Source organism: Hyperoodon ampullatus, assembly GCF_949752795.1.
Source record: "Hyperoodon ampullatus genome assembly, chromosome: 7".
Lineage (NCBI taxonomy): Eukaryota > Metazoa > Chordata > Mammalia > Artiodactyla > Ziphiidae > Hyperoodon > Hyperoodon ampullatus.
The window spans coordinates 57997252-58127066 of NC_136920.1; the positions used below are offsets into that span (position 1 = coordinate 57997252).

Sequence of the window (129815 nt, forward strand, 5' to 3'; positions counted from 1 at the left end):
ATCTTAATCCCTACTCTCAATGAGCCCAGATGGGCAGAAGCACCAAGCACCACCAGAGATGCAAAAGACACATGGTGTCAGCTGCTAAGGAAAATAAACCCCAAAGGTCCATGGGACTGAATTTACCAGCTGCATCCAGCTAGATTCCTTGTTTCCACAGTAGGGAGTTTCAGTATTGTTCTTGCCTGACATCTGGGCAAATTTTTTGGATTTTAGATCAACACTGCAGATAACTCTTGGCCATATGGAGAGTAACAATGAAGTCCAATCGTAGTTTATCTAACAGTGGAACCCCAGGAAAACAGAAGGCTGTACACTGTAGGGATGGGGATAATTGCACAGTATATGTTTACACTTCCAGTCAATCTCAATTATCTGCATGTGGATTTTGCACAATCAACATTCAAAGCCCAGCTAGCTTTCTCTAGGCTCCCCTGGTACGTCCTTGGATCGCTGTCCATTATGGCAACCTCTTAAGTGTGGGAAATCCATGGGATTTGTCGTTGGGAGACCCAGCAGTCAGTCTGGGCTACGCCCTTAGTAGTTGAGAGAACCTGAACATCTGCACTGCAGTTTCATCATCTAAAAATGGGACTAATACCACTTACATGTTAGGTCTCCTGAAAAGACCAAATTAAACAATGACTATGAATGTGGTCTGTCAACTATATAGCATTAATCAAATGTTATTTTTTTAAACAAGGAATGTAAATTAACTTTGTAGAAGCATAAAAACTGATTTAATTAGGAATATTTACTTGCAGCAAGGGTAAGAAGGGGGAACATAATCTTTTTGGATCTGCCAAAGAACTACACTGTTCCACTTCTTTGAAAAAAGATGGAACTAATTTTTATCTGCATGGCTGATTTAAAACAACACCTGCTGAAGGAAGTCAGGAGGTCTGTCAGTTTGAAAAGGTGTGTCCCCTCTTCCTCTACCATTTCTAACCCCGCCATTGTGCTCCTGAATCTCACCCCAAGTAGGGGCTGCCAGATTTGGCCCAGACGCCCTAAGGGGTGGGTTACTTAGTGGGTGAGGAGCGCTTCTGGCCTGGGTCACAGGGAGGCAGAGATGCAGCTTCCTTGGATATATACACTACAAAGGCCCGAGGCCTCTCAGAATCATGCTAGACAGTGTTTTGCCATGAAAAGAAACCCAAAGTGAGAACACTCATTTCTTCAGGGTAAATGATCAAGCCCAAAGACCTCTGAAAAATAGGTAACACTGCTCGTCAGGTGCTACTTGGCCCCAGCCATGCTACTGGACCGCAAGAGGTACTGATCCACGCTTCCTTTTCGCCGACTCACAGTCCGCCTCTCATTGTCAAATATGCGCTGCAACTGCAGAGCGAGCTGCCGGTCCTCTTCCTCTTGCTGCAATTTCTGCTCCATCTCTCGCAGTACTGGGTCTGCTGGGGCCAGACCCACCTCACCACCGCTTTGTCGCAGTTTCTTAAGGGAGCCATTTTGTTCCAAGTGCTTGGTCTTACAGCGTCTTTTCCTGCCCCGACGCAAGGAAGGAAGCGCCTCCTCACCTAGGCTGTCTGCCAGAACACCATTAGGCAGATCAAAATGATTCACTGTCTTCAGCTGTTTCTTTGTTTTGAGGACCCCGCCCAAAACACTGTTTTTAGGTAGCACTGAATTAACTGCTGAGATTTTCATAGTTGTTGTTATACAGGTTTTATCTAACTTGGCATCTGGGGATGACCCTGACCCTTCAAACTGCTCTCTCTCCAAAGAAGTCCCACTGGCTCCCACTTTAAGTTCTGAAGAACAGCAGGTTTCTAATGGGATCTCAGTGCTCCTTTTACTGTCACTGCCCTGCTCTGCTTTTGTCTGGCTAACAGAGGGGAAATAATCAAGGTCAGTGGGGGTAGGTCCTGTATACTCAGAGAGTACTTGCCCACTGGACAGTCTTGTATTTAAAGCCAGAAGTGGCTTCTCCTTGCTAGAATGGGTAACTTCAGTGACGAGTAAGTCTTCCCCTGTTTCTGGAGCCAGGGAGGTGAGGGTGGCTTTCGAAAGGGTCTTTTTGATCTGTCGCTCCTGAAAGATCTGTTCCCACTTTTTGAGGATCCGTGGACTGGCCTCATAAGAAGTCTGCTTCTGCAGGCTTCTGTTTAGGTTGCGGGGTGTTGATTTGATGATGAGGGGACTCAGTACACGGCCATCAGGGAGTCTCTTGGGAGGAGTACATGGTGAGCAGACAATGGGCTTGAAATGGTTTAGTTCTTCGGAGATGCTGTCGTTGCTCTCAGGGCTGATGGAGCGCTCTGGCTTATGCAAGGAAGCCAAGGATGAGAGGGAGCTGAAGGGCAGACGCTTTTCAATGGTTAAGTCAGGGGCCGAGAGGCAGCGGTTGTTTTGGGTGGACAAGAGGACACCAATGATAGGGTTGGAGGCTGGGGTCATGGTTGTGACCTGAAAGAGATTTAAAAGATTACAGATACATACATACATATACATATTTTTTTTTCTTCGTAATTCCTTCTTGATGGTAGAGGGATAGAGAGGAAAAGGGTAAGAAAAGGGATAAAGGGTCATATGAACCTAAAAAATGTGGACAATCCCTAACCTAGAATGCACCCACCATTTGCAGAAATTCCTACATACTTGAAACAATTAATGAAATTGAAAATTCTGGGGAAAAAAAACTCATCCAGAACTTTTAAGAAGGTTCTTCTAGTGGCCCTCATTCCACTTCTCTGGCTACTAATTCAAACTCTCTTCCTTCACATGTATTTTATAAAATTCTCCAACATAATTAGTATGCCTAGGACCCATTCTGCCTCTTCTCATCTGGAACAGTTTCTCCTGTGGCCGTGCGCAGGACGGGACTGGAGAGCCCAGGAAGCCTGTGTCTGAGGTCTACCTTGGCTTTGCTGGTTGGGGCTGCTCTCAGTCTGCCCTTCGCTCTGTCCTGACCAGTGTCACTGCAGCTCTGACTCCTTTCCATCTTGGAATTTAGGTTCCTAAAAGAGAATAAATAAAAGACAAGTAGTCAAAAGTAGCCCATGATTGCTAAGGAAAAAGAATGACAATGTCTTCTGTGCTTTCAAAGCCACGCAGCTACAATAGAAAATGAATTCATTTATTAACAAAATACATTCTAAGAACAAATCCTGTCCAAAGAGAGAGGGAGTTCTCCAGAGAGGACATCTGGTTTAAGTCTTTGTTTCCAAACTCAGATCCTGCCTAAGTAACGCAAGACCAATGGCTATTTCACTCATGCTTAGAGAGATGTAGGGACACCTCACCTTCCTGAATAGGGTGGATACAGTATTAAATCACCTTTACAAACAATACATTTTTTTCCTTTGATTAGGCCCAAACCTCTCCTCAAGCAATCTAAATCAGCCATGAAACAAATATTTAAGTACTTATAAAATGCATAGCAATGCACTAGATTCCTATGCAAGGAGTAAAAATTAAATATAGTCTCTCCCTTAATCCATTACATTTGAGCTTCCAGAGGCCTACATCCTTTGGAATTAAGACGTTTCATGACTTTTCTTTTTTTGTCTTACGCATGCATTACATTATGACTTCACAATGCAAACCAAAAACCAAAGCACCTGTATTATAACATTAATCTTACTGTGTAAGAATTATGTACAGATGACTGTCACCTGCCCCAGAGACTGTAAGTAGGGATTCTTGACTATCTTATTACTCACCTTTGTTTTCTACTCTCCAACTCTTGCCTAATACATGTCTGGTGAGACTAATGCTTTTACAAATGTTTGCAAGAGATATTTTACCTGTGATACAACTCTACTCTATGAGCATTTAACATACACTTACTATATGCCAGTCACTGATGAGCACTATCTGGGCACTGGAAATACAGAAAAGAATGAGGTACAGTCTAGGTCTTCAAGGAATCAGAGTCCAGTGAAGCAGACAAATAATTCAATACAATACAGTGAAATGGTACAACAAAAAAATTATGCCTAAGAATGGCATAAAAGAGTTGTTAACTACCTGGGATGGAGTGAGAGCAGGGTTGCAAAAGCCTTTCTATGGCATATGTATTTTGAAGGATAAATAAGAATTTGCCAGAAGGCAAGATGGACACATAGCCATGTAGAGGATCCCAAACAGAAATTATTTCCTTGAGCGATTCTATTTAGCTCTGAAATGGAATAATCATATCTAATATCTACTCTTTGGAGCAAAAGATTTAAAATTTTACTATGCCAGATTAGTTCAGAGAAAACTTATAAAGGAGGTAATAAGGTACATTCCCAGAGTTCCTCTCCTCTCCCTACATCTCTAGTGAAGGCCTAGCCTACCTATTCCAGCATTTCTGTGTTATTCCTCCCATTCAAACCCCTCTCATCCTATGTCTCATAGCCACATCACCTTGCTAGATGGCTCCAATCTGATGGAACTAATCTATGCTATGGTATTAATAGGAGAAAATGATGGCCAACCTGTATCACATGTTTGCATTTTACCAAGAAAATTCAACACTGAACCAAAAAATAAAAATAACGTGAGAGTTGTACCATCTAGTGGGAGGTATATTTTGGAGCAAGAAGGAAACTTCAACATTACCCTATAAAGGCAGCTGCTTACAAGTCAGCTTGGTTTGTATTTTACCTACAATAATACTGAAATTCATTTGCATTCCCAGAACTCACACAAACTGTCAGTGGTGCAAGTTACCCAAAAGTAAACTGTACAGTATATTAAAATGCTGGGGTGAATAACATTTACTTTGGGTCAAGAGGAATGGATATAGAGCTGAAAGAGACAGCATTACTATGTCAAATATGTGACTTGTTTCGCATGATTCCATTGGAGAAACAAGTACAAACTTAAAGGAAAAGATTTCCTGATCAACATAAGGAAGAACTTTATAACTTTCAATAGTAAGAGCAGTTCAATGATATCTGCTTTGGGAAGTACTAAGCTCCATGTCATTAGAGGTGTTCAAACTGAGGCTGGATCTATACTTTAACAAACATTCCAAAATTTAAAATTAGCTTAATATATATACTTTTTAAAAAACAGGCTACGCATCCATTTTGTCAGCAATAACAGTCAAATTTAAAGACACTGGCGACATGCCCAAGTTATCTGATGTACAAATGACAACTACTTGTTGCTGGGGAGAACTTCTTAACATGCCCTCTAAACTCTGTTTTGGTGAAAGAAAAGGCCCAGGGAAGACACTCACACTTGCAGCACTCAAGCACACAACAAGGACACCTAAATAGTTTCCGACAATCTAAAATCTTTTTGGTAAACCTCAGTATGGCTGAAACTGCCATTGTCTCTTCCATTCATTTGATCAGCAGACTTTACTGAGCACCAACTCTGTGCAAAGCACTTGAGACAGGTTGATGAAAAGATAATTTTGACCCACAGAAGCATCCAGTCACTGAAGTTCACCACAACATACCACAAAAGGGCTATAAGAGAGCAGTAATTATACAACTAAACTCTTCAAGTGTTTTCTTTTAAAAGTTTCATAGTTTTCTCTCTTACAATTAGGTATCTAAACCAGTTTGACTTAATTTTTGTACATGGTGTGAAGGTGGAGTCCAACTTCATTCTTTAGCATGTGGATATCCAGTAGTCTCAGCACCATATGTGAAGAGACTCTTCTTTCCTCCACTGAATGGTCTTGGCACCATTACTGACAATCAACTGACCACAGATGTATGGGTTTATTTCTGGACTCTCAATTCTATTCCACTGATTGATATATCTTCCCTTATTTCAGAACCATACTATTGATTTCTGTAGCTTTGCAGTAAGTTTTGAAAGCAGGAAGTGTGAGTCCTCCACCTTTGTTCTTTTTCAGGATTGTTTTAGCTATTTGGGATCCTTTGCAATTCCATATGTGAATTTCAGGGTCAGCTTATTCATTTCTGTGAAAAAAGAGATTGGAATTTTAAAAAGTATTGTAATGAATGTGTAAAAAACAAATTGGGAAGTATTGCCGTATTAACAATATTGTCTTCTAATCCATGAGCACAGAAAATCTTTTCATTTCTTAAAGTCTTCTTTAATTTCTTTCAACAATGTTTTATAGTTTTTAGTGTACATGTCTTGCACCTCCTTGGTTAAATTTATTCATAGCTATTCTGGGTTTTTGTTTTTGGTTTTTTGGTTTTTTGAATTGTATTTATTTTTTTATACAGCAGGTTCTTATTAGTCATCAATTTTATACACATCAGTGTATATATGTCAATCCCAATCGCCCAGTTCATCACACCATCACCCCCACCACCCCCCGCTGCTTTCCCCCCTTGGTGTCCATACGTTTGTTCTCTACATCTGTGTCTCTATTTCTGCCCTGCAAACTGGTTCATCTGTACCATTTTTCTAGGTTCCATATATATGTGTTAATATACAATATTTGTTTTTCTCTTTCTGGCTTACTTCACTCTGTATGACAGTCTCTAGATCCATCCACGTCTCTACAAATGACCCAATTTCGTTCCTTTTTATGGCTGAGTAACATTCCATTGTATATATGTACCACATCTTCTTTATCCATTTGTCTGTCTATAGGCATTTAGGTTGCTTCCATGACCTGGCTATTGTAAATAGTGCTGCAATGAACATTAGGGTGCATGTGTCTTTTTGAATTATAGTTTTCTCTGGGTATATGCCCAGTAGTGGGATTGCTGGATCATATGGTAATTCAATTTTTCATTCTTTAAGGAACCTCCATACTGTTCTCCATAGTGGCTGTATCTATTTACACCCACCAACAGTGAAAGAGGGTTCCCATTTCTCCACACCCTCTCCAGCATTTGTTGTTTGTAGATTTTCTGATGATGTCCATTCTAACTGGTGTGAGGTGATACCTCATTGTAGTTTTCATTTGCATTTCTCTAATAATTAGTGATGTTGAGCAGCTTTTCATGTGCTTCTTGGCCATATGTATGTCTTCTTTGGACAAATGTCTATTTAGGTCTTCTGCCCATTTTTGGATTGGGTTGCTTGTTTTTTTAATATTGACATGCATGAGCTGTTTATATATTTTGGAGATTAATCCTTTGTCCATTGATTCGTTTGCAAATATTTTCTCCCATTCTGAGGGTTGTCTTTTCGTCTTGTTTGTAGTTTACTTTGCTGTGCAAAAGCTTTGAAGTTTCATTAGGTCCCATTTGTTTATTTTTGTTTTTATTTCCATTACTCTAGGAGGTGGATCAAAAAAGATCTTGCTGTGATTTATGTCAAAGAGTGTTCTTCCTATGTTTTCCTCTAAGAATTTTATAGGGTCCGGTCTTACATTTAGGTCTCTAATCCATTCTGAGTTTATTTTTGTGTATGGTGTTACGGAGTGTTCTAATTTCATTCTTTTACATGTAGCTGTCCAGTTTTCCCAGCACCACTTATTGAAGAGACTGCCTTTTCTCCATTGTATATCCTTGCCTCCTTTTTCATAGATTAGTTGACCATAGGTGCGTGGGTTTATCTCTGGGATTTCTATCCTGTTCCATTGATCTATATTTCTGTTTTTGTGCCAGTACCATATTGTCTTGATTACTGTAGTTTTGTAGTATAGTCTGAAGTCAGGGAATCTGATCCCTCCAGCTCCGTTTTTTTCCCTCAAGATGGCTTTGGCTATTCGGGGTCTTTTGTGTTTCCATACAAATTTTAAGATTTTTTGTTCTAGTTCTGTAAAAAATGCCATTAGTAATTTGATAGGGATTGCATTGAATCTGTAGATTGCTTTGGATAGTATAGTCATTTTCACAATATTGATTCTTCCAATCCAAGAACATGGTATATCTCTCCATCTGTTGGTATCATCTTTAATTTCTTTCATCAGTGTCTTATAGTTTTCTGCATACAGATCTTTTGTCTCCCTAGGTAGGTATATTCCTAGGTATTTTATTCTTTTTGTTGCAATGGTAAATGGGAGTGTTTCCTTAATTTCTCTTTCAGGTGTTTCATCATTCGTGTATAGGAATGCAAGAGATTTCTGTGCATTAATTTTGTATCCTGAAACTTTACCACATTCATGGATTAGCTCTAGTAGTTTTCTGGTGGCATCTTTAGGATTCTCTATGTATAGTATCATGTCATCTGCAAACAGTGACAGTTTTACTTCTTCTTTTCCAATTTGTATTTCTTTTTCTTCTCTGATTGCCGTGGCTAGGACTTCCAAAACTATGTTGAATAACAGTGGTGAGAGTGGACATCTTTGTCTTGTTCCTGATCTTAGGGGAAATGCTTTCAGTTTTTCACCATTGAGAATGATGTTTGCTGTGGGTTTGTCATATATGGCCTTTATTATGTTGAGATAGGTTCCCTCAATGCCCATTTTCTGGAGTTTTAACCATAAATGGGTGTTGAATTTTGTCAAAAGCTTTTTCTGCCTCTATTGAGATGATCATATGATATTTGTTCTTCAATTTGTTAATATGGTTTATCACACTGATTGATTTACATATATTGAAGAATCCTTGCATCCCTGGGATAAATCCCACTTGATCATGGTGTATGATCCTTTTAATGTGTTGTTGGATTCTGTTTGCTAGTATTTTGTTGAGGATTTTTGCATCTATATTCATCAGGGATATTGGTCTGTAATTTTCTTTTTTTTGTAGTATCTTTGTCTGGTTTTGGTATCAGGGTGATGGTGCCCTCATAGAATGAGTTTGAGAGTGTTCCTTCCTCCACAGTTTTTTGGAAGAGTTTGAGAAGGATGGGTGTTAGCTATTCTCTAAATGTTTGATAGAATTCACCTGTGAAGCCATCTCGTCCTGGACTTTTGTTTGTTGGAAGATTTTTAATCACAGTTTCAATTTCATTACTTGTGATTGGTCTGCTCATATTTCCTATTTCTTCTTCGTTCAGTCTCGGAAGATTGTGCATTTCTAAGAATTTGTCCATTTCTTCCAGGTTGTCCATTTCATTGCCATAGAGTTGCTTGTAGTAGTCTCTTAGGATGCTTTGTATTTCTGCCGTGTCTGTTGTAACTTCTCCCTTTTCATTTCTAATTTTATTAATTTGAGTCCTCTCCCTCTTTTTCTTGATGAGTCTGGCTAATGGCTTATCAATTTTGTTTATTTTCTCAAAGAACCAGCTTTTAGTTGTATTGATCCTTGCTATTGTTTTCTTTGTTTCTATTTCATTTATTTCTGCTCTGATCTTTATGATTTCTTTCCTTCTGCTAACTTTGGGTTTTGTTTGTTCTTCTTTCTCTAGTTCCTTTAGGTGTAAGGTTAGATTGTTTATTTGAGATTTTTCTTGTTTCTTGAGGTAGGCTTGTATAGCTATAAACTTCCCTCTTACAACTGCTTTTGCTGCATCCCATAGGTTTTGGATCATCGTGTTTTCATTGTCATTTGTCTCTAGGTATTTTTTGATTTCCTCTTTGATTTTTTCAGTGGTCTCTTGGTTATTTAGTAACGTATTGTTTAGCCTCCATGTGTTTGTGTTTTTTACGTTTTTTTTCCCCTGTGATTCATTTCTAATCTCATAGCATTGTGCTCAGAAAAGATACTTGATATGATTTCAATTTTCTTAAATTTACTGTGGCTTGATTTGTGACCCAAGACGTGATCTATCCTGGAGAATGTTCCATGAGCACTTGAGAAGAAAGTGTAATCTGCTGTTTTGGGATGGAATGTCCTATAAACATCAATTAAATCTATCAGGTCTAGTGTGTCATTTAAAGCTTCTGTTTCCTTATTTTCATTTTGGATGATTTATCCATTGGTGTAAGTGAGGTGTTAAAGTCCCCCACTATTACTGTGTTACTGTCGATTACCTCTTTTAGAGCTGTTAGCAGTTGCCGTATGTATTGAGGTGCTCCTATGTTGGGTGCATATACATTTATAATTGTTATATCTTCTTCTTGGATTGATCCCTTGATCATTATGTAGTGTCCTCCCGTGTCTCTTGTAACATTCTTTATTTTAAAGTCTATTTTATCTGATATGAGTATTGCTACTCCAGCTTTCTTTTGATTTCCATTTGCATGGAGTATCTTTTTCCATCCCCTCACTTTCAGTCTGTATGTGTCCCTACGTCTGAAGTGGGTCTCTTGTAGACAGCATATAGATGGGTCTTGTTTTTGTAACCATTCATCAAGCCTGTGTCTTTTGGTTGGAACATTTAATCCATTCACGTTTAAGGTAATTATTGATAAGTCTGTTTCTATGACCATTTTCTTAATGTTTTTGGGTTTGTTTTTGTAGGTTATTTTCTTTTCTTGTGTTTCCCACTTAGAGGAGTTCCTGTAGCATTTGTTGTAGAGCTGGTTTGGTGGTGCTGAATTCTCTTAGCTTTTGCTTGTCTGTAAAGCTTTTGATTTCTCCATCAAATCTGAATGAGATCCTTGCTGGGTAGAGTAATCTTGGTTGTAGGTTCTTCCCTTTCATCACTTTAAGTATATCATGCCACTCCCTTCTGGCTTGTAGAGTTTCTGCTGAGAAATCAGCTGTTAACCCTTGTATGTTATTTGTCCTTTTTCCTTTGCTGCTTTCAATAATTTTTCTTTGTCTTTAATTTTTGCCAATTTGATTACTATGTGTCTTGGCATGTTTCTCCTTGGGTTTATTCTGTATGGGACTCTCTGCACTTCCTGGACTTGGGTGGCTATTTCCTTTCCCATGTTAGGGAAGTTTTCAACTATAATCTCTTCAAATATTTTCTCGGGTCCTTTCTCTCTGTCTTCTCCTTCTGGGACCCCTATAATGTGAATGTCGTTGCGTTTAATGTTGTCCCAGAGGTCTCTTAGGCTGTCTTCATTTCTTTTCATTCTTTTTTCTTTATTCTGTTCCGCAGCAGTGAATTCCACCATTCTGTCTTCCAGGTCACTTATCCGTTCTTCTGCCTCAGTTATTCTGCTATTGATTCCTTCTAGTGTAGTTTTCATTTCAGTTATTGTATTGCTCATCTCTGTTTGTTTGTTCTTTAATTCTTCTAGGTCTTTTTTAAACATTTCTTGCATCTTCTCGATCTTTGCCTGCATTCTTTTTCCGAGGTCCTGGATCATCTTCACTATCATTATTCTGAATTCTTTTTCTGGAAGGTTGCCTATCTCCACTTCATTTAGTTTTTTTTCTGGCGTTTTATCTTGTTCCTTCATCTGGTACATAGCCCTCTGCCTTTTCATCTTGTCTGTCTTTCTGTGAATGTGGTTTTTGTTCAACAGGCTGCAGGACTGTAGCTCTTCTTTCTTCTGCTGTCTGCCCTCTGGTGGATGAGGCTATCTAAGAAGCTTGTGCAAGTCCACTCTATGACTTTTGATTGGAGAATTTAATCCATTTACATTTAGAGTGATTACTGATAGGTAAGGATTTACTAATGCCATCTTAGTCATTGTTTTCTAACTGTTTTGTAGTTCTCTTGTTCCTTAATTCCTCTCTTGTGGCCTTCCTTTGTGAATTGACTATATACTTACCTTTACCAGAGTGTTGTGTATTTTCATATGTTTTCATGTTACTAATTAGTATAATTTTGTTTCAGCCTGAAGAACTCCTTTCAGCATTTCTTGTAAGGCAGGTCTAGTGGTGATGAACTCCCTCAGCTTTTTTGTGTCTGGGAAAGTCTTTACCTCTCCTTCATATATGAAGTGCCACTTTACTAGATAGAGTATTATGGCTGGCAGGTTTTTTTTTTTCCCTTTCAGTGCTCTGAATATATCATCCTACTCCTCTGGACTGTATCGTTTCTGTCGAGAATTCTACTGATAGCTTTATGTGAATTCCCTTACAAGTTATAATCCTTTTCTCTTGCTGCTTTTAAGATGCTCACTTTGCCTTTTATATTTGACAGTTTTATCATAATGTGTCTGTTGAGCCATACCCTGTATGCATGCAAGCCCTGTACTTGCCCAGCCTCAAGACGGAAGAAAGAGCCCAGAGTCAGCAACAGAGACATCAATAGTTTAATGGGATTAAACAGGGAACTCACATGTCTGAAGCAAGGTCCTGGAGTGACACCCCACTGTGTGCAGCAGACAGTGGGCAAGACATGGCAGTGGTCTTCACTACCAGGGGGAGAGGAAGGTTACCAGTTATAGGGGGAATTGATGTCAGGTTGGCTCATCAGTTACCAGGGAATGAGCAGAGGAGCACGCCCCTTACTGCCCCTTTGATAAGCTATCATGGTGGAGATGTTCTGATCTAAAGATTAGAACAATCACTAGATGGGGAGGGGGGAGGGGGTACAAGTATATAGGCATTTACTGATTAGGCTCTATGATTAAGAGGGAAGGTCAGTTATGTGAGTAGGGTGTAGGTGAAGCAGGGACTGGTTGAGCAGGCGATGTACAGAGAGCAAGAGAACAGCCATCTTAGGTGGCCTGATAATACAGTGTCTTGGAGAGAATGGCTTTAAGTTGAGTTTGTTTGGTAACCTATGAGCTTCACAAACTTAGATATCCAAATATCTCCCCAGATTTGGGAAGTTCTCAGCTCTTATTAATTAATTTATTTATTTTTACATCTTTATTGGAGTATAATTGCTTTACAGTGTTGTGTTAGTTTCTACTGTACAACAAAGTGAATCAGCTATACATATACATATATCCCCATATCTTGTAGCTCACTGAGCTTCCTTAAAACAGCTAATTTGAAGTCTTTGTTGGATAAATCACAGATCTCCATGTTTTTTGGGATCCAATACTGGAAGACTGTTGTGATCTTTTGATGCTGTCATGTTTCCTTGATTTTTCATGTTCCTTGATGTTTTGCATTGCTGTCCTCACATTTGAAATAGCAGTTACCTCCTCCGAACTTTATTAACTGCCTTCAGGAGAGAAAAACCTTCCAACAGCTCTGGTAGGGATGCTGGGATTTTCTCAGATCTTCTATGGATACACCAGCTCCTTGCTTTCTCCCTCTGTGGCAAAATTCTCAAGCTTGTATGCCTTCTCTTGATCCTCCAACACACCAGGCCAAAAGCTGACAGCCTCCATTTTGTTTTCCCAAGGGTGGCAATAAAGCTCATTTGTGGTCTCTCCCTTGCCCACAGATTCTAGCTGGCTTTCTACACATGCTTACTGGCCATTTGCCAAAACTCGCTCACTGCCACTGGGAGCATGCACAGGGAACTGGCCACAGGGTGGAAGCATGTGTGAATGAGGCATGTGGAGCGATGGGAGTGCCCTTGGGCCAGTTGGGAGGATCCACAGGTGAGGCTTCCCCAGTGACTTGTGGGTGGAGTCTGTATTGTAGTTAGTAAGATCCTCATCCCTTTAATGCCCTCTGAGAGTCCTATCTGCTGCTTTCCCAGACTCTTCCTTCCCCTAGGTCATGTAGATCATGATTCAATACTCTGGTTGAGGCAGGAGAGAAATGGGAGAAGCCAGGTGTATACAGTGGGAGAAGCCAGGTGTTCACTCACACGCTCTTACTTTCTCCCACAGGGGCAATCACCAGCCAGGAAAATCTCTCTTGAACCTGAGTTCTGCTGCCCTGGGGTAGGGGTGATGCAGGTTAAGTCAAAGTGTTTCTCTCACCCTCTCTAATGCATCAAAGCTTGTACTTTTTTTCATCCAATGGTGTGTTGGAATATAGATTCATAAAGGATATTGGTCTGTAGTTTTCTTTTCTTGTGATGTCTGCATATGGCTTTGGTATCAGGGTGATACTGGCTTCAAAGAATGAATGAATTGGGAAGTATTCACTCCTCTTCTAATTTTTGAAAGAGTTTGAGAAACATTCATGTTGATTCTTTTTTAAATGTTTGGTAGTAACACCAGTGAAGCCATCTGGTCCTGGGCTGTTCTTTGCCAGATGTGTTTTGATTACTGGTTCAACCTTTTCACTTGTTATAGGTCTATTCAGATTTTCAATTTCTTCTTGAATCAGTTATTTTGTTTCTAGCTAGGTATACAGTATTATTCAAGTCTTCTATATCCTTTGTTTATCTTTCATCTGTATAGTCTACCCATCATTGAAAGTGGGTGTTAAAGTCTCCAACTATTAATATTAAAATGTCTATTATTCCCCTTAATTCTGTCAGTTTTTGCTTCACATATTTTATGGACCCATAATTAGGTGTACATGTGTTTACAGCTGTTATATCTTCTTTGCGGATTGACCCTTTTATAATTATACAATGCCTCTCTTTGTCTCTTGTAATAATTTTTGTCCTAAAGTCTATGTTGTCTCATATTGTATAGCTATTCCAGTTCTCTTTTGGTCACTGTTTACATCTTTCACTTTCAACCTACTTCTGTCTCTGGATCTAAAGTGAGTCTCATCATATATTTGGACTATACTGTTTTTAAATCCATTCTGCCAATCTCTGCCTTTTAACTGGAGAGTTTAACTCATTTACATTTAATGTAATTACTGATAAGGAAGGACTTCTGCAATTTTTCTATGTATTATCTATATGTCTTGTACCTTTTTTGTTCCACAATGTCTCCATTAATACCTTCTTTTGTGTTAGATATCTCCTACTGTACCCTTTTGATTTCCTTCTTATTTCTTTAACTATGTAAGTTTTAGTTATTTTCTTAGTGGTTGCCCTGGGGAATTACAATTAACATCTTAATTGAAAACAATATATTTCAAATTAATACCAACTCAATTTCAATAGCATACATAAACTTTGTTCCTATATAACTATATTCCCCCAGTGTTGTTATTGTCACATGAAGAGTCACAAAAATCATGAATGTGAAAATATCGTGTAAACCATCAACATAATATATAGATATTATTATTGTAGTATTTGGTCAGGTTAAGAGGCTTCAGTGCAGTAAACTTGATAATGTTCCTAAGATTTAAGAGCTCAAACAATACCTTTGCTAAAAAATAGAGGAAGTAACTACTACTCCCACCTTTGTGCACATCCATTTCTATATTCCAAAACCCTCACACACTGCCTGGCACATAGTGGATATATTCAACAAATTTCTTATAAGTGAATAAAAATATATACAGAAATGCCTATGACATCCTTAAGGAAAGGAAAGAAAACTTCATCATTTATTAGGAATCTATTATCTGTCAGGCACTGTGTGTTTTAAATATACTGTACCTCATTTAATCCATATAGAAACCCTATAAATCAGCATCCTCAATTTACAGACAAAGAATTGAAGGAAGTGATTTTTCCAGGTCACACAGCTGAAGCCAAAGTTTAAATCTGTATCTCCAAGACTCTAAGGCCTGTGCTCTTTCTACCACAGCATACTGATCTTACATTCTACTCTACTCTGCCACAGAATAGACCCAGCACGTCTAGAGAAGTTCTCTCTTCCAAACACATAATGAAGTCATAAACAAGAGACAGCAGCATTGTCTGAAAGGCAACCAGCTTAAAATTTCCACTGCCAAGGGACCAGATGGTTTCTGGGATTTCTAGTTAAGCTAAAAATACCCACAACCACAATGCATCTGACTTACAAACAAAGAAAAGGAGGAGCAGCCAGTATAAACATGCAGCTGGAAAGCTAGAAGATTTAATGCTTATAAAGCACTGCTTAAAGGGTTTTCAAATGGTATTACATGATATAAAACATTAGATAGCTCATGTTATTAATTGCTCACTCATCACTCTCTCTGTCTCTCACATACCCATACCACATTAGTTTTTTAATCAAACTCTCAGGTCTGGCAGAGTTGAGTTCCACCAAGAAGCTGAAAGTCGGAGAGGATCCTCCTCCCAGCCCCTAGCCTGGGTGTGTGAGGCCTCCCACCACCACACACGTACTTGAATAAAAGCAGTAGCTTCCTTAGGCCTAGCTGTAGCTGCCACGCACCCAGAAATGGGTAAAATTTTGTTACAATCCTTCCCTTGTATATTTATTGTTGGGTTATCTGCCTTGTGTATACCAGCATTCTTTCTATTTTTTTTTTAAACTAACTAACTAACTAACTAACTTATTTATTTATTTATGGCTGCACTGGGTCTTCGTTTCGGTGCATGGGCTTCTTATTGCGGTGGCTTCTCTTGTTGCGAAGCATGGGCCCTCGGCGGGCGGGCTTCAGTAGTTGTGGCACACGGGCTTCAGTACTTGTGGCTCACGGGCTCTAGAGCACAGGCTCAGTAGTTGTGGCGCACAGGCTTAGTTACTCTGCGGCATGTGGGATCTTCCTGGACCAGGGCTTGAACCCATGTCCGCTGCATTGGCTGGCGGATTCTTAACCACTGCGCCACCAGGGAAGTCCCTCTTTCTTTTTTTAAAGTGTAAAATTTAATGGTTTTGGACTTCCCTGGTGGCGCAGTGGTTGAGAGTCCGCCTGCCGATGCAGGGGACCTGGGTTCGTGCCCCGGTCAGGGAGGATCCCACATGCCGCGGAGCGGCTGGGCCCGTGAGCCATGGCCGCTGAGCCTGCGCGTCCGGAGCCTGTGCTCCGCAATGGGAGAGGCCACAGCAGTGAGAGGCCCACGTACCGCAAAAAAAAAAAAAAAAATTTAATGGTTTTTAGTATATTCACAGAGTTATTTAACCATCACCACAATTTTAAAACATTTCCATCACCTCATAAAGAAACCTCATACCCTTTAGCTATTACTCCTAAACCCCACCTTCTCCTCCAGCCCTAAGCAACCACTGATCTACTTTCTGTCTCTACATATTTGCCTATTCTGGACATGCACTAGTATTTGTTTGCTGATAGATAGGAACATTGTTTCCACAGCTGTATTTCAAAGGGCCTAGAGTAATGCAAAAGGATTTGAGTCCCCTCAAACAACAGGATAACTGGACAGCTTCTTACCCACCTCTATACAATCTTGTATTTTTTTAGAACAAGACGGTATAAATTATTTAAACAAACAGAAGGAAGGAAGCTTTCTGTTGTAAAGGTAGATCATTTCAAGACAAAGAGCTAAGCACAGAGCTTTCTGTCACAGGGTTCTGACAATGGTTTGCTAGAAAGAGCACAGATTTGGAGTCAAGAGAGACCTGAGTTCCAATTCCATCTCTGTCACTCTACTCAGGTGAGAAGTTCTGGGGTGAGTTACTTAACCTCTTTGAACTGCATTTTCCTTAGCTGAAAAATGAGAATGTTATAAATCTTATAGAATTAATGTAAGAACTAAAGGAAACGAGGTATGTAAAGTACTGAACATGGCAGGAAGCCCTGGGGAAAAGCTAGTTCCCTGATGCTACCCATCACCATCCTGCCAGACTCCTCTGAAAACCACCAGTATATTCCTACTTTAGTATGGCAGAGAGATTACTGACACCTCTAAAACCTGCTCCTTAAATTCCACATCACTTCTCCTTAAGCTATCTTCCTTTTCCATCCATACTCCATACTCTTAACAAGATGTTGTCCTCTTAACCAGCTCATCCACTTGATTTGCTTCTATTCTTTTATCCCTCCCCCAACACACACACACACACACATGCACACACACACACACACGACCTGCCCCAGGCCATCATCAAGCCTTGTGGTTTCTTTTAAATCACTACCTCATTTTTCTCTCATAGTCTCCTTTCCCTCATGATTACTGTTTGGACTATTCCCCACACATAACTTGCTAAGTCTAATCCTGAGATTTTTACAGAACTCACTAACTGCCCTTACCCTTTCCTTTTCATGCCCTGGTCACATTTCCTCCACCTTTTAAAACCCTGCTCTAAGCCACTTCTAGACACTTCAGTTTTAGAGGTGAAAAGAATCTTAAGAAATCATTCAGGGAAATCCCCTGCCCAGCAATAGGTAGGGCATAACAACTTGCATTTTACATAAATGATACAGAAGGAGGTCAACTGATTTTACTCAAGCTCATACCACTACTTCCCTAAAACTCCCTAGACTGGCTTCTCCACCCTCACCTCTCTGGTTTGCCTCCTTTTATCAATTCTAAAGCTAGCCCTCCAGGGCTTCCCTGGTGGCACAGTGGTTAAGAATCTGCCTGCCAATGCAGGAGACACAGGTTCAAGCCCTGGTCCAGTAAGATCGCACATGCTGCGGAGCAACTAAGCCCGTGCGCCACAACTACTGAGCCTGTGCTCTAGAGCCCGCGAGCCACAATTACTGAAGCCCGCGTGCCTGGAGCCCACGCTCCACAACAGGAGAACCCACCGCGATGAGAAGTCTGTGCACCACAAGGAAGAGTAGCCCCCGCTCGCTGCAACTAGAGAAAGCCCGTGCACAGCAACGAAGACCCAACACAGCCAAAAATAAAATTAATTAATTAAAAAATAATAAAGCTAGTCCTCCAGTATCACATCATTTATGTGTCTGGTATCTGTCTGCTGAAAGCATCTATATTTTCATTCGTTCATTTTAAAAAAGAGGAACAAGTCTGCATATTTTAATTCACTCCAACACTGGCTGGGCATGCAGTTAATATGACTGAGTCTGCAGTCAGTCTCTGTCTCTATCTCTCCATATACACACACCTTAGAGGAAGCACAGACACTTCAGGTCTCTTTTGCTGCACCCCACTCTGAACCACAGACTCAGGCTTAAAGTATTTGGACATTAGAAAACAAAATAATGTAGTTAATTTCTACTTAATTAAGGCTTAATTATTACTCAGTGTAACACAGATTTTTCTTTTACAGAATCTATAAAAAGGATCCTCATAAGCTACTGCTAATGTATTAAAGAGCTAAAGGCAACTTTATAGTACAAAAGTTTTATCAGTGTGGTCATTAGACTCCCCCTAAATCCCATATTAATCCAATGGAATCTAGTCTAAACAACAGCCACCAGACAATCTGTTTCCTCCACAGCTCCCAGAGTACTCCCTCCTAGAGACTCTGCAAGTTTGACAACTCTGAAAAAGCCCCCTTTAACCTACCCAAGGGCACAAGACCTATCTCATTAAACAATCCACAAGTATTTACTGAGCCTCTACTATGTGCTAGGCACTGTACTAAGTACTGTGAATACAATGGTAAACAAGATTTTTGTCCCTGCTTGCAAAGGATTTAAAGCCTAGTGGGAAAATGGGCAGAGGCAGCATAGGGATCTATAAGAAAGTCATGGGGGACAAAAGGGTATAGTGGAAAGAGCCAAGAAATCTCAGTTCTAACTCACTGTCCTACTACTCTAGCAGTCTAAGATTTGGCAAGCCATGGTCTCTCGCTGAGCTTTAGTCTTCTCACCCATAAAACAAAGGAATTAGATAAAACAGTATTTAAGATCCTTTTCAGTTCTAAGAGTTCTAAAAGAAGATAACAAAATAGCAGCAGCTATACTCACTGAAGGCTTATCATATGCCAGTAATCTCACTAGGCAACATTTACTTAAGATACAGTTTTATACAGAATGGCAGTACTGGCATTACTGCATCACTTTCTTTTCTTCATTTTTTAAACTGGAAGGAGGATAGATGGTTTGATTATATTTCTTTTTATGGTTATACTCTATTCCCAAGAAGAATTTTAAGTGACTTACAGTAAAAATGCATAAAGAATGAGCGTTAATAGAGAATAAAGACCACATTAAGTAATAAATATGAGAAGAGTATACCAAAAATTATTTCTTTAATTATATGCCATGTTGGAAGGCCATGATGACTGAATTGAAAACTCTGTCTTAATTCTAAACTTCCTGACAGCCAAAGCAAAGAGGAAAACACAAATGAACGTGTAGCTCTTAGAAAAGACACTAACTCAACACAGAAAGTTTTTCCAGACTGAGCTTTTAGAATAACTTGCAACCACGTTTTTTGTTTGATTCTTCTAGTGGTGAAGAGGGCATGAGGAATGAAGGGAAATAAATTTAAACAAATAAACAAACCAGCTTTTCAGATATTTAAAATAAAAGCCTAACTTTATAATTATATATCTTATGGTTCAAGTAATTCTTTTCAATTCACATATATTTTATAATTTACTTAGAAATGACCTTGGGTTAACTATTACTCTATCTGCCTATTTGGAAGAAGTTTCATTTTCAAAGGGCTATAGAACTTTATTAATAGTGCTGCAAAACATTCTTTGCTTTGAATGTTTCAAATGAAAATAGACTGAGCTACTGGCAAGACTCGGCCAGAATCTATTGATGGATTCCTTCCAAAATAACCATCCTATCAGGACTACTCACTCTTAACTCCATGCTTTTGGGCTTAAGAAAGAAAAGTTTATAAAGTGGATAAGTAAAATAAATGCAGATTAATTTGATTTAAATACAGATGTAAAAAACTTTAAAGCTTTTACAGATTAACTCTCTTTAGGAAACAAACTTGCAGAGAAAAACCTATTCTTCTGTTATTGCTTAACAGACAGAAAAAAATGCATTTGAAATATCCCAAAACTGTTAACAATGTTAATTCTTTTTTTCTTGTGGTAAAATATATATAAGATGAAAGTTACCATTTTAACCATTTTAAGTTTACAGGCACATCGCTATGTAACCATCACCATGCTAATTCTTTTTTAATATATCCATATGCCTCATCTCATTGTCAGCACTAACAACTTCATATTGTTTTCCTAAATATCATTTAGAATTGAAACTTAATATTTTCTTAACTAAGAAGTAAAACATGTTGACTAAATAAGAGATGCAATTCACAGTATTACCATAATAAATTTTCCAACCTAAAGTTTCCATGACATCAGCAAACTATTTCCTAAAAAGATAACTCTACCAACCAAATCCAATTAATTTTTTTAAAAACTGTACTAATAACTGAACTCAGCCCACAACCTTGGATATTTGGAAAAAATAAATGCTGAAATCCATAAATGTATAATACTGATTGCAACATTTCTTAACAATAACATGTGAAGTAAATATTTTCCTATAAATTGATCCCATTGTGACTCAATGATACATACTAAGGGCAAGGATGGGCCAAGGAGCAGGAAAAGAAGATATACCACACATATTCCAGAGCCACACATAATCAAAAGCACACCCCTCTGTATAGACTTTACATTTTGCCCTTTAGAGAAGAATTTTCTAAGTTCCTTGGTAGGCATTTCTAAGTAACAACATATTAACCTTCTACCCACTTTAAAAGAATGAATTACAGGGGTAGAGACTGGAATTGGTAATAAGTAGTTCACCTATCCAGTGTCCACTCCAATTAACTGGGGCAATTTGGCCTTGGCATCATATTTGGGTTTTAATAAAATTTTCCTTTTTCCCAAGTAGTTTCAAATGAAGAGATATTAATTAACTAATCACAAACTGCCTAAAGCAACATTTATTTGTTTCAGGGGATATTTATTGTGACTTGATTGGAATTAATATGATCTTTTTCTCTTTTCAGTAGATCCCTCTAATAATCATTAAGATACACCCGCTATAAATGGGGAAAAATCCACATACACATTCAGAAGCTGACGATTCTTAGTCAAGCAATCTTGAATTTTTTAACTTTAACTTTAACAGGGCATCTATAGTTCAAGCTCATATGCACAAAGCAAGAGTTTCATCATCACCATAAATGGTTAAGTACACTGGCTTACATCTTACGTATTGGGTTCTCATTTCATCAGTCAAGCTACAGTGGCTACAATCCAGTGGCTCTTCAACAAATGTCAAATGAGTGAATAAACTGTTTAGGAAAGGGCCTTCCTGGAAGGAGTTACCATCACCCAGAGAAGGGGAGGCATTTAAGAGAAGGAGAGGTTTAGCGAATTTTACTCACAGAAATAACAGGAAATGCTCAATATTCTGTAATAACCTATATGGGAAAAGAATCTGAAAAAGAACAAATATATGTATAACTGAATCACTTCGCTGTACACCTGAAACTAACACAACATTGTAAATCAACTATACTCCAATAAAATTTAAAAAAGAAAAAGAAAACAGGAAAATCAGAACATATACCAAAAGGATTCAGATATAAAAACAACAGGGTTCACAGTAGTATGAACTTTATAACATTCTTAAACTTGGTAGATTTTTTTGGTCATATTTATTAGTGAGTAGCAATAAAAAAGCCTTAAGATATAAAGGGTCCAGGTATATGTCCATAGGAACAGCAAGAGAGATACACTTCATAGTGCTGTGAGAAGGAGAAGAACCCTAGAAATAAGGGTGAGCAATGCCAGCTTTAAATCAAAAAAGACAACAAAATGGGGTAAAGACTGTGTCTTTTTATATTAAAAGAGAGGGCATGGCACGTAGTACCTACTGTCTGTTGAATAAATGATTCCTTCCAGCCTTCCTCCCTTCCTTCATTTCTTTTTCCCTTCCTTTCCCTCCTGCTATCTATCTACCTACCTATCTATCCATCCATCTATCCATCCTTCTTTCCTTGCTTCCACCAAGCCCTTCATTATTCTTCCATCACCCAACATTCATCCAATTCCTCCTTCCTTTCCTCCCCAGGACCTGCAAAGTCTAAAGGAACAAGAAATGCCTTGACAAAGGTCTTAAAAACTTTTTAGTTTGCCCTCTTGAAACCTATCAATATATATTTTAGTTCCAGGCATTGAAAATAAGTCAACTCTGGCCTCAAGTTCCTATTAAGAGGAAAAAAGTCCACAAAGAAAATCCATGGATATTGTCTTCAATATCAATGGTTGTTGAAGAAGGCTTTGTTGTTTCCTCCCAGAAAAGAAAGTTCAACTCTGCAGCAGAGCAATTAGTACAATCTTACCCTGAGGATACCCGAAATGGGTAAAATTTACTTTTCTTTAAAATTTCAGGTCAGCCCCTTATTCCTAACCCATATTTGAAAACCAGTTCCCCCATTTTCCCCCACTCCTACCTCCCCCAAAGTAGCTACAACATACATCTTAAAGCTCCCCCAGTCCCTTTTGTCTCATATCCCAAAATGAAAGAACCCTGACTGAATTCAGTATCAGTCTCTTACCCTGCCAGGAAAGATAAGGAGTAGGAGTTGTTCTTGGAAACAAATGCCGAGCGGTGTGTCTGTATCATCTTGCCTCGAGAAGGTTCTTCATTCTCTGAATCTGAGAGACGTGCAGGACACTGGCAGGAGACAAGGGAGACAACACTGTCCATTTGGGGTTCCCATGGAATCTCCCAAAGCTATTCTTCAAATCTCTCTTTCTATTATATGTTCTCTCTGAGTTCCAATCTATGTTTCCAACTGCCTCTTGGGATCCCAATCTGGATATCCCAAATGCAGCTCAAACTTAATATATCCAAAATCAAACTCAATATTTCTCTTCTTTAAGTCCCCCTACCAACCCAGTTAGAAGCTTCAATGTCACCCATGACTCTTTCCTTTCCTTTCTTCAAAGTCATAATAACACTGTATAGAGGTTTTGAGTACCCCAACACATCCAAATATTTTATTTCATCTACTCTTTAACCTACCCCACTAAGAAGGGATTATTACCTTTTACAGATGGCAAACTGAGGCTCAGAGTAGTTAATCTGCCTAGGATTGTAGAGTTAATAAGTAGTTAACGTTGGCACTGTGATCCAGAGCATCTGTCTCCAAACTGCCTCCACGTCATTTCTACTTTGCTCCATTCTGCTCCTCTAATGTCTTTCAGATCTAACTCTTCTCATGAATACTCATTGTCACTGTCTTTCCTTAGATTCTCATCATCTTCTGCCTTGACTACTGCAATAATCTACTTACAGGTCTTGCTCTCTCCAGCCTTTCTTCCCTCCAATCCCCTCCATATTATCAAACACACAGACAGAATCCCATCACTCCCCTGCTTAACCTTTGGTGACTTCAGGATAAAGTCTAAATACCTCAGCATGATCCAATAACCTTCAGAAACTAGATCCAATCTTCCTCCAAGTTTTTCTCCCACCAGTTCCGACACAGGGAACTCCTTGAGCTCTACTGCAATCATACTACTTTCTATTCTCCACATGTACCATCATAGTCTTTCAAAACTCCTATTCTTTTGCACATGCTCTTAGTCTCTTTGCCTAAGATTCTCCTTCCACATTCTCTGCCTATAAAATACTCACTGGCCTTTCAGAGGCATCTTAAATGTCACTTTTGCTTCCAAATACCCTTAGATCAGCTTTTTCCATCTTGCTGACACTCATTCATTTACCTTCATTTTATTTTAGAATCTCTTTTTGAGTCTTTAAATTTACATTCAAAGTTTCTTTTACGTGTGTCTTTTGCATACACATATGAGGATTTGCTCATGATTCAATACGAGTGTCTTCTTTATAGGGGGAGCAACTAATCACACTGAACTGTAGCTTCTTATTTAGGAGTCTGATTTCTGCTGTAGACAACACTCTTTGAGAGCAAGTGACCACCTTTTCTTTAAAACTTCTGATACCATTATATAGTACGTAAACAAAAAAAGTCTAATAATCTAATGATTAACCAGTTTTCTAATGATTAAATGACTATCAAAGTTAGAGTTGTAGACAGAGGCATGCAAGGCATCTTATGGCTCAGAGCACCCTGTATTCCTTAAATGCTTTGTTATTCTCTAGGTTGACAGGCACATTCATACAACAGGCTATGTTTCCAACAGCCTTTAAGAAACAGTTGAAGGATTACAATTTACAGAGAAGCTTTTCAATTCTGTAGGGTATCTATCACTCCTTAAAGAACCCTGTTGTACAAACTATTCACTGGAGAAACTTTAATAGCACTAACCCATTACAAATTTATTGGAAAGAAAGAAAAAGTTTTGACATCAACAGACTCAACAGGGGATAAATAATGACAATTTTTTTAGGTGTTTCTGAATAATCAATTCGGTACCAAATAAAAGAATGTTCAAATTCCAGCTCTATTACTTAGCTATCACTGTCACTATAGGTTAGTTGCTTTACCTTTCTGAGCCTCAGTTTCTCATCTATAAAATTAAAAATGATCTGTCTACTATGTATATTGTGATAAACCATTAAAAACACAGTGCATTAGCTCACAAGTAGTAAGTGCTCAACAAAAGATAGATTTTATTTATATCAATCTTAATACTATTAATCTTTTAAGAAAAAACTCTGGTATTATAATAGGTATATGCCAGGTTCCTTTTAATTGTTGAAAATAAATTTACATTATTATAAATAAATAATTATATAAACAGAAGGTACCCTGACCCCCAATCCCTCTATATTTCTACCCTCACAAAACCTAGAGCCATAAGATAGGAAAATATTTACCTCTCATCTTTAACTTTGGATAAAAACAAGCATATAGGACTATCGATTCCTAAAATGGAAATCTCTAAAATGATATTTTTTTAAATGTTGTGCCTAAAAAAAATTAAAAGAATGATAATACCCAGGGTTGGCAAGGGTGTAAGGAAATTAGTTTAGTACATTTGTTTACTATTGTTTAATACAAACTTTAAAGTTCAAAGTTTAATACAAACTTAATGGAGGTCAACTGAATAATAAGTACCAAAGAGTCTTAAAAAGTACACTCCCTTTGATCTGACCATTCCACTTCTAGTAATTTATAAGGAACTAATGAGACATGTGGATTTCATCACAGCAGTGGTTTAAGACAGCAAAATATCAACAGATTAATTAACTGGATAAATTCTATAGTAAAGAATAACTAGCAGACCACTAAATGATATGGGATTCTTTATTTACATGGAAAGACATCCAGGACTTATAATTTATTAAAGAAGGTTATAAAACAGTATGTATACTGGGTTACATTTTCTGAAAAGAAAAACAATATATTTTATACACACATACATACACACACACACACACACATACACACACAAACACACTTAGAAATGGAAGTCTGGAAGGATATTCACCAAAATGTTTATAGCAGTTATCTCTAGGTTATGGCATGACAAGCAATTTTTCACTTTCAACTTTATAATCTTTGGTATGACTATAACTGTTACACCAAATTGTTTTCCAACAATTTGCACTATTGTCGGTATTAACTGCACCATAACAAATCGTAATAAATTAAACATCGTGCCTATTTTATTTTCTTTCTGAACAAATAACTGTTTCTAGAATAAGCACTTTTCTTCCTCTATTTGGATTCAACTTGATAAACACGTATCAAACACTTGTGATGTGCAAGGTACTATGGGAGATTTAAAAAACAGTAAGACACATTTCCCATACTTAACCAACTTACAAATCAAGTAGAGAAACACAAACACACAAACAACCATAATGTAAGGAAGAATGAAATAAGTCCTATAAAAGTTACAAAGTGAGGAGAGGAAAGTTGAAGTGAATGGATGATGGGAGTGGAGAAAAAGTGAGGAATCCCTATAGGTTCCAGGAAGGTGACAGCTTTTGAACTGGACATGGAAAGATAAATAGCCTTTCAACAGGTAAGGTCAGTGTCATTTCAATGAGATGAAATGCAAGAGCAAGGATTCTCAGGAGGGAAAGCATAGATTATACATTTGGGGGAAAGCAAACAGCTCTGTTCCCTGGAGTTCTCGGATGTAAGCAAAAATGGAAAGATAAGCTAGAATAATACTAAGGACCTGAATGTTGGGGTGAAGAGTTCTCATTTAATTCCACAGGAAATGGGGAGCCACTGAGGTTTTTGGAGCAGGAGGGTGAAATGATCAGTCCAGCTCTAATCATAATACTCTCTCTATAAAATATAATCCTTCAGCTGGCTTTTCACTGAGACCACTTGAGCTTCTTTTCAGTCCCAATATGAACGTATCCTTGGCTAAACTAAATGAAATTATTTGTTCAACACCAAAATTTCTTAAGACATATTTAAAGTAAAATTGTAAAAGTCCTCAAAAATATAAAATATAAAAGCAAACAGAAAAAAGGTAAAATCACAAAAATCTAAAACTTAAAGTGTTCATAGATCTGATTTTATTCAATGTACAGGAAATTTTGCAAAATTGGCCATTGCCAATCAGGATTGGTACTTCCTGATTCCTTTTAAGATTAAATTTTAGGTTGATGTAATTAATTTCTACTTCAAAGGTTATAGTGGCAAAAGAAAAAATAATTAGAGCAATTTCCCATCCTTGCTATGAATTAATACTAAAGATCATTTCTTGGAGGAAACCTAGATCTGGCAAGGCCAAAAACAATAGGTTCTTTCTATCAAAAGGACTGTAGTAAAGAGTAAGCTCTCTTTGTCAAAATTGGTTTGTCCTAAAAAGAAATGTCTTTCTGGGCTGTTTTCCCTGAGGACACTAATGGACAGTCCTGTGGGGTGAAGAGGCAGAGTTTGCGGTCTTTAGAGACTACAGACAACAGTTGGGGCTATTAGTCAGAAGACATACTATCTGCACAAGACTATCATATATTTTATTCTTGCCTTCCTAGATAAACTGTATTCTCTCCAAAAAGCAGTCTTTTTCCTTTTGTAGTTCCCAATGAACAGAGCATTGAGAGTACATAAGCATTTCATATTTGTTAAACTGAATCTTTTAGAAGGTTGGAATGCAAATGGTTGTTTTTAAAAATAGTTAAATAGTAACAATTATTATTATTATAACTGGGGTAAAAAAGCCCCACATATACATTGACAGTCAGCAAATACTATCAATCCAAGAAAGCTTAAGTAATCTCAAATTCTGAAGTTCAGGAAAAATGCCTTTGCAAAGAGTAAACCTACAGCACAGAGAAATTAAGTAACCTGGCCAAAGTTGTATAATCTGTTACAATGCTGGGACCTGTTTAACAGGCAGACTTCAGGTCTAGAGACATTTTTTCCCTCTATTCTGGTATGTGGTCTATCTTTATATATAGTAAAGCTTTATTAAATCCACCTAATTAAAAATATAGCCTGAAATACTAACAAGCCTGAATTACAAAACATTTTAATAGATATGACTCTAAAGGTATGCTAAGTACATACAGCAAGTAATACAAGATGTCTAATCCAATATGAATTACTAAAGAAAAAAAAAACAATTGTAATCATCCATTTGAGCCGTAATCAGTGGATCCTCCAAAAGTGCTTTCTTGTATTAGCTAACTATACCATTTACAACATTTTCCAGTAATTTGCTTGGTAAATAAGTAATGAAAAAAAATTCAGGCAAGGGCTTCCCTGGTGGCGCAGTGGTTGGGAGTCCGCCTGCCGATGCAGGGGACACGGGTTCGTGCCCTGGTCTGGGAAGATCCCACATGCCGTGGAGCGGCTGGGCCCGTGAGCCATGGCCGCTGAGCCTGCGCGTCCAGAGCCCGTGCTCCACAACAGGAGAGGCCACAACACTGAGAGGCCCGCATATAGCAAAAAAAAAAAAAAAAAAAAAAAAAAAAAAAAAAAAAAAAAAAAAATTCAGGCAAGATTTGGCCCAATTAGAAGTATAATTAGGTTAAGTTTAAACTAAGTAATCTAATATTGAGGACCTACTTTGTAAATAGAACTGTGCTGTTTGGGGCATTATAAAGAGTAAACGGAAGTAAAATACAAACTATAAGGAAATCTAGTTGAGGATATAACACATACAGAACTCAGATGTCAAATAACAACTCATAAATCAAAATGACAATATATGTATAAAACTTACCACAAGTAGTAAACTATACTAGGTTTTTCCTCTCACTCACCTTTTTTCCCCACTGTTCCCCCTTAATCTTTCCACACAAGTCTCACTGTCCCATTCACAAATCATTTTCTCCAGCTCTTCATCTGAATGCTAAGTTCTTCACTACTCTTAAGCAGCACAGTCAATGACTGTTACTGTTCACCAACAAAGGTTTTTCAGATCCACATCACCTGGGCTAATTGCTGATTTTGAGGCAGGTGTCCATCAAAAAGGTGATCTACTTACACGCTCTAGATTTGTCTTCAGTACTAATGGCTCATCTCTTTTTTTCTGTTCATCCATTTTCCTTTTTCCCATTTCTGTATCCTCTGGTAACAGCCTGTGGATTTGATCTTCAGAGGTTTTCTCCTCTTGTAACTTTTCTTCTCTCAGCTAAAAATACAAATCACACCAAGACAGTAGTTTTAGGCAACTATAGACTTAAAAACATCTTTTACTCAGTAGTCTATCAGAACAAACAGGAAAGTTTTGAGACTATTTTCTTATTTGCTATAAAGCCCTCTTAATTTTTAAGTCTACTTTTACTTGAATTTTGCCAAACATTCCCTTCATGGCTTAAGATTTAACTGCTCTGCATTCTTAAGCAATATGAAATCACAAAGGCTAAGATAATACACATAATCAAAAAATAAGGTTTATTCACTTAGCCAAAAAAGGTGGAACCTAAAAACTTTCCTTACTCCCATAAACCAGATATAACTGCACTGGACCAGGAGAACAGCAAAGATGTAGGCCACAGAGGGCCAGAGAAGTTGGTCTAGGCAAGACAGGTCTTTGGGCCTACTGGAAACAGAAAAAATGGCTTATCACAGTTCCAACGTCCTACAATTTACGTGGATCTTGTGATCCACAGGATAGGTCAAGATACACTGTCTACAAAGAAAGTTAAGGCAGACTAACATGCTCCTCATTTGGGGGAGGTAGCATGGCATTATGAAAATAAGATGGGTTTTGGAATTTAAAACCCGGGTTCTAGTGGTTCTGTCACTTATTTAGCAGCTATATGACCTTGGGCAAATGAACCACCATATGCTCACCTACAAAACAGGATAATGCTACTTACTTTGCAGCTATTGTTGTAAGAAATAAATGAGATAATAATATAAAGTATTTACTGTAGTATCTTGCTATATACTTACAGTATATCAAGAGTTCCCTTTCCTAACCTCCCTTTATTCTCTTTTCATTGCCTGGGATTTTAATAAAATTTAAATGACAATGTATATGAAAGCAATTCTAGGCTATTAATATTTTTAATCATACTTATAAAATAAAACTAAAGAATAAGTATTTTTCATTGGTTGTCAACTGGGTTAAAAAGCAAAAACAACAATAACAATTAACAACAATAAGATTTAGTCTTATCTTTCCAATTTCCATAGGTATGATTCCAATAAGCCTGAACTAGTCTTTAACATGCTGGGTCTAATTCAAGAGGTTATGAATATGCAAAGAACACCATAAACAATGTTACATCAGGAGGAGATTCAAATGAAATAATGTACTCCCAACTCTGCCCAAGTCAAACAAGAACACAAGAGGAAGAAAGCTAATCCACAGCTAGGCAGAAAGCAAACTTGAAGTCTATGCTAACTGCCCACATGAAAGATCAATGCCTTTTAATGATCTTAGATCAATGCCTTATAATGATCTTAGATGACCACAGGCTACAAAGGGGCATTTCACTTTTAGAGGATAGAAAGGTGGAGTGGCACACACAAAAAACAGGTTTTAGCATCACATTATCATTTACTGAACAGTATGTGTCAGGTGCGGAGCTAAAGCACTGTTAAATGTTATCTTTACTTTAAAAATTAAAAAACAAAACTAAGGTTTAAAAAAACTATGGCAAATTCACAGAGCCATAGTCTTGGAGCTGGAATTCAAATCTATGTTTACCTCAGTTGTTCTCAACCAAGGATGATTTTGCCTCTCAGGATACATCTGGCAATGTCTGGAGACACTTGGCTGTCACAACTGAGGGGATAAGGTGTGTGGTGCTACTGGCATCTAGTGGGTAGAGGCCAGGAACTGCTACTAAACATCCCAAATGCATAGGATAGCCCCCCAAAATATATACATACACAGACGTTGCTATTTTTAAAAAACTAAATATTAAATTTCCTGTTTTACGTATTTTAGTGTTATTTTGTTTTGTGCTTGTGTTTACATACTATGTTCTCTGGCTTTTCTAGTGTTTTAGAATGCATCCTTTGCGCCTAATAATGTTTATGGCTGCTCTCAAAGTTTTTGACAATGAACTTGTGTGCTGTTGGCAAAACAACCTTCTCATTGCAGTGTTGAGTCTCTGCTAACACAGCATCACCTTAAAGGTAAAATTTTACAAAATTGAAAAACCCATATATACATTTAAATCTTCACATAAATCATGTTGGTGTTTTCTCTGTATTGGGTTCTGCAGATGCTTTTTTTTTTTGGTCCCTTTTGATGGTTATTTATAAGGACTTGAGAACTTGGTATCTAGGAAAGAGCTTTTATATTCAGTGAAAATGACTCAGTGTCAGAAAATAGCATATAAACTTGAATAAGAAGTATCAATAGCTGCTGTTTATTTAACTCTTCCATGTTTCGGGTATTAAGTTTATTATAGAGCTTACCTTATCATTATCATTTTATAGACACAAAAATTAACATTCAGTGGTTATTTCCTGAAGTCAGTGTTTGAATATCGAAGAGCTTAGATTTTAAAGCAAACCACTGGCTTCAAATATCACGGTTTCTCAACCTCAGCACTACTGACGTTTTGGGCTAAATAATTCTTTGTTATGGGTAGCAGGTCAGAGTCTGAGTAGAAGGCTTATTCATGAATACTTTATTGGGTAGCAGGAGTTAAGGATGGAGTAGTATAACAAGGAGAGACAGCGAGCCAATAAAAGTGGTTGGCTTGACAGTTGGCTACAGAAGACAATATGAGAAACTGTATGCAATGCAGCTCAAGACTATCAATCAGAAGTGAGAAAGGGGGAAGCATATATATATATATATATGTATATAAATAGACTCCCACTTCCTGCTGACCAAAGTTTGCTCCACTGGATGTTAAATACCCCTGACACTGGCTCATACAACTCAAGTAAGTTCTCATGGTAGGGACTGCAGCAATAACCACAAAGAAGCCCTAGAGCTAAAAGCGAGAGGCAAGCAGTAGGAGCCAAAACAAAAGAGATCTCAGCTTGTACCAAGTGAAGCCGCCCACCACTGTAAGTGGAATGCTTATTACTGCCCCCATTTTTTAAAAATTTATTGGCCACGCCCAGCAACTCACGGGATCTTAGTTCCCTGACCAAGGATGGAACCCACATCCCCTGCAGTGGAAGCGGGGAGTCCTAACTGCTGGACTGCCAGGGAAGTCCCTGCCTCCATTTTTAGATGCTAATTATTAAAGAAAAACTATTGACTTCTGTACAGTAATCTCATTCTCAGCCACACTATCAAGAGTACAATGTAATTTTTTTCCTCAAAATATCTTTACTTTCCCATCATTAATTTTTAAAAATAAATTTTTTTTTTTTTTTGGCCAGGCCACGTGGCATGCAGGATCTTAGTTCCCCGACCAGAGATCAAACCCCTGAAGTGGAAGTGCAGAGTCTTAACCACTGGACCACCAGTGAATTCCCAAAAATAAACTTTTAAAAATCAAAGCATTATACACAGTGTACAAATCATAAATGTAAAGCATGACAAATTATACAAAATAAGCACATCCATCTAACTACCACCCAGATCAAGAAACAACATATTACCAGTACCCCTTGTGCTTATTCCTCACCCCAAAGTAACCATGATCCCAGCTTCCCACACCAAAAAGAATCATTTCACCTATTTCTGAAATTTATATAAGTGGAATCTTATATATGTATTGAATCTGTCTTCCTTCAGTCAACATTCCATTTGAGATTCATCCATGTAGTTGCATGTAGTAGGTTGTTCTTTCTCATTGTTTTATAGTATTCCATTGTTTGACTACAAAACAACAATTCTATTTTTAGTGGATATTTGCATAGTTATTAATTTATAGCTATTTACAAATAAACTGTTATGAACATTCTTGAGTATGTATCCTGGTACACATACTGTTCTGTGCTGTATATTCTAAAAGAGAAGCTGTTTAGTCATAACGCACGGGTACACTGCCATAGTTTCCCCAAATTGGTTGTACAAATTACACTCCCACCCCAACCTGCAATGTAGTAGAATGACAGTTGCTCTCAACCTTGTTAACACTCAGTATTGTCTATTTTAGCCATTTCAGTGCATATATATCGATACCGTATTATGACTTCAATTTGCATTTCTCTGATGACTAAAGATCTAGAGCAGCTTTTCATGTCTTTATTGACTATTTGGAAATTCTCTTTTATGACGTGCCTATTCACATTGTTGCCCTTTCTCCTTTAAAATATTTGGGATTTTCCCTAGTAATTTGTAGGAGTTATTTATATATTTTTGAATATGAGGCAGTTTTCAAGAAAAAAAAGATACCTACAAGATACATACATACACCCACCCACACACCCACACTTTTTTCCCCTCTCACGGTAGCTTGCCTTTTTTTTTTTTTTTTTTTTTTTTGCGGTACGCGGGCCTCTCACTGTTGTGGCCTCTCCCGTTGCGGAGCACAGGCTCCGGACACGCAGGCTCAGCAGCCATGGCTCACGGGCCCAGCCGCTCCGCGGCATGTGGGATCTTCCCGGACCGGGGCACGAACCCGTGGGGATTCTCAACCACTGCGCCACCAGGGAAGCCCGCTTGCCTTTTTCACTCTCTTGTTAGTGCCTTTTAAAGACAAGATGCTCCAGGTTTTAATACAGTTTAATTTAACATTAGTGTTTTTTATATCCCATTTCAGAAATTCTCTCATGGTATCTTTAAGGAGCTTATTATTTGACCTTTCACATTTAGATCTACAATCCACTTTGAACTGATTTTTAAAAAATCAACTATGTTAAGGCATAATCTACATATGATAAAATGATCACATAGAATGCACAGCTCGATGAATTTTGACAAATGTATATATCCATGTAACTGTATCCCTAATCAAGATATAGAACATTTTTACCACCCAAAAAAGTCCCTTCAAACCCACTAGTGGGAATTCCTTGGCAGTCCAGTGGCTAGGATTCCGTGCTTTCACTGCCGAGGGCCCAGGTTCGATTCCTGTCCAGGAAACTAAGATCCCACAAGCCTTGCAGCACAGACAAAAACAAAAACAAAGACAAACGACAAAAAAAAACCCACTAAAAAAACCCCACTAGTAATCAATCTCCCACGCTACTCAGCCCTAAGCAACCCTTAATCTTATAACTATGACTACAGATTAGTTTTGCCTGTTATAAAATCATACAGCATATATTCCTCTATGTCAGGATTCATTCACAGCATATTTTTGATATTCATCCATGTTACTAAGTTTATTATATTATATTCCTTTTATGGATGAGTTATATTCCATTGTATGAATATACCACAATTTGTTTATCCATTCAAGTATTGTACATTTGGGCTGTATTCAGTTTGGGGCTGTTATAAAGCTGTTATGAACATTCATGTCTTTTTGTGAACAGATGTTTTTATTTTGCTTGTCTAAACAGCTACAAGTGGAATTGCTGGGTCAAGTAGTAAGTATATGTTTAAATTTATAAACTGCCAAAATGTTTCCCATGGAGGTTATACCATTTTACACAGTCAGCCCTCCACATCCGTGGGTTCCACCATCAGTGGATTTAACCAACCACAGATCAAAAATCAAACATCAATCTGTCTTTGGTGGAACCCATGTACACCAAACCCACAGATACCAAAGGCCAACTGTACTCTGCAATTTTATATAAGGGACTTGAGCATCCATAGATTTTGGTATCCACGGGGTTTCTGGAACCATTCCCCCACAAATACCGAGGGAGGATTATATTCCCACTAACAATGCATGAGAGTTCCAGCTTATTTACATTCTCATACTCATTTGGACAGGTGGAATTCTTAGCCTTTTAATTTTAGCTATTCCAGAGGATGTAGGGGATATCCTATATGCGATTTTAATGAGTATTTCCCTGCTGGTTAATTATGTTGAGCATCTTTTCATATGTTTAGAAGCATGTCTTCTTTTGTGAAGTGTCTACTTTCAATAAAACCTTTTATCCTATTTTTTTTAACCTTATTATTAGGTGCATGAGGTTTTTTTAAATAAGTTCTGGATAAAAGTCCACTGTTAGATACACATTTTGAGAATATCTTCTCCCAGTCTTTGCTTTGCCTATTTCTTAAATGAGTGGAGGTTTTTAACTTTAATAAAATTCAATATCATTTTTTTCTTCTGTGATTAGGAATTTTTGGGTTCTTGTCTAGTAAATCTTTGCCTACCCCAAAGTCAGTAACTTTTTATTCTGTTTTCTTCTGCATAGTTTTAGCTTTTACATTTAGTCTATGATGCATTTTGAATTAATGTTTGTATATGGTATAAAGGAGAGATCAAGATTGACTTTTACTTATTCATAGGATATTCAGTTTGCTCCAGCACTGTTGTTGAAAAGACTGTTCTTTTGCCACTGAACTACTTTTGTGCCTTTGTGAACATCAACTGACTATATATGAGTGGGTCTATTCCAGGACTATACTCTATTCCATTAATTATATGTCTTTTCCTTATGCCGACACCATAGTGTCTTGATGACTATCATTTTAAAATCTGCAAGTAAAGTCCTCCAATAATAACAGTCATTATTCACAGACAACATGATCCTCCATGTAGAAAATCCACTAGAATCTACAAAAAAGCTACTAAAACTACTAAATGAGTTTAGCACAGTTGTAGGATAAAATATCAAAATATAAAAACCAACAGTACTTTTATATACTCACAAGAATTATAACACTTACAGTAATATCCAAAAATGTGAAATACTTAAGATAAATCTGACAAAATATCTGGAAAGTGAAAACCACAAAACACTGCCAAGAGAAACTAAAGAAGACCTAAATAAATAGAAGAATACCATGTTGACGGATATGAAGACTCAATTATTGAGATGTCAGTTCTCTCCAAATTGATCTATAGCCTCAATGCAATCCCAATCAGAATGCCAGCAAGTTTTTTTGTAGAAACTGGCAAGCCAATACTAAAATTCAGATGGATATACAGAGAACCAAGAAGCCAAAATAACTTTGCAAAAGAACAAAATTGGAGGATTAATACTAACGGATTTCAAGACTTATTATAAAGCTACAATAATCAAAACAGCATGGTATTGGTGTGAAAATAAACAAACAGATCAATGGTACAGATACAATACAGAGTTTAGAAATAAACCCATAGATATATGGGTAACTAATTTTTCACAAAGGTGCAAAAGGCAATCCAATGGAGAAAGGATAGTCTTTTCAACAAATGGTGCCAGAATAACTGGGAAATCCATACGCACACCATATATAAAAATTAACTCAAAATGGATCACAGACCTACATGTAAAGCCTAAAACTCTAAAATGTCTGGAAGAAAACATAGGAGAAAATCTTCGTGACTTTGGGCTGGGAAAATTCTTGGATATAACACCAAAAGCAAAATCCACGAAGGAAAAAAAAAGTATAAACTGTATTTTTTTTAATAAATAAATTTATTTATTTATTTATTTTTGGCTGCTTTGGTTCTTTGTTGCTGTGAGCAGCTTTCTCTAGTTGCAGCAAGCGGGGGCTACTTTCGTTGTGGTGTGCGGGCTTCTATTGCAGTGGCTTCTCTCGTTGCAGAGCATGGGCTCTAGGCGCACAGGCTTCAGGAGTTGTGGCACGTGGGCTCTAGAATGCAGGCTCAGTAGTTGTGGCCCATGGGCTTAACTGCTCTGCGGCATGTGGGATCTTCCCAGACCAGGCCTCGAACCTGTGTCCCCTACATTGACAGGTGGATTCTTTTTTTTTTTTTTTTTTGGTATGCGGGCCTCTCACTGTTGTGGCCTCTCCCGTTACAGAGCACAGGCTCCGGACGCGCAGGCTCAGCGGCCATGGCTCACGGGCCCAGCCGCTCCACGGCATATGGGATCTTCCCGAACCGGGACACGAAACCGTGTCCCCTGCATTGGCAGGCGGACTCTCAATCACTGCGCCACCAGGGAAGCCCGACAGGCGGATTCTTAACCACTGCGCCACCAGGGAAGCCGTAAACTGTATTTTTTGAAAGTTAAAAACTTCTACCCATCAAAAGGCTCTAAGAAAATGAAAAGACTGACACACACTGGGAGAAGAATATTTGCAAAGCATATACCTGTTAAGACTTGTATCTGAAGATCTTTCAAAATTCAACAGCAAGAAAATACAAATAAACACATGAAAAGATGCTCAACATCACTGGTCATCAGGGAAATACAAATTAAAAACCACAGTGAGATACCACTACACACCAGTTAGAATTGCTAAAATTAAAAAGACTCACCACAGCAAACGTGGACAAAGATTGAGAGAAACCAGAACTTTCATACTCTACTGGTAGGAATTAAAATGGTAAAACCACTTTGGAAAAGTTTGGCAGTTTCTTAAAAAAGGACACACACCTACCATATGATCCAGCCATCTCATGCCTAAGTATTTACCTAAGAGAAAAAAAAGTTTATTCTATACAGACTTGCATGTGAATGTTCACAGTAGCTTTATTTGTAATAGCCAAGAACTGGAAACAACCCAAATGTCTATTAACAGGCAAATAGATAAACAAATTGTGACATATCCATACAATGAAATAGTACTCTGCAATAAAAAAGAATAAACTATTGATACATGTAATAAGTGAATGAATCTCAAACTAATTATGCTGAGTAAAAAAGCCAAATAGAAAAGCATAAACAACTTATGCCAAAAAGAACAAACAGGTTAATTGGACTTCATCAAAATTAAAAACTTTTGTTCAAAGGACACTATCAAAAAAGTGAAAAGACAACCTATAGAGTGGGAGAAAATATTTGCAAATCATGTATCTGATAAGGATTTAATATTCAGAATACATAAAAAACTCTTACAACTCAACAACCAAAAGACAAACAACCCAATTCAAAACTAAGCAAAAGACTTGAAGAGACAATTTCTCCAAAGAAGAGATATAGCTTCCCTGGTGGCGCAGTGGTTGAGAGTCCGCCTGCCGATGCAGGGGACACGGGTTCGTGCCCCGGTCCGGGAAGATCCCACATGCCGCGGAGCGGCTGGGCCCGTGAGCCATGGCCGCTGAGCCTGCGCATCCGGAGCCTGTGCTCCGCAACGGGAGAGGCCACAACAGTGAGAGGCCCGCGTACCGCAAAAAAAAAAAAAAAAAAAAAAAAAAGAAGAGATATAAAATGGTCAATAAGCACATGAAAAAAGGCTCAACATCATTATTCATTAGGGAAATGCAAATCAAAACCTAATGAAATACCCACTAGAATATTTTTTTAAAAATCAGAAAATAACAAGTGCTAACAAGAACATGGAGTAATTGGAGCCCTCATACATTGCTAGTAGGAATGTAAAATGGTGCAGCTGCTGTAGAAAACAGTATGACGATTTCTCAAAAAATTAAACATTCAATTATTCCCATGACCCAGCAATTCCACTCCTAATTATATACCCAAAATAAAACCAGGAGTCAAAGAGATACTTGTATTCCAATGTTTATTGCAGCATTATTCACAAAAGCCAAAAAGTAGGAAGGAGATGAAAGGATCAACAAAATGTGATATATGCATACAATGGGATATCCAGCCAAGAAAAGGAATGTAGTACTAAAACATGTTACAATGTGAATGAACCTTGAAAACATTATGCTGAGTGAAATAAGCCAGGTCACAAAAGGACAAATACAATATGATTCCACTTACATATCTAGAATAGGCAAATTTGTAGAAAGAAGGTTAGAGGTTACTAGGGCCTGGGGTGATGGTAGAATGGGGAGATATTAATGGGTACACAGTTTCTGTTTGGAGTGATCAAAATGTTTCAGAAAAAGAAAGCAGTGATGATTGCACAACACTGTGAATGTACTTAAGGCTGCTGAATTGTACACCTGAAGTGGTTAAAATGGCAAATTTTATGTCATATATATTTTACAGCACAACCTATTATATAAGTATCATGAAGTTCCAGCTAGCTTTCTATCCTTTTAGATACTACAATAAACAATCTGTGTGACAGGTTTACTCAAGGCAATATCCTAGTAGGAGGCTTCAACTAGTCTTCTGATTAGAATCAGGTAGTTGAATTGTCTAACAGCTAAACACAGGGGCAAACAGAATTCCTAGCCATAGGGCAAGGCGCTGTCAAAGGAATAGACTGTTGAGCTCACTAGATTCTTAAGTCCTGTTCATGCAAGGGTGGAGATGCCTATAGAATATTTGTAGCTAATCCATATGTCTTGAATAATACTCATTTCACCATGAAAAATTATTTATCTTCATAACTGTAGAATCTGAGTGATGGGTATACAGGGGTTTTATTGTTCATTTTATTTTTCTTTTTTTATATTTGTTTAAATATTATACAAATTAAAAATTTAGAAATCATTTATAACATCCATTATGCAAGTTAAAGAACCTCAGATGCTGGGTGATTATAGAAATAATTGAAGGGCTTATAGGAGCCTATGCAGAGAAAGTTCTGATTATAGCCTCTCAAATGCTAAGTAACTACTCCAGAGTATGTATTCCCTATTAGTACTTCAATGTTAACTAGCCATCCTTAGAGTTTAAAGCAAAACACATATACACCACACTGTTTCAAATGAAATATTTTAAAATACATTTCATAACATCCAGAATGTATTTCTTTCTATCACAGATTTTTAACACAAATTGCTTGTGTCCAATTGCTTGTTTTCAAATTTCCCTTCCCTCAGACACTATGAGCTTCTATCAACCTGGAACCATGCTATTCATCCTTGATTTCCCCCCTCCCACTTTAGTTCTGGACATAGGGCCTGTATTCAATAAGTTTAATTCCACAGATATTTACAGAGCACTAGAGTCTATGTGTTAGGCATTGCTTCTAGTGATGAGTATACAGCCCTGATCAAAAATGACAAAGTTGTTTGCATGGTGCTTATATTCTATAAGAATGTGACTGAAATGAAAGATGTGATTGGACTAATCAATTTTTAAAAGGTCTTCCAACAAATATTCTCTGCAATACAAACTATACCTATTTTGGTGACCCTACCAGTCTCCATGCTTTGGGGAGCTTCTCTCAATTCCACAATAAAAGGTAACCAACCCGACAGTGTCATGAACACAGGGCTGGTGGGAAGAGTGCTGCTCAATGGCATTTATTTTTTTTAATTTGGATTTAATTGTTCTCATTAAATCTACATGCTTATCAAAATTCCCTCCATCCCCAACCAAAGATAATGTTCCATATAGCTGTCCCAGGCTGGAGAAGAATTTATTACTAACCTAACACAGTCACACACAGAATGTGCCCTTACAGTGACAGCGCAGATGACAGCAAGAGTTCTCCTCTAAATGGATTGATAATGATAAGATTTTCTCTCTAAAATATATCAGAGCTCTCAAAGGTTAAAATACACAAATCTTCACCACCCCAGCCTCTTTGCCTATATAGGAAACCATCAAGTTGTGAGAGCATTTATCACACATCAGGCCTCACAGGTGTTCGACAGGAATCACTAACGCCTGTTCCATGTGATGTCTTCAGTTAACCTGAAGCCTTTGGTTTATTTTGTGGAGCAAACCATTCATCTCTTTTAACTTCTGCCATTGCATCAGCCAACAATTTGCTTCCCTCTGGATCCATCTTCGAGGGTTCTCGAAATGCATGATCCCCCACAAAGCAAATTTCATGTCCATCAGGGTCAGTCAGAATGATCACTTGCACTGTTGCTTTCCCTGGAGTGTCCAGACTCACGAGGAGAGTCAGAATCTTCTGATTCTCCCTTTTTAACAAGTCTTCTAAGTCTGACAACTCTTTCTGGGGGCAAGAAAAGGCAATTCGTCCAAAAGCTGCTGCATGATCAACTGTCCCCTGGATGCCCTGTAGCTCCAGCTTACACTGGTTTTCAGCATAGCCCAGCAAAACTCTCTGCTTCCACAGGGAGATCAGCTCGGTGCTTTGTGACCGCCTGGAGGGGTGGGATAGGGAGGGTGGGAGGGAGACGCAAAAGGGAGGGGATATGGGAACATATGTATATGTATAACTGATTAAATTTGTTATAAAGCAAAAAAAAAAAAAAAAAGAAAGAAAAAAAATTAAAAAAAATAAAAAAATAAAAATAAAAACATTAAAAAAAAAAAAAAACTCTCTGCTTCTTTTCATCTCTTTCATAAATTTTCATTCCCAGCAGATTAGACCAGTAGTTCAAGGACTTCTGTAGATCAGAAACTGCTAGAGTTACTTTTAATACAGGATCTGACTGAGGTGGACTGCGGTTCTGCAAATAGAACTTATATCCTCTGTGGGCTTTGGTTTCAAAAACACCTACTGCAACTTCATTGAGTGGCCACTCCAGTTTCCTGGCTTTGCAGACAGCCTGGCTAGAAGCAAGCGTGATACCCATGAAGTCACCACCAAGCTATAGTCTCCAATGCCATAACTGTAAGTCAGTTCTGCAACAAAACGCTCATCCTCAGGTCCAAATTCTATCACTGATTTACTCCATTTCCCATCACAAGGCCTTCATACCCAGGACATCACAATAGAAACACACCATCTGGAAGCAGTTTCCCACTTTGAACACGAAGTGCAGAGCCCTGAGAGTCGCCATGACCACCTACACTACCCACCCCTCACGCGTACAGCGCCACGCTGCCCACAGGTGACACCAGCGCAGTAATCCCAATGGCACTGTAAAGATTAGAGGCTCATGCATCCATAATTTTCTCATTTTCGTATCTAGATTGGTAAAATGGTCCACCACCCTATGATAGTAGACTACAGAAATAATTTGTGAGAGTTGTAGGACCTTCTAGCCTCATGGTGTTTCCTTAATCTTTCCCCTAACACACAACTAACAGATTTTTCCTATAAAATATGATTATATATAAAAACATATAGTAAATTATATGAGTTATACATATATAACTCATTTCCTATATTTTCTAGTTATCTCTGGGCCAAAGGTTCTCAACTGGGACCCCAGACCCTTAAGAGGATTCACAAAGGTAGTGATGGAAATCTTTAATTTTCAATATATTTTTAACAATCTAACAAATCATATACTTATAGTCCATAAGGTTCTACCCACTAAATACCTCAATAAATAGGTTGAATACATTTTTGTTGCTTATCTAGAGCTTATTCTTTAATAGAAGACATTAACACTATTTTAAATTGTTAAAGGGGTTATGAAAAGAGTATATATTATAAGCTGATAAAGCTGGGGACCACTGCTTCAGAAACACTGCTCCAAACAATGATGAACTTGTTAGATATTCAAATTAATGTCAGAACATTTCAATTTACTTTGGTATCTATAGTGATCAATGCTTTGCATCTTCCATCTGGTTCCTAGGCTCTCATTTGATTCTAACAGTTACCACTTATATAGGGTCTAATTGGTGACTACTGCTGATGCAACCCACAAAAAGAAAGTGTTTGGGGTAAGTAAGGACTACTTGAAGCTTCCATCTCACAGAATCCAGAAATCGTAGCAAATCTTGCATACAAGGCAAAAGCCATGACTTCTACTTGAACAATCACATAAACAGCACCAAAGCAACTATTTGCTCTTAGGATTCTTACCTAATTTTAACAAAATCACACTGATAACACTATGCTCTCTTCACTTTAAATTCTTAAACACCTTTCAATTTAAATGTTATGTTTAGAATAATAAAATATTTAAATAATAAATATTTAAATATTTATGCCAATATAACATTTTACAGATTTTCTCCTTTATGTAATAGTGTTTTAAATTACTTCACTATAGGTTTTAAATTATTACATGTGCTCTATAGAAATGCATATAAAATTAATTTTAAGCATTAAAGTTTATACATAAATTGAACCAGCAGATACTAAGTCATATGTTTAGTTGCCAAGCTAAAAGCCTATATGAAGGGGCGTGCACTCACAAGAAGTATAAAGTAAGAGCTCTAAATCATTGATTATGAAAAGGCAAAGACAGGTCTTCACTGTCCAAAGCTCAAGAAAACTGGGAATCATTTATGGTTCATACCACTAACTTTCCAGCTTCCAACCATGACTTTTTGACAGTCAGCCACTTCTCACTCAAATTAACAAATTAAAAAATGGCAGTAATGGAGGGGGGTTACTTTGTGCTAGATTTTTTTTAATTCCAAATTTTAAAGAATAATAATAATTCTTATATATGGATTACTATGTGCCAGGCACTATTTCACAATAACCCTATAAGCTAGGTACTATGGGGTCCACTTTACAGACCAGGAAACTAAGAAATGGAGAGATGAACTAACTTGCCCAAATTCACATGGAGAGTCAGGATTTGAACTTAGATGGCTCTTAAGCACTTTAATAAACTGCCTCTCAGCTAAGGGCAAAATAGCCACATCATTTGTATTGTGATTTACTGAGCACCTGCAATTTTTTTTTAAAGTTTGAGATAAACAAAAAAGTTGACTCTCAGATGTAAGCAGCAAATGAGGTTTTAAACTCTCATCTGAATCCAAAAAAATAAAACCAAGCTTGCAATTTTACTGAAAGCAGATTACCTGTGAATTTTTACACAGATTTGGATAGATATGGGAAATTTTTTAAATTATCTTGTGGAATCTTTTTTAAATACCATATTTTTAAAAGTGATTTCTGATTCTTTTTTTTTTTTTTTTTTTTGCGGTACGCAGGCCTCTCACTGTTGTGGCCTCTCCCGTTGCGGAGCACAGGCTCCGGACGCGCAGGCTCAGCGGCCATGGCTCACGGGCCCAGCTGCTCCACGGCATGTGGGATCTTCCCGGACCGGGGCACGAACCCGTGTCCCCTGCATCGGCAGGCGGACTCTCAACCACTGCGCCACCAGGGAAGCCCAATTTCTGATTCTTGGTTTGGTTTTAAGTAAAATATTAGCATGCATGTAATATATCACAATGATATTTTCTGTTATTTTACATAGCCATTAAAAATGTTGGCATGGATCGAAATACACTGATATGGAAAGCTTCCTATGATATGTTAAATAAAACGGTCAGTAAAAATGGCATGTAAAGTGTGATCCTAAATCTATTCTGTGAAAAGTCTTAAGCTTAAGTTTATGATAAACATTTTTCCTTCCAGTTTTATTGAGATACAATTGACATACAGCACTGTACAAGTTCAAAGTGTAGCATAATGATTTGACTTACATACATCATGAAATGATTACCACAATAAGTGTAGAGAACATCCATCATCTCATACAGATTCAACATTAAAGAAGAAAAATTTTTTTCCTTGTGATGAGAACTCAGGATTTACTCTTAACTTTCTTTTTTTAAAAATTAATTAATTTATTTCTTTTGGGGGGCATTGGGTCTTCGTTGCTGCATGCAGGCTTTTTCTAGTTGCAGTGAGTAGGGGCTACTCTTCATTGCGGTGCGCAGGCTTCTCATTGTGGTGGCTTCTCCTGTGTGGAGCACAGGCTCTAGGCATGCGGGCTTCAGTAGTTGTGGCATGCAGGCTTCAGTAGTTGTGGCTCATGGGTTCTAGAGCACAGGCTCAGTAGTTGTGGCACATGGACTTAGTTGCTCCGTGGCATGTGGGATCTTCCTGGACCAGGGCTCGAGCCCATGTCCCGTGCATTACAGGCAGATTCTTAATCACTGCACCACCAGGGAAGTCCCTCTCTTTAACTTTCATATACAGCAGTGTTAATTATATTTATCATGTTGTACATTACCTCCTTAGTACTTACTTATCTTATAACTTGGAACTTTATACCTTTTGACTGTCATCATCCAATTCCCTTTCCCACCACCTCCTGCCTCTGGTAATCACAAATCTGATCTCTTTTTCTGTAAGTTTGCTTGTTTGTTCTTGAAGTACAACTGACCTACAACACTATGTTAGTTCCTGTTACACAACACAGTGATTCAATATTTCTGTACTCAAAATGATCACCATGATAAATCTAGTTATGATCTGTCACAATACAATGATATTACATAGTTATTTACTATATTTCCCCACACTGTACATTTCATACTCATGACTCATCTGTTCTGCAACTGTAAGTCTGTACCTCTTACCTATTTCTTTCCTCCCCTCTCCCCTCTGGCAACCACCTGTTTGTTCTCTGTATCTGTAACTGTTTCTGTTTTGTTATGTCTGTTCATTTGTTTTGTTTTTTAGATTCCACATATAAGTGAAATCATACAGTATTGGTCTCTCTCTGTCTGACTTATTCACTAAGCGTAATGGGGGTGGGGCATGTTTGGCAGAGGATGCACTACCCCCATTGTATTCCCACTTTAGCTTGTTTCTCCACAATGTTTCCAAGAGTCTGAGGGACCCTACCCCTTTGCCCCCTTTCCCACCTCCCTTTGTGCTCTGGAGGCCTAGAGGAATTGGTAGCTGCGATTTGTGTTATTCCCTTCTCTGAATATAACGGTCAGAACAAAAAAAATAATATCCAAAGATACTTTGGTACTAACAGCATGATCTACAGCAAGAAAGATAAGCATTTGGCTCCAATCCATGAGATTCCAAGGAGAGAGACAGCCAAGACAGTGTAAAGAATAAGAAAAAAGACTTGATAAATATTATTAAGGGCATGAAAGTTGAAAGCACAGTAAATGTACAAAAACAAAGCCGCCCAAAAGAAGACAACTTAAAAGTGTGGAGGCTACAACCAGCAGACTTCAAAAAGCTCCAGAAGATGCCCCCAAAAGAGAAGTGAACCCGAGTCCTGAGTTGGTGGTGGCTGCATCTGCTGTTGCAGACTATCCCTTTTGACAAGCAGATGATCAAGTCAGAGCTGCTCCAGCAGCATAAGGAAGACTCAAGGGCACAGAAAGAGGGCGAAAGACCTAAAATTAGTTTCAGTAACATCATATCAGCTACGAAAGTTGCCAGATCTGCCTGCCACAGCTAGAGTTAGTACAAGACTAGTGAATCAGATGCAGTTTGATGAAGGAGCTGATGATGATACCTGATCTTAAGACCACTGATCTTAGAACAAGTTTTAGGAAAAATATATTCAAAGGCAAGAGGCTTAATATTTTGGGGCTTAAGGCAGTTACTAAAGAGGCACCTGACACACAGAGACAGCACCTTCACTTTGGATTGTGGAATTTGCTAAGCAGTTAGCCGCAGTCAATGAACAGTCCTTTCAGAACGATTCCAAAGAGATGAGCCAATGGACTAAAGAGGAGAACCTGTGGGAGTCCCAATTAACAATGAAGCAGGTTTTGATGATAAGGGTTCAGAATCTCATGAATATATATTTCTGGATAAACACCTGGAGGATTTTCCAAAACAAGGATCAACTCACCACTTCATGAGCTGGTGACCTGGCCTTTCCAAAAACCCATATCTGAGTGTTAAGCAGAAGGTCGAACACGTAGAGTGGTTTAGAAATTATTTTAATGAAAAACAGGATGTTCTAAAAGAGAGTGACATACAGTTCAATGGGAAATTTTTATTTCAAGCTATTGGAGATTGGTATTATAAATAAAATAATTTGACTAGAAAAAAATACGATAAACATTTAAATATGGTTATTAGGTAGCAGAATTACTGGTAATTTTCCCTTTCTCTTTTAAATCTTTTTATAATTTTTTTCTTTTTACAATTCACAGAATTTTATAATTTTGCTTACTTTTATAAATAAGAAAAAATAAAGCTGTTTAAATTTACTATAAGCTTCACTAATCAGATACTTTAACAAAATGTTTTATTTCGTACACGGGACAGAAGAGTTGTGACTGTTTCTAGAAAATTCTCTCATTTGGCTTTCAAGTAGCACTGAAATGATTTTATTTAAACTAGTCTCTAAACCATATAAAATATTATACTAATGTAGTAACCTTATAACTATTGATCGTCTCCTCTCAAAAATGAAAGAGACAAGGAAAAACAGGACATTACAGATATAACATGAATAACCTGCAATTCTAATTAAATTTGATCATGCTTTGAATTTCCCAAATGTGTTGTTTTCTTTGAAAAGCATATAACTTGATAAAGTTGTTTCTCCTTGTCTGGGTAGTTGTAAATAGCAAAAGACAACCACGTTAACACTTTCAGATTTTGAACATCCTATAAACTAAACAGTTGTTCCCTCGTGCAGTCAAAATTAAAACTTATTCTTTTGAGAGTTTTTCCTTCTTAGTACCATACAGCTTACCTGATCTTAACGATGTACTATGAGATTCTGTATTTATTTCTTATTCTAGAAAGATGCACATCAGCACATACCCAAGTATGCATTTCCTCAAAGATGACATATTAACATTTCAGAGGAAGAAGAATAGAAAATAATGTAGTAAAAAGAACTCTAGAAATCTTAAAATACATCTAGTTCTATCATGAACCAGCTGTATATCCTTACACAAGTCATTTCTCTTAAAAGAAGGGGCTTTGAAACTGGATGATCAACAATTCAATCTGTATGTAATAAATATATAAGTGCAAGATATTATATTAGATGTGGTGGAGAGTTAAAGAGACTAAACAAACAGATCCATCTTGAAAGATTTTACAATCTAATAGAAAAAAAATTTTTTAAACAAGCAAACAACCTGCTGCTTCCATGGTGCAACAGAACATATTTTAATAAATACAAGCTTCTTTTAAAATAAGTAAATTAAAAAAATAAGGGAAAGGCCAAATCAATATTCAGCTCATGATACACTGTACAGCCAAACAGATTTAAGTGAAATGTTCAAGCTTTAATAAAGTACACTATATTTTACAGTTTATCGCAGAAAAATAATAAAAGGAAATTTAAAGATATATTATTTCAAAGGTAATTAGGCCCTAAAAGTTTACTTACCTTTAAAAAACTCCTTCAGAAAAGTTAATGTCTGCCTTATAGAGTCATTACTCACTTCAGTAACCCATTGACTGTATCTGATTACTCTGTGCTCTGGCTAAGGACTAGAACTGCATGCTTACTACTTGAATAATTCAGCCAGCAATGGGGAGAAAATACTCCTCAAAAACGAACCAGTGGTGAGGGAGAAAAAAGAAAATGGATAGGTCAGTAAACCAATTCAGAGAAAGCCTAAACCACTCATGTGATCTGCAGAATTATCAAAAGCAGTTCATCTTTCCCACTACAGAAACCAGGGAGATAAGCAGTCTAGAAGCAAAGGCTGTTTTTTTTCCCCTACCTTTAACCTTTCAGAGTCTAATGATTCAAAGAAGACAAACAAGGGCAAGCTGGATTATATGTTTCCAAAATCTAATATAAAGCAACTATTATTTAACCATGTGGTCAAAGCTAAGCACCTAACAAACTGTATAAGCAGAAGGAATAATGGTGTAAATAATAAGCTTAATGCAACCAATAAATAGAATTTATAGGGATGAATCAATTATTTCAAAACATAAAATGACTAACAGTCAGTCTTATATAGATTAGAACCATAAAGAGATCAATATTGAAATAATTTCTCCATAAAACTTATTTTTTCATTTCAACATATATTTACTGCAGACAAGAATATAACAAGATGGGCGATTGGGATTGACATGTATATACTGATGTGATAAAACTGATGACTAATAAAAACCTGCTGTATAAAAAAGTAAAATAAAATTCAAAAAAAAGAATATAATAAGAATATAAATATTCAAGAATGAATACAACAAAATTCTTTCCCCAATCAATGTAACAAGATGGAGGACTAAGCACATGCTAATTTTCTCTTTCTACTTAAAACACCATAAAATGTCAGAAAATTTCTTTTTAATAGAATACATCTATAAAAGCACAGCAAAAATAGCATGCCATTAGCAATCAAGATCACAAATATCCAAAAGATGGAACTAGTTTTCACACCTAAAGGTTATAAGCAAGCAATTCATAGAAAACCTGTAAATGGCCAGTAAGCACAAGATGCTCCTTCTCTCTAGTAACCAGGGCAATGTAAATTAAAACAATGAGATATTTTATTCAGCAGATAGCAAAATATTAAAAATAATGATAAAGGCTTAGCAAGGATTTAAAGAAAAGGGACTCTCTTTTACTGTTGTTAAGAGAGTTAAGTTGAAAAAAGTCTTTTGAATATCCACCAAAATACAAAGTGTATATACAATCTGACCTGCACTTTCACTTCTAGGAATCTAACTTAAAGGCAGTATTTGCTCAGATATGTTCATGTATGTTTAGTGCCACATCTCTTCAAAACTGGGGGAAATGGAAAACAATTTAAATGATCAATGGTTAAGTGAATTATGCCTCATCCACACTATGAAATACCATTCAGTATGAAAAAAGTACCTATATGAAAGCACCTGCTGTCCCTCCACAAAGAAAGCACATATTGTTAGAGGAAAAAAAAAAAAAACTGGCTACAGAATAGATCATATTATTCCTCAAAATTCCTAGCCTCTTTGAAGTATTTACCAACAGACTGTAATACCCACAACCCCTCTGTGAGGTAGTCACCTGTCAACTCCCCTTATTCACAGAAAACCTTAGCACTTAAGTTTCTGCCCAGCTGCTCCAGTGATATTCCTGAAGATTTCAATATCAGTATATTCTCTCAGTTTCTTCACTTCCTTCTAGATAAATCTTTTCTTCCATCCTACTTCATTTACCTCCTCCCATAATCATACCCTAAACTCTGTCATGTTCAATAACTAAACCACCTCCCAGTCTCACATTTAACCCTCTCACATTTAGACGACGACTTCTAGGTTTCCAACTTTACTTATATGCTAGTCACCCTACTTTTATAATTCTTTAGCACCATCAAAACTTCCAGTCCACTGACTCTACCACTCTCATTGTCCATCATGTCCTCAATTCCTTCCTCAAACAACCCCCTTAAAATAACCACGGTCCAAAATTACAACAACTTCCTCGTATACACCTTCAAGTCCACAGCATCATTCCCTCTGTCATACTTTTGGTAAAATCCTAACCCTCGTTAAACCCAACCCATTGCTTACTCCAAAAGTGTTCTAATTGGTCTTATTTTCATTCTTGTCCTATGAGGCAGAGACAGCTAGCTGCCTACCCAGTATTCATTCTTTCATTCCTTACTAAAACAACCCTAGGGACTTCCCTGGTGGTGCAGCGGTTAAGAATCCGCCTACCAATGCAGGGGACATGCGTTCGATCGCTGGTCCGGGAAGATCCCACATGCCACGGAGCAACTAAGCCCGTGCGCCACACCTACTGAGCCTGCGCTCTAGAGCCTGCGAGCCACAACTACTGAAGCCCGCGCGCCTGGAGCCCATGCTCTGCAACAAGAGAAGACACCACAATGAGAAGTCTGTGCACTGCAACGAAGAGTAGCCCCCATATGCCGCAACTAGAGAAAGCCCGTGTGCAGCAACAAAGACCCAATGCAGCCAAAAATAAAAATAAATAAATTTAGGGCCTCCCTGGTGGCGCAGTGGTTGAGAGTCCGCCTGCCGATGCAGGGGATACGGGTTCGTGCCCCGGTCTGGGAGGATCCCATATGCCGCGGAGCGGCTGGGCCCGTGAGCCATGGCTGCTGAGCCTGTGCGTCCGGAGCCTGTGCTCCGCAACGGGAGAGGCCACAACAGTGAGAGGCCCGCGTACTGCGCAAAAAAAAAAAAAAAAAGACCCAATTCAGCTGACATAGGCCCTTCTGCCTTACCTTCTGTCTAGATGGGATTCTACAGGAGGATCAACGATGGTTGATCCACATCACAAGGAGACAGGCACACTTGAAGATGTCTAAACAGAAAAAAAAGGAGCCTGCACCCATGATGTCCTAGAGCTGCCATAATCAGCCCTGGACAGCTTACCTCCAGCTTTTTGTTACTGGAGAAAAGTAAAACTCTTAATTTATTTGAGTCACTATTTTGGGGTCTCTACTATTCACAGTAAATCCAATTCCTAATTCTTAGACCCATTACAGTTTATTCCCCACACAACAACCAGAGACCTTTTAAAAGTATAATTCAGATCATATTACTGGCTTCCCATCACACTTAAAATAAATTTAAGGTCCTTACCAAGCAACTAGGCCTTCTTTGATCTGGCCCTCTATCTCTCCCAACTCACATCTTACCAAATCCCCATGCCACCCTTGCACCCTTCCACAACTTGTACACTCAGTTCCAGCCACAGTGTTCCTTAAACAAGCCAAACTTGTTTCCATCTCAGGGCCTTTGCATTTGCTGTTCTCTTTGCTGGGAATGCTCTTTCCTCATAAGTTTACTTGGCTTGCTCCCTAATCTCTTTCAGGTAGCAACTCAAATGTTGCCTTCTCTGAGACTTTCCCTGATCACTGTATCGAAAAGTCTTTTTTTTTTTTTTTTTTTTTTTTTTTTTTTTTCTCCTTGCGGCACGCAGGCCTCTCACCGCTGTGGCCTCTTCCGCTGCAGAGCACAGGCTCCAGATGCGCAGGCTCAGCGGCCATGGCTCACGGGCCCAGCCGCTCCGTGGCATGTGGGATCCTCCCGGACCGGGGCGCAAACCCGTGTCCCCTGCACCGGCAGGCGGACTCCCAACCACTGCACCACCAGGGAAGCCCCGAAAACAGTCTTTTTGTGTCTCAAGTTTCCCTTCCACTCCCCTCTAACTCTTCTTACCCTGCTTTATTAATATATATTAATTTTTTTTTGCTTATTTACTGTACATCTTCCCCACTAGAATGAAATCTCCCTGAGGTCAAGAACCCTGGGTGTCTTCTTCAGCATCATATTCCTAGTACCTGACACAGTAAGGACATAATAGATATATGAAGAATAAATGAATATACATCATGATCTTATCTATACTAAAAAAGACTAAAGCATATGTGTGAGTGTGTGTGTGTGTGTGTGTAAATATATAAAGGATCTAGGATATACACTAAACTGTTGACACTCGTTATCTCTGGGGAAGAAAGTGGAAAATAAGAAAAAGGAGAACTTTCACATTTTGCTCTGCATATTTCTGCATAAAAAAGACAAAATTAACTACAACACATGGCAGGAAGAAAATTTTAAACATATTTAGAAATATAAACCTATTTATAGAATCATAAAATTTAGAAACATAGTAACCTCAGTAAGCATAACACTACACCATGGGTAGAGGGATCTATGATTAGTAAGCAAACATCTTTTAAAAGAACTAAAATTAGGGGAATAAAATTTCCTGTTAACTTTTTATAGCCCTTATAAAGGTTTTTACTGTCATTTAAACAAAATAATAAAGTATACTAAATAAAAAGTGTATTACACGTCAAATTAGTAATGATGAGTTGTATAGAATTAATTTCCATCGCTTGCTCAGTAGAAACTTTTAAACATCTCCCTCCCCTAGGGATTCATCTAGATAATTATATATTTGTTTTATTTCAGAAAATATGCATTCTAAGACACATCTTTTTTTATCAAGTTCTCCATCCAAATATCTAGTGCCTTAATTTTTTTTACTTTATTGAGGCATATTTTTACATATTATGTAATTCATCCATTTCATGGATGATTCGATGATTTTTAGTAAATTTACCAAGTTGTGGAACACACCATAAATCAGTTTTAGAAATCTTCATTGCTGTAATAAAATCACTCATGACCATTTACTGTTAATCTCCACTGTCATCCCTACTCAATCAACCATTAATCTACTGTCTGTCTCTATACTTCTGTCTATTCCTAGACATTTTCTATAAATGGAAACATACAATATGTGGTCTCTTTTACCTGGTTTCTTTCACTTAGCACATTTTTGAGGCTCATCCATCTGGTAGCATGTATCAGTGGTTCATCCTTTCTTATTGCTGAATAGTATTCCATTATATGGGTATGCCATCCATATTAGTGCCTTTTGGTTTTATGACTTGGATTTCCATTTTCCAGGTTATACAATGAGTGTAGGATAACCTGGGTACTTGGAGTACGGGTGGGGGGAAACCTATTTAACGTTTATTTAACACAAATGACATAGGTGAGTGTTTTTCAAACCCAATCCAGTTTACGCAGAATGAGATTATCCTAGCTTCACTCAACAGCATTATGCTATCAGTCGCTTTTAAAACCATTTTCCTGTCCCTCCTTCTTAACAGGAACGAAAGAACAGTTCCCCAAGGTATCCTTCTCTCTCCCAAGGCTTATAAAAAATCTCTACACTCACTATGCCTTCTGCTTTACCTCCTTCTTCTACCTCCAAGTCCCTGTTTTCTCATTATCTTCAAGCTGACAGCTTCAAATTTTCCATATTCTCCAAGTTTCTGAAAAGTTATATTAAAACTAAATATCTGCATATTCTGGGATTTTATTTAAGAGAAATCTGTGGTTCTTTTGATGTAGCCCTGAGAATAATTTGTTTCTGTGTAGAAAAAAGCTTTGTAACTGATTTAAAACGAAAAACAAAAAAACTCACAACACTAATACAAAAGGAGCATGAGGACCCAAGTCAGCATTTGACACTCCCATTTAAAAGAAAAGATCAAAGAATATACAGTAATTAAGCACAGTTTTTTATCTTTTCTTTTTAACATGACCTTATTAAATACTGATCTTTTTTTTTTTTTTTTTTTTTTGCGGTACGCGGGCCTCTCACTGTTGTGGCCTCTCCGGTTGCGGAGCACAGGCTCCGGACGCGGAGGCTCAGCGGCCATGGCTCACCGGCCCAGCCGCTCCGCGGCATGTGGGATCTTCCCGGACCGGGGCACGAACCCGTGTCCCCTGCATCGGCAGGCGGACTCTCAACCACTGCGCCACCAGGGAAGCCTTGACCTTTTTCATTCAGTCTAAAATGCCACCATAATGTTATTGTCTTGCCTCTGTTTTATGATGATGTCTGATTCAGATTAAGTGGATTATCTGCCTTTATAAAACATTAAATATCTCCATGTAGAATGATTATCTAATCATTTATGAACTTGGGTAAGGGATGGTCGTTCAAGGAGAGGGCTGGGGAAGGATGATACAAATCTTATAACATACTTCTTATTACCAGTCTTTCTGAAGTCTTAATCTTCCAAGTGATTCCCAGGCTATTAGCTTGAAAACATCAAAAATAAGATGATGTGGACACAGCTAAAAGCTCTCCCAACGGTAAACGTTCTCTAACTAGAAAATTATTCCACTACCCTTACCAGTCTAAGTTACAGTTCTTCTGTAGTACTTAAGAGAGTGAAAGCAGTAAAAGATAATACCAGCTACATGTAATTAGAGGAACCTTGCAAGATAAAGAAAAATAAGACAAGCTATTACTATTAAAGCTTAAATGTTAGCTTTTATCTAACATTTAAATGCCAAGAATAGCTCTCTTGGTGGCCAGTTATTGCAGCAGGTATGTGATAGGCCATGTGAGCTACATTTTCATCTTTGAAAGGACAGCTTAAAAGGGTTAAGGTTTACTCTACTTCCATCATAGCTACAGAATCTAACTAGATCAGTATAAGGTAGGGTACAGCAACACAGGCTCTGCATTATAAATTTTAAAAATCCCTAGTAAATCAAAACTCCCACTAAGCATTCTTTAATGTCATCATTTCAATTAACGTTAAGAAAATGAATGGCATAATGATATGTATACTGTTATACTGTACCTTTCTCAGGCTTTCATATTCCTCACGAAGTTCCCCAGGCTTGCTTAATTTGATTGGTGCTCTGAATATAAACTCTGCAGGAAAGGGAAAAGAAAACACTTTTTAACACAACTTTCTAGGAAGGAACCAAGATCTTGTCCTACTGCTGCCCCCACATCATAAACCACATAAAAATTGTGGTCATCTTCCACAATTTGAATATTCATTCATTCATTTAACAAATACTTATTAAAGGGTATAAACCAGGCACAGTTCTAAGCACTGGGGAGAAGCACTGAACAAATAAAGTTCTTAATATCATGGAGTTTACAATATTGTGGGGGGAAACAGACAATAAACAAACAAGTGTGTGTATATAATACAACTGGTGGTACTAAGGGCTATGGAGGAAAATAAACACAGGCTGGAAGGTTACTTTATCAATATATAGATGGTCTGAAGGGTCTCACTGATAAAAGTAACATGTTAAAAGACCTCAAGGAAAACTATACTTAAAGCTCCTAGTTCAACATTACCAAGTAACATTTTAAATAAGCTAAAGTTTTACTCATAATACTTTGTTACTAATGTTTCTTTCTACTTCTTTTTCAACACTGCCAACAGACTATTTTCCTGTATACAATTTATAAATATTTTCAGTATATAACCTGATTTTTTATCCTCAAAGCCTTCAGTGGTTTTGATCAGCTTACAGAATAAAGTCAAAATTCTTCAATATGTCACTCAAGGTTTTCCAGAGACTGATCACAACTTTATCTTTCTAAAGCACTGTGTCTCTCATCTCTTGACTATCTGGTTACAATATATATATGCCATATACTTCTAACCCTTTTATGCTGTTTCTCAGCTGAAATTTTCTTTTCTCCCCTTCTCTATATCCAGGCCCACAGGAGGCACACAATACACACTGGTTATATAAACAATAAAAATCCAACTTAAGAACAGGAATAAAAGATAAGTCCTAAATGCTATCAAAAAGTAAGGAGAAAATACGCACTTCTGTCTCCTTAAATGTACATGACACTTCGATATACCCCATGTATATTTAGAGACTTAAACACAGTATTTATTTGAAGACTTACTAACAACTCTATATCCCATTCAGGTTGATAATATTTGTTGTAGAAAAGTTGGCTCCTCAAATAGTTGACTTTTGTCCTTTTTCAGTTGTCTCAACTACCTTAAAAAGACTCATATACACCAGAGAAATGTGGAAGATTCTTAGACAGGAACACTGGACATAATACAGATGCAGAAAACAGTAACTTAAAGCTCTACCAAGCTGCAGAGAATTATTAGACCTGGGGCTTGGGAGGCAAACACTACATCACCTTCACCCACTTAAAAAAAAAGTCCTGATGACTATTTTAATCATATCTCTTAAGTACATTTCTAATTATAGGCAAATAGTATCTAAAACCAGATGCTTTAAAAGAGGAGGGGAAGAAGGAAGAGAAAAGCAAAACCCTTAAGTCAAAAGAATTCTTTTAATCCATTTATGGAGAACCTATTACCTGAACGATACTTTATATTTTCTCAGTGAATCTTCACAGAAACTTTATAAGGTAGGTATTATACCCATTTTACAATAAGGAAAATGAGAGGTTAATGACTTGCCCAAGGCCACAGAACTAGCACATGGCAAAATTAAGAGAAAAAGAATTAACAGGTATAAAGAGGGAAATTACATAATGATGAAAAAGGCAACCCATCAAGAAGCTATAATAATTATGCACTCGTATGAAGCTACAACAGAGCAAAAAAAAAGATTATAAGAGAAATTAATAAATCTAAAATTATAGTAAAAAATTGTAACACACCACAATTAAAAACAGGTAGATCAGGAGGATCAAGGGTAATAAAAATATAGAAAAATTGAACAATAAAATTAACAAACTTGATTATATATATTTATATATATTTATGAACTCAATGAACAAAATATATATTCCTTAAAGCAAACAAGGGACAATTAAAAATACACTAGGGGGCTTCCCTGGTGGCGCAGTGGTTGAGAGTCCGCCTGCCGATGCAGGGGACACGGGTTCGTGCCCCGGTCCGGGAAGACCCCACATGCTGCGGAGCGGCTGGGCCATGAGCCCAGGCTGCTGAGCCTGCGCATCCGGAGCCTGTGCTCCACAGCAGGAGAGGCCATAACAGTGAGAGGCCCATGTACCACAAAAAAAAGAAAAGATACATGCATCCCAATGTTCATAGCAGCACTATTTACAATAGCCAAGACATGGAAGCAACCTAAATGTCCATCGACAGATGAATGGATAAAGAAGATGTGGTACTTATATACAATGGAATATTACTCAGCCGTAAAAAAATGAAATAATGGCATTTGGAGTAACATGGATGGACCTAGAGATTATCATACTAAGTGAAGTAAGTCAGACAGAGACAAATACCACAGGATATGGCTTATATGTGGAATCTTAAAAAATGGTACAAATGAACTTATTTACAAAGCACAAATAGTCACAGATGTAGAAAACAAACATTGTTACTTGGGGGAAGGAGGGAGGAGGGATAAATTGGGAGATTGGGATTGACATATGCACACTACTATATATAAAACAGATAACTAATAAGGACCTACTGTATAGCACAGGAAACTCTACTCAATACTCTGTAATGACCTATATGGGAAAGAATCTAAAAAAAGAGTGGATATATGTATACATATAACTGATTCACTTTGCTGTACACCTGAAACTAACACAACATTGTAAATCAACTATACTCCAATAAAAATTGAAAAAAAAATGTAATTATGATTGGGAAAAAAAAGAAAAAAAAAGAGCTTTCAAAGCTATGAAAAGACATGGAGGAACCTTTAATGCATATTACTAAATGAGAGAAGCCAATCTGAAAATGCTACATACTGTATGTCTCCAACTATATGACATTCTGGAAAAGATAAAACTTTAGAGACAATAAAAAAATCAGTAGTTCCAAGGACGGAGAAAGTAGGGATGAGTAGGCAGAGCAGAGGATTCTTAGGGCAGTGAAAAAAACCTTTCTAATATTATAATGATGGACAAATTTCATTATACATTTGTCCAAACCCACAGAATGTACAACACCAAGAGTCAAATCTACCATTCTGGTGAATGACAGTGATAATGGGGGAGGCCATGAATGTGTGGGGGCAGGGATCATATGGGATATCTCTGTACCTTCCTCTCAATTTTGTTGTAAAACTAAAACTGCTCTAAGAAATAAATTCTTGGGCTGGCGGGGGTGGGGGGGCGGGTGGGGACAGAGCAACAACATGTCAAAAGAAGCAGAAAAGGCAACATCACCCTCCTCAGTCCAGAGGAATTAGTCCCAAAACCCACCAATCCCTCCACCAGAATCTATAGGGATTTTCAAGTGTTTCAGTAGCAAAGAAACAACCATTCACCCTTCCTTCATCTCACAGAAAAGAAATACTAGAAACTATTCCAGGTGTCACTGAGCTGCTGAGTATCTTAGTATTTATAAATGAATCCAGTGGTGGAAGTACTTTCTTAATGCCTGTCCTCTGACAACTACAGTTGACCCTTGAACAACGTAGGTTTGAACTGCGCAGGTCCACTTATATGCAGATTTTTTTTCAATAAATACATACTATGGTACCATATGATCTGCGGTTGAATCTGAGGTTGGTTGAATCCACTTATCCACATAAGGTTATACACAGATTGTCAACTGTGCAGGGGGGTCAGTGTCGCTAATCCTCATGTTGTTCAAGGGTCAACTGCACCATGTTTAAAAGAGAAACTCTCTAAGGATATAATACCCTAAGAATGACAAACACACATGGCCAATGACCAAAGCTGAGTACTGCATTCAGTCTAATGTGAACTGTAGGAGAAGCTATACTTCCTTGATGGTCCTTCCTGAAAAAGATTTTCTCTAGGGTGAGGTGACTGGTTATTAATAAAGGCAAACAAACAAAACAATCTATAAGACTAGCATTTTGCTAACTGCACCAAACCCTAAGGAATAAAGTATCATTGTCAAAGAATCCACACTCAATACAAAATTAGAAAAAGAACCTCACTGAACTATATTGGGAAGATGCTACCCCAATAACTCTCAAATCCAAAGGTAAACATCCCTTGGTACCTGGCTATGCTTGAGTTTTTACCCCTGTATGTTCAATTTCTTATTAGTGCAGCAGAATGAAAAAGAACTTTGGACTTAAGAGTCCCAAGATCTTGATCCTAATTTGAATACTCCCACTTACTAGTTATTTGTCCTTGGGCAAATAAAAAAATCTCTTTGCTAATTTCCATCTCTATCTCCACCACCAGTATCATTTTGATGACTGGCAGTTATATAGCACTTTGATTATGCCAGGCCCATTTCTAAGCACTCTATATTTTAACTCATCTAATCCTCATAATGACCCAATGGAGAGATGCTATTATCCCCACTTTACAGATGAAGAAACTGAAGCACAGAGCATATAACTTGCCCAAGGCTACACTGCTGTAAATGAAAGAGTTATGATTTAAACTCAGGCAATCTGGCTCCAGAATCAGTCCTCTTACCCACTGTTCTTTATTACCTCTTTAATATTAAAAAAAAAAAAGTAAAGAAAAATAAGCTGAACAACCCTATATGACAATGCGCAAAGGACATGAACAGGCAGTTTACAGAAACATAAATTCAGATGACTTGTAAACAAATTAAAATATGCTCAATTTCGCTCATTTCAAGATATTAAAAACTTCTGAAACAAAACACTTTTATATATCAGATTGGCAAATATCAAAAAAATTTGATAAAGACAAGAGTTAGCAAGGGTATTCGTTATCTTAATGATGTATCATATATGTGTACAAAGATGTACAGACAAGAATATTCACTGCAGATCAATCACAATACTAAAGACTGGAAACAACCTAAATGTCCTTCTATTTTAGAATGACTGAATAAATAATAAGTGACTGGGATACAATGGATCCTTTCCTATACTGTCTGTTTTTATTCCTGGTCTGGTTTCTTGGTTTACCACGTAATTTTTGTTGGAATGCCATTCATTGTGTTATGAAAAACTATAAAGGCTGTGGATGATATAACATCCTACAGAAGATTCACCATGTTCTCTGACAGGCAATTAGACTAAGGGTAGATCACCTCACAATCCATTCAGGACATGAGCTTATTCAAGGTTGGCTGCAGGCTTTGTAAAACTTGAAAAGTTTGTTCTACCCTAGTTTGTAGCCCTCCGAGGATCCAACTGAAAGTTAAGGGTATTTTCCAAGCCTGCCTGCCTTGGAAGGTCCTCAACTTTTTTCTCCCCGACACTGAAGAACTGCTAAAAGAGTGCTCTGTTTTTTGGGCTTCCCTGGTGGCGCAGTGGTTGGGAGTCCGCCTGCCGATGCAGGGGACACGGGTTCGTGACCCGGTCCGGGAGGATCCCACATGCCGCGGAGCGGCTGGGCCCGTGAGCCATGGCCGCTGGGCCTGCGCGTCCGGAGCCTGTGCTCCACAACGGGAGAGGCCACAACAGTGAGAGGCCCGCGTACCGCCAAAAAAAAAAAAAAAAAAAAAAAAGTGCTCTGTTTTTCATTAGGCTTCTGGGAAGCTTCTTAACCTTTTACCCTACACAGTTAAAGAATCTGCAAATGCCTCAAGAGAAAAAAAAGCAGGTGGAGAGGCTGGGGGGCGGGGGGAGATGCACCTCCCTTCTCTCTGGGATCTGGGCCTCTCAAGTTTTGGCTGCCTTGGCAGCCCTGAACTATAATTTTTGTATCCCTAGCCCCATGAAGAAAGCTCTGCTGGCTTTTTTGCCTCTTAATAGCTATACTCTCCCTTTGCCAAGAATCCATAAATGTCTGAAGTCCTGGCTGCCTTGGCAATTCACCAATGCCTTCATATAGATTTTTTTTTTAAATCAGGCTTTTCTAGTTATTCTCAGCAGGAGTTTTGGTCTGCTACAATCTGCTCCATCATAGCCAGAAGCAAAATCTACATTCTTCATAAGCAGTGGAGAAGACAAGATTTTCATCATGAAACCCAAACCATTAATAAAGAGGGAACAAGCAGTGAGGAAGAAGACAAAAGGAGAGAATATTCTTTTAAGAAAGTCAAGAAAGGAATCTAATAAGGTAGAAAACGTGTGGTTCAAGTCCTAAAGAAACTTACAATCTTACTAGGGAATGAAAAACATACGCAAGTGAAACTACTATAGAATGTGGAAGAGTTATAAAACTAAACACCTGACTGCAGCTCAGAACAGCATGAGGTAGAGGTACACAACAGCAAAAGAAGACAATGAATCAAAGTACATCTTCTACAACAAAACCTATGTAAGTACAAAGATACACAGGAACCAAGAGGTCATTATCCATATTAATCTCAAGGCTACCTGCTTATACTACCCACCAAACTTCTGAAATACCTTCAAATGGAATATTCGAAAGGAGAAACTTTAATGTTAAATTAGGCATACCATTTAGAAGTAGGAAGGTGGAAACATGGGGAGTGAACCACAAATATGTTCTAAAACCAAACTAAAGTGCTTTCCATTTTATCTACTATTTTTTTGGTTTACTCCTTCTAACTCTCCAAGAGTGCAGATGACAGCCAAGTACCAACTGTCTTAAACTAATGCAATTGCTCCTTTACCTACTTGCCCAAGACATTAACAATTTACAGTAGGCAATATAAAGAGCGTTTACCTGGAAAGAAGAGGAAGTGCACGGAGAAAAAGTTAAAAGTTAAGAAAATATTCATATCAAATTTTAAAGCTGCTTACCTAAGTACCATAATTAACACCACAGATTACTGCTATAGTAACTCAAACTGTGTTTTAAAACTATCCTTGGCAAAGAACTAATGAAATCAAGATGTCACAACTCACATACCAAGAACTTAAAACATGTTTGTAACTTTTGACCTAATAATTTCTAGGAATCTTAGAAAATAATCTAAAATACAGAAAAACTTTTACATAAAAAGATTTTCAGGGCCTCCCTGGTGGCGCAGTGGTTGAGAGTCCGCCTGCCGATGCAGGGGATACGGGTTCGTGCCCCGGTCTGGGAGGATCCCATATGCCGCGGAGCGGCTGGGCCCGTGAGCCATGGCTGCTGAGCCTGCGCATCCGGAGCCTGTGCTCCGCAACGGGAGAGGCCACAACAGTGAGAGGCCCGCGTACCACAAAAAAAAAAAAAAAAAAAAAAAAAAAAAAAAAAAAAAAAAAAAAAAAAAAAAGATTTTCATTGTTCGTAACTGCAAAACAAAAACTGAGAATAACCTAAATGTCCAATATTGAGGGAATGATTAGGCTAATTACAGACCGTCCATACAATGTACTATTATCCTGACATCAAAATTATATAGAAATATTTTTTTAATAATATGCAATATTGGGCTTCCCTGGTGGTGCACTGGTTAAGAATCCACCTGCCAATGCAGGGGACACGGGTTCGAGTCCTGGTCTGGGAAGATCCCACATGCCGCGGAGCAACTAAGCCCATGCGCCACAACTACTGAGCCTGCGCTCTAGAGCCTGCGAGCCACAACTACTGAGCCCGTGAGTCACAACTACTGAAGCCCACGCATCTAGAGCCTGTGCTCTGCAACAAGAGAAGCCACCACAATGAGAAGCCTGCGCACTGCAACAAAGAAAGACCCAACACAGCCAAAAATAAAATAAAATAAATAAATTATAAAAAATGCCATATTGCTTTAATTAGATAGGAAACCATTTATGTTAAATGAGAGATGCAGACACCAGACTGAATATGCCTTATAATTTCAAACGTGAACATTAAATATAGAAATGGAAATAACAAATGGAAAAATAACAATAAATTGTAGAAGTCACAAAGGGAGAAGAAAATATTAATTATAACATATCAAGTTATCATACATAAGTGTGTAAGAATAATGAAAACCATTATCAGAGATCAGGAAGTTAAAGAGGGAAGTGAGCAGTGAGGAAGAGGGAGGTGCTGAGGGAAGAGAAAATACACCAAAAAAAGGCATGAGACCTTTTCCCCAAAGCACTTATTAACATAGCTTATTAGCTAAGACAAAGTCATAAAAAGTTGTAAGAAGAGATTTAAATAATTACAGAGATGATGACAAATGCAAAGTCACAAAATGAACAATTGCCAAATGCATCTTACAAGCAAATGTTCCAACAGACATCTGTAGGAGCAAGAGAACAAGGGCTGGGAAGGAGAGTCAAGGCGTTAGGAAGGTTGGATGAAGCTGAGTCTAACTGGTAAAACTTAGATTAAGTTAAAAGATAAAGGGGACTTCCCTGGTGGTCCAGTGGTTAAGACTCCGCGCGCCCAATGCAGGGGGCCCGGGTTCGAAGCATGCCACAACAAAGAGCCTGCACGCCACAACAAAGATCCCCTGTGCCACAACTAAGACCCGGCGCAAGTGGTTAAGAATCCACCTGCCAACGCAGGGTACACGGGTTCGAGCCCTCGTCTGAGAAGATCCCACATGCTGCAGAGCAACTAAGCCCGTGAGCCACAACTACTGAGCCTGTGCTCTAGAGTCCGTGAGCCACAACTACTGAAGCCCGTGCACCTAGAGCCCGTACTCCTCAAGAAGAGAAACCACCGCAGTGAGAAGCCCGCGCACCATAACAGAGTAGCCCCTGCTCGCCACCCGTATGCAGCAACGAAGATCCAACGCAGCCAAAAATTTAAAAATATAAATAAATAAATTTGTAAAAAAAAAAAAAAAGACCCAGGGCAGCCAGATAAATTTTTTTTAAGTCTTTAAAAAAAAAAAAGATGGAGGAAGAGCAATCCATGTGTACAAAGCACAACCAAAGTGTGATAACACTACTGAACTGCACAGTTAAAAGGTTAAGACAGTAAGTTTCAAGTTATGTGTTTTTTACCACAATTTTAATTTTTTTTAAGTGTGAAGGCTGGATAGTAAATAAATACATTCTGCTAGAGCAGAAAGTTTATGTAGGAGAGTGGTATAGGCCAGAAAGGGTAGGTTGGGGCCAAATTATAGAGAACCTTCAACACTAGGCTAGGGAATCTAAACTCATCCTGTCATCAACAAGGATACTACCATATTTAATCTTATTAATATTAACAAAACTATTAATAAACAATAAAACTTCAGTTATCCAGCATGCTTGGGGAATAAGATGTTCCTTAATTTTATGTGGTAACAATGCCAAATTTGGGCAGGATCTTCCGCATACAGTTACAGCACTTCACCATCCACACGTTTGCCGGATAACTTTCAAAAGTAGAAAGATCCCAGGCTGTGGAGACCAATCAGACTCCATCACTTATCAGTGTGACACTGAGCACACTACAACTTCTCTAGCCCTCAGTTTCCCCACTTCCCAAATAAATTGTTATGTATGATTAAATGACATGATTTAAAGTAATGTCTTGTACAATGCTGGATATATAATTGATATTCATTAAGTGTTAGATACATACTTATAAGAAAAAATTCTACTTAATCTTTTCAGGGATAGAAATTTCTCAGAATTGTAGGGAAAAAAATGGCATCAGAGATTTTTTTCTCTATATATAAGTGGGACAACTAGATAGTGCTTATTAACTGCTAATAAAAATTAATGATAAATATTCAAATTCCAAGTTGCATCTTGCTTCCTTAGCTTAAAAAATTAACCTGATTTGTACCTCGATCTGGAAAGAATAATGAGTCTTAAGCAGCCTAAGTCTGTGTAGACTTACGGCCAGATAGTAAATATTTTCAGCTTTGCAGACCAAAAGACAGCTGCTCAATTCTGCCATTGTAGCATGAAAGCAGCCATAGACAATATGAATAAGTATGGCTGTGTTCCAATAAAAATTTACAAAAATAAGCAGTAGGCTGGATCTGGCCTGCTGAATGTAATTTCCTAATCCCTGGTACTAGAGATTGAATGTTTGTGTCCCCTACACAATTTATACGTTGAAACCTAATCCCCAATGTGATGGTATTTGGTGGTGGGGTCTTGGAAAGGTGATTAGGTCATGAGGGCAAAGCTCCCATGAATGGGATTAGGGTGCTTATAAAAGAGACCCCAGATTCACTTTGTTATAAAGCAGAAACTAACACACCATTGTTAAGCAATTATACTCCAATAAAGATGTTAAAAAAAAAAAAGAGAGAGAGACCCCAGAGAGCTCCCTTGCCCCTTCCACCAAGTGAGGACACAGCAAGAAGACTGCCATCCATTAACCAGGAGGCAGGCCCTCACGAGACACTGAATCTACCAGTCTTGATCTTTGACTTGCCACCCTCTAGGACTGTGACAAATAAATTTCTGTTGTTTATAAGCCACCCAGTCTATGGTATTCTGTTATCACAACCCAAATTGATCTAAGACATCTAGATTAGAAAAAGACAACGAGAGTAGAGATCAATAGAATTTGCAAAAGCAGGTATTAACCAAGAGTAGAGTCAAAGTGTAAGGTTCCTTGTTGAATCCAGAAATGGCCCAAACAACAGGCACAGCAAGGCAGCCCAAACTGGATCAGCACAGTCCAAGCATGAGGCACACAATAAAGGAGGTCACAAAAGCAAATGTAGGTACAGGAATGCTGCAGAGATGAAGGCCGTGCAGACCTAGGCAGACCAAGAGCATGTGGGTGTCCCCATCTCTATATCCACCACCACCCTGGACAAAAGCCTTTGGACTTAATTTCTGCTCTTTTTGAGGTGAAGAATCATCCACAATAGTCCACAAAGTGGAAAATTAGAAAGAGTGTAGGATTTCGAACCATACCTACCTGCATTCAAATCTACTACCCACTGGCTTTGTATCTACCAGTATTTATCCTTGCTAAGCCTGTTTCTTCATCCATAAAATGGGAGTAATACCTACCTTAACAGGGATGTTTATCTCATCTAATCCTCCAGTACCCTCTTGGTACAGATTCTGTGCACATTAAAATGGTAGCCTAACTGGCCTGTCTCTTAAGACTCTTCGTCTATCTTCGACACTGCTTCCCTAGTTCTTTATAAAGCAGAGACCTGACCCTATCATCCTCCTGCTTAATAACTTTCATTGGCTTCCCTCTGCCTCCAAGATTTATAAACAAGACTCAGTCTACCACCCCAGCCATATTTTCTCATATCCCCTCAATACTCTCCCCTCCCCAGCCTTCACACATAATCACTATTCCTAGATATGCCAGACCCTGTCTCTTTACATATGCCACTTCCTCTTCCCACAATGTTTTTTCTCTTTTTCACTGTATGATAATTAGTTCAAAGCCCTGTTTATTGCCCTCTCCTTTGCAAAGCGTTTCTCACTTAACCCAGGGAGAATTACATTAGCCTTATGCAGGTCCTCACAACATTCTGCACTTACCTCAATTGTAGTAGGATTTATTACCTGTGTTATAATTACTTGTTTCTGCCTGATTCCCCAAATTAGGAGATTTTCTTGAACCCATGGGGATGATCTCTAGGTATGTGTCTCAGTATAAAACAGTGGCTTAAATTTTTGTTGTTGTTGAATATACCAATGAGAAAGTGCTTTAAAACCAGCACCATTTTGTACTAAGATCTTTTAAAGAATTTGTTGGCTGAAGGAAGATCAATTTGTAAAGCTTTTCTTTATAATGAAACCAAAAGTAAACTTTAGTAGAGTCCAAGTCAACAACAAATTAACAGGGTGCAATCTTTTGAGGTTTTATCATAATAGTTTTACAGAACCAAACACTAGACAAAACACAAGAGAAATGGCAAAACAGAAGTAAAGGGAAAATATGTCCACTGCTATTTAGAAAAATGAAAACCAAAACTGGATATAAGTTGTCTTCAGGCTTAAAAATTTAATTGTACACACATGTAATGAGGAAGACTGGCTCAGTTCTGTTTTGAGAACTGAGTTGCTCATCCTGAATCTGTAGTTCTGTTGCGTACAGGATGAGCAAGGCCAATGCAATCTTTGGCAGCATTAATAAGAATTTAGCATCCAGATGGAGAGATGGTAAACCTCGCTACATTTTCCACTGGTCAGGCATTATTTAAAGCATGAGGGTCAATTCTGAGTGGCATATTTAAAGATGAACAGAAGGATAAAGGAATCATGATATATAATCAAAAATCTTTTTTTAAGGATTTTTTTAGGACTCTTTTTCCTTTATTAAACATTTACTGAGTATCTAACACATTCTAGGTACCATATTAAGTGCTGAATACACAAAGACATAGTCCCTGACCTCAAAGAGTTCAGTGTAATGCCAGAGACAGACACACAAACAAGGAACTGAAATCCAGTGACATGACGAATACACATACTCACGTGGTGTCACAAAGGAAGGCAATCAACTCCTATTTGAGAAAAAAATTCACAGAGCACTTGTTTCACCTGAGTATAATCTGACAGAAGGATAAGAGGGAAGAATATTCCAGGCAGAATAATCATAGGTGACAAAAGGTCAGAAAGGTTTCAAAAAGCATACTATATTACAAGAACTGTAGGTAGTGCAGTATGACCAGAAATTGGGGAAAGGGAGAAAGAGGACCAAAGGGATGAATTTGAGAAGTTTAGCCTAAGAATTTAGATAGAAAAAATCATGGTCTTTAAATATTTGAATATTGAAACTAGGGAAGAATATTTTGATTCACTAGAAACTTAATTTTCAAACAATTAACACTGTCCAAAACTAGACAGCAGTGAGTACAGAGTCACCAGAATGGGAGAAATATCCCTGTTCATGTATAAGCTCAATCTTCCCTTGGTATTCTAGATCTCATCCCTAGCTACTAACGATATTGAGAATCATTCCAGGTGTTTTATTGGCCTTTCAGTTTCCCTCTTCTGTGAAATGTCTATTCAAATCCCCTCACCATTTTTCTAATGAGGTGTCTGTCATAGTGATTTGTAGTTCTTCATATATTTTGGACATTAATCTTTTGTTAGTTATTACATTGGAAGTATTTTCTCACATTCTGTGGTTCATCTCCCTATCTTGTATCATACAGAAGTTTTGATTTTAATGTGACCAAATTATAAATCTTTTCCTTTACTCTGTATTTTTTGTTTAAAGAATTCTTCCTATCCCGTTTTCACAGATACTCCTAGTATTTTCTAAGTTTTATAGTTTGACCTTTAATCTATCTGGTATTAATTTTGTGTATGGTGTGAGGTAAAGATCTATTTTTCCTTGTTTTCTGTAAGGTTAGCTAACTATCCACAACTGAAAATATTTTTGCCCCATTGATTTGTAATGCCACCTGTCATCTACCAAATTCAAGTATATGAGGACATGTTACTGGACCCTTAATTACTTTTTAAACTATTTAACCCTGTTCTTGGCCACTAATCATTCGTATTGACAAGTTCCACTAAAAAAAATTAAAATTAAAAAAAAATTCCCTTCTATTCCAAGTGTTCTAGCTTTTAAAATAATAAATGAATGGTAAATTCTGTCAAATGCTCTTTTGAGCATCTACTGAGATGATCATATGGTTTTACTCTTTATTAATATGGTGAATTACATTAGATTCTTAATGTTAAACTGAACTCTCATTCCCAGAATACTACTTGATTGTGATTTAAAAAAAAAATACACTACTAGACTAGTGCAGATTTCACTTGGGACTTTTAAAATCTACATTCATTGGCCTATATTTTTCCTTTCTTATACTGCCTTTGTGTGATTTTGATATCATGTTGTAAAAGCCCCCCAAAATTAGTCTAGAAACATTTTTTATTCCCTGGAATGGTCTGCACAAGGATTATCCATCCTTCAATATTTGGGTAACCTGTAAAACCATCTGTGCCTTGTGTTCCTTTAATGGATAGAATTTTTTTTCCTGCTTTTTACTATGAAAATGACTCACATACTTATTAGAGACACCAGTACAATGAACCCCAACATATCCATCACCCAGCTTCAACAGTCAACCCATTGTCAATCTTATTTCATCTATTTCCCAAATCTTTACTTGTTCCCTCTCCCCTTGAATAAATTGTTTTGAAGAAATCCCAGACACCATATCATCTTACCTATAAACATTTTAGCATCTCTCTTAAAAATAAGGACTCTTTAAAATATGTAACCAGAAAAAAGATTTCACACTAAAAATTTAATAATCTTTAATACCAACAAATATCCAGTATTTAAATTCCTATCAAATATTTTTATAGTTTTTCAAATCAGAATCCAAATTAGTCCATACGCTTAAATTGGTTTTGTCTTTTAATCTGCAGGTTTCCCTTCTATGTATTGCTTTTATCCCCTTCTTCTTCACATATTTGTGGGGGAAAAAATGGGCCATCTGTCCTGTAGTTTCCCACATTCTGGATTTTGCTCACTGCATCCACATATTACTTAGTGGGTAGATTTTACTACTCAATTTCTTTTTTAGTTACATTTCTATTAATATTTTCTACTTATTCTTGACTCAGCTGCAATAGGTTGTATTTTTTAGGAAACTGACTATTTTACACAATCTTCCAAATTCATGGGCATAAAGTTTTCCATATTCAATATGTATGGGTTTTTAGAAATCCTTATCATAGCTATAGTCATATTCCCTGTTTCATTCCTAACACTGTTTATACTTTCTTGTGTTTCTTTTTCATTGACCAATCTTGCCTGAGATCTGTCTATAACAGAGTCTATATTAATATCTTCAATGAGTTAGATTTTGGTTTTATTAATCCTCTTCACTGTTTTCTACTCCATTAATTTCTATTCTTACCTTTATTCTTTCCTAACTTCTACTTCCTCTGGGTTTAATCTGCTGTTACTTTCCTAGCTTCTTCAGTTGGCCACTTAATAATTTTCAGGCTTTCTTCTATTCAAAAACCTTAAAGATTCTAGGACATAAATTTTTTCGTATTAATATTGCTGAAATTGGGATGTTTCTTACAATTAGTCTTACAATCACCGTCAGTTGGGCAAGCAGTGATGGTGCAACTGTCACTGCTTATCTATGTATGAACATAAACAACTAAAGAATAAGCTTGCAAAAGTAGTAGTTACTTGGCAGTTATCCCTGGTGGAATGACTAGACAACTGTAACTTCTCAATGTTAGTCAATAAACCTATTACAGACCATCTGACAAAGAACTATGAGTCTCATCTGAAAACCTTTTGTTGATACCTGCTGGCCAGTTCAAGAAAACATCAGGATCAAAATTTGATGGGCGCCAGCAGTTTGAAAGAAAATGCTGGAGATAGCTGTGGAGCACTCTTTTAAGAAATGTTCTATCACCAATGCTCTCAATTACATAGTGAGCAATACTATGTAGAAAAACACAAACCTCTGTGCTTCCATCAGAAAGTGATTTAGAAGAATCAAACTCTGCATATGAAGTCACAGGAATATTCTACTAATTTGTTACTTCCCTTCCTTTTATAAATATATGCATGAGTGATATGCTAAATCTATATCTAAGTAAATATATATGAGTTCTTTCAGTAAGCATAAAGTTTCAAAGTCTAAGTGATAGGAAAGCACTGTATTTGGAAAGTAATAGTCCATCTCACAAATGATGACATCTTAAGATTTAATGAAATATGATATAGGCACTTAAATTTTCCTCTTAGGAAATTAAGGAAACACTCCCATTTATCACTGCAACAAAAAGAATAAAATACCTAGAAATAAACTTACCTACGGAGGCAGAAGACCTGTATGCAGAAAACTATAAGACACTGATGAAAGAAATCAAAGATGATACAAACAGATGGAGAGATATATCATGTTTTGGATTGGAAGAATCAACAGTGTGAAAATGACTATACTACCCAAAGCAATCTACAGATTCAATGCAATCCCCATTAAATTACCAATGGCATTTTTACAGAACTAGAACAATGAATTTCACAATTTGTATGGAAACACAAAAGACCCCAAATAGCCAAAGCAATCTTGAGAAAGAAAAATGGAGCTGAAGGAATCAGGCTCCCAGACTTCAGACTATACTACAAAGCTATAGTAATCAAGACAGTATGGTACTGGCACAAAAACAGAAATATAGATCAATGAAACAGGATAGAAAGCCCAGAGATAAACCCATTCACATATGGTCACCTTATCTTTGACAGAGGAGGCAAGATTATACAATGGAGAAAAGACAGCCTCTTCAATAAGTGGTGCTGGGAAAACTGGACAGCTACATGTAAAAGAATGAAATTAGAACACTTCCTAACATCATACACAAAAATAAACTCAAAATGGATTAAAGACCTAAGTGTAAGGCCAGACACTATAAAACTCTAAGAGGAAAACATAGGCAGAACACTCTATGACATAAATCACAGCAAGATCCTTTTTGACCCACCTCCTAGAGTAATGGAAATAAAAACAAAAATAAACAAATGGGACCTCATGAAACTTCAAAGCTTTTGCACAGCAAATGAAACCATAAACAAGACGAAAAGACAACCCTCAGAATGGGAGAAACTATTTGCAAACGAAGCAACTGACAAAGGATTAATCTCCAAAATATACAAGCAGCTCATGCAGCTCAATATCAAAAAAACAAACAACCCAATCCAAAAATGGGCAGAAGACTTAAATAGACATTTCTCCAAAGAAGACATACAGATTGCCAACAAACACATGAAAAGATGCTCAACATCACTAATCGTTAGAGAAATGCACATCAAAACCACAATGAGGTATCACCTCACACCAATCAGAATGGCCATCATCAAAAAAATCTAGAAACAGTAAATGCTGGAGAGGGTATGGAGAAAAGGGAACCCACCTGCACTGTTGGTGGGAATGTAAATTGATACAGCCACTATGGAGAACAGTATGGTGGTTCCTTAAAAAACTAAAAATAGAACTACCATATGATCCAGTAATCCCACTACTGGGCATATACCCTGAGAAAACCATAATTCAAAAAGAGACATGTACCACAATGTTCATCGCAGCACTATTTACAATAGCCAGGACACGGAAGCAACCTAAATTTCCATCGACAGATGAATGGATAAAGAAGATGTGGCACATATATACAATGGAATATTATTCAGCCACAAAAAGGAAACAAAATTGAGTTATTGGTAATGAGGTGGATGGACCTAGAGGCTATCATACAGAGTGAAGTAAGTCAGAAAGAAAAAAACAAATACCGTATGCTAACACATACACTGGAATCTAAAAAAATGGTACTGATGAACCTAGTGGCAGGGCAGGAATAATGACATAGACGTAGAGAACGGACTTGAGGACACAGGAGGGGAAAGGGAAGCTGGGACGAAGTGAGAGAGTAGCATTGACATATATACACTACCAAATGTAAAGTAGATAGCTAGTGGGAAGCAGCCACATAGCACAGGGAGATCTGCTCAGTGCTTTGTGACCACCTAGAGGGGTGGGATAGGGAGGGTGGGAGGGAGACGCAAGAGGGAGGGGATATGGGGATATACGTATACATATAGCTGATTCACTTTGTTGTACAGCAGAAACTAACACAACATTGTAAAGCAATTATACTCCAATAAAGATGAAAAAAATTTTCCCTCTTAGTACTGCTTTGCTGTATTCCACAGATTTTGACATATAGTGTTTTCCACTGTTATTTAATTCTAAATATTTTCCAGTTTCCATGATTTTGTTCTTCATCCATTTATTTTTAGTTTATTTTTGCTTTTACTTTTTAAATTTCTAAACATGGATAGGAGGTGAGGGGAATCAGTTATATTTGTTATTAATTTCTAATTTTATTGTATTGGGGTCAGAAAACATGGTTTATATATCAAGCTTTGGTATTTGTTGAAAATTTCTTCATGCCTAATTACATAAATTACATAAAATTACATACAAATTTCACTTTTAATTAAAAAGAATGTATATTCTCTAATTTGGGAAGTGTATGGTTCTATATATACATAGTAGATCAAGTTATACATTGCATTTCTTTTCTTTTAGTGGTTATCCTTCAATTTTTTTTTTTTTTTAATATTTGTTTGTTTATTTTTGGCTGTGTTTGGTCTTCGTTTCTGTGCGAGGGCTTTCTCCAGTTGCGGCGAGCGGGGGCCACTCTTCATCGCGGTGCGCGGGCCTCTCACTATCGCGGCCTCTCTTGTTGCGGAGCACAAGCTCCAGACACGCAGGCTCAGTAGATGTGGCTCACGGGCCCAGTTGCTCCGCGGCATGTGGGATCCTCCCAGACCAGGGCATGAACCCGTGTCCGCTGCATTGGCAGGCAGACTCTCAACCATTGCGCCACCAGGGAAGCCCTATCCTTCAATTTTTAATACGCATCTGACTGAAAGCTTAAAGTTAATTAATGTCTCTATCCTCCTTCTGAACTATATATAACACTTTTAATGCTGGTCACTTTCCCTCCCAGCTTACATTTTATCCTCATCTGATATTTTAGTTCCACTTTGGTTTTAGCCCCAACAAATCAGTCATAATTATTTTTGTTTTATACAGTCAATTCTTCGTTTACCGAACCAATTTCTTTGCTCATCATGATTTCTTTTTTTTTTTAAACTAATTTATTTATTTATTTTTGGCTGCATTGAGTCTTCGTTGCTGCGCGTGGGCTTTCTTTAGTTGCAGAGAGCAGGGGCTACTCTTTGTTGCGGTGCACGGGCTTCTCATTGCGGTGGCTTCTCTTGTTGCAGAGCACGGGCTCTGGGCATGCGGGCTTCAGTAGTTGTGGCACACGGGCTCAGTAGTTGTGGCTCATGGGTCCAGAGCACAGGCTCAGTAGTTGCAGTGTACGGGCTTAGTTGCTCTGCAGCATGTGGGATATTCCTGGACCAGGGCTCGAACCCATGTCCACCGCATTGGCAGGCGGATTCTTAACCACTGCACCACCAGGGAAGTCCCTATCATGATTTCTTGTATCCTTCTCGCTCCCCTAAGTTACATTTCTTTCTTCCAGAAGTGCATTCTTTCATGTAACAGTTCTTTCAGAAACAGTGTGGTAAATTCTCCATATTTTTGTTCATCTGAAAATACTTTTATTTTGCCTTCACTCTTGAATGATAACTTAGCTGAGTATGAAATTCTGATCTCTCTCAGCACTAGGAAGATATTATTCAAGTTTCTTCTGGCCTCTCTTTATTAAGAGACATCTGCTTTCAGTCTGATTCTTGCTCCTTTGTCTTTCCTTTCTGGTTGCTTTTAAAAGTGTCTTTGGTGTTCTGCAGTTTCATTGCAATGTATTTAGTTTTGGGGTTTGTTTTTGGTTTGTTCATTTAATTCTTGCTAGGCCCTCATGAGCTTAAACCTAAAAATTCATGTCTTTTTAAATTAATTCCAAAAAATTCTCATGTCATCTCTTTAAATTCCATGTCTCCCTCATTTTATTTTTCTCCTTCTGGAACTGCTATTAGATGTTGGGTCTTCTTGCTTAGTCTTTCATTTCTCCACCTCTTTCATATTTTCCTTCATCTTACTGTTCTGCATTCTCAGGATTTCCTTATAGTTAACTCCCAGCTTACTATTTTCTCTCATCTGTGTAAACTATCACTTATTTACTGAGCTTTTTTTTTTTTTTTTTTTTTCTGTTTGCGGTATGCAGGTCTCTCACTGTTGTGGCCTCTCCCGTTGCGGAGCACAGGCTCCAGACGCACAGGCTCCAGACGCACAGGCTCAGCGGCCATGGCTCACGGACCCAGCCGCTCCGCAGCATGTGGGACCTTCCCGGACCAGGGCACAAACCCGTGTCCCCTGCATCGGCAGGCGGACTCTCAACCACCGCGCCACCAGGGAAGCCCTACTGAGCATTTTTTAACCTATTTTTCATTATGTTTAGTTCTTTTCCAAATGTATGTTTCACGTCTTATTCATTTATTGGGATGTCAATTACTTGTTTAATGTCTTTAGTCATTTAAAATATGCTACTTTAAATTACCTTTCAAACTGCCATTCTACTATCCCAGTTCTTAGAGCTGTAATCCTCCTGCTTGTAATATCTGTTGACTCTCATTTGTGGTAGAAAATTGTTTCCTTGTGTGTCACTTTTAATTATAAATTCATCTTCTGTTGGGTTTATTTCTTCTGTGAGAATTCCTTGTGGCCCGAGATATGAGAGTACTCCTTCAAGTCTTGTTTTTCCTTTCTCCAGGTGGCCCAGTGGTATCACTAGCTTGAAGCCAGCTTTTATATTAATTTCCCAGCATAGGGATACCTGAACCATACAATATAAACTAGGTCGCAAATATGAGCAAGGCATAGATCTTGTGCTTCAATTTCACAGGGAAGCTTTTTTTCCATTTCCTCTTTGTATAGAGCCCAGGCAAACCAAGATGAGATTTCTTATTTCTTTGTGTCAGTGGGAAGATTTTTCTCTAGCCCACCCATTCACCTAGGATGCAGCACATCAGGAATCCCAGCCTGATGCAAAAGTCTTAGTTTTGGTTCCTTTTCCCACACAGTTAAAACTCAATCACTAGGAATAAAAAAACCAGAAATAACCCCTCACTCAATTCCTTCATCTTTGTCCAGAGCAACACAGCATGAGCTCAAGGGCTTAATGAAGTTTTGGTTTTTAGTTCCATTTTTGTTTTTGGAATCTAGAGATTTTCCTGTCTTTCCTGCAAGCTCAGAAATGCATTTAAAATAACTGTTGTTTATCATCCAGCTTTTCTGGATATTTGTAGCAACAGAGTCTTTAGCTAAGATAAGTTAGCCATCTTGCTAAAAGAAATCTGGGATCTCCAATCCATTTGCTACATTACCCCTATAGGAGTGATCTCTCTAGAATGCAAAGATGTACTCCTCTTTCAAACTCCTCAGTGGATCCCCCCTTCTTAGCATGGCATTCAAAGTCTACTATTATCCAGTAACTGCTTATTTCTGCAATTCTGCCTCCTTCCACTCTCCCACATGTACTCTATGCTCCAACTACCCATATTTGCAATCCCTAGAACTCTCCTTTTGTTTCATACTCCTATGCTTTTAAAAGTACTTATTTCCCTCAGTTTTATCCTCCCTTCATCTGCCTACTGAATACTCATGGTCAAGTGTCTGCCTTTCCAGAAAGCCACTCCTGACCCATCCAAGCTGGGTTCTCTTTTTTTGTGAAAAGAGCTAACATTCGTTGAGCTCTTTATATGATAATAACTCATTCAGTCTTAACAACAACCTTATGATTTTGCTACCACTACTATCCCCATTTTCAAAATGAGGAAACTAAGGTACAGAGAAGTTAAGCAATGTGCCCAAAGACAAAAAGCTATAAATGGCAGACCTGGAATTTGAACACAGATAGTCTGTCTCCAGATCCTGCTCCATTAACTTGCTCGATTAATATATACCATATTGTGTTCTACAATTATATCTTGCGTTAGTTATTGCATTTATTACCCCACATTCCAGTTACACGTTTATATAGCAATCTTCTCAACTACACTGACCTTAAGAGACAGAATTATGCTTTATTTCTATTTGCAGCTCCAGTGCCTAGCACACAGAAGGCCCTCAACTCAGATGGTTACTAAATTAATGAGTAACTAAAGGAAACATCCCCACAGTCACTGCATTAGTCCAGCCCGTCTTCACCTCTTGTCTGAACTACTAAAACAGTCCCCTAACTAGACTCCCTTCCTCCAGTTTCTATTCACATCTTTCCTCCACACTCCAACCAATACTGTCTTTCTAAAGCACATTATGACAGTGTCATTCCATTACTTAAATATTTTTAAGGGCTCCACACTGTCTATAGGATAAAGTCCCAAATTCCTTCAGCATGACATACCATGACCTTCATGATCAAACTTCTGTAGTCTCTTCTCTCCTCCTTCCCCACTCCAGCCCCACATTCCATCTATATTTAACTTCCTGTCAGTCTCTGAATATGCCAAATGCCTTCATGCCTTTGTACGTGCAGGTTCTTTTGCCGGGAATGGCCATCTCCTCTTCCCTCACCTGGTGAACTCCTATTCTTTTTCCAACACACAATGCAAATGCCTTCCTCAAGTTTCCTCAAAAGACTGTCAGTTATCCCACTGTTCTATTCTTCTTGGCATTATGCATTTACCTCACTTACACTTTGTATTATTATTTGATAAGGTGTGTTTCCCCAGCAAGACTGTGGAATCTTAAAGGACAGGAACCATGTCTTACTCATCTTTTTTATTGTATTCTCTTACACAAGTGTGTGCCCTAAATGCTCACTGAAATAGTGGAATGAAATGTGACAAACATATCCTACATCCTACACTAAAGCAAACTCAGATTCAAATGAATTCAAGGCAGTCAAGTCTTCTAAGATTAAATGGAAATTAGACAGGGAGTAGAAACATGAATGAAAAACAAATACCACCTAAATTCCTGCTGCTCAATCCCGAATTCTACAGAATGGAGCTATTCTGTCAATGGTAATTCAGGCTTAGTTTATAAGGTAATCTCATCCTGAGTTTTAAAAAACACAAGGCAAATATTTCCACATTAGTAAAACATATAAGGACACTCAAATTCTGGAATATGTGTTACTAGGATAAAAAGTTGAGTCATTTTATACATTTTAAGACAAATCCCTTCAGACAAGGGAAATTCCTGTCCTTTTACACTACAATCACATGATTTCATTATTCATTAGTCCTACATGCAATTTAGGTTTGCACACATAGCAAACACTGTCTGCCAACTGAGTAATAAACCAGAACTACTTGTTTTTCACAGAAAGAAGAAATTTTTTTAATGGATAAATGTCAACCCTAAGTGAACAGGGAGGTTGGGGTGGGATAAAGGGAAGGAATAAATGGGGCACTATTCAATTTTTTTGAATTATTCAATTTTTGAAATGCACTTTTAACACTACAAATAGAAAACAAATTAAACTGCCAATTTGAAAGATTCATCAGCCTTTGTCTAGCTTTTCTCTTCAATTATTACCCATGGTAAAAGGAAAAAGAACTGTCCTAAAAAGGTCTTGGTTTCAAGCTCAAAGGCAGCATAATTTAGAATGATCATCCTTGATTTCAAATCAAAAGACTAAATGAATTCTTAAAATTAATTATTATCAATGAGGCTTGGGACTTCCCTGGTGGCACAGTGGTTAAGAATCCGCCTGCCAGTGTAGGGGGACAGGGGTTCAAGCCCTGGTCTGGGAAGATCCCACACGTGGAGCACCTAAGCCCCTGCGCCATAACTACTGAAGCCAGCGCGCCTAGAGCCCGTGCTCAACAACAATAGAAGCCACCGCAATGAGAAGCCCACGCACTGCAATGAAGAGTAGCCCCCTCTCGCTGCAACTAGAGAAAACCCGCACGCAGCAACGAAGACCCAACGCAGCCAAAAATAAGTTAATTAATTAATTAATTTTAAAAAATTCTTATCAATGAGGCTTAAATGTTCTTATATTTGCAAATCTACCTATGTATGTCTGTATGGTAAATCTTCTTTTTTAAAAATCAATGGACCAGGACTGTTTCTAAATTTAGAATATAAGCTCTAAGAGGGAGGGATCTTTGACTATTTCATTCACTGATGTCACCCAAGGATCTAGAACAGTGTCTGGCACAGAGTAGGCACTCATTACATACTTGCTGAATATTGCTCAGTATGGTCCAAATACTTAATATGTCAATACATACAATGAGCTGCAGATCCTCAAAGAACATACAGTTGAAGTCTAGGTTCATCTTGAAATGATCACTGACTTTTAGCCTTCAACACACACTGCTGCACAAATTAACTGATACTGTATCCAGAAGCAAACTGACAGTGTATGTAAGAATAAAATAAAACACTTAATACAGACGTTATTAAGGTTCTGAACTTTAAATCTTGAGAAGCTGACAAAAAACAAAAATATCACCAGCACAACCAAAATTTTCAACACACACAAACTCTTGCACTTTTTTCAGAAAAAAATTCCAAAATTCAATTCGATTCAATTCCAAAAGAGCCATGGGAATTCATTAAAAAAGAAAAAAAAAGGTAAGAATTTCACTTAAATACCAGTGAATTTACTACGAAATTGTATTTCCAGTTTTATAAAGCAGGTCTGCCCTTTCTTTTATCAATTGACCTAATTATGCCAAAAGAATACTGCTAAGCAATATATTTCTGTATTTACCTAAAATTGCTTTTTTTTTTTTTGCTGTTTCCCACTCATAAAAGTGTGATGTAATTATTATGCAACTGGTATTTTTACTGTCTATTACAAACCATCATGAACATTTAACTGTGAATTAGGTTATGTTTTAGCCCTTATTTAAGGGTTAGCCTTTCAGCCCTTGTTATCTGCTACTAACCCACAATGACCTGGTCACTCTCTTCTCTGTTCTGGGCCTCAGTTCTCTCTTCTGTAGAATGAGGGAACTGGGTTAAAACAAAAGTTCTTAACCTTTCTTTTTGCAACCCTTGGAGAATCTGGTGAAAGCTACGGGTGAACTATTCATAAAAATGTACACATACATTGTAAAACAATTTTATAAACAATAATTCATAATGGCAAAAGACTGGAAACAACGTAAATATCCACCAATAGATGATTAAGTTAATTATGTTACATCCATTCAATGAAATTCCTTGTAACTGTAAGTACAATGAAGAAACCTTCTATGTACTGATATGAAAAGATATCCATCATGTATTGTTATATGAAAAAAAGCACCAGTGCATATAACATATAACCTTTTAGGTAAAAAGATCAAAAAATAAAATAAATATATTTGAATTTCCATCTATAAGCGTAACGAAACTGTGGAAGAATCAACATGAATCTTTGGTGAAAATGGGAAATGAAGAAAGGAGTAGGAGGAACCTTTTCATTGTATACTTTCTTATATTTTTGTTTGAATTATGTGAACTGCCTATTAAAGTTTTAAATTAAAAAATATTGCATATAAACTCAAGAGGTCTAGACAACTTGCTAAAGCTAGAAGATTATTCCCAAACCCTGTTCAGCAATACTCTTCTATAATGTTTTGACTTAACAAGCATGTAATTATATACACTCAATGATCCAACAATAAGAACACTTAAGGAAAAATATTTTTCATAATGGTCCCCATACAAACATATAAAGTAATTGGTGGATATTCAGTGACTCAACAGAGCCTAATTTGAAATCTCATTTTATATTGTTTTTCTTAATCACTGATACACAAATTTCTTCAAGGAAAAAGTCTGCACAAATCATCAAGTCATACACCCTCTCATGGTTCAAATCTCAGACGTGATATTCCACAAGGGAGTACAGGCTTCGGAAATAGAAATTTCTATCCTACGTAACCATATAATCAATAGTACTAGTATGGAGACCAGAGAAATACTGTCTTAATTTTTTTTTACCATAATCTCAGAATTTGAAGCAAATTAAATAGCATAGATGATGTTTGGGGAGGCCTTCATCCCTTTTCTGAACAGGAATCAGGTGGAACTGGGCTTTCATCCTTGGGCAACTTACTTAACCTCTCTTGGCCTCAGTTCCATCTATAAAATGGAAATAAAAGTACCTATCTCATAAGGATGCTATGAAGCTTAAAAGGAATAATAAGGAACACAGAAAGTAAGACAGAAATAAAAATAAGGTATCCTAGGACAGTGGCAGGTGTCTGACTGCTTGAATCAAAACAGACTGCATTCTGGAACCTGTAGTTTCTAGTGACTGCACTTTCATACACAAGCAATGTCTCCTTTTCCCTACTGAAAATAGCACATGGCAGAATTCCCAACACAAAAGATGCAAATATCTGTCCTTTCCTAATTATGTTTCTTGAAAACTCTCTTCCTAGGTAAGCTTTATCAAAGAACTCTAGCTGTTGTGTTGACTGGGTGTGTCTCAAAGAGTCCCAAGTTATAACAGTTTTGTTTTGTGTTTTCAACAGGGCATTTTCTATGTCAAGCTCAGCACCAAAGAGTGGCAGGCTGCTGGGGGGTCGGGGGGGGAGGCAAAGAAGTTGAAGACAACAGTCCTTCAACGGACTCCTAATTGCCAGGAAAATAGTAGGCAACCTACACTGCCATCGCGATAGAAGCATCCCCCGCCACCCAATCTCCGCTTCCAAAACTTTTAAACCTCATACATCTTTGTTTGTAGAGCACTGCTGGAGCTTATTATTAGTTATTATAAATATAAATAGCCATCATTTATTACGTCTTCTCTACGTACCAGGCTCTTGCGTTTTTCAAGATTCTGTGAAAACTGCACATATGAGCTCAGACGCTCAAGTCTGAAAAGCTCCCTTCGCATCCTCAAAATCAATCTAATCTGCCCCTCAAACTTCGTATATGCCACACCTCTCACTGACCCATTCAGGCCCAGGGATCACATCTTTACAAGCAATTCAACCCCAAGCTCTTCATCCAACACTAAATCAAGCACTTCTCCGATCCTCCACTGCCCCTACAAAGTTCGGTACCCTCCTCCACTCACCAATTCCAACCTGGCCCTAACTTGTTCCAAGAAATGCTATGGCTCCCTTCAAACTTCTTACTCCAAATCCATCGTGCCTGTACTTCATCCCGAAGTTCAAAATTCAGAAACACATACTGCACCTGGGCAGAGCCCGGTTCCAACCCCACGAGAACTCTCAACACCCGCTCGAGCAGGGCCAGGGCCTGGGACCCTCCACCCCCTAACCAGGCCAGGCCGGGGCGCGGCGGCCTCGCTCCGGACCCCAAGGGGAGGAGAGGAAGCTCCACCTGGCTCCGCGGGCGCGGCGCGCGTCTCCTGCTCGGGCCTGGGCCCCGCGGCGGCCGCGCCCCCGTCACGACGCGGGCGGCAGCGCTCGGGTGGGCCGCGGCGGGCGCGCTCGCCCAGCACCTCCGCGTCGGGCTGCCAGTTGTCGCGGGCCCGACGGCGGGCCCAGCCCGGGCCGCGGGCGCGGCAGCGCGGGCAACCCGGGCCCGCCGCGTCGGCGGCGCGTTGGGCGCAGCCTCGGCACAGCGAGTGGCCGCACGGCAGGGCCGCTTCTTCCCCGGGGGTCTCCAGGCACCCAGCGCAGTCCGACTCCTCCGGCCGCGGCGGTGGCGGCGGCTGCAGCAACGGCGGCGGCAACACCAGCAGCGCGGGGCCAGAGGCCGGGCCCGGGGTCCCAGTCTTGGCTGCCGCCATCTCGTCACAGCGGCCCCGCCGACCCCGCCGGTTCAGAGCTGCCGCTGCCGCCGCGGAAGAAGCCCGAGTACTCGGACCTGCCGCCGCCATCTTGTTTCCCGTTTGTAGGGAGAGTCCGTTGCGAGGGAGAAGAGTAGAGGGCGGGGCAGTGCGCGCCGGGCACTGCTATATACATATTCATGAGGGGCGGGGCTCCAGGAGAGGGTCTCTCGGGACATGGTTGGCGTGAGGTGAAACCTCATTAATATTTATTAGTTATCCTTTATATATCTGGTCTTCGGCATCGCCTTCTACTCTTTGCGATTTCCTTTTACTAGGCCAAATTAAGTTGAGGACTGAGGGGATTTATTTGGAAACCGAGCGATATTAAACTTTATGAAGTAATTACACTTATTTAACCTGCAATACCCTGATAACTGAGGCTAATGTGGTTGGGGAGTATGTGAATTACTCAGAACCCTGCCTCTGCTTCATAGCTGTTGTGACTGAGACCAGTCCTACCCTGACCAGCAACTAACTGCCAAAAAGAGCAGCTTCTTGTCAGTCCACATCTCAGTATACTCTCTCTCCAGATTCCTTCCTGAAACTTCCCTCCCTTGGCTGGCAAAGCCACACTTTCCTTGGTTATTTTTCCCCCCTCTCAGCTCTTTCTCAGACTCCTCTCTTGAGCCCTCCCCCTTGTTTCGGGCTTAAATGTGGGTGTTCCTCTAGGCTCAGGCCTCAGTCCTCTATTCCTTTCCGTGTATTGCCCCCCCAGCCCATACCCCACCTCACATTTTCTTCCAGTTGAAACTCTCGAATTGATATCTGCGGTCCAGACATCCTGAGTCCAGGCCTGCATAGTCAACCGCCTGATGGAAGCATCATCTTGGATGTCTGCATCCCTCATGTACCAAACTAAAGTCACTGTCTTCCACCTTCCTTTCAAAACAGCTCTTCTTATTTCCCTCATTCCAGTAAAGGTACTATTCTCCCAGTTCCTCAAGCTCCAAACCTGGTAACCTTTACTTCTCCCTCATCTCCCACATCTGTCAGTTTCTTAGTTCTGTGAATTCTCCCACCAAAATGACCATTTTCCTACCTATCCTCTCCTCTTCATCCCATTCCCACTGCCCAATTCAGGTCTCATCATCTCTCACCCAGATTATTGCAGAAGCTTCTATAAATTGTCTCCCTGCCCACAGACTCTCTTCCTCCAATCCATCTTCCATAGTTCTTAGAGTTATTTCCTAAAGGACAGCTCTGACCACACCATTCCTGCTTGGCTTAGTCACTGAGTGAGGTGCTCAGACTTTGGTGCCAGTCCCCTTTCTGGATGCAGAGGGTACAAGAGAAACAATGGCTTCCCTCTGACAGAGAGAAGGTTCTGCTACAGCAATTCTCCCACCCTTTGCTTTTTTTGCACTAAAGTAGATTTGGAGCAGGAAGGCATTCAGCAAATGGCATTTCCTCTTGGGAATCTTTATAAGAAAGCACAAGTTTTGTAAGGAGAGCAAATTAAAAAAAAAAAAAGTAACATAATGTAATGGAAGGCATCAGAGGCCCTGGGTTTCCATGAGATTGCCTGGAAACAGTACCTGAGCTGATAGTAAACCAGTCCAAGGCAGAGTGATTGGTGGAAGTCAGCAGAGCAAAGGAAGAAGTGGATTCCCAAAATGAGAACCAGATGGCTAAAGGACAGTGAAGAATTGAAGAAGGGTCAATGAGTAATTGAAACAAGGGCTTGTGTGCACAGAGGCCCAGACAGTCAGAATCCTGACAGACTCAGAAGTATGGCTTCATCCAGGCTGTCCTTCCAAAGGTCCTCTTCATTTCACTTCCCACTTGAGGTTCTTGAGGATGCTTTGCCCAGATTCTGACAAGGAAGGCCTGTGGTCCAGAGATCAAGCCAATTACTCTTAGAGACGAGGCCCTTGGTAATGGGCTGTTCACTCTTGACAGTTTGGGGCTCTCAATCTGAAGTCTACTTTCTATCGGAGAAGCTAAACCATAGCAGTGTAGCATGCTTTCTCGAATACAAATAAAGACAGGAAATTTCTTTTTGCAGAGGGAAAAAGCAAGAGTTCTGAGTAATACTAGACCAAAAGCCAGGAGATCTAGGATTGGTCATGACCACTTTCTCCATTTCATTAATTTGGATAATTTCAAACAGATAAATTCCCTCTGGACCTTAGTCACCTCATCTTTAAAACAAGTGTACTGGAATTCAGCAGCTCTCAACCTGGGATACACTTCAGAAAGACACACACATGCGCACATACGAACACACACATATATACACATATGCCAACGTCCCTTTTCAGATCTACTGAACCCAAAAACTGAGGATGGGATGCCAGCATGTAAATTTTTATAATGCCATAGGAATTCTAATGAATACTCCTAGATAAGACCACTACAATAGATAAATTCAAAGGTCCTTTCTAGCTCTAACATTCTAGAAGTCTGACTCCCAATTTCCAGTCTCTTCTCTCCTCTATGCTGTTGCCAAAGTAATCTTACTAAAGCAGTATCTGTGACAGAAGGCAAAGCAAATCTAAGAAATGTGGAGAGTTATTCACTATGTGGGAAAATGAGGGCGATGAGGATGGTTTTAAAGTGTCAAGCCTGGGAAGCCTGAGATTATGATCGCAAATCACAACCAACAAAAGAGAGTAACTGGGAAGGAAAAGCAGTCTGAAAGATGAGCGCATGGTAGACATTTTGCTTTATTTAGTTACCATCAGCATCCAAAACTTCCTCCTGTTTGGGGGAATGACCTGTTCTGTGCAGTTTTGCTGAGACTAGGGAAGCTGAATCAGAGAGATAGCCTTCTCCCTGCCCCGGGGCAGCCAGACATGAAATATGACCTAGGCTCGGCCACATGGCCACTCCTCTCTGAACTTTGAATCTTCAGGGGGTGACACAAAGGCATATTGACAAGTTTAGAATTACTCACAGGAACGGAGACACTAGGTGTCCAACCACAGTGGGTCCCTTGGGGGTTGGGGTAGAGGGGGGAGTGTCCCTACCATGGTGATGGTGGCCATGCCAGATTGTTCCTGAGGCATGAACTTGGCCGTAGTGCATGCTGCCTGGCCTTCCTAGGTTACAACCCATTTTCCACAATCCAGCTTGCCAGCCTTCCTGTCAACTCTCTATATTATCCTTTGAGTAAATGTCTTTTTTTCCCTTAAATTACTCACAATTTCTGTTGTTTGTAACAAAGTACTCTGACTGAGACACTGGTTTGTTGTTTTTAAAATGTCACCTGAAGGGACTTCCCTGGTTGTGCAGTGGTTGAGAATCCACCTGCCAGTGCAGGGGACACGGGTTCGATCCCTGATCCGGGAAGATCCCACATGCTGCGCAGCAGCTAAGCCCAAGCGCCACAACTACTGAGCCTGCGCTCTAGAGCCAGAGAGCCACAACTACTGAGTCCATGTGCCACAACTACTGAAGCCCTCAGGCTCTAGCGCCCACGTGCCTCAACTCCTGAGCCCACGTGCTGCAACTACTGAAGCCCGTGCGCCTAGAGCCCACGCTCCGGAACAAGAGAAGCCACTGCAATGAGAAGCCTGTGCACCACAACGAAGAGTAGCCCCTGCTCGCCACAACTAGAGAAAGCCTGCGCGCAGCAACGAAGACCCAATATGAAACCATCTGAGAAGCTTAGTCCGACAGCCTAGAGTAGAAGAAGCCCAAGTTGCATGTGTTGCTTTTTCCCAAAGCCCCCACCTGTACCACAGCCAACCCAGGGAAGAAGGACTTACAGGCTTACTCGAATGCAGTTATTGAGGATGCCAACTGGAACAGGTCGCGGTGCAGCCACACCTACATTGCTTCCTCTCCAGCTGTCTTTTCTCTGCCACTCCTGCCATATTTTCTGATGATTGCATCCCTGCCAAAATTCCCTGCCATCCTTCTCATAGTGTGTCCCTAACTAGCACTCCATGGTCCATACCACCGCCATCACTTTAGCTCTCCTCATCCACATCACTGCAAACCTACCCTCTTCCCTCCAGCTGGAGGCTCCAGCTACTTCCTGCTGGACTGAAAGACTCAAATGGGAAGCAAAGCTACTTGGCTTCATTCCAAGTGGAGACAGGCTGTTCCTCCCTGTGGGCCCCCAAACCCGTTTTTGCAAGCCCAGGCACTGAGTCCCTCCTGAGGCCTCAAACATCTAGGAAGGAGAAGCCTCAGACCCCACCAGCCCCACCCCTCCTTTGCCCTGCTCATCTCTCCTGGTGGCCTCTGCTTCCTGTACTCTTCCTCCCTCAAACCAGATTCCCCCTGGTGATTTGGCCCCCTTCCCTTTTGCTTTAAAGGTTCTTGCTACATTCTTACTGTCGCTCATCTTCAGTTCCTCCACTTTTGTTTCAGGGTAAGAAGTAGTTCTTTTTGCAAAGCTCATCCTTCTACCTATCATCTTTCCAGCCTCCTCCAGATTCTTTCCAAATGCTCTACAAATACAAATAAGACTTGGTTCTTGCCCCCCTCAAGGTCACAGCCTAACAGAGAGGCAAAACTATACATAAATAATTATCACAGAAAAAAAAGAGACAATTATAACAGAATTACAAGCTCTAAAGCTGAGACACGTACAAGGTGCTATGGAAGCAGAGAGCAAAGCCGGTGGGGAGAGGGCAGTAGGAAAAGTTTCCCAGAGGAGGAGACATGTGAGCTCTGTTTTGGACGATGAGCAAGAGTTCACTAGGTAGACACAGGAAAGGCATTCCAGACAGAGGGAAAACAAGAGCAGAAGCACAAACGTATTAAAGTTCAGGATCTGTGTGGAACTAATGAGGAATTTGATGTGGCTAGAACACTGGGTTGGACATGAGGCTAGAAAATTGGAGAAGAAAAGGAACTAGAATTTATTGAGCAGCTACCACATGCTAGACACATGCCCAGCAGTAATCCATCTATCTCATTTAAACCTAAAGTAACCCTGTGAGCTGAGTATATTATTATATCCATATTACAGAGAAATAAATTCGGGCTGTTGGGGGACCATTGAAAAGTTTAATATTTGGACCAAGGGAGTGTTAGGTATAGATTTGTATTTTATAAGGATACCTCTCCATCTTATAATTACCAGTGAAGAATAAAAATAATCTAAGCAGACTTCATCCCACCTCCATGGAGTTGAGATGTCATTGGAGAAAGTATAGTGCACTTAACATTCATATATTCAACAAGTATCTAGAGAGCACCTACTATGTGGTAGGATAATATAGGTGCTGAGAATTCAGCAGTGAACAAGGCAGGCAAGGTGTGGATGCTGGGCCAGCTTTGGTGGGACCAGCTTTAGGTACAGTATTTGGCACATTCTAGATGCTGCGGAATGAATGAATGTTATATGCTTAGTTATGTCTTTAGTGTTTAGCAAGGTTCAAAGAACAGTGCATTGTTAGAAAAGAAAAAAATCTGTTTAACCAACAAGCACGTTGGTGGAGAAAAATAATTATTTAATTTCTTTAAACTTCCCCCTCTAGATACCTATAAATCCACCTAAAATCCACAGCTGGTTTCACTCTCTCTCTTTCGCTCTCTGCACCTCCCTCCCATCCCCTTGGTCTTGCTTCCTCTCTTCCCTACCCTCAGGCTCTGGCCCAACATCCCAAGCAAAGAATTCCCTCTTTTATTTGGTTGTTCTTCTCTTAAGGGAATAGAGGTGGCTCTAAGAAATCCTTTAGGTTCAACATACACAGAATAAGGAAATAAATGGCCCTTCTTAACTCCACTTCAGAGTGAGACACCTAAAAGGCAAAACTTTGGGGTCCATTGGGAGCCCACATAGGTCAAACTTCTGGGGCACAGAACAGGTGGAGCAGGGTGGAGAGAATATCTGGAGAGGCAAACAGAAAATATACAGCACATTTCCCATCTAGTCCTGCCTTCTTCTATTTTCTATCTTGCAGCCAGATGAATGATCTTTCTAAAGTATGAATCTGGGGGGCATGGAGGTGGAGGCGGAATTAGATGAAGGTGATCAAAAAGTATAAACTTCTAGTTATAAGGTAAATAAGTACTAGGGATGTAACGTACTACTTGATTAATGTAATTAGCACTGTTGTATGTTACATATGAAAGTTGTTAAAGAGAGTAAACCCTAAGAGTTCTCACCACAGAAAAAAATTTCTTTTTTTAAAGTTTTGTATCTATATGAGATAAGGAATGTTCCCTGAACTTATTGTGGTAATCATTTCACGTTGTATGTAAGTCAAATCACTATGCTGTACACCTGAAACTTATACAGTGTTGTATATGAATTCAATCTCAATAAAACTGGAAGAAAAATATAAAGCATGAATCTAAAAAATAATGATAGTAAAAGACAAACTTTTCTCTGCTATTATTATTATTATTATTATTATTATTATTATTATTTTGCGGTACGCGGGCCTCTCACTGTTGTGGCTTCTCCCGTTGCGGAGCACAGGCTCCGGACGCGCAGGCCCAGCTGCCATGACCCACGGGCCCAGCCGCTCCGCGGCATGTGGGATCCTCCCGGACCGGGGCATGAACCCATGTCTCCTGCATCGGCAGGCGGACTCTCAACCACTGCGCCACCAGGGAAACCCTCTGCTATTATTGATTACTTTTTACAGTATAATAACATGTCTTAGTCTAGTCTGTTTTTCTCATCTCATCAAAGAAATCCTTCTGCTACCTTCACTTTTTCTGGACCAAGTGCCCCAGAAGGAGGGGCTCATGGCCCTATTCCAGGAAAAGAGTGGGAAGGAGCAAAAACCCTCATTTTGTCATAAATAAATGGGTGGATAGTAATTCTGACCAGAATGAAAAATTTGCCTCTGCTTTGTTCTGGATGTTCAATTGCTCTCCTGTAAAATAGGTATCAGAAAGCCCAAGGGGGAGGGGTAGAGTTGGAGAACACTGGGGTTCAGGACTACAACTTCAAATTCATCCGTCCTTAGACTCGAATTTGGCCAAGAGGGACAATGGATTATGTACTCACATCACTGTCCAATTCTTCTGAACCCAAACTAGCTGGAGACAAGAGGCGGTGCTCTAAGGATCGGTTTCTTTCCATGTGAAATAAGAACAAAGAGAGAATGGAGGAGTACAATTCCTCAATTATTCTGAAAATAGAAAAAAAAAAAATTTGCCTCAGAGAGAGTACTGTGATGGGAGCAGAAGAAAAAGTCAGGGGGGCTACAAAAGAGCCTCTAAAGATTGACTTCCGCTGCTTTGAATAGAAACAGATATGAGATGGATTTAGCTGGAGGCCGAGAACAGAGAGCATGATCTCCCAAGTTCCTTCGTCCTTCTATACCAATCCACCAGTGACCAGCTGATTGGTTCTCTTCTAGAATGGTCATTGTTCCACAGTTCTTTGTTTACTAGGCTCTGGGCTCTGCTATCTCCGTCCGGGAGAAAAGCCAGGTCTCCCGGGATTGTGATGTCGCTAAGCGACCACCAGGGGGCAAACCAAGACTACTGAGCTCTCCCCACCATCTCTTCCACCCAGTTTCCATGGAGCCAAACTCGGAATGTCAGAGCTGGAATCCGCTTTAGAAACCATCCAAGGCTTCTGATCAAACATCTTTCTTTACAGGGAAGAAAACCAAGGCCTAAAGAAAAGAAATCATTTGTCAAGGCCACATAGTGAATTAATGGTAAAGTCGGAACCAGAAACTAAGTCTACTGGCTATTCCAGCCCTATAAGTGTTCTACCACACCAAGCTTTCTCCTGTCTCATATTTAATTCTAGAATACACTGGTTTTTAATAACATCCTTTCCATAAAAAGGACTTGTCTCTCTAATTAGATTGTAAATCCTTGGGGCCAGGGACCATGTTTTGCCCAACATTGTACATCTTCTTCAGAACCTAGCATATGGCACTGTAGGCAGCCTATGCCCCTGTAGGCAGCCTATGCCCAATACCAGATGCAGGATTTCAACAGATATTGTGAAACTGCTATGTGGTAGGCCCAGCAATGGTTCCTGAGAACACAGAGATGAAAATATATTGTCCCTGTCCACAAGGAGCTCACTATCTAGAGGAGAAGGCAGATATGTCAACAAATGACTACAATTCAGGAGATGAGTTTTTAACAGTGGTGTCGACAAAGTGAAGCACAAGAAGAGGAAGTGACTAACTACCTGGATGGAATACAAAATTGGGTCCTAAGGAAGAATGAGAACTCTTGAAAGACAGGGAATGGGAATTCTAAATAGAAGGAATAGTAGAATAAGCCAACACACAGAGACATGAAGATATGGTGTGTCAGGTGAAAACGATTGGTTCTGAGTAACTGGAGCTTAGTATATATAAGAAGCTGGACTGGGGGTGGAGTAGCAAATAAGACTAGGAACGAAGTTTGAGGTCAGCTGTAAAGTTGATGTCTATTCATTCTACAGACAGTAAGTACCCCCATGTGCCATGCGGCACTGTTGTAGGTTGTGAGATGATAATAAAAGTGAGAGCAGTAATACTAATGATGAAAATACAAGCGTGGTTGAATTCCGAGGATTTGGAGTCTTGAGTTTAGGGTCCATTCCTCACAGGAATCAGATAATCCAGATAAGTATTCTATCTTCCATTTATTAAAAAAATATTCAGTAAGCCCCTTCTATGTGCTAGGCACTGTTCTACCAACTAGGAATAAAACAGAGATCAAGAATTAGGGTCCATGGGACTTCCCTGGTGGTGCAGTGGTTAAGAATCTGCCTGCCAATTCAGGGGACATGGGTTCGAGCCCTGGTCCAGGAAGATCCCCCATGCCGCAGAGCACTTAAGCCCCTGCGCCACAACTACTCAGCCTGCGCTCTAGAGCCCGCGAGCCACAACTACTGAAGCCCGCGTGCCTAGAGCTCATGCTCTGCAACAGGAGAAGCCACCGCCATGAGAAGCCCTGGTACCACAATGAAGAGTAGCCCCTGCTCGCTGCAACTAGGGAAAGCCCGTGCAGCAACAAAGACCCAATGCAGCCCCAAAAATTAATTAATTAATTAATTTTAAAAAGAAAAAGAATTACGTTCCAGGCTGTTATAGAGCTTTCATTGCTCATGGAAGAGGCAGATAATATAATAATGAAGAAATACATTGCAGATAACGATGTGACACAACGGAAATAAAATAAGGCAATATGATAGAAAATGATGGGAAGGGGACATCATTAGACAGGTTGCACAAAGGAAACCTCACTGAGGAAGTGACATCTGAGCTGAATATAGTGTCAGCTGGGGAAAAAAAGCTGAGGGAAGAGAATTCCAAGCAGGATAAACTTCCAGGCCAAAGACCCTGCCAAGGGTCCAGGCAGCTTGGTGTACCCAGGGACAGAAAGAAAGCCAATGTACTAGAACCTTGCAGGCCCCGGCAGGATGGTCTACAGTTAGAGGGCAGGCAGAGGCCAGGTCATGGAGGGGTTTTCAAAATATGACAAAAGGTTTAGATTTTATTCCAAGTGCAATGGAGAGGTTTTAAGCAAGAAGGTGACACTGAATGATTTACATTTTTAAAAGATAACTCTGGTGGTTCCTCACTCTACCTTTGGGTGGATCCAGTGCCTGCCACTGCCTGGCTATAGAACCCAAGTCATGTGGCACTGTTTACCGGTGCTCTAGCTACATCTTCACAGACCTATGGAAAGAAGTCTCTGAGGACAAACTGCTTTTCAAAAGTCCCCCTGAGCTTGGAGGAGGTAGGAACAGAAGCTCCATTCTCCTTGGTGCTTGGTTAGTGATGACGCCAGCAGTGGAGGAGGCCTCTGGTCGGTTGCAAAGCTTAGGACCTGGATGAAGGATGCTCTCACTCCATGTCTTCCATTGAAGACACTTTGTCCCCACTCAGTTTCCCTCATGAGGGCTCTGTGAAATTAAGGGCTATGTGTTCCCCCATCCTGCTTTCCTGATACCTCCTCCATCAGAATCTCTGTGTGCAGGCTGTCCTGGGAAGAGATGGCCCACTGACGGAGGAAAAAAAGGACTTAGGAATATTCACATAGCCACATAAGTACCCATACAAATAAATATGAGTGAGCCTCACGTTCATTCTACAAACATTTATTTAGGCCAACTACATGCACAGTATCTGGAGATCCAAATGAACATGTCCTAAAATAACGGTAGGTCTTAAATAAATATGTTTTACATGGATGAATAACTCTGACCTGGCTGAAGAGTAGAAGTGGAGTGGGGACTGTTCACTTTACAAATAACATCAACTTTAACGGCTCCTATAAATAAGACTCTCCTCTTAATGTATCTAAATTGGATACAACTTTCAAGAGTCAATTTGTTCACCCTTTTCAGGGCATCACATAAAGGCAATGTACTAGAGTTGGCTTATAAGGGCTTGGGAGAGCCCAGTGGTAAATTTTCAGGAATTTTGCAAGCTGATTGTTAAACTCGATCGTTACTAAACAGTAACTTATATAAATTTACAGTTAAATAATTTATATTTAAAACATTCAAATTATTGCCTCCTAATTATTTTATTACATTTTACTATCAATGTTCTTGAAGTTATTTACATTTATTGTATCTGTATGATGGAAGCACTGCATAATGGTGTCCTACTGTGCATCTCAACTCCACATCCAATGATGTCCCTCAGTAGCCTGAAATTGGCCCTGATGGGAATATTTACACCATGGAAATTGGCAAATGCTATAAACCAGGGCTTTTTTCCCTTGGAGAACTGGTTGTTAAACCAGTTTTATCAGCATACCACTGTTGTGGTATGTATTATGTAGTCCTCTTATATTGATCCTTATATGGTAAATCTGCTTTTAGAATCTTACTTACAGAACTAAGTTGATCGAGTTAAGAAAACTTTCCTTGACTCTGAACTCTATGGTCCTTATTGCTATATTAATTTTACATAATCAAGCAGCCTGCAGTCCAGGAGGCCTGTTGGTCACAAATAACAAGTCACAAAAGGACTGTTTGAAAGAACAAGAATTCTGTTCAACAAACCTTTATTTAGCAGCTACTATGTACAAAACTGTGTGCTGAAAGCTAGGGAGGATATTAGACAAATAACAGTGAATGTTCTCACTTTAGAGGAGGTGACATAAAACCTTTGGTGATACATTGCGACAAGGGCTATAATGGAGAAGCATGGAGGAAAGAAGGCCAGTAGAGAGACTTCAGCGAGAACCTGGACTATAAGCATCAGTTTCTGTCTTATTCTCCACTGTGTCCCTAGCACCTAGCACTGTGCCCAGCACAGGGTTGGCTCTCAATAACTATTGAATGAATGAAGGAGGTAACCTTGATCCTGGAAAAATAAGCCAGACAAGAGTGGGTAGAGGGAGGTGTTAGAAAAAAACATACTGTGCAGAGGCGTAGGGAGAAAAGAGCTCAGCACATCTGAAGAGAGAGAAAATTTAATGTGGCATGAGGGGTCCAGGGGCCAGAACTGGTAAAGATGAGAATACGGAAGAGTTCTCTGCCTCACATCTCTGTAGAGATCTCAAAAGTCCAAAGGACTTGGCTTGTTCTGTGCAGCCCTGAGGGCAGAGCTAAGAGCAATGAGGGGAATCTCAGAGAATCAGATTTCAGTTAAAGAGCTTTCTAACAGAGCTGTCCAATAGTGCAATGGGCCACCTAGGAAGGCTGTGAGCAAGTTCCCTAAGGCAGAAGCAAGCAGGTGCCAGACAAACTTGGTGCAACAAATTGCTATGGGTAATTTTTTTCCTGACTAGGTTTTGGAAAAATTTATCAAATCTCCTTTTTAAAAGGATATTAGATAATATATGGACAACCATCCTCAACAGCATTTCTACAGATAACACAGAAACTTTCCTCAAGAGCTTGTTTCTTATGTCAATCACTGATTAAAGCTGAGGGCAATAGGGGTGCTGAAGGCTCTCCCAGGAGAGAATAACATCACTGAGGTCTTCATTCCTTCATGAAGCAATTATTTACCCAGTATCTTTGTGTATCAGGGACTTTGCTAAATGCTGGAAATATAGATATAAATGAAAACAAACAAACAAACCCTGCCCTCAGAGTGCTGGGTAGAAATGCAAATATTTACACTTCAACAGTTAAAATACAAATTGCTACCAAAAATTCACTTTGCCTGGGGGACTCAGAGAAGGCCTGAGAGAGAAATGACTCAGAGCTGACTTTTGAAAAGTAAAACAAAATTCACTAGATGAAAGAGGAGAAAGATAGTCCAGGCAGAAGGAAAACATATACAAAGCTATGGAGGTGTGAAAATGCACGGCCAGTTTGGGAGATGAGTGGCTGGTGAAAGTATAGGGTAGGTGGCAATGGTGAGTAGGAGCCAAAATATGTGTGGTCTTGAATCCAATGCTAATGATTTTGGATTATAATCCATAAATGATAGGAAGTCAAAAATGTTTTATCTTGTTATATATATATATATATATATAATATAAATATATATATATATTATATATATATATATATATATATATTTTTTTTTTTTAGCAGTACACGGGCCTCTCACTGCTGTGGCCTCTGCCATTGCGGAGCACAGGCTCCGGACGCGCAGGCTCAGTAGCCATGGCTCACGGGCCCAGCCGCTCCGCAGCATGTGGGATCTTCCCGGACTGGGGCACGAACCCGTGTCCCCTGCATCAGCAGGCGGACTCTCAACCACTGCGCCACCAGGGAAGACCTATCCTGTTATATATTTAATAAACTTTTTATTTTGGAAGGGTTTTAGATTGACAGAAAAGTTGCAAAGATAGTACAGCGTTTTTATCTAAGAACCATAGATCTTTCACCCTGTTTCCCCCAATGTTATCATCTTACATAGGCATGGCACATTTGTCAAGACTAAGAAAGCAATGTTGGTACATTACTATAAACTAAAGTATGGACTTTATTCACCAGTTTTCCCACTAATGTCCTTTTACTGCCCCAGAATCCAATCCAGGATATCACATTGCACTTAATGTTATATATTTTTTTATTTCCAATAATGGTTTTTAAGTGGGAAAATGATGTGATCAGATTTGTCAGTAGAAATGATCAACATAATCCTTACGGCAGGTGTGAAGAAAATAGATTGGAGGGGCCACGCTAGGGGCAGAAGACTTGCTAAGAGGCTGTTAAGAAAGTCCAGTAGGGGATGAAGATGGCCTGAACTCTGAGGACAATAAGGATGGAGAGGAGTGTTGAGACCTTTTTTTGTCTCATGGTAGAGACCTTTCCTGAAGTAGAATGGACAGGATGTAGGGGAGGCCAATCTCAATACACCTCTTTTACCTAAGACATGAATATATGTGTATAGCAGACTTTAAACAAAGATGGAGAAAGGAAAAGAGCTCTGTCCCAAGTCCTTGGGATGAGGTTATTTCTGCAATTAAACACTAAAATGGGAATTCCCTGGAGGTCCAGTGGTAGAACTCGGCACTTTCACTGCCAAGGGCGAGGGTTCAATCTCTGGTCAGGGAACTAAGATCCCACAAGCCTCGCGCAGAGTGGCCAAAAAAAGGGGAGGGGGGAGGGAGGACGCAATTAAACACTAAATTTAACTCTGAGTTCCCTGAAAGCCTAAGCAAAAAGGGAAACTCAAGGGAGAGGAAGTGGCTGGCCATATTGGAGAAGGAGAAATTAAGCTTGAAGGGCACCCAGGGGCAGATCATGTTTGTCTCTATTTCGGAGAGCCCTGGGGAAGCTCTGTTCCTGGGATCACTGGTTCCTCCAGTGCTCTCTGTTCTTGGAGAGCATGGAGGCAACACAGTAGATGGGGAGCATAGCCATAGCCCAGGAAGTTATCTTTACAGACACAGTTGGAAGTGTTTCAACCTGGAAATGTGATTCCCTACCAGAGTGGGATGTGATTCAACATCCCATCTTATCTCTTATTCCTCCCGGTCTTCTCCCCTCCAACACTCACTGGAGTTTCCAGCAGCTCTGCAAGAGAGGCTGGGCAGGAAGCTGAGGTCTAAATCGGGGGTGGATGAACTTACACAAGATGTCCAAGCTAGGGAGACAGCCAGGACAAGGTCCCTGCCCTTTTTTGTTTTGTTTTGTTTTTGCGGTACGCGGGCCTCTCACTGTTGTGGCCTCTCCCGTTGCGGAACACAGGCTCCGGACGCGCAGGCTCAGCGGCCATGGCTCACGGGCCCAGCCGCTCCGCGGCATGTGGGATCTTCCCGGACCGGGGCACGAACCCGTGTCCCCTGCATCAGCAGGCAGACTCTCAACCACTGCGCCACCAGGGAAGCCCAGCCCTGCCCTTTTGAGTTCAGATTTTGAGTGTTTCTTATCTGGACAGAGCTGGTGGTTCTCTTCTTAGGTCCTATTAATTCATACACTCATTCAACACGAGGTATGGAGCACCAACCATGGGCTGGGGTGGGGAGCTTTGCCCTCCCAGAACTCACCTTCTGGTAAGAAAGACAACACTTTGACAGAAAGCTCTTACTCAAGAGGACTGAGTATGATAAACACTCTCAGAGAGGTGCAGGCCTCACCTGCAGGGGCAAAGGAGAGATTGTGTCCTGCTTCAGGACTGGGAGGGGGAAGCAGAGGAGGACTCCCAGAGTAAGGACCAAGGATCCCTCTGGGCTGGATTTCAGCTTGGGCATGGTGTCTGTGGGTTCGGGGGGTAACTGGTAAGAGCATTCCAGGCTCCTGGAATTAGGCCCCCTTCCTTTCGAGATCTGAGTGCTTTGACGTTCATTATCTCATTTCATGTTTGAAATAATTGTGGGAAGACATTAAAATATCAAAAGATACTGAAGATACTAAGATCCCAATTTTAGTATCGGGATCTGGGAAACAGACTCAGGTGGAGTGGCCAAGTCCACAAACAGAATTAAGAACAGCAAGTGTCCCGATTTCATCCAGAGGCGGAGTTCCGTGCACGCACCGCCGAGTTCCCTAACCTGAGCGCCTCTCGGTTCCTCAGCCCGCTTCCCCTCCCCGACTCGACATCTCATCCTTCCCCACCCCCAGTTCCCACCTGAAGCCTAACTGGGTTCGGTCCTCCTGCACTCTGGGCGCTGCGGGGAGTCAGGGGTTAAAACCCGTGGCCCGGGTGGCTCCTTCCCCCTCCCCAGCCCCCTCGCCTCCTCTCGGCGCCGCGCCTGGAGCGTCTGTCCCAGAGACCGGCACTAGAGAGGAGGGGGGAAAGTGGGCCTGTTTCTCGGGTGGCCAATCCACCGAGCCCGCGGTGCCCCAGAGGAGGCGCCAGCGCTAGGCCAGCGCCAGGCCGGGGCTGCCTGCTTCCCGCGGCAAAGTACAAATGCGCCCGAGCGCGGCGCCTGGCGCCCTTGGCGTGCACAGCCGGCCCGCGCGCAGCCTCCCCTCGCGGCCGCCGCGCCATCGCCGCCGCCGGTACCGCCGCCCCGCCGGGCCCCAGGACCCCGCGGCCCGACCCCGAGCCCAGCGAGCAGAGGGCGCCGGCCGCTTCTAGCCCGCACGCCCGGAACAGCCCGCCGGTCCCGCGCGCCTCGCCCAGCGCTGCGCGCTCGGTGGACCCCTGTCCTCTCCTGTCTTTCTTCTCCACCCCTCCCTCTCACCTTCTCCTTTGCTATAATCGCTTTCCCCTCTTGCATACCTTCCTCTATCCCTCCATCTCTTTCCCTCCGTTCTCTTTCCACCTTCCTCTTATTCCCACCTTGGACCTCCCTTTTTGTCCTCACCACCTTCTTCTCGACCCTTCTCTGAATCTCCACTGTAGCAGCCGCCCTCCCTGGGTCTGTGCATTGCTTTGTGGCGCTGTGCCTCAGTGACCCCCTCATCTCACTTTCTCCCGACTGGGGGCCTGGCCCTGGGGAAGGAAGGATGGTTCCCGAGGTAAGGGTCCTCTCCTCCTTGCTGGGACTCGCGCTGCTCTGGTTCCCCTTGGACTCCCACGCACGAGCCCGTAAGTAGTGGGTGGGTGTGCTGGATGGCAGAAGAGGGATGGGAGACCCGGGATGCGCGGGAAAGTGCCAGGACTTGGGACCCCAGACTGTTCTGACAGCCATCCAGGGAGCACCTGTACCGGGAGGGTGGAGACTTCTCTGCGGACCAGTATGGGCTCATGAGTCTGGGAGACTGGGGGGAACTTGGCAAGACTCAGAGCCAAGGGGGCTGCAGCCATGGACCCGAGGAGGAGGGAACTGAGAGCAGTGGGAGAGAGAGGAGGGCACTGTGCTTTTTGTGGGGGAGGGGGTATGCTTATTCCTAGTAGAGAGTCTGGTATGTTTGGCTGCAAGGGTGTGATGAAGACGAAGTGGCTACTGCATTTAAAGAGAGCCAGTGGAAAGAAAGAAGAGCTAACTGGGATAACGTTCCCATTGCTTTTCTCTTTTGATGCTCACAACACTCCCATGAGGTGGGTATTATCATTTGCATTTTACAGATGAGAAAACTTAGGCTGAGAGAAGAAACGCGCTCAAGTTTACAGAGGTAGTGAGCTATCCAAAGTCAGGACTCTCCAGTTCCAAATCCTATGCCTTTTTCCCCCATGTCCCACAGCATGTGGAAGGAACCCTGATTTGGAGTTGTGAGACACTGGGAGGTAGCAGGGCACAGTGAGATAGACCAGGGTCTTCACTATCCCAGATCTGTTGAATACCAGCTGGTAGGAGGCAGGCATGGAGGGCATGTCTCGGAGCCTCAGTTTGCTAATCTATAAAATGGGAGTGAAAAATCCTAGGACTGTTCTGAGGATTAAATTCAAGAAAACATGGAAAGCAACCAGCACCAGCAACTAGCTGGTCCATGGTAGGTTCTTGAAAAACATGTTCCCTAATTCATGCTTTTCCACTTAGACACAGAGTAACCGCAAACAGTTTATATAATCTCTCTGAACCTCAGTTTCCTCCCTGTTTCCACAATAGGCTGGTGGACCTCCTCCCCACCTTCTGCCAATCTCTTGGAACGCTGTGAGGATGGAAAACAAAACCAAAGATTCTCTTAAAAAGAAGGAAGGAGCTTAGTTCAAACCCTGACATACCCAATAAAGAAACCGAGGCCCAGGGCAGTGGTCTGCTCCAGGTTACACAGGGCAGAGCCTAGGATGAAACCCCAGTTTCCCAGCCTAGAGCTCTTTCCTCTCCACAGCTCAGCTCCCCCATCTCTGCCTTCTTTTGCACGTGACTTTCTGGAGCCGGCAGTGCTGGATTTTGTTTCATTCTTGTCTCTGATCATGAGGGCAGGCTGCATGTCTGGTCGTCTCTGGGCTGCCAGCAGCATGAGACTCATAGAAGTCCTTAGTAACAAGTCCTGAAAAGAGCCCAGGGTTGGTTCAAGTCCTGGCTCTGCCTCTTAGTAGCTGTGTGACTTTTCATAAGGGACAACTTCTCTGAGCCTCAATTTCTGCATCTGTCTAAGACCCATACTCACCTGGAACCCGAACACTTCATGGGACGATTAAAGGAGGTGACTGTGTTAAGTGCCCAGCACAATGCCTACTACTCAGTCAATGTCTCCTCCCTCTCCTGGAGCCCTGGAGGCTTCCTCCTAGTACCTTCCTGTTGTTTCTTAAAAGAGACTTAGCACAGGATGCCCTCCATGCCTGCCTCCCTTCCACTTGGCACATGGCTCTTAACCCCCAAGCCTTTTCTCCAAATTTCATTGCCCTGGATGTGTCTTAGAAAGATGTCCTAGAATCAGATCTTTCTGCAGATTGCTCATATCCTACCCACACCTCTCCTTCTTGCCTCCCACAGTTTGTCAGCCCTCTACAGCCTTGCTTAGGTCACACCTCTTCCAGCAAACTCTCCCTGCCACCTGATGCACTCTGATCTCCCCTCCTCTGTGCCTCCACTGGCCTTCGGGCCATGTTTCTCACTAGGTGCTGCCTGTATTCCATCTCCCCTAGTCTGGAGCCTAGTTCCCAACGTGCAAGAAAAACCTCAGAGCAGAACTGTTGAGTTAATGTGAGGTAGACTGGTAGTCAGAGGGGTGTAAGATTCTGGGATGTCAAAGCCAGAAGAACCTTTGAAAATCTTCTACCCCTCGATGTACCAATCCTTATAGTTAAACTGAAGCCCAGAAAGGGGGAGTGACTTGCCCAAAGTCACACAGCAAATTTATTAAAGCAAAGAACAGAGACCTGGATCCTAGTCCCCAATTTGTCACTTACTGGTTGTGTGAATTAGGACAAATCACTTTCCTTCTCTGAGCCTCATTCTGTGTAGTGCTAACAACCTATGAATCTAGAAACAATCCTACAGTCATTTGCCGAGGTCTTATTTGAAGATCTCCTATGAAGACCCTCGTCTTAGTTTAGTAAGTTTAGTTAGTAAGATCTCGGGCCTGTTATAGATAAGAAATCTCCTGGTGACATCTTAGGTGCTTTCAGAAATGATACCAACAGATGGAAATTCTCAAGCCCATGTGGTGTCTGACTCCTGATGTGGCCCAGTCCTGCAGAATGCCTAGGTCCTGTGAACATGCGTGGCGGCTTGCTCCTTATTTAAAGCACAAAGGTATTCAAACAAAGGTTATTCTATCCTTGGCTCTATTTCCAGCCACAGATTGAGCCTTGATCATAGCCCAAACTGAATCTCAACTCCAGCCACAGGCTGAGGCCTAATCCTCAAACACTACCATAGATCAAACTCCTATTCCATTCCCAGCTAGAGCCCTTAGCCAGGGTGGGGTCCCTGACCTGGTCACTGACCAGTACTGTTGCCAGTCCCAGGCTGAGCCGCATGCGTACATGATGTCAGTCGCTTTGGGCACCCATCCCTCCCTTCTGTCTGTGGAACAAGAACCTGCCTAGTACCTTGACTCCCTTTCCAGTGCTCTTTCTCCTATATCAGCTCCTCTTCTTTGTGCTCTTTCCTTACTAATTGTGCCCTCCCCACACCCCTTTAAGGTGTCCAGCACACTTCTGCTTTCTCATCTCTCCCTCCAGCCAACCCTGACTTCAGGAGAGAGTCAGTTATCAGGTAAAAACATCGGCTCCTCTATTCTATCTCCAAGGGTCATATATACTATGGGAATCAACGTTTTTGTTCCCAGGTGACAAAACCCCAGACCCCATAGGCAGAGATGGGGCGGGAAGGGAGCTCCCATGGTATGATATGGTACAGAGGGCAAACTTGGAATCAGAGGGTCAGGGCTCCAGCCCTGGCTCTGCCACCAATTCCAACTGTGACCCAGGGCAAGTTGCCTTTCTCTGCCCCTGAGATTTCCCCAGCTGTAAAGTGAGATGGTTGGAGTCAAATAGATAATCACTGAGGACCATTCCAGCTTTAACATCCCATGAATCTAAGACTCTAAGACCCAAAGATGCTGTCGCCTTGGTTCTGAGTCTGCTCTGACCTTTGGAAAAGGGAGTTGGGAGAGTATGGGTCTGCAGCCTGGTACTCCTGCCCTGCCAGGGAGGAGTGGATAGACAGACTGATTCTCAGACACCAAGAGAAAGTGCCTAGAGGGCCTGGCACAGTGAGTACAGAGGGCTGACATCTGGCTCCAGTCAGGCCCCTCTCTGGGTCTGTCTAGGAGGTTCTGCACCTCCTCTCTCCCACCAGTAGAGGTCTCTGTCTCACTCACTGGCTTGCAGGCTGCGGAGCCGAGCAGGGCAGCAGCTGTGCAGTTGCTCCAGCTGTTGCACCTGTTCCAGGACTGGCCTCTCAAGTTCCCCCAGCCGCTGGCCACGATGCCAGGCTCTGGGAGAGGGACCTTGAATCCCTTGGACTCCCAAAGAATAGGACTGGCATGGGAGCAGTGCTGCTGGGAGGTGCAATGCAGAGATCATTGCAGGCATCCCCCTGCCTCTGGGCAGGATCCCATCCCAGAGAAGGCTGTTCCACACTCTTCTGTTGCAGTCAGGATTCTTCCTTGTGTCTCAGCTAAATCCTTTTGTTTGCAATTTAAAGCCATTTCTTCTGATCTGTCCCTTAGGGTATGGGTTTTCCTATAATCAGCCTCCACCTACCCAGATCTGAAGATTGGCATTAGAGTTCATGCTGGCAAAAATCAATGATCTTAGACAAGTCCCAATCCCTTTCTGGGACTCAGTGTCCACATCTGTAAAATAGGGGATTGGACATCATCTCTCAATCCCTAACTTTCTAAGATTCTGTAAATCTATAAATGTATATGTCCAAGGCAGAATGGAATGTAAATAGGGTCTTCTATGCCCCCTGACTTTTGCCAGGCAACAGAGCTGCCTTTCCTGGTTTGATGACTCTCTCCTTTGAGGTCTCTCTATGCTTCTGAACATCTGCCATGTGCCAGATACGAATTCAGGTTCAGGGAAGTAAGGGCCCTTTCCCTAGGTTGCACAGCAGCTCAGCCACTGAGGAGTGAGGTTTTTACTTCTGATTCCCTTAGGAGACCTCCCCCATCGAGTGCCAGTGCCCAGAGCAGAGCTTATGTCTCAGAGGGGAGCAAGTTTGTTTGTGTGAAAAGGGAGCTATACATAAATAAAGTATGGCTGATTGGGCACGAGGGAAAAAATGTGAACGTTCTCACATTCCCTCGCAGGCTGGCTCTCTCTAAGGTTTCCTGAGTCCTCTCAGGCTGGGGACAGGCCAGCCCCAGTTCCAGCCCCAGCTCCACCTGGTGCCATTTTCGTGGTCTTATCCAGCCTCTCCTGCAGCCCAGAAGTTTCTTTCTTGTCTTTTCTGTCTCTTTTTGGAAGAATTCCCAGCCACACTACCCACTCCTGACTACTCCATAAGAGACCTTTATCGTAGCATGAGGGTTTCAAGGCAGAATGTGCATTGACCTTGGATGGGGCAGTTTGGGAATTTTGACTTACACGTGAAGATCATGGAATCACTCAGCCGCATACCTCCCCAAGCTCCTGGCCTTTTTGTACACGGTGTTTGGTTTGGTGGGTAATTTGGGAGTTCAGATGATGGGAGATGGAAAGGGGAGGTCAAAGGCTAATTCCCGTTAGGCGGCAAGATCAAAGTGCCTAAAGGGATTTGGCTCTCCTGTCATATCATGAATTTCCCTTTTTGTTAAAGCAAGAGGTTTCCAGGATTAAGGACCAGCAATCACCTCCTCTTCCAGAACCTCCCTCAACTCCATTCTTTCATCATGCATTCAGTTATCAAGTGCCAACTCTATGTAGCCTCTGCATGGAACACTGGAGATACAAAAATGAATGAGATCTGGTCCTTGCTCTCAAGAAACTCACAGTTTAGTAAGCAAGAGGAATCCATTTAATAAGTATTTCTAATCTAGTATGATGAAAATTGTGACAGAGGGCTGAACTCAGTTCTGTGGGACCTCACAGGAAGGACTGGCCAGTGGCCCGGAAGGTTTGGGTGGCTTCACAGGGTGTCATCTAAACAGGAAGAATGAGGAGCTGGTCAAACGTTGGAGATGGGGGATCACATTCCAGGTGGAAGAAACAGCATGTGTAAAGGCATAGAAGCCTGAAGAAGTGTGGGTGGGGGCTGGATGGGGGGGAGTGAGAAATTTAGCAAGAGGAGGTGAGGCTTAAAAAAGGGCCACCACCGAGAGTTCTGCTGGAAAAGCAGGTGGGAGCATGCTCGTGACAGGCTGGGGTGACGTGATAACATTGTGACAGATACCAGAGTCTGTGTGATAAATGTTGCTACCCTGAATTCAGATTAGATCAACCCGTCTCTGCCTTGTTAACTCCTTCAAGGTCCAGGTCAGGCACCTTCTCAGGGAAGCCTTCCCTCAAGCCCCCATGCTTCCACTATTTTAGAACTTGTCAACTGTATGTATCATATCTATCTGTCTTCTTCATTAGGCTGTAAGCTCCTTGAGGGTGGGGAGGGTGTCTTATTTAGTTATGTACCAGGCCCATGGACATGTATGACTTGATATACAAAATGCTCAATCAGTGAATGAATAGCAGGAACTAATGTTACTATTACTAATGATAATAATACATCAAAACTAATGACAATAACATTTACTGCCTGTTGTGCTAAGGACCCCACGTTCACCTGGTTATTCAGGCCTGAAACCTCAATCCCATCCTTGACTGCTCTTTCACCCTCTCCACCCACATCCAGTCTGTCTGAAAGCCTACCTACTGTACCTACTTAGTGTTCCTCAAATCTGTACTTTTGCCAATCAGCACTGCTCCTGCCTTGGTCCAGGCCAGCATTATCTCAAAACAGATGACTGTAACAGCCTCTCCCTGGTCTCTCTGCCTCCAGTCTTGCTCTCCAATCCATTCTCCATTCCTGCAGCCACAGTGATGATTCTAAAATGAAAACCTGACCATGGGCACACCCCAGTTTAAGGCCTTTCTGTGGCTTTCCTTTGCCCTTGGGGGTCTCAAGGCCCTTCGTGAGCCTCTGGCTCTTTCTCCAGCCTGATCTCTGGCCTCTCATCCCTGCCCTCCCATTTTCTCCTCCAACCTTTCTGACCACTTTCATGGCTGTATCCCAGCCCAGATCTGTGTAGGCAGAGGTGGTGTTGAGGGAGTCTGGCTTGTGAGTGGAGCTAGGAGAACGCAGGGAACCACAGAAAGCAAGGTTGGTGAGGTTGAGACCTGGGAGATATGACCTTAATGGCAGGCACCATGATGTTCATGCCCTAATAGAATTCTGGGAGTAGAAGGAATACCATGAGAAATGGACTGTTAGGGAAGTTTGGGGTCAGCACCCAGGTCTGCATTTTGTCTGTTTGTTTTTAACCTACCATTTAATTGAGCATCTAATATGTGGCAGGCATTAGGCATATTACACATATTATTTGACTTAATTTTGCAATAACCCCCAAAGATTATTACTGATCTCATTGAACAGATATGGAAACTGAGGCCTGGAATGTTTAAATAGCTTGTCTAAATGCAGGCTGCAGATAAAAGCCAAATCCAGTTTGAGCCCCAGCCTATTGGACTCTGAAGCCAGAGTTTGGGAACTACATACACACTGGGTGAGGGGTTTTGAGGGGTGTGAGACCTGTCCCACTTTAATTCTTCTTTGTCTCTCTAAAGCCTGGAACAGGGCCAATCGTCCTCCTCAAACAAAAACTTCCTCCACGAATGTCTTTTTCCCAGGTTAGACATCACTGATGGGGCACATTAACTCCAAAAGTCCCCCGAGGGAAGACGCAGTTGGCCCCTGAGTTGGAGAAAGAGATGATGGGTGGGATGAGCTATGGTGGCGGGGTGGAGAGAAGAAGCAGGGCAGGCCTCAGGCTGGGGCTGGAGTGGGAAGGCCACAGAGGACCAACAGAGGGTGGATGGGAAGGGAGGGCATATGAGAGATAGACTTTGCCTCCTCCTCCATGTCATCAGGATCGGCTGCACGGGCTGCCTGAGCCTCATCCTAGCCCCCCTTGGAGCCCCTGAGAGCCTAGGTGTATGGGACCATCAACACATCCGAAATCATGGAAGCTTGAAATGATGGAATCTTAGAAGCACAACATCCTACAACTCTAGAAGCTTTGTGTTCTAATGAAATGTAGAATCTTAGAAACCTAGAACCTTGGAATCTTAGAATTTTGAAATCATGGATTCAGAAACTATCTGTACAGTAAACCCGTGAAGATCCAAGTTCACCCCCACCCCTTATTTTGCAGATGGGAAACTGAGGCTCAGAGAAGGAAGGAAAGAGTCTTCCTCAACATCACACAGTGATTTCGTGGCACAAGGAGCTAGAGCCCCTTCTACCAGCCAAGCGCAAGGATGGGGCAAGTGCCAGGACTGTGGGGACGGAGGCAGCCTGAGGTCTTGGCAGTTCTTCCTCCTGCCTGGTTTTGGCGTGGCCTTGGGCACTCACCTCCCTAGAAGAAGAGGGAGCTCTGGGCAGTGCTTCTCACCTTGGAGGGCGTGGTGGGCCTGGGACTCCTGGGGTTGGGGGACGGCTTGCCAAGCCTCCACATTCTTAGCTGCTGCCAGGTCCGTCCGTGGGGGGGAAGGGACCTCCTGGCCTGGGCATGGGCTGAGACATTCTCTCTGTCTTCATGCTCTGAGCCGGCGGGGAGGGAGAGGGGTTGCCAACTGGCACAGGGGCCGGGCTACAGGGCTGCCCCAGAGAAGGTGGGACAGGTTTTCTTCAGCAGCAAGACTAAGACGTAAGGCCGCAGCGGTGTTGCAATCGCTCCCTTCTCTGGTGGGGGAGGGACTGAGGAAGAAAGACATTATTCAATCCTCGGAGCATTGGGCTGGCCCTGCCGAGCACCCCAGCTGGGTCTGTGTCCTGCCCTCTCTGCCAGCAGCGGCTGAGAGATAAACACAGCTCATTTGATACGGGCCAGCCGGGGCCTTGCTGGGAACGGGATCTGCTGTCTGATCCCCCTCTAACCATGCGGGGCTGGAGAGTGGGTGGGGAGCAAACCAAGCCTTGGCCGCCCCAGTGGCCACTGAAGCACAGACTCTGAGGGCATCACGACCACGGCCTCAAATCCTTGTTTCGGGGAGGCCCAAGAGGCAGAGCAGAAGCAGCACAGGGACCCAGGGAGGCTGGTCTCAGCTTCTCACAAAGGAAACTTTCTAAAGGTTCACAGTGGCCCTTAGCTCCTGTCCTCCGCTCCAGGCCATCCCCAGCACGGAGAGGGGGTTCTGGCCTCGCGGGTGAGCTGCCCTTGCTACTGTACTGCTTTCGATGCTCTGTGATTCTGTGAGTTTAAACATCTAAGAGAATGATTCAGAAAGTGTGAGACTCTAGAAAGTGTGCAGGAGGAGGCATGAAAGGCAATCTCTAGATTCTAGACCAATAGGGGACCAAGAGAAAAAAATAGCGAATGGGGGATGGTGGCCCGGGGGACCGAGAGAATAAACCTCTAGGCCCTGAGTTGGAGCAAAAAGCCATGGCAGGTGAGGTGAACTAAAGGGATCTCCGCTTGGGAACCTGGGGTCCTGGGTTCAAATCAATAGGTGGGTGGCCTCAGGCAAGTCACTCAGTCTTTGTGATCCTCAGTTTTCTCATCTAGTTTTCTTATAATCATGGTAAGGATCCCAATGACCCTGCAAAACTGACTTTATCCTCTTGAATCTTGAACAGATGATAATGTCCATCTTGCAGGGTCATTGTCACCATAATTATCATAATAATAGCATTCAACTAAGTGTCAGGACCGGGGCTAAGTAAGCACTTTCCAAGCCTTATTCAATTTAATTCTCAAAACATTGATGTTAATAAGATAATTAAGTAATTTACATAAATAGAATATCATCAACAAATGTTGGTTCCTTTTTCCAAATTTCAATCTCGTTTAATTCAACACGTCATTATGGATACTTAGCTTGTGCTGGGCCTCCCAGTTTCCCCCTGAAAGAGCTTAGATTATTCTTTGGATAATGGAGAGGTTTTTGTAGGAATGACAGCATCCCTTCTGGGTTGTAAAAATCATCAGGTACCTGTATGGAGGCGGGTTGGCAGGGGTAGGGCCAGAGGCAGAGGAACACAGCAAGGGGGCCTCAACGCCTGACCTGGAGCCCTGACCTGGGGCTAGGTGCTGAGCTGGTGAGAGGTGAGGACATGAGTGTTCTAGACAGAGCTCGAAAGACTGGACAATTGATGGGCTGTGGGAGGAGAGAAGGGGTGGAGGTCTCAAGAAAGAAGGATTGCAGGAGAGATATCTAACCCACATAAGGAAATAAACTATTTTAGTCATTCTTAGAAGCATTCATCTACATATCGACGACTGATAAGCAGATTACAAAAGTAATCAGGTGATGTGCACAGTACCAATGACTGTTTTTAAGGATATTTAAAAGTCAGTTTTCTAACAACCTTTCACTGGGCAGCACTTCGTTTTCCCAGTTCAAGCCCTTTCCATCAGAGCTCAATGAGATATAGGGACACAGTAGAGTATGAAAGCAAGAAAGCTGCTGTCAGTGGCTTTATTCGAAAGATAGGTCACATGGCCCAGAGAAGGGGTGTGTGTGTGTATGTGTGTGTGTGTGTGTGTGTGTGCACGCGCGTGTGTAGGCAGGGGAGCAGCAGAGGGCAAAGGAGGGGAGGGTGCAGAGATGTAGTAAAAAATAAGCAAAACAAGGGCTTCCCTGGTGGCGCAGTGGTTGAGAGTCCGCCTGCCGATGCAGGGGACACGGGTTCGTGCCCCGGCCTGGGAGGATCCCACGTGCCGCGGAGCGGCTGGGCCTGTGGACCATGGCCACTGAGCCTGCGCGTCCGGAGCCTGTGCTCCGCAACGGGAGAGGCCACAACAGTGAGAGGCCCACATACCGCAAAAAAAAAAAAAAAAAAAAAAGCAAAACGGGACAAAGGAAAAGGAAGCAAGTGTGATTATGAGGGCAGAAGGAGCACTGCATTGTGAGTCAGGAGACTTTGGCTGTCCTCCCTGCTTGATGACTGACTTACTGTGTGTTTTTCGAGGTGTAGTTTGGCCTCTCTGGGCATCAGATTATTCATCTAATTATAATAACTAACATTTACACCACAATTTAAATCTGTAAAGCATGTTCACTGCTTAATCCCCTAACCACGCTGTGAGAGAAGTGTTAAGGTTCAGAGAGGGACAGTGACATGCCCAAAGTCACACAGCAAGTGTGTGGTCAAGCTGATATTCAAACTCAGACATTCTGGCCCTCTGACTAGGAGAGCACATCCCGTGGATTCTCTTTCACTTGAGTGGTCCAGGTGACATCCTTCCTAGAGCCAGAAAGAAGGAGGGATGAGGCAGGGACTTCAGGCTGGAGCCTCCTGGGACTGATAAAGCACTGGTTGGTTTGCCAGGCCCAGACATGTTCTGCCTTTTCCACGGGAAGAGGTATTCCCCCGGCGAGAGCTGGCACCCCTACCTGGAGCCCCAGGGCCTGATGTACTGCCTGCGCTGTACTTGCTCCGAGGTAGGTTCCTCTGGCCACCTGTGACAGGTATGTCTGGGAGACCTCCAGTGAAGGCACCCCGGAGGGAAGGAGGACAGCCTGACTCTGAGGGTCAGGGGCACTCTGGAACTGGGCCCCCTAGAATCGTGCTCTGTCAGTAGCAACTGAGGGACTTGGGGCCACACCACTTCACTACTGGGTATCTAATACACAGGCATAGACACCTACTTGTGCGCCTCCCAGAGATAAATCACACAGTGGGTCAGTAGCTGGGCTGGGGTGAGGACCCAGGCCTCCCATCTCTCATCCAGCCTTCTTTCCTGCTGGTGCCAGCCTCCCTGTGCCCATGCAGCAGAAGACAGCCTTCCTGACCTGACCTCCTAATCCTTCCTTTCCTCGGGCTATCTCCTCCAGCCACCCCTCTTGCCGCCCTGCCTTAGGATGCATTCTCCCAACACCAGTGGTCCAAGTATTTATTCTTTTCAGCTTCACCCAAATGCCACCTCCACCAGGAGCCTTACTTGATCCCTCAGCTGGAAGTATTTTCTTCTGGGAGGCCACATAAGTTTCTCTGTCCCTCTCTCCTGATCACTGTGGGCCAAGTAAAATGGTTGTCTGTGTCTGTTAGTTACTGCCTCGCCTAGATGGAGCCCTGGGAGCAGGTCTTCCTAGGCATTCACTCATGCCCATTTCAGGGTCCTGCAGAAGGCTATACTAACTGGGGCAGAGACCAGATCTTCTGTCTCCCCCCAGCCCACCCCAACCCAGCACCCTCCACAGGCCCTTGTACAGTCAACTGGGTGGAATAAACGAGACCCCCATGTGGTCCAGAATTCCCAGGCCAGGTATGGGGTTAGAGGATGGAGAAGGAGGGAGTGATTTAGAACAGGGGTCCCCAACCCACGGTACCGGTCCGCGGCCTGTTAGGAACTGGGCCACACAGCAGGAGGTGAGCGGTGGGCGAGTGAAGCCTCACCTGCCGCGATGCTCCCCATCGCTCACATTTTACCGCCTGAACCATCCCCCCCATTGCTCGCATTACCACCTGAATTAATATTCCCGCCCCCCACCCTGCCCCGTCCGTAGAAAAATTGTCTTCCACGAAACCGGTCCCTGGCACCAAAAAGGCTGGGGACCGCTGATTTAGGAGGCTTGAACCCCCTCGGCTCTGGCTCAGCTGCCGGTGACCCAGTCTCATTGGTGTGAAGTCTGCAGCTCTCTCTGTCCAGGCGAGGGTGCTGGGGGGAGGGAGTACCTAGCTCCCAGCTGGAGCCAGCCCCTCAGCTCCTCTCTTTCCCTGCACAGCCAAGGCTGTGAGAGCCTCCCTTGTTAAAACAATCCTCAGGGTGGGAGCAGAGAGGAGCTTCTGAGGAAACACCGGGACATGGAGTGGGGGTGGGCCAGCCCCTCTCCTAACTCTGACCACTGGGGTCTCACTCCTCCTGGGGTCTTTCCCTCTGATTCCCCACTGCTTCTACCATGCTGGCCCCTGGTCGAACCTGACGCCAGTGGGAGCACAACCCCCCATCCCTGCTTCCCCTTGGTTTTCCTTAGCACATCTGAGGCCAATCAGCTTTTTCAAAAAGAACTTTGTGAAATATAGCCAAAAAACAGGAAGGAAACCATAACAGAAAATTCCAGACATATCATGCGGTCCAGTTGACAAAGTCCAAGTTTTGTGATCCAGTGGAGCTAATTCATTTCTCCCTCCCCAGAGTTCACACATACACAGTTTCCTCACCCCAAGGGGCTGCAGCCGGCATCCCCCCAATACACCCTGAATCCCTTCCTTCTCTCCATCATCACTGCTCCCCCTTAATCTAAGCCACCTTCCTCCCTCACCTAGGCTGCTATGTGAGCATCCCATGAGGTCTCCCTGTACCCCTTTCTAATCTGTCCTCCGCACAGCAGCTAGAAGGATCTTTTCTGAACAAAAAACTAATCATGTCATTCAAAAGCTCTTAAAACCCTCCAATAGCTTCTCGTTGCACCTAAAGTAAAATTCAAATTGCCTGCTGTGGGCGCTATGTGATATGACTCTGCCTTATTCTCCAACCTCATTTCCTACCTGCACCAACACTTCAACTCATTCCGACTTGTTCCTCCACCCGGAATGTTCTTCCCCCAGATCTTCCCAGGAATGGTTCCTTCTCATCTTGCAGTTTATAACATAAAGTTGCCTCCTTATGAGGCTTTCTCTATGGCTGTTTCTAAAATAGTCTAACCTTGTTAAGGCAATCCCATTACACTGTTTTATTCCCGTTATAAATTTAACATCTGACATGATCTTGTTCCTACTTATTTATTTTTTATAGTCTGTCTCCCCCTGCTAGGGGGGAGCTCCGTGAGGGCAGAACTCTTGTCTCTCGCTCACTGCTATGGCCCTAGTGCTCAGAAGAGGATGTGGCGCCCAGCTGTCATGCAGTAAACATTGAATGAATGAATGAGTTCCCGCCCCCTCCACCAGAGGCACTTTCATGAAAGTGCACAGACCCTGCACAGTGCTCACCTGCTGTGTGTCTTAGGCAACTTGACCTCTCAGAGGCTCTTTTCTCATTTTGAAATGGTGGATAATAAATAGTATCTACCTCTAGGGTTGTTGAGAGGATGAAGTGAGAGAATGCATTTCTATAGAACATAATGCCCGTACCTAGTAGCCACTCAATAAATGGTAGTTATGACTTTCCTGAGAGGCACCCTTTGGCTGCAAGGCCTCCTGCCTTGCCCCTGCCCTTTCACCCCCTCAGCCTGTCTCTGCCTTACTTCCCGCTGCATGTCGCTCATCATCTCCACCCCTTGGTTCCTTCAAGGCCAGCATCAAGAGAGAGATTCTAACTCTTCAGACAACACAGTTCCTCATACTCTACCCTGGTTTCTCACCTGAGGGGCTCCGTTCACCCTCTAGACATTTATCAAACACCCCTGTGTGCCAGGCCTCTAGAAGGCCCCTTTTGGAGCTCAGACCAATCCTGTGGACTCTAGGATGTCCCTTAGCACTGATTAATCCTTGTGATCACCTCTGGCCATCTGGGGAAGCAGTGACCCCAGAGAGACTAAGGCCTGCTCCAGGGTTCTCCATGGGGCAGGAGGCTGCCTTGGGAGAAGTGTTTCGGGGGCACTCAGCTGGGGCTGGAAACACACTTGCCAACTCCAAAGTTTAAACAAAGCTGGCTCCATCTGACTAAGGAAGAGACCATCTCTCCTTCCCCTCTTGGCTCTCATTCATTCACTCATTCGTTCATTCGAACTTCAGCAGGCCCTTGTTTGGAGCAAGGCCCTGTGCCCACAATTCAGAGATGAATAGAGTGAGGCTGGGCCCTTGTTCTTGGGAATTCGCGGTTGAATAGAAGAGACAGATGTAATGGTTTGTTACAACACAGGGCAACGCCCTTACAGCAGAGGGAGAGGAAAGTGTGGGACGGCTGTGACAGGCTGACAAACTGCCTGGGAAAATCTCCAGTGGTGGCCTCTCCCTCCAGTTCTTCTGTTTCTGTTCATCTCTGTGAATGCTTCTCTGCCCCTTCTCTCTCGTTTGCTGTATTTGAAAAAGTCCAAGATTTCAGACCCTTCCTCTAGTACCAATCCCAAGGCTTTGTGTGGGATCAACCACACCTCCCAGAGATATAGAGAGCAGATCACAAAGCCCTGAGTCTTCTCCACATCCTGTTTCTAGCTGTGTCCCCATCCCTGTCACCTCCCTTTCTGTGTCACACTCCTCTCTTAGCCCTGAGGCTCAGGTCCAGAGGTAAAAGAACAAAGCCCTGGAGTTAAAAAAGCACAGTCAAGATCAATGTTAGAATAACCCAGTCTTTTACTTGTATTTCTCAAATACCACAAAGGGACACAAAAGATCTGTGTAAATCCAGGCACACGGTGCCCTCCTCCGTGGGGGAGAGGGACACGGATGGGCGAGCCACACAAATGAGCAGGCGAAGGGGAGAGACTGAACACACGGAGTTTATCACTTTTATCTCATCGCAGGCTTAAAACGAGTACAGTGTCCTGCAGTTGGGAGGGGGTTTGGGGAGAGGACGGTGGGAGACAATGGCTCCTTGGAACTAGGACTGACCTCTGTGTCCCCTTCAGAGTGCCCATGTGAGCTGTTACCGCCTCCACTGCCCGCCTGTCCACTGCCCTCAGCCTGTGACCGAGCCACAGCAGTGCTGTCCCCGGTGTGTGGGTAAGTAGCCGCGCTCCTGCCCTTGTGCCAGCCTCCTGCTTGCCCACTAACCCTTGACCCACTCCTGACACAGGCCTCCAGCTGAAGGAGACCCCTGGAATGAGAGGGGCAGTCTGCAGACACCAGAAGTGTTGAGACACCAAGGTGCTCAGGGGAAGACATCCTCCATGGATCCCCAAGGAGGGCTGGGGTAGCCACAAACTTCTCGTACATAAGTAGCTGTGTTTGGCAGGAAGACAGAATGTGGAAAATAGCTGAAGGAAAACGGGCACATGCTTGGCCTGTTGACGACACACATGGTCTCCTATCGCTCTTGGGCTGGCCAGAGCCTGAGTGAGTGGACGTGCCTTGTGTAAGTGCAAGTGAGTGAGCTGGGGCTGGGAGGCCCTGCGGGGTCACCCCAGGATTACCACCAGGGGCTGGGACTGGCCGAAGGACTTGGAGTACATGTACTGTGAGATTCCTCCCAGGGCTGGAGTTTAGGGATGCTATGTGCCATGATGCTAAATGTCCATGATTTTAAGAATCTTCTGGGAGCCTCTAAGACTCGGATTCTAGGAAGCAGAGGTAAGAGAGAGGAAAGGAGAGGTGGTCTGAGAAGAAACTGGCAGAACCAAGTGGCAAATGAGGAGCAGCCAGTGGGGAGGCCAACTCAGAAGGCAGGGACACGATGAGAGGAGCATCCACGCTAAGTAGCATTAAGGTGATGCATATAGCTGATTCACTTTGTTGTACAGCAGGAACTAACACAACATTGTAAAGCAATTATACTCCAATAAAGATGTTAAAAGAAAAAAGTTCAGTTGGGTGAGAAAAAAAAAAGAAGATGATGAAGGGAGGGAGGCTCCAGATTGTAGCCTCAGCTCCAGACTCTGGAATCATGGCTCTCCTGGGGAGCTGGGGACCTGTATGGAGTATGTATGTAGAGGGGCTCCTTTTTCAAGTGGGACCCCAGTAGGGATCTGACCATGACTCCAACTTGGGTCATAGTTTCCTGACTCTGGGTTCCCTAGGGGAGCAGAAGCTTTGTGCTTCATCCTGCCCAGTGAGGGGGCATCACGCCTCCTCCCCGGCTGAGGCTGACCCCGGGACTCCTGACCACGCCTTGCGGACCGTGCCTTGGCCCAGACCCCTTCTTTGTCACAGGCTCCTCCCTCCCTCTCTCTTTCCCAGCCTTGCCCCTTTCCCTGCCTGGTCTGCATGTTCCTCAAGACTCAGCTCAGCCATCAGCCCCTTCAGGAAGCCTTCCCTGACCACCCTCCCCGGCTGAGTTCGGGGCGCCTCCTCTGTGCTGCCACAACTTCTGTGCTTCCATTGCCCTAGCCCACAACACACCAGTGTCACTGCTTGAGGCCTGTCTCTACACAGCGAGACTGTCAGTTTCCTGATGGGAGGGGCCGGGTCTTATTCGCACTCCATTCCCAGTGTGTAGCACGGCGCCTGGTGCAGAGAAAGTGCTTAGTAAATATGTCTTGAAAGAATGAGCAGGTTGTGACCACCTAGAGGGGTGGGATAGGGAGGGTGGGAGGGAGACGCAAGAGGGAGGAGATATGGGGATATATGTGTATGTAGAGCTGATTCACTTTGTTATAAAGCAGAAGCTAACATACCATCGTAAAGCAATTATACTCCAATAAAGATGTTTAAAAAATAAAATTAAAAAAAAAAAAAGAATGAGCAGGTTCCCCCCTGGACAGAAGGCTTACCCTCTACCCAGCAGGGTGAGGGCCGGCTAATTGGCAGGTGATGGGGAGGGGGCTCTGGTGGCCAGGGACTGGCAGGAGCTGACACCAAGCTTACACAAGCACAGTCCACATCATACCAGCTGACTCCACTAGGATGAAACTCTATGTGGGACCTTGTCTTGTTCACTGCTCTATCCCCAGCACCTAGAACAGGGCCTGGCGCTAGGAAGTGCCCCATGGATGCTTATCGAATGTTGAATGAACTCACACAGGTCCCCACTGAGTGGGGCTCAGTGTACCTGAAGCATCTGGCCTTGCCTTCTTGCCCCGATCAGCGCCAGCTCTGAAACTGAGCAGCTCAAAGGCTATGGGAGGTAGTGACATAGTCAGACATAGGCGTCCTGGGGACCTCTTTGTTCACTGATAGGAGGTCTGGCTGGGAAGCCTGAGGCCAGAGCTTGGTTTAAATGATAGCAAGGGATAGGATACAAAAATTTCAGAAAAGTGCCCCAGTTAGTTCTGGCGAAGCTCTTCGACCATTTTCTCTTTCCTCCTTCCCCTTCCCACCTGCAGAACCTCACACCCCCTCTGGGCTCCGGGCCCCGCCAAGGTCCTGCCAGCACAACGGGACCACGTACCAACATGGAGAGATCTTCAGTGCCCACGAGCTGCTCCCTTCCCGCCTGCCCAACCAGTGTGTCCTCTGCAGCTGTACCGTAAGACCTGCTACTTCCCTTTAGCACAGGCCAGTGGTCTGGGCCTGCAGAGCACAATGGTGTGGACCGGGGTGGGGTAGGGGGAATTGTTCCTCCCGGTCAAAGGACAGTGAAAGTGAATGGGCTCAGGGGGAAGGGAACATCTGGGGCTTGGAATGTCCTGCCTTTCTCTGGGCTTCCGCACTCTCCTAAGCTGCCTGGTCACCTTGTACTGACGTTTGCCATTACTGTGTCCCCCAGTAGACTCTGCACTCCTTGAGGGGAGGGGATATATTCAACTCATTTCTATATCCTCCACTACGCCCAGCTCAGGGCCTGGCACACAGATGTCTGTAATGATTGTTGAATGAATGAGTGAGTGAATGAGTGAATGAGTAAATGACCAGTTATCAATCCTGGGGCACAGAGCCAGAGCCAGACTGCTTGCAGTAAATGCAATTTAATCTGAAGCTGCTTAAACTCCCCTGCTGTGGTCGGAGTTGGGCCTAGGGACAGGCAGGGCTGAACCAGCAGTGTTATCAGGGGACAGAAACTGAAGCCAAGCAGGGCCTGAGCTGGAAAGTTTTCCCCTCCTCCTCAGGGGGGGTTCTAGGCCTGGCCCTGCTGCATGTTTGCAGGTGGCCTTTGCCATGTCACCCTCATCCTTGGGCTTTAGCGCATCTGTGCTTTGGTGGGAGAAACTCTTGCCCTCCTGATTTCCCTACTACCTGACCATCGAACTTCTCTGGGCCTCAGTTCCTCTGAGTGTGTAAGGGAGTCTGACCACGTGATCTCCAAGGTCCTCTCCATTTAAGATAATAGTCTGATTCAGTGGTGACGAGAGGATAAGAGACCGAGACCCATGTTTCAGCTCCAGCTCTGCCATGGTTCCCTGTGTGACCTTGAGAGACTCACCTCTCTCGGGCCTGCCTCCCATCTTTTCAGTGAGAGGATCTCATCCCTCCGAGAATCTGAATTTTAGGGTATCTGTGCTGCAGAGCAAACAACTTATAATAACAAGAGTGACCACTTAGAAATCAACTGAGAGAATGGTTATTTTTGCAGGGCCTGGGCCTCTTGCAGTGAACTAGTACACTGTACCTACTAGGAAATGCCTTATGTTTATATACAGCATCCCAGTGGCCCTATGAGGGGGATATCACTATTCATATTTTTTAGATAAGAATACTGAGGCTCAGAGCAGTTAAGCGATTTGCCTAAGGTCACACAGCTAGTTAAGTGGCAGACTCGGAATTCAGACCCAGGGCCACATAATTCCAAACCCACATTCCTTTACCTGCATTGTGTGGCTTCCTGTGAAGGGATGAGCACCTAGATTAGGAGGGGCTGTGGGAAGAGACAGAACTGATGGTGGTGGGGTGGTGAGAGCATTCTTGTGACCCCTTGTCTCCTCTCCCTGGATACTTGGGTCTCCCCTTCTTCCTTCTGATCCCTGTTTATATGGGACTGGTTTGAAGGATCAGAATCCTTACTTCTGAGACTCACTGGAAAAGGAATAGGGAAAGGACTCAAGGTAATATCACTTCCTCCCAGGTACACATTGTGCCTCGCAGTTTAACAAGGGTTTTCATAACCATTCCCTCATTTGATTTCACAATCCAGATGGGAATGCCCCCATTTCACAGAGGAGGAAACTGAGGCCCAGAGAAGAGAAGTGACTCACCTAAGGTCGTCTGGCCTCTGACTCCCAGAGGGCCCTTTCTCCTGCAGTCTTGCCTTTGCAGGCTGGGTCCTGAAGTTTGGGAAACCTCGAGTTTCAGTAAGAGCAAGATGAGCCCAAGTAGTCATGCCCTCATACCCTCGCCTATGCTGGGCTCCCTGTTCTAGGCCAGGGGAAAAGGACACTGATAGCGGTAGGAAAAGCCTGAAGACTGGGTTCTAGTCCATTCTGCCCAGTTGTGTCTCTGACTTCAGAGGGTCCAGGCCCCTCCACAGTCCCTCCCCATCTGTAGGATGGGAGAATCTCACCTCATTGGGTTGCTGTGAAAGCCTAGAAAGAGACTGGGTACAAAAACACTTTAGAAGCTGGAGGGTAACTGTTACCTCAGGGCCTGGAGTAAGAGTGGGAGGGGTACAGGGACCCCTCCTCTGAGATGGCTGGGCCTTGCCCAGGACACTCTGCTGCTCCCTCCCTCCCCACCTCAGAGGGGACCTCAAGGCCATTTGCCCCCAGGGCAGGGGCTCTCCCAGCCCCAAGGCTGGTCCTCATCAGAGCTCATCTCCCAGCTCCTGTTTGCTCTGTCTGTCAGGAGGGCCAGATCTACTGCGGCCTCATGACCTGCCCAGAACCGGGCTGCCCTGCACCCCTCCTGCTGCCTGCCTCCTGCTGCCAGGCCTGCAAAGGTGAGTCTGTCCCTAGATCTGGCAGTGCCTGCCCACCCCACCACAGGAACCTAGGCATGGACTGTTAGGGGGGAACCTCAGGGGACACCAAGCATGTAGCAAACCATTCTTTCCTCAGGGCGGTGGCTTAGCTGCAGCCTCTAGAAAGCTAAGCCTGTGTCAGAGGCTGATGTGCAATCTCAGGGAGCAGGAAGGAGGGGAAGGGAGAGTGAAGCAGGGAGGGAGGGAAAAACAACACAGGAATGTGTTGGGGAGCTGGCCTTTGCTTGATATCAAGTGTGACCTATTGCTCTAAGTGGCCTTCTGCTCCTCAGAAAAGCCTGGAAGTGATAGAGGAGGAGGAGGAATTTGCCCACCAGCCACCAACTCTCACTGGTCAAAGATTCACCCCAAGGCAGGGTGATTCCCTCACACTCCCCGGTTGTGCTAGGCTGTCCTGGGAGCGGGAGGTGGGAGTGGGACAGGGTAAGAAGTGGGGGCAGAGACATGGAGGAGGTGTGGCACGAGGGCACCTGCTGGTAGGTTGAGTCTGAGGGAAGTTGGCTGGAGCCCATGTGAAGGGGGTGTTGCTGCAGTGCCTGCAGTGAGGGGACAAAAATCCCTGCAATCAAATGAGGCCAAGAGGATCAGAAGAGGCACAAGAGAGGGGTCTGTACAGGCAGTGACCATGTCTCTTCCTGTCTTCCTCATGGCAGAGCTGGGCACAGGCCTGGGCTCACTGGAGCTCAGGGCACCTGTGTCAAGCAGAATCCAGGTAGCATCTCTGTATAGCACAGAGAGGCAACACACTGACAAGTGCGGGGCAAGCAGCTTGGGCAGAATGAAGTGCACAGATGGCCGGACTGTCCCCTGTGGGCAGGACTTGAGGAGGGGAGTGCTCCACTATAGAACGTTTCCCCAGATGTTGGCACTGTGGAAGGGCACCGGACCAGGAGCCAGGTGATCCCAGTTTAGTCCTGGTTCTTCCAGCTAATTCCTGCAGATTCCTTCCCCTCTCTGGGCCTCAGCTGTGCTGTGTGTGCACTGAGAAATTGGCCTTGGTGATTTCTAATGCACAGGCTGATTCCAACGTTCTGGATCTTTGAACCCAGAATGCTCAGTGGTAGACACTCTGTATGTGAGGCAGGGGTGAAGGGGAGAGAATCCCACTCAGGGATCTAGAAAGCTGCAGGACTCCAGAGGGTTTTGTGTGCGGGTGCCCCAGGATGTAGGGGATGGAGGAGTCCTAGGCTGTTCCAGATGGAGGGGCAGAGGGGCTAGAGGGCAACCACGGGAGGGTATAGTGTAGACCAAGCCTGGTGACTTCATGCGAGGCTGGACAGAGAGGCTGCCCAGGGGACTGCAGCTAAGCAGGCTGGGATTCAGAGCCCTTGGGCCATCCGTGACGACACTGAACAAGATGCTCTGGCCCAGCCAGGTGGTTCGGTCTTAAGTGACCAAGAGGCCAGTGTGGGGAAACTGAGGCAGTGGCCCAGTTGTAGGGACTTCATCAACCCAAGGGTGAGGCGACGCTGTAATGAGAAGTAGGAATAAGTCCCCACTGAGGCAAAGGGACCTACTGGTGTGGGGGGCTGCGGAAGTGGCAACAGGCCTTGGAGGGGCAGAGCCTAGAGGTGGTGGCCTGCAGGGCTCTGTCCCCAAGGCTGGGGAAGCAGAGGCTGACCCGACTCCCTTTGGGTTTCCAGATGGGTCAAGTGAGAAATCAGCTGAAGAGGATGCCATGCAGTCACACCGTGGGGTGGTGAGTGCACAGCTTTAGGGACAGGGTGGGGAGAGGAGGGGAGGGCGCTGGTATCCAGGGCCTAGATCTCCTTGCTCTGGAGCTGGCAATACCAGTTGTTGTCCTCATTTCTCATTTGTCCCCTGGGTCAGCTCCATTAGCCGCCACCAGGTTCCAGGCCCTCTCCTTAGACTTCCATCCTGGCTCCCACCGTGGGCTGGTGAGTCAGGAGGGGTCTGGGAAAAAACATCACACAGGGCAGGAGCAGGCCCCAAGCTTCCCAGTTTCCCTCCTGGAAAATTCTGACGCTGTTCCGTCCACAGCCTGTGTCTGTCCTTATTCAGGCCGCCTCTGGGCAGCATGTCCCCCAGGGGAGTGGCCTCTGACTTGGGCCAGCCTTCCCCATCTAGCTCTTGAGGTACCAGTTCTTTGTCTGGGGCTACCTCACTGTTGCTGGCTCCATCTTGACCCCTCTCGATCTTGGTCTAGAGTTAAGATGAGCTAACCTGCCCAGCGCTCTCTGGTCAGAGAGGAAAGAGGTGGGAGAATGGGCCCGCACACTGACTCACATCCCTGTCTGCACCTGTGCTATATCTATGATGTGAATAGCTCCACCTGCTCTTTCATCCTGGGTCACCTGGACCCTGGGGGAACTCGAAGTGGGGGGGTTCCCCTTCCCAGAGACTCCCTGGGGGTCTGAACGAATGAGCTCTCCCTTCTCCCCTGCCAGCTCACCCCCACTTCCCAGGCTGGGCTTTGTCTAGCGGGTGCTGGACCACGGGACCTGACCATGTCATCCCCCTTCCTCCCCATCCTCTCCCCAGGAGGCAGCTAAGTGAAACCCACCAGACTTAGTTCCAGGCCCCGAGCAGCTACTTACTGACTTGCTGGATGCCGTGGGCAAGTCACCAATTAGGGGGCTGGGCTCTTCAATTCCTTTCTGCCTCTATTCTACTTGACAAGCATTTCCTGGGTGCCTCCTGTGTGCCTGGGCCTGTGCTGGGGCCTGGGACACAGTTTCCACTCTAGGAGCTCTTGTGGGCTCTGTCCAGCCATCAGAGGACTGACTCAGAGACTGTACAGTCAGAAAGGGGCTGCAGAAGAAGGCATGTGAGTGACTCAGGGTCAGTGATGGGGTGGTAAGCTCTGCCCCTTAACCCCAGCCCACTTGCTCCTCTCCCACGGCCTGGAGCTCCCAACCCCCAGTCTCTGGACTGGGGAGCCCCTGCCCTGTTAGGCTGCTTTCACACACACACCCTTTGTTCTCACTGCCAGCCCTCCCAAGACCTGATCTGGAGGGGTGGGGTCTCGGGATGTTGGATTCCAGGGACTCAGGAAAGGAGGCTCCCAAGACCCATCATCTCCAGACAGGGCCTGCTCTCAGCCCTCCTGCCTGTGGGATTCCGGGGCCTGGTGGGATCTTCAGAGGCCCGTCCCTGTCCCATCACCTAAATCTTCTTGGACAAAGAAGAATTTCCTGACTCTCACCCTCACTACATTCTCACCTTCCATTTCTTACATATTACGTTCTCCAGGTCCCTGATCACTTATGTCTCCCAGATCAAGACCTCAGCACCCTTGCCCATCTCAGCCCCAAGGCTCTGGCTCTGCCAGCCTGAGAAGGCCTCAGTGGAGGCTGGATTTCCAAACCACTATCCTCTGAGAGTTTTCAAAGGCACATTGCCTGGGAACATCTTTGAGCCCATCCAGATCTTCTTTCTACCCAGAGCCTATGCCCTGTCTTCCCTGGGCCATCAGGCTCAGTCACTAGAGCCATCCTCAGGCCTCTCACCGCAGCCTCTGTCTGGCTGCTCCTGCACTGGCAGTGGCCTGTCGGTGATCCGCATCCTTCCTGCCCTTTGCAGAGACATTCCCAGGATCCGTGTTCAGGGGACGGTGGGAGAAAGAGAGACCTGAGCACCCCAAGCCCCACTGGCCCCAGCGCCCCCCTGGGCTTCCTCCCTCGCCACTTCCGACCGAAGGAGGCAGGCAGCACGACAGTCAAGATTGTTCTGAAGGAGAAACATAAGAAAGGTGGGAACTGGGGCCTCTGCCGGCCCCTGAGGTGGGAAAGGGGGGCCCTGGCTGCTCCCCCTTCCCATCCCTGCACCTCCACCGAGCGGTTCCCCAATCTCAACTTGGCCATGATCTTGCAAACCCCTAGAACGTCGGGTCTAAACCCCCATTTGACAGATGAGGACACTGAGGTTCAGAGTATTGAGTTAGAGACAGAACCAGTCCCGGACCCAGGACTACGGGCCATACAACAATATTTTTTTTAGCATCTGCCATGTCTTTGCTGGGAATTGAGGGACACAGAACAGAGAGATGAAAATGGCCCCTGTCCTCCAGGAGCTCATAGACTAGTAGGGGAGACAGACATGTACATTAATTATTATAAGATAAGGAAGTGGTGAGGGAAAGTTTTTGATGAAGGAAGGAGGAAGCAGTCCTGGGCTGCAGGAGGATGGTTGGGATGGATCAGGGAAGGAGGCTAAGGGGGCAATTGTGGCAGCAGAGGGGGAGGAAAGAGGCCTCACTGCAGGGCAGCCTGATTGGTGGAGCGGGAGGGGCTGCAGAGGCATCCATCCAGCCCCTCTCTGTACAGATGGGACACTGAGGCTGAGACAGGAGAAGGGACCTGACAGAGCTCACATGGCCAGGCAGTGACAGCACTTGATCGCAGGTCTCCTACTGTCAGGGTACCCCTCCCCATGCCTCATTGGAGGTGCCTGTGAAGAGCAGGGGAGGACTCTCCATCTTCGGCAAGAACTTACTGGCCCATCTCGGCCCTGAGTGCTGAGATGGGGGATGGCAGGGACAGAGGACTGGTTTACTCCCTGGCCTCCACTTTGCAGGCAGTGTGGCTGGGCCAGACTGGTGGAGCAGGGGCGCCCCAAGGACCTACTCCCAGCCGTTATTTTACTCTGACTCGAGTCCAAGGCACTGACCCTCCTCCCTTCCTGCCCTCCCAGCCTGTGTGCATGGCGGGAAGACGTACTCCCATGGGGAGGTGTGGCACCCAGCCTTCCGCTCCTTTGGACCCCTACCCTGCATCCTGTGCACCTGTCAGGATGGCCGCCAGGACTGCCAGCGGTTGACCTGCCCCACTGAGTACCCCTGCCGTCAGCCCAAGAAAGTGGCTGGGAAGTGCTGCAAGATTTGTCCAGGTACAAAGAGAGCCTGGGGGCAGGGAGGGCACTGGCCAGAGTGAGCCATGGGTCTCTCTCCCCAGAGCACAGACACTTGGAACATCTCTGACATGGATGGGGCATGGACTCAGAGCCAGGGGATGTAGGGGTTATTACATGCACAGAATGTTAGAAGCACAGCAGTGAAAAATGCCCAACTCAAAATATTAGACTTACGGAACCATCTACTGTTACAGATTCAGAGACTTTCAGACATACATAGAATCAAATAATGTCCTGGATTCTGTGAAATCATAAAATCTTAGGCTATTAGGACTTTTAAGAGGAATGGCCAACATTATTGAGCACTTATCATGTGCCGGGTAGGTATTTTGGCTGAATTCATGTAATCCTCACCAAAATGGATAAGGCAGGCATCTTTATCTCCATTTTACAGAATGAGAAGATAAATACCTTGTCCCAGGTCCCAGAGCTGTAAGTAACAGAGCTGGGATATGAACCTTGTCTGTCTTATTCCAAAGACAATGCCCTCTTTTTATTTACTTATTTATTTATTTTGGCCGCGCAGCGCGGCTTGCCGGATCTTAGTTCCCCCTGACCAGGGATCGGATCCCAGGCCCACAGCAGTGAAAGCACCGAGTCCTAACCACTGGACCTCCAGGGAATTCCCACAAAGACAATGCTCTTGACCACTGCTGTCTTCCTTCAATCCTCATCAACATATGGGAAAACTGAGACCCAGAGAAGGGAAGGGAACTTCCTAAGTCACACAACAAAAGAGCAGTGGAGCTGGAACTGGAACTCCTTCTAGAACCTGTCCCGTATCACACTCATCATCATCATTACTGCCATTGTCACCTCAATGCCTCCCAAACCTTTCATTCTACGTGTGTTCAGTGTGAGCCTGTGCTGGGTGGTATGAGTGACTCAAAAGACTTGGAGAACACGATTCCTGCCTTTCACCCTGTGGATTTATTTTAGAGAGAAAACATACCCAAGTGAAACAATTACAAGGCAATGCAAGGCAGTGTGGGATTAAGGGCCTGAGGGAGAGGCATAAGCAAGAAGGGTTTTACAAGCTATGGGTGGGAGGAAATGGTGTGCTGAGCTGTTCCAGGTGGGCTGCCTGGAAGAGGTGGAAGGTGAGCTGGGCCCTGAAGGGTGAGAAGTTTCCTGACATGCTAATCAATGGGAGGTGAATGGGGGAGAGGCCCCTTCTCTCTTCCCCAGAGACCTCCTTCTCTTCCCAGGGGCACCAGAACTTTCCCAAGGACCCTATTGACCCTGAGGGGGATGTCAGACCAGTGGCCCCTCTTCCTGGGCTACCAGGGGTGGGGAGACAGAGTGTTCACGAGCTCCTTGTCTCTCCCAGAGGACAAGGCAGACCCTGGCCACAGTGAGATCAGTGCCACCAAGTGTCCAAAGGCGCCGGGCCGGGTCCTTGTCCACACGTCAGTATCCCCAAGCCCGGACAACCTGCGTCGCTTGGCCCTCGAGCGTGAGGCTTCTGAACAGGTGGAGATCTACCTCTGGAAGCTGGTAAAAGGTGAGCAGTGGCCCACTCCCACTCTGGCCTGTCCCCCTTCCTTTGCTCCAGACCCAACAAGGGTGGTAAGGGAGTTTTGTTGATCAAGTGCCTCTGGCCCAGGAAGACCTGCCTTGGGCCACCTTCCAGCTTTGAGCCCCAGATTCCGAGACAGAGGGAGACTGATTCTATCTGACAATTCTGATAAGCTCACCCACTCTGAAATGCCAGGGCCTTGAAGTGCTCCCTCTCCTGGGGGAAAGGGGTTTTTACACTTCGTGAGGAGCCAGGACGGAGCAATGCCTATACCCTGATAAAACAAAGAGCTGTCTATTGGTAGAATTTCAGCAGACTGGGAGGAGAGATCTTTTCAGGCAGGAGGGCCCTCACAGCATCCTCAAATCCTCAAGGCTAGTCTCATTCCGCCTTTTCTATAAGGTGGATTCTATCCCTCCAAGGTAAGTCGACATCAGACTATGTTTCTCATTCTGTAGAAACTCACCCTGTTCCGCAGGCTGCTCCTATCACCAACTGAAGGTCAAGAGTTTTCATTGATAAGGGAATTGCCGAGAGTTCAGTTCTGGGGCTCTTCTTGTAAACCATAAATGCCCTGGATAGAGTAAAGCAAATTAAAACCTTTAAGTGGGAATTAGCTCTAAGGTCAATTTATTGATGTGTTTGGCTGGCAGTGGGGAGGTGGGGGAGGTGGGGGGGTGAAAGAGGGGATGATAATAATATAAGAATGATGACAATGATAATAACAACCAATGTGTGAAGCAGTTTGGAGTTTACAAAGTGCTTTCATGTTCATTATCTCATTTGATCCTCAACGATCCTGAGAGTTAGGTATTATTATCCCCATTTTACAGATGAGGAAACTGAGGCTCAGAGAGGTGAAGTACCTGGCCCAAGGCCACACAGCCAGTAAGTGGAGGACGGGAGCTAGAGCCCAGGTCTTGTGACGTCAGATGCGGCTCTTTCCCTGCTCTACACTGCCCCCTGTCGTAGGAGGAATGGACGAAGAAAGCGGAGCTGTTCAGCCTGGAGAAGAGAAGACTCAGGGGGACAGGACCGCTGGCTTCATGGTTCTGAAGGACTGCCCCAGGCAGAGGGAGCAGTTGTGTTCTCAGTGACCACAAGGGTCAGAACAACAAGCAGGGGCTTTGGAATCACACAGACCTGGGTTTGAATCCCGGCTCTGCCATTTCTTAGCTGTGTGGCCTTGGGCAATCACTTGACCTCTCTGGGCCTCAGATTTCTCTTCTGTTAATGGGGGAGAAGGGGTTTTGGAGGATTAAATGAAAGAATATAGGTACCACCCCTGACCTATAGTAAGTGCTAAAAATGTCAGCCTCCTTCTTATCCCGCCTCATCAGTTGGTTAGAATTGCAGAGAGGTAGGTTTCAGTTTATGAGAGGAAGCACCTTCTCAACAGTAAAGCCTTCCTGCAGTGGAAGGGAGGAAGCAAGTTCCATTCACCCAAGTGTGCAAGCAAGGGCTGGGTGGGGATTTGGCCACTGGCTGAGGAGTAAGTTCAATGACCTTCATGATTGTTTTGAGCCTTGAGATTCCATCTTTCCCTGGACAGGTGGGGCTGCATGTTTACGATGGGCCTCCTCCCACCCCTCTGTGACCACAGAGAGTAACAGGCCCAGGCTCTGTCCTCAGGACCCCATGGCTCTGTGCCCTGGGTGCAGGAGGAGCTCCCTGGGAGTTGAGCTGGTCAGGGAAGGCTTTGTGGAGGATGGGCCTGAGCTGGACAGGATTTAGAAAGGCAAGAGGGGCACACTACAGGCAGGCTGACAGTGACAGCCTCAAACTCTGGTGCCAGAGCCCATGTTTACATGCCTGGTGCTCTGTGATTGGTATTTAGCAGGTACTATATATAATGTGCTTCAATTCACCCACATATAAGAAAGCTGAAGGGTATGTATTAATGCCCCATTTTGCAGATAAGAAAACTGAGTCTGAGAGGTAAAATGACTTGCTCAAAACCACACAGTTTAAACAGTAAAGCAAAGATTCAAACCCAGGTCTTACTGTCCCCAGTGCCGCCTCCACAAAGGTGACCTTATGCTTTTAGGGAAGGGCCTAAGGAAGGTCCAGGATGGCAGAGAAGGAGGCATGATAGCTCAAGGCAAAATCTCATTACCAGGCGGCCCAGCAAAAAGGAACAAGGTGGGGAGGACTCTTCAACTTCACAATGCCAGGCCCTGCCATCCTGTCACCAGCAAACCTTCCCCCACCCCCGCCCCACTATCTCCTGAGCCTCTGGGTGCCTGAAATGCCCCATCAGCCTCCCTGTCTGTTACCTCCCTGTCCCAGACTGTGAAAGTCAAAACAAACTCTCCCAAGGTCTGATCGTCAGTGGGAAACCTTTTCTGTTTCCTCACCCAGACAAGTGGAAACAGCAGGCCTTGGGGGCCAGGAGAGGAAGAGGGCAATTGGCCTGGACACAAAGTGAGCAGGTGGATGCTGAAAGCTGGGCTGAGGCCACACCACAGTGGGACCAGCCCCAGGCCCAGAGTCTGAGCAGAGAGTTGGCGTAGGGTTAAAGGGCTTTTTAGAGTCTAGAATTTCAGAGTAGAAGGGACCTCAGGGGTCTCCATTCCTCCCCCCGCCCCAGGAAGGAAGTCCCGCTGCAGCCTCCCTGATGGTCTCTAGCCCCTGACTGCACACACCCCCTCCCCACCTCCAGACAGGTGGTTCACTTGCCATTCTGGGCATGGCTGTACCCAGAGAGGGTTCTTCACACTAAGCTAAGCCTGTCCTATCTCTTGCAACTCGCCCACCACTGCCACCTCTGCCCGGGACACACACAGCCCAGCCACTCTCAGGCCTGGCACGCCCTTCAAAGAGCAAGAGGCACAACCATGACCCTCAGGCAAGCTCTTGATTCCAGGCCCAAGATCTCAGACCTTTCAATCATGCGTTATAGGCAACAGCGTGGGGACCTGCCCTCATCCCCATTACCTCTCCAATTTGTGTTCGGGGGTTTGTGCAGTGAGAGGACTGGAGCACCCGGACCTGTCCCCATCTCATGCTTGTGATGTGGCCTGGGCCTTTGGAGCAAGTCTCTCCCATATTCTGGTCCTTGGCATCTGGAGCGGGGGTCCTGAAGACAGTGCTGGGCATTCCCAGCTTCCTGGACCTCAGTCCCAGGGCCCGTGCTGTCTCTTCCCCTCGGTGGGATCCCACTTGGATTCCCATAAGCAAGGCCGGTTCTTGGTTTTCTTGAGGGCGGTGCTGGCCTAGCAGAGGTCTTGCTGTCACATCTGTTCTTTCTGGCCACAGACCCCGGTGGTAACAGCCGGCACGACATCAGAGCCCATGTGCTCAGGGCCTCAGCGCCATGTGTGGTGCCTGTGCTCCCCAGGGGATGCAAAACAAACATCAGGAGATACAGCTAGTACCTCATTCCCCCTCAGGGCCTGGCCTACACAGGGTACACATATATTTGCTTATCCATCCATCCATCCATCCATGGATTCATTCATTCATTCATTCAGCATGCCTAATGTGGGCCAGGTGCAGGGAACCCAAGAGGAACACCCTCCCCGAGTTCCCAGTCTGGTAAGGGAGGCAAGAGCAGACACAATGATAGCACATTAGGAATAGGAACAGTCACAAACAGAAGCCAAGAGCTGTGGGTAACCCAAGGAGGAAATTATAACTATTTGGGGGAAGAGGGAGAATCGAGGAAGGCTTCCCAGGTAAGGCTGGGAAGATGAGTAGGGGTTCACCTGTGGCAATAGGAGAAGGTGTTTCAGCAGAGGGGGTTGGCGTATGTAAAGGCTTGGCCCCCTCAGGGACCTCAAGTAGCTGATTAGGACTGGAGCACAGGCAAGGCCACTCAGAGGGATGGGGTAAACTGAGCCTTGAGCTGAAAGGGAGACTACAACCCTGACACCTGTCTGTAGTGCTTGGGTGTCTGAAGCAAATCACCTATTGATTTTTATCATACGTTCTATGTCCAGAAAAAAGCTTGACCAGGCCCTACAGGCCTGGCAGCTTTTCTTCCTTCCTTCCTCCCTCCCTCCTGCCTTCCCCCTCTCTGCATTGTGGACAGGTGAGTGATGTGAGAGCAGGAAGGTGACGGTGACAGGAGCAGGGTCATGGAAGGGGAATGACGGGGTAACATGCATATTTTCCAATGACCACAGCCAGGATCATAGATTAGAAGCGGGGTTAAAGGGGTCAGAAGTCTAGTGCAGTGACCCAGGCAAGGCATGATGGGGCCTGAATGGGAAGGGTGACAGTGGGGATGGGAGAACAGATTCAAAATATTTAGGGAATTTAGTCCACAGGATTTGGTGTCTGGTCAGAAAGGGGGAGGGGAGGGAGGTGACGGGGTCTGTCCCAGGTCTAAGTCACCCTGTTTCACTGACCACACACCCTGCCTTTCCTGCTCATGCCCTTGTCTCTGCCCTCAGGAATCTTCCACTTGATTCAGATCAAGAAAGTCAGGAAGCAAGACTTCCAGAAAGAGGCACAGAACTTCCGGTTGCTCACTGGCACCCACAAAGGTGGGACCCTGGGCTGAGGACTGAGGACTGGGGCCTGGGAAGAGAGCCGGGCTAGAAGCTGGGGCCTGCTGGGGAGTTCCAGGCTGCTGGTGCCGGGAGGAGGGCGGCTGTCAGCCACAGACGTCAGTTCCCGGCACAGGAATCCAGTGGGCGTCTGGGCCAGAGATTTCCCAACTCAGACGCCCGGGAGCTTGGGAGCAGGAAGGTAAAGCAGAGCCAGCTGGATTTGGTCTTGGGGGTGAGGGAGACAGGGCTGTCAGAGGTGGGGCTCTGAGCCCCTAAGTCCTGGTGCTGCTTAGTGTCTCTCCACTGGAACCTTTCCCACTGAAACCTTCTAACCACGTTCCTTCTGATGCCCTTAAGTTGCTCTACACTCCCCCGAGGAAGATGGACCCAGGTGGGTCTTCAGGTGGGGGAGAGGAAGTCACAGACGGGAGGGTCACCAACAAGAGTCAGGATACCAGCCCGGCCCACACATGTTGGTTGTTTGAAGGCGGGGTCATGTGTCAGAACCCTCTGGGATTTGGGGTGTGATGGGGTCCCCACCTCCCTCCTCCCTGTGGGCTCCAAACCCAGGCTACACAGTCCTCTTTGTCCTAAGTTTGCCCCACCCCAGTCACTCTGTCTCTGTTGTGCACATGCATGCGCACGCACACACCACACACACACACCCCTGCACATACACATACAGCACACACCCCTACACACACACGCGACTCTTCCTCTTTTCTCCATGCAGGTCACTGGAACGTCTTCCTAGCCCAGACCCCGGAGCTGAAGGTCACGGCCAGTCCGGACAAAGTGACCAAGATCTTATAACAAAGACCTGAACAGTTGCAGATGTGAGCTTTATTATTTTTGTTGTTATATATTAATAAATAAGAAGTTGCATTACCCCTCAACCCTGCCTGCTGAGTCCATATCCAGTCTCCACGTGTTCTCACAGTGACTGCAGGCAGGCAGTCACTGTGAGAACTGTGGTTATCCCCATTTCACAGGGCTGGAAACTGAGAGGCAGAAGGGGCAGAGACTGGCCCGTGTCCTCACGGTGAGTTGTTATGAGAGCCAGGGCTAGTTCCCCCAGCCTTCTGACCCAGACCCCTGTCTGCCATCGTGCTCTGTGCTGCTTCTGTGCCCAGCCCCCAACTACAGCGCCTCCTGCTTTTGTGGGCCATCCCCCTCCCATAGCTCTTTGGCAGTGAGCCTAGGAAGGGGGACTGAGTGGAGTTAGCCAGCGGAGCGGGGTGCATGGAGCCTCAAAGTGCTTTCCCAGCAGATATTCCAGGGATCCTTACAATTGTCAGCTACCCTTTACAACGAGGATGCTGAGTTTAGGGAGGAGCAGTAACTTGCCTGAAGCCACAGAGCAGGGTGGTAGCAGATTTGGAAGTGGAGGCCCGGTCTCTTGCTCCAAGCTAGCACTCGTCCCCGTTCCACCGTGACCAATGTTATAAACCCAAACATTCTCACCTCAGAGGATTTCCAAGACTTGGCAGTCAGATTGCCAACCCTGGCACCACGGTCTGGGAGGAAAGCCTAACAGTTACAATTAAAGACAACATCAGTAATTTATCCTGCCCGCGTGTACAATTCCTTGCCATTTCAAAGATGTTTTAATGCCCGTGATTCTACTTAAGGTGAACTAGTATAGGAATTACCCCCATTTCAGAGAGGAGAAAACAGAGGTTCAGGATCGGCCACTGTCTTCCCCGAAGCCTCACAGTGATGAGTGGTGAAGCCAGAACCAGAATTCAGACCTACTGACTCCTAGACCTGTGCTCTCATCCCACGGCCAGGCCCACTCCCACCCCAAGCCTGACTGGAAGCTGTGGAGAGACAGTGTCAAGTGGCCTTTTGGTTGGATTCTGCCACCTGCAGCCACTTAGAGGGCTCTGCTCCAAGCCCTGGTCTTGTACCTGGGCGTCTGAGGTCTGGGAAGTCGTCTAAGCAGCCTCCCAATGCTGCCCTTACTGAGCAGGGATGGGTATCACCCTCCCCAAACTCCCTCTGCCAGCTCCCAGGGGGCCTGATTTGAGAGTCTGGGGTTTGAGGAACATGGCTGGAACCTCCCCCTCATCCTCTGAGTCAAAGGACATCCAGCTCCTCACAGCCTCTGCCTGGCCCTCCTGGAGAAGACTCGCCATTCTGGCCTTGTTTGCTCACCACGTGGGGTTAACTTGGAAGTCTAGGCATGGCTTCTGAGCCTCCTGAATTTAAAGCATAGGAGCCAGCCGTTCACACCATGAATGGTCATCCTTCAACCTAGCTCAGATGTCTCCTGCTCAGTGGGGCTTTTCCTGCCACACCACCCCCACCCCTGCTCCTGCACAGGGGCCCCTCCTCCTGCACAGGGGCCCCTCCCCTCGGCTGGAGAATGGGGTTGAAGGCAAGGCTCTGTAATCAGAGGCATCCCCGGGGCCTCAGGACAGGAATGACTTCCCTGTATACTTTTCCTGGTGTTGCAGGCCAACTGCCTTC

At 42.7% G+C, this 129815-nt stretch overlaps 2 protein-coding genes and 2 pseudogenes across 6 annotated transcripts; 2 read left to right on the plus strand and 2 right to left on the minus strand.

Annotated features, from left to right (window-relative positions):
* Nucleotides 1-1239: 1239 nt before the first annotated feature.
* On the minus strand, nucleotides 1240-80983 carry RNF169 (ring finger protein 169; the record flags this gene model as incomplete). The annotated part of the gene is made up of 6 exons (XM_079707703.1): nucleotides 80467-80983; nucleotides 53926-53999; nucleotides 28520-28666; nucleotides 22690-22808; nucleotides 2876-2975; nucleotides 1240-2424 (listed from the first exon to the last, which is right to left on the minus strand). Exons 1-6 carry the CDS (start codon nucleotides 80966-80968, stop codon nucleotides 1240-1242), a joined length of 2127 nt encoding a protein of 708 aa, XP_079563829.1. The 5' UTR covers nucleotides 80969-80983.
* Nucleotides 39977-41042, minus strand: LOC307055845 (glyoxalase domain-containing protein 4-like; annotated as a pseudogene). Its single transcript has 2 exons — nucleotides 40581-41042; nucleotides 39977-40360 (listed from the first exon to the last, which is right to left on the minus strand). The product of its transcript is annotated as a glyoxalase domain-containing protein 4-like (transcript).
* LOC307056569 (small ribosomal subunit protein mS31-like) lies at nucleotides 44441-45908 on the plus strand (annotated as a pseudogene). Its single transcript has 2 exons — nucleotides 44441-44462; nucleotides 44741-45908. The product of its transcript is annotated as a small ribosomal subunit protein mS31-like (transcript).
* Nucleotides 80984-96602: 15619 nt separating the features above from the next.
* Nucleotides 96603-128167, plus strand: CHRDL2 (chordin like 2; the record flags this gene model as incomplete). 3 transcript variants are annotated; one of them, XM_079707908.1, is made up of 12 exons in its annotated part: nucleotides 96603-96684; nucleotides 107399-107511; nucleotides 111577-111670; nucleotides 113929-114071; nucleotides 116321-116414; nucleotides 118100-118155; nucleotides 120000-120168; nucleotides 121110-121304; nucleotides 122659-122832; nucleotides 123681-123735; nucleotides 127245-127337; nucleotides 128077-128167. In XM_079707908.1, the coding sequence occupies 12 exons, from the start codon at nucleotides 96603-96605 to the stop codon at nucleotides 128165-128167; spliced, it is 1359 nt and encodes a 452-aa protein (XP_079564034.1). The 3 variants fall into 3 exon arrangements, with proteins under 3 accessions (XP_079564034.1, XP_079564035.1, XP_079564036.1); XM_079707909.1 differs by lacking the exon at nucleotides 123681-123735 and having other exon boundaries at nucleotides 128077-128156; XM_079707910.1 differs by lacking the exon at nucleotides 123681-123735 and having other exon boundaries at nucleotides 118100-118152; nucleotides 128077-128156.
* Between the last annotated feature and the right edge of the window lie 1648 nt (nucleotides 128168-129815).